At 43.3% G+C, this 144,179-nt stretch overlaps 3 protein-coding genes and 2 non-coding genes across 5 annotated transcripts; 2 read left to right on the top strand and 3 right to left on the bottom strand.

Moving 5' to 3' along the window:
• Window positions 1-5,876: 5,876 nt before the first annotated feature.
• Window positions 5,877-5,951, top strand: Trnal-caa. The gene has a single exon. It is a non-coding gene; the product is annotated as a tRNA-Leu (tRNA).
• A 2,568-nt stretch (window positions 5,952-8,519) lies between these two features.
• Window positions 8,520-76,525, bottom strand: LOC124550311. Its single transcript, XM_047125302.1, has 2 exons — window positions 76,384-76,525; window positions 8,520-10,738 (listed from the first exon to the last, which is right to left on the bottom strand). The coding sequence occupies exons 1-2, from the start codon at window positions 76,448-76,450 to the stop codon at window positions 10,101-10,103; spliced, it is 705 nt and encodes a 234-aa protein (XP_046981258.1). The 5' UTR covers window positions 76,451-76,525; the 3' UTR covers window positions 8,520-10,100.
• On the bottom strand, window positions 47,144-47,218 carry Trnat-ugu. The gene has a single exon. It is a non-coding gene; the product is annotated as a tRNA-Thr (tRNA).
• A 26,206-nt stretch (window positions 76,526-102,731) lies between the features above and the next one.
• On the top strand, window positions 102,732-117,044 carry LOC124596514 (keratin, type I cytoskeletal 9-like). Its single transcript, XM_047135681.1, has 2 exons — window positions 102,732-102,807; window positions 116,041-117,044. The coding sequence occupies exons 1-2, from the start codon at window positions 102,732-102,734 to the stop codon at window positions 117,042-117,044; spliced, it is 1,080 nt and encodes a 359-aa protein (XP_046991637.1).
• Window positions 117,045-117,880: 836 nt separating this feature from the next.
• On the bottom strand, window positions 117,881-126,987 carry LOC124596523 (glycine-rich cell wall structural protein 1-like). Its single transcript, XM_047135695.1, has 2 exons — window positions 126,942-126,987; window positions 117,881-119,547 (listed from the first exon to the last, which is right to left on the bottom strand). The coding sequence occupies exons 1-2, from the start codon at window positions 126,985-126,987 to the stop codon at window positions 117,881-117,883; spliced, it is 1,713 nt and encodes a 570-aa protein (XP_046991651.1).
• Between the last annotated feature and the right edge of the window lie 17,192 nt (window positions 126,988-144,179).

Consider the following 144,179-nt stretch of genomic DNA (forward strand, 5'->3'; position numbering starts at 1 on the left):
TTATTTGGGTATTATTTTCCTTTCTTTTACTGTGATGACAAAAATTAAGTTTCAACCCAAACTGATTTTTTATTGATAGCAAAAACTACCATTAAAAGATAAATGTACCAGGAACTGAGTCTAAAAATTCCTAATTTACTAAACATCCCTCTGTGAGATTTTTCTTACTAGTCACTTTTGCTGAGTAACAGCTTCATTTATTTTAACTGCAATACCCCAATAAATAATTCCATGACACAACAGGATTAGAAATTAAGCTAGCACCCAGTTCTTCAAGTTAGCACAATAACTGATACTTCTAATCACAAAGCATGTTGAACTGTGCGTGTGAACTGGTTTGTCTGTGTGTTCAATCCATTTTAGCTTATCTGCTAGCTTTACACACACTGTTTCATTTACTGCATGATCCTTGTTTCTTTATGATTCATTTATTTTTGTTCACTCATTCGTCATGTTCCATAGATCCCATCAAGGAGGAGAACTGCAGGGATGAAGAACTAGCCAAATTATATGTAGGAAAATAAAAGCAACTATTACAAAGATCGACAATGAAGTATGACTGTACAGAGTAAGGCTACTTGTTCATACTCCAGATAGAAGTAAATTAGCAGGAAAGCTGCTATTTTGAAATAAATTGCTGTCTCCTCAGTTATATTAAAGTGCTGCTGTTTAGCTCATATTGGAAGCTTAATTTTTACAAAAGTACGTTGCTGTTTTCCAGATAAGACAGTCTGATGAAAGAAGCTGAAAGATAGTAAGGTCAAATAGCTCCATTTGTTATGCCATTCCTAAAATGAGTAGAACTTTTTCTTTCCCACTCTCAATTTCATATGAAATAATATAGAACGCAACTGTGAAATCTACACATTATTATTCAAACCACATTTTCCAAAACTTTATTACTCAGTCTATAGTTTATAGTCTGCTGATAACAGCAGTGTAAATAGTTCTTGCTGAAACATTTTACTTAAAGTAATATTCAAAGTTTGCATCTCATGAAAACCAGGTGCAATTCCAAAATTCAACTCTATTAATAATTTTTGTTTTAGGATTGGCATATCCCAGTTGTTAGCCTTCGTACAGGTCTTCCTAAATAACTTCTTTTTTTTCTGAAAACTGTCTGTCTGAAAAGTTACCCCAATCAAAACTGTTGTCGTCAAAAGTACCCCAGAATTCCTACAGATCATTTTCAAGCGCATATAATAGCGTTGTATATTAACATTCTGTGATAACAGTCCTAGGCGCATCTTTAAATAGGTTTTATGCACACAGCAGCAATCATTCTGTGGCGAGCTGTTGTAGTGTGTACTCATCATGTTAAGTTCTGTGCCAGCCAACATTATCTCAAGTGAGGTCACGCCAAGTAACCATCGCGTAATGTTGAGGCACTTAGTGTGTCTTTAGCACTGAGTCTTAAAAAGTTCCATACCAACAGACATGGACAAAGCGGGGTGGCAAAGTGGTTAGCACAATGGACTTGCATTCAGAAGGACGGCGGTTCAAACTCTCATCCAGCCATCCTGATTTAGGTTTTCTGTGAATTCCCTAAGTCACTTCAGGCAAATGCTGGGATGGTTCCTTTGAAAGGACATGGCCAAGTTCTTTCCCCACCCTTCTCTGATTCGATGGGACGGATAACCTAGCTGTTTGGTCCCCTCCACCAAATCCGCCACCACCAATAGACATGCTGAGATAAGTATGTAAATACAGTCACTTGTAGACAAAGTGTTGTTATTACTTGTATGTGAATTTACTCATCTGTTGTGTGGCACTGAATAACATTAATATATAGCTGACCATAATCATGATACAAAATGATACAATTAAAAATCTAGCACAACAAGCTAGTGTACTTCAAGACCTTTGTAATCTACAAATGAACTTTGGTATGAAGGAAACTACCAAAAATGATTCACTGGTCAGTAAATGTCAAGGCCTTTTTACAGTACCATACTGCTTGTCTTGCAGCCTCACAATTAACACTGAAACTTGCTATTGTACATCAATGAATGCTCTTGCTGAAGGAAAACTACTTTCAGGACTAGTTTCAATTGCCTACCATTCATGCTGGTCATTGAGCTAACTTTGATGAATACTTCTCTGTGCAGATACTCTGGAATTGTCAACTGTAAATTTGATGAGTGTTATCTACTACTGACGAAAGTCAAACATGAGGAAAGATATGCTCTGGCATCCCAAATGCACACCTAGACAACAAGCACTGTGTAATTCAATATTAAATGTTTATTCCTTTTAGTTAAATGTTCTTCACTGCAGCTGCTCTCAGAACCAATCCACCATAAATTTATGTTTACTTACACAGAAAATAAAGGTTTAAGTTTAATCACATTCCTTGCTTACATTAAATGTGAAAAATTTGATGATAAATTATTCACCACACAATGTCTGCTACACTACATAAATAATTAATGGAAAATCTCATATAAAGATGTGAAACAAATACTAACAAAGAGATAGAGGGGCTGGCCAGTACTTACCTCAGCTCAGTACAGCCAATAGATACACAAAGCAGAACACCTCCCTGTATACCTTTCCCCTATTGCTTCATAACCTGGGTTGTGAGTAACTGAATCCACTTTCCCTTCTTCCCCTTTTTCCCCCCTCCCCCCCCCCCCCCCTCTCTCATCCCTGACAAAGAAACGAAGTTCCGAAAGCTAGGTTCAAAATTTTCTGTTCTGTTTTATGTATCTATCGGCTGTACTGAGCTGAGGTAAGTACTGGCCAGCCCCTCTATCTCTTTGTTAGTATTTATTACACTACATAAATACACTGAGCAACTAAAATATTATGATCACATGCTCAATGTGTTTTGGTCCACCTTTCGAATGCAATACAACAGTGATTCTGCATGGCGTGGATTCGACAAGTCCTTGGTAGGTTTCCAGAGGTATGTGGCAACAGATACTTCTGGACAGGTCATGCAATTCCCGTAAATTACGGGCTGCTGGTTTGTGTGCACGGATTTGGCCCTCAGTATAGTGTCCCAGATACACTACACCATTTCCAGTTCAGGCAAATTTGTTGGCCAAGACAGCAGTGTCAGTTTACTATTATTCTCCTCCAAACAGTGTCACACAGTTCAGGCTTTGTGGCATGGACTTGCTGCAAGATACCATTTTTGTTGGGGAAGACATCATGCATGAAGCGATGCAAGTAATGTACAACAGTTTTCATGTAATTTGTACCCATTGTGGTGTCTTTTATTACTACCACAGGTCCTATGGAAGCCTAAGTGAATGTTCATCATAGCATAACACTGATTGCATTGGTCAGTGTCCATGCATAGTGTGCTTTGAAGCAGCTGGTCGTTTGGATCACAGCATATCCAGACATGACCACTGATCTGGTGTAACAAGAAATGTAATTCATCAGACCACACAACACATTTCCACAGATCCATTGTCCAACCTCTGTGATCTGGTTCCCACTGCAAATGTAATTGATGATGTGATGTTGTCGGGTCAGTTTAGGAACACATGGGGTCACATGCTGCAGAGCCCCGTGTTCAACCATGTGCACTGAATGAGGTGCTACCATAAATCACCACCTATTTTGCTTTACAGAGTGTCAGTCCTCAGACTTACCTGTCTTGTAATGAGATGTGAATGGTCAACACCTTGTCATCAACTCGTGGTTTCACTGTTCTTCAACAACTTTATGGAGGTGCTCACAGCAGGAAAATTTGAACAGGCAATTTGCTTCACTGTTACCAAAATGCTCATTTGCAGGTGCTAGGCCATTACGTTCTGCTCTTTGTCAAAGTCACTTACATCAGTTGATTTATCAATTTGCTACCCTTATTGTTGATACAGTAATTCCCCATTCACCTCTGCTTGTCTTGTATACTTTCTTTATTGCATCACTGCCCCCAGGTGTCATTCAATATGGTGATGGACAGTGGTTATAATGCTTTAGCTAATCATTGTATGTTAAAGAGATGACAGATTATGATTATAATTGCACCCTCTGTATTCTGGTGACTACAGAAAATGTGTCAAATGCCTTAAAAATTTCTGTGGACATTCTTGCTTACTCCCAAATTTTTAGGTATAAATGTGTAGCATTTGTAACCTGCTGGATCATTTAGCACCTTAAAGTGCCTACTTCCAGGTCTCAAGCAGGCACACTGGCTCCATATCGAAACCGCCATGTGGATTAATGATGGAGGCCCATGTGCCAAATGGTCTGTGGTCTTTAGGCAGTTTTCACATTCCTCTAGGTAAACACATTTCTCCAGTTAAATACCATCCTGGACCCCATGTTCCACCTCAGTTGCACAACAAACTCTTTAAAATATTTTGTCATGTTTAGCAATACAATAGACATGGACAGAGAGAAGGGGTACATTTATTCATCTCCAGCGGCAGACAGCAATAGCTGCAAAATGCTTTTGGTAGTGGCAATCCCCATAACAGTAACAGTCTACATACAGGCGTGGCTGCTTCTCCGTGAAAATTGGAGAGGTCTTATACTAGTCCCAACCCAGTGTTGGCTGGATAAACAACACCAGGGAGGAAAGAGGTGTAACATGTGTTACTTTATTGCTCTATTGCAATATATCCCTTTCTGGACATCTTGATTTCTTATAACTATTTAGTGTACTTTTTACTTTCAGAACATCATCTCCTTTCTAGGTGTTATTCTGCTGCTTTTAGAACTATAATTTCTGTTTGATTTAGTGTAAGTTGTATCTTACCTGCACATGTAATAACATAGTCATTCAACACCATACCCAACAGCAACACAACACAAATTAGTCAGGAAGTGCACCACTGCCCTTCTTGCTTAGACTACACAATAAGAAAAACAATAGCACTTTCTGAAAGTAACAACTTTTGTGCCAACTGGGGAAGTATTCATTTACGGTAGTTTTGATATAGGGGAAGACGGGGCAAGATGGGGAAGCTAACTTTAAACCCTTACAAAAGGGACAAAAATAAACAAATTCAAGTAGGTTTGATTATCATTTGTTTACTTAACCATTGAATTACAATAGCATACAAAGAAACCTGCAAACTTGTTACATTTAGTTAGAAATATCTCGATTTGAAACATAAACTACCAATTCCCCGTCTTGCCCCATATGTGGGGTAAGATGGGGAACTAGCATGAATTAATTTCTAAAGCTTAAATAAGGACTGGGATAACAAAATCATGTGACGATAAGGTTTCAAAACATGGTTCTGCGAATTGTAGAATCAGGTATTACGTTTTATTTAGGCCTCTCACTTTCACATAGTACACAAGTGTGGGCAGCCTCGTCATCATCACTTTCTATCCCTGCACAAGTGTCATGGGCCCAGCGTCCGCAGCTAATACACCTTCAGAGAAGTCATAGCAGTATAAACACTCTTCACACTCTTCCTCGTTGTCATTCGACCTCAGTTTATTATCCCTTGAGCATGAAGGGGTGGTTAAGACATCAGTAACGTTTGTCACTTTTTCGTTGTTATTATGTTCTTTTGGTGGTATCCCAGGTTTATTAAACGTCTTTGAGAAGAGTTTTCGTTTACATGCAGCACGTTTGGGGACTCCTTTTCATTTAATTTCTTCAGGTAGTTCACTCCTATAAGGAGATTAGGTTAATACAACAGGTTTTCCACACGCTGTTAGGTGGTTTCCTTTTGGTTTTTTTTATCCACCTTTGGAATAGCTAACACCATTTCGGGGCTGGTAACCTGAAAGTTAGAAAAAACAGAGGCTTGAAACTTCCTGGCAGATTAAAACTGTGTGCCCGACCGAGACTCGAACTCGGGACCTTTGCCTCTGTCGTAGTACGACTCCAAGCTAAATAAAGGCTTATCACTGCCTCTTACAATGGCAGAAGTAGAGCTGTGAGTACCGGGCGTGAGTCGTGCTTCGGTAGCTCAGTTGGTAGAGCACTTGCCCGCAAAAGGCAAAGGTCCCGAGTTCGAGTCTCGGTCGGGCACACAGTTTTAATCTGCCAGGAAGTTTCATATCAGCGCACACTCCGCTGCAGAGTGAAAATCTCATTCTGGAAACAGAGGCTTCATCGTCAGTTGTTAATTGTTCAGGTGTTTTACGTCTTGACAACATCTCTGGTATTTGGTGTTCCGTTTCTGTAAGTTCAGATGTGTGAGCTTGATGAATGTCTGTAGTTGAACAGGGAAGGTAATCACTTTCCTGAAACACATTTCTGTTTACAGGCCAAATGCCTGTTTTCCGAAACCTGTTCACTGCTGTGGACATTGTAGCTGAATGAATGAAGGCTTTGCCGAATAAACTTGCAATCTTATGCAGTGTAACAACTTTTACTGGATGGGTTCGAAGCCACGATCTTACTTCATCTTCATAAAATTTACTGAGAGGTTTCGTAAATGCCACGTCCAAGGGTTGAAGACGGTGTGAGCAGTGTGGTGGCAAACACAGCAAGACAACCCCATTTTTAATGCCACGTCTATCAGTTATAAATTCTTGGTGTGCGTTTTGTGGCAGTCCAATATGAGAAGTATTGGTCTTTCCTTTGACGCTCCAGTAAATGCAATAAACTTCTTAAACCAAGTCAAAAATAGTTCTTTCGTCATCCAACCAGTTTCTTGGACTTCTGCCAAGGCGGCAGGCCAGTCTCAAATGCTTGTTGCATTCGTTTTCAAGGATAAATTAACACAGGTGGTACGTAGCACCCCGACGCTGAAACACAGATTTCTGCAGTCAGTCTGGCCTCTTTCTGCTGAAGTAACTGCTCCCACCTGTCTGCACCCTTTCAAAGCAACCACCTTTATGTGACCTTTTGGAATGACTGTTAAACCAGTCTCATCGCAATTCAAAATTCTGTCTCCCGTAAACTTGAATGTGTCTAATTGACTTTCTAACAGATCGAAAAATCGATCTACAGCAACTCAATTAAACCCCATTGCTCGTGCGATTGATGTGGCCTCTGGTTTTCGTATTGTTAAGGTAGGATTTCGTGCAAGAAACCCATTTAACCAATCTCTACCAGCAGATTTGGCTGCAGTATTAAATGGTTGTTTGATGTTGTTTCGTTAAGCTAGCTGAAAAGTAAGTTCGCAAATTTCTTTAAGTGTTAGGCCAAAATACTGTCCTTCCATCTGTGTTAAGTAGTCTTTAAGTTCTGCTTCTTGTTCTGGGGTAAACACACTAGTGATTGGTCCTAACCTTTTCACAACTGTATAGCCAGGATTAGAACGTTACTTTGCCACATGTCGTTCAATCGTTGTCTGTGGCACATTGAACTGTCGAGCAGCCCTGAAAGAACATATATGACCTTCTATAACAACATTTACAGCGCCTTCCATTGACTCCAATGACCAATCTTGCCTAGATGTTTGTCGCCGTTACTTGCGAACCATCTGAAATAAAACACGTGGAACGTACTATTGAGTCAGATCATTCCTGGTAATCTATATTATATAGTAAAAACCATATTTCCAATAGTCAGTTGCTAAAGCATAGCAAGAATACTGACTTTGCACGTTTTGTGCATTTTTATTCACCATATAGCCTAAGGCATACTTCGTAATTAATTATGAAACGTTGGAATAACAAATACCATTCTATTTACAATTGTATTCAACATATAATGTACGTGTTCAAAACCCGCAGCGAGGTAAACACATGAGAGATAAGAATGTAATGGTTGGACAAATAGTAGGGGCAAGACGGGGAAGCTCCCCATCTTGCCCCGCCCCGTCTTGCCCCTATCTTGCTGTCAGGTTATGTTAAGCCTACGTGAACACTATTTAGTGAACATTGACTACTGACACAGCAGTTTACTGTTAATAAGACATACTATTCTGTGCTATATATACAGTCTGGACAAATGTTCACGAAACGCGTTTTAGGATCTCGAAAGGTGTAAAACATTGCAAATCAGTATAACAATTTTACGTTCCTTGCAAAGCTAACAGTTACCGCCGCGAAACTAAGGTTCAGCAATGTCAACACACTGGGACCTGTGTTTTGATGATGTTGATGTAGCTATCCACAGATGGGAGCACTCTGTAGCTTATAGCCCTTCCCCGTCTTACCCCACCTCCCCGTCTTGCCCCGCCTTCCTCTAAATAGACTGATATACTATAAGTCAATTACTATAAATCGTGTTGTTTACAAAGCTGCTGGTAACAGCTGCTACACTGTACTCACGTATTTTTCTGATTCACTACACCATCTTGCACATTTTACTCAAACTTTTCTAGTTTCATGGGATTAATTTGCAAAACTACAATGGCTGTTATAATAAAAAAAGAATTGTACTCTTCCATTTAGCAAAAGCCATTGGCTGGTTATGGACTATAATAAGGACAGGAGTATAAAATCAGGACACAGATAAATTACCTTTTATTAATCATAAATAAATAAATAAATAAATATACATCAACCTACTACTTGCAATGAATTTGGCTTGGATTATTATGTAAAAAAGCAACATAAATGGCAAGGATTAGGCACATAATTTGTCATATCTTCATAGCTTACAGTACATGCCTACATTCATTGAATGAAAGGAGGAAGACTGCTCAGAAAGAATTAGTGTTTTATTCTTTTTAAAATAAATTTATAATGGATTTGAGCACATTACATTAAACAAATTCACATCCATTGAACTAGGCAACACCGTGTGAGCAAGAAGTGCTGTAACATTTTGTCAATGGATCAGAATATTGTATTCCTCAGTATCAAAGGAGGAAACCAATTTAATTTGGAATCCACATTCTTAAAATTAACGTTCTTTTTTCTATTTCAGACTCTTGCAGAATGGATCCATTCAGCTCAGTTATTAACTGCAGATTTTTATAGGAAACATTTTTCCTTGATACACTAAATTTTGCCTGCAGTGAGCTTATTACAGATTTTCGTCTGAATTTAAACATACATCAGTTTACTTATGTTGTCTTAGATATAATGTTTTGAAGGTACAAATGTGTTGTTTGTGATGTCTGAAGAGTAAATAATGAAGAAATTGTCAACAATGCCGTCATGGGCTAAATGCAGTCATCTAAAATATTCATATGAATGAATAAAGCACTATATTGTTTATTGGGGTCTGACAGACACAATACTAAAGGATCCACAGTTCATCTCCCTGATCTGAGCAGATTACATTCCTATATAATCTGCAAAACTACTCAAATGTCTCCAAAAATAAGAAATAATAAATTCACTAAGAAACTTACTGCTTAATCAGTAAGAATTAAATTCATCATTGGATGGTGCTCTTCTTTAGCATTTAAATGTTAAAATCAAATAAATACATGATGTGCTTGACAAAGAATCTATTTACATAGTCATCACTTCCTTTTTAAGTGTAGTCAATGGAGTTGGCACAAAGGCACTTTGATTGGCAATATTACAATTCTGACAGGGTCTCTTAATGTCACATCCTGTCCAGTCACATAAGGCTTAAAACATATTGTTGCTCTTCTCATTGTAAAAGAAAGCACCCATAAACCACTTCAATTAATAATATGGTTATGTATATTGGGACTGATTTCCTCAGATGTTAAGTCCCTTAGTGCTTAGAGCCATTTTTGTTATGTATATTTCTCTGGAATTATGCATTTACCAAATAAATTGGTGTGGTGATTAAGAAGTGGATTTCTATAGTATCGATGTTGGGTTGAAAGTCTGTTCTCTAGTTGTTCAGACACAATTTTCCCTTCATACCCTGGCTAACGTTAGTAAAAAAAACCTTTGACAAAGTATGTTTGACTCACTCCATCATTTACAACTGGTCTCTCACAGCAGTGAATTCTCAGTCTAAAGACAATTAAATGAGGAAAATCAGAGCCAAAGAAGGTTTTGAGACATTATGTAGCAAAAATATATCAAAAGATTCAGGCCAGTTATGAATTTCATTCACAGTGCCTACATCTGATAGGTATCTTCTTGCATATTATAGAGACATAGAAAATATGTTGGATATATCTGTTACTTGTGTGGGACCTCTACCAATTGTTTGGTTTATGACTTTGTGAAAGTTCCAGCTCTTGTGAGTCCTAGTCGAGATGCAGTAATATTGACATATGTTTTGAAACCATGGTTTCAGTGTTAAAGCCTTCAATTATGACATTGCACCCATGAAAAATGAAAGGAATAATTCATTTGGCAGACATTGTCGCTTCAGTAGTGGGCATTTCAGCATCTGCTGATCCCTCAAATGCAGGCGAGGTCTGCTCTGCATTATTGCTCTGGCTCTCCTCAGCATCCATCTTGGAAGCATCAAGCATCTCTATTAGTTTATCTGCTCCTATCTCAACCTTTTCAGGGAATGGTTCGAGATTAATGATCTCATGCACTTCTGAATTATCTTCCCCTGCAGGATCACCGACTGCATTATCTGCTTCACTCTGGGCCGATCCATTTATTGATGCAATGGGTGTCCCATGTTCACTGTTTGCTGGTTCTTGTTTACTTGGTTTGTCCTCAGAAGATGGCTGTTTGGCATCTTGTACAGCAGCTGGTATTGTACTTGCTGACTGGCTACTCGTGTTTTCACTTGCAGAGGTGGATCCTGCTTCTGTGCTGCCATTGCTGGTGTTAGGCGATAGAACAGTGGGAGCACCAAATAGTGCATCAGACACTACATCAGCAGGTGGCAAGTTGTCACCAGCAACACGGAAGAGGTCAGCCAGCTCAACTGTGTCCTCTGGAGCAACATCACCATGCTGGATGTACACCGGGATGTACCCAGGAACTGGTGGCAATACCTGGCGTCGAACTGGTGTTGGCGGCAGCCCTGCAACAGTTAAGACATAGCTCAGTATAATGAGTGTGTGACTGCTGCAGGAAAGATGCAAAGACATAGTTCATTTAATATCTGTCAGTCATGTTGAATGTTGTGAAATTACATGTCAAATGTCGTGAATGCCTCCTTTATTTATAGTAGATGCTTCATATGTTATCTTTTACTTCTCCTTAACGAAATTAGATCACAAAGTCACGCACAATAAATTAATTTCGTACTTTAACAAAAAGTCACAAAGACAAATCATTTGAAAATTGAGCATGTAGTTAGCATAGCAGTGCTGAACAAAACCTACCACATGCAAATCGGAGACACGGCATTATCTGTGCGTAGCAAAATGCTTTTATGTTTGAAACTGGGATGAGAGTTGCTCATACAAGAAAGAGACCTCATAGTTAGTTTGTCAATTAACCTCGAGGCATTATATAGCGGACAAATTATGATAAGGGGCGATTGACAGCATGGAGGCAGGTCAAATAGGACAGAAAGTGGCAGGTGATTAAACGTTCATTCTGCTATTGTTCGTAGTTCATGCTAAAATTTTGTAACCAGATTCCACATTGAGTTGGCCATTGATGGGAAGGGCTTATTATACAGCAACGACCATATTGCCCTAAGGAACTTGACACAGCCTAACTGCAGGCCTATTCCATTTACCGTATGTACATTTCCTACTCTGCTTTGAATCGTGTTCTACATTCATACCCTGAAAAACACTGTGAAGTGAACGGCAGACAGTACTTCCCACAGTACCAGTCATGAGGGCTGCTTCCCACTCCATTCACATATGGAACATAGGAAGAATGACTGTTAAATGCTTTTGTGTGGGATGTAATTAATCTAATCTTGTCCTCACGATCCCATGGGAGAGAGACAGTGTTGTAGTATAGTCTTAGAACCATCATTTAAGGCTGGTTGTTGAAACTTTGTAAGTAGGCTTTCTTGGGATAATTTGCGTCTGTCTTAAAATGTCAGCCAGTTCAGTTTCTTCAGCGTCTCTGTGACTTTCTCCCATGGGTCGAACAAACCTGTGACAACTCGGGGAGACCTTCTCTGCATACGTTCAATATCCCATCTTATTCTAATCTGGCGCGGGATCAACAAACTTAAGCAGTAACCTAGGGCGAGTCGCACGAATGATTTGCAAGCACTCTCCTTTGTAGACTAATTGAATTTCCCTAGTATTTTATCCTTACCACGTTTTTGTGTCCTTTAGATGGCAAATTTTGTAAAAAATGCAAACAGTTGAAGCATCCCGCTGCAAATTTGGCATGAACGAAATAAACTGCTAGCTCGGTAGCATGCATTATCACTACTGGCTAATCTGTGTTAAAAATGATTAACCTAATTCATAGAGACGATACGATACTCTCCAATGAAATAAAGGACGGAAAAAGATGACAGTTTAAATGAAGCCTGAAAACTGTTTCACAAATTCTTTCAAATACTTCCAAATTTTATTAAAAAAAACTGTACCGTATGTGCACAGTATGTTCTGGAATGGCAACATCCGATGAAATTGAAAGGACGATGGTCACATGGTACTGAGAACGACAAGCCCACAAGTATTCAATACAAAAATAAGACCCAGTATCAAATTCACATTTTCTGGGGTATTGATGGTTGACCTCTCTCGATTCAGTCACGTTAAATTTCCAATTTGGGTTTATGTAAAGCAGTTCAATGGCAACACACCGGCAGACAAAAAAAACACATTTAAAAAACCTCTGGTCGCAGTGATATGACCTGTGCAGTATTCAAATGTTTTCGTGTAACGATTAACAACAACGTCCTTCGGATCGCAAAAAAAACCATACTAAATAATCGGTAAGTTAAATTTAGTATTATTGTTTGGTATCAGCACCAGAAAAAAATATTTTTTGAAAACTACGTTTTTTGGCCGCACAAAGAGAACGTTAGCATTCGTTGATGTGGAATTACTAATTAGCGGCTCCCAGAAAAATCATACGCTTGCGCGACACTTCGTCTGCCGTAACTTTTATGTTTAGTGAAGTTTTTATTGCTTCAAATAGTTGATGTAACACTGAAATTCCTACAAACTTCCAAGTTTTACACACACACACACACACACACACACACACACACAGAGAGAGAGAGAGAGAGAGAGAGAGAGAGAGAGAGGAGGCAATTATCTTTTATTTGTTCCGCCATTTAAAATGTCAGACCGTGTTGGAGCCGTTGCCAGTATTACACTAAAGTACTATATAAATCCAATATAAGACATGTGAAGTGTTACCTTGTAGGCCTAACACATTCCCTTCCTACGAAACTTTTGAGTGCCATGTATATGCACGAGTATGAATGACAGTATCTGACTAATACTTTCTGCATACTGTAACCGTTCGGAAGAACCCATATCTGCGTCAAGTACTTCCAACACTTGCTGTCAAACAGGGCTTTAAAGCAGTAGCAGCCATAGTTGTGGCAACAGTTATAATTTACTTTTGTGTAAACTGATATTAATGTTGTAGCAATGTTAACAAATATGGGCATCTGTTATTGTAAAAGGCTATTTCCGATACTATAACAACTTCTGTAGTAAGCAAAATATGTACAGTGCGTCAACTAACGACCATCAGCTTCGGCTGCAGTCACAGTGACACTGTCATTAGTAGAGGAAGTGGTGGTAATATGGCCCCTACAACAAATATGGCCCCCCCTTATTAAACATTTAACTGAACTCTAGTGGTGATAGCTGGAACTAGTCTACTAGTATCCTCACTGGCCTATAGGAGCGTTGGAAGCAGGTCAGGACAGTGGCTGAGTGACAGTGAGGTTATATTTTTCAAGCTCCTGTTCAAAACTTTGAGAGATATGTGAATGTCACTTTATTAACCTACAATTATTGGTTAATACTTAGATGTAAGCATCATGCATACAACCTAGAAAGTATTGGCAACAATTTCAAATAGATTAAAAGGTGTGGTATTATTTCGTTTTTAAGTTGTTTACACGAGTTTACAAAGTGTAGGTGATTGTAATATGGCCCCCATTGGTGCTTGTAATGAGGACCAGAGGGTCCATATTATAAGCAGCCCGTAAAATGTTTTTATTTTTGTTTTCAGATGCCTAGGACTAATCTGGCACCTAAACCAACCCCTAAAAGGCAAGTGTGGGATAACAACAAAATGCGAGAGGCAGTGTCTACTGTTGTAGGCAATATGGTGGGAGTTAAACAAGCAGTGAAACATTTTGCTGTCCCAAAAACAGCTCTGCGCTGGTATATGTTGTTGTTGTTGTTGTTGTGGTCTTCAGTCCTGAGACTGTTTTGATGCAGCTCTCCATGCTACTCTATCCTGTGCAAGCTGCTTCATCTCCCAGTACGTACTGCAGCCTACATCCTTCTGAATCTGCTTAGTGTATTCATCTCTAGGTCTCCCTCTACGAATTTTACCCTCCACACTGCCCTCCAATACTAAATTGGTGATTACTTGATGCCTCAGAACATATCCTATCAACCCATCCCTTCTTCTAGTCAAGTTGTGCCACAAACTCCTCCTATCCCCAATTCTATTCAATAACTCCTCATTAGTTAAGTGATCTATCCATCTAATCTTCAGCATTCTTTGGTAGCACCACATTTCGAAAGTTTCTCTTCTCTTCTTGTCCAAACTATTTGTTGTCCATGTTTCACTTCCATACATGGCTACACCCCATACAAATACTTTCAGAAACGACTTCCTGACACTTAAAATCTATACTCGATGTTAACAAATTTCTCTTCTTCAGAAACGCTTTCCTTGCTATTGCCAGTCTACATTTTATATCCTCCCTACTTCGACCATCATCAGTTATTTTGCTCCCCAAATAGCGAAACTCCTTTACTACTTTAAGTGTCTCATTTCCTAATCTAATTCCCTCAGCGTCACCCGATTTATTTCGACTACATTCCATTATCGTCGTTTTGATTTTGTTGATGTTCATCTTATATCCTCCTTTCAAGACACTGTCCATTCCGTTTAACTGCTATTCCAAGTCCTTTGCTGTCTCTGACAGAATTACAATGTCATCGGCGAACCTCGAAGTTTTTATTTCTTCTCCATGGATTTTAATATCTACTCCAAATTTTTCCTTTTGTTTCCTCTACTGCTTGCCCAATATACAGATTGAATAACATTGGGGAGAGGCTACAACCCTGTCTCACTCCCTTCCCAACCACTGCTTCCCTTTCATGTCCCTCGACTCTTATAACTGCCATCTGGTTTCTGTACAAATTGTAAATAGCCTTTCGCTCCCTGTATTTTACCCCTGCCACCTTCAGAATTTGAAAGAGAGTATTCCAGTCAACATTGTCAAAAGCTTTCTCTACGTCTACAAATGCTATAAACGCAGGTTTGCCCTTTCTTAATCTAGCTTCTAAGATAAGTCGTAAGGCAGTATTGCCTCACGTGTTCCAATATTTCTACGGAATCCAAACTGATCTTCCCCGAGGTCGGCTTCTACTAGTTTTTCCATTCGTCTTTCCATTCGTCTGTAAAGAATTCACGTTAGTATTTTGCAGCTGTCACTTATTAAACTGATAGTTCGGTAATTTTCACATCTGTGAACACCTGCTTTCTTTGGGATTGGAATTATTATATTCTTCTTGAAGTCTTAGGGTATTTCGCCTGTCCCATACATTTTGCTCACCAGATGGTAGAGTTTTGTCAGGACAGGCTCTCCCAAGGCTGTCAGTAGTTCTAATGGAATGTTGTCTACTCCCGGGTCCTTGGTATATGTATGAGGCTAATATCTCACAGATGGCAAACATTGAAACTAAAAAGCTTTCTAGCGGCCCTAGAAAGTGAACTAGTGGATTACTTACAGTAAATGGAGGCCAAATTCTATGGTTTTACTCCTATGGATGTTCGGAAAATGGCCTACCAACTTGCAGTTAGGAATAGAATTGCAACAAACTTCAGAAATGAAATTGCTGGAAGGGTTTGGCTTGACCATTTTCTTCGACGTCATCAAGATAAGTTTTCAATTAGAAAGCTAACCGGAATGTCGTATGCTCGAGCAAAAGGCTTTATCCATGAGAGAGTTAACTCATTCTACGACTTGCTGCGAGCTGCATACCAGAAACATAAATATCCAGAAGATCGTGTATGGAACGTCGATGAAACAGACCTTGGTGTAGTTCAGACTAAGATATAGCAAGTAATTGCAAGCTGAGGAAAACGCCAAATTTGTTCTCTGACAGCTACAGAGCGTGGGTCTCTAGTAAAGGTCATCTGTTCGATGAGTGCGGGAGGTTGTTATGTTCCCTCGATGTTCATATTACCGAGAACGAATATGGCAGACGTTCTTATGAAAGGTGCTCCTCCAGGGTCAATTGGGAGGGCCCACCCATCTGGTTGGGTTCAAGCAAACCTATTCACAGCCTGTTTGAAACTTTTATTGAAAAAACAAATCCAACAGAGGCTTCGCTATTCTACTCATACTTGATGGTCACTTCTCCCATCTAAGGAATACTGATGTGATTGATGTGGTAAGAAAAAACTTCACCATTCTGTCACTGCCTTCACACACAACACTCGAATTGCAACCCCTGGATCTTACTTTTATGTGTGCACGTAAGACTCACTACAGTGAGAATATTCGTCAGCAGATGCTCCATGAAAGCAAACCTGTTGGACCCTATGATATAGGTCTCTCTTTGGCAAGGCCTACCTCCGGTGTACAACCGCCTTTAATGCAGTAAATGGGTTTAGGGTAACAGGGAGTTATCCCTTAGAGAGAAATATATTTCAAGATGATGAATTCATCGCTGGGGATGAAGCCCCGATTCCAGCGCCTGCAGACCAGCAAAAACAACAGGAACCCGAAAAGAAGTTCAGACTGAGAGGACCTTGATGCTATTGAAATTTATGTCCATGAGCCTATTAAAATTGCATTTGGTGTGTCTCCAAGGTATATCCATCCCATACTTGAGAAGAGGAAAACGTCTCGTGGACGAAAACCGTGTGTTGCTAGTCTTGAAACAGGATCTCCATCGTCATCATCATCATCATCATCATCATCATCATCATTTAAGACTGATTATGCCTTTCAGAGTTCAGTCTGGAGCATAGCCCCCTTATAAAATTCCTCCACCATCCCCTATTCAGTGCTAACATTGGTGCCTCTTCTGATGTTAAACCTATTGCTTCAAAATCATTCTTAACCGAATCCAGGTAACTTCTCCTTGGTCTGCCCCGACTCCTCCTACCCTCTACTGCTGAACCCATGAGTCTCTTGGGTAACCTTACTTCTCCCATGCATGTAACATGACCCCACCATCTAAGCCTGTTCGCCCTGACTGCTACATCTATAGAGTTCATTCCCAGTTTTTCTTTGATTTCCTCATTGTGGACACCCTCCTGCCATTGTTCCCATCTACTAGTACCTGCAATCATTCTAGCTACTTTCATATCCGTAACCTCAACCTTGTTGATAAGGTAACCTGAATCCACCCAGCTTTCTCTCCCATACAACAAAGTTGGTCGAAAGATTGAACGGTGCACAGATAACTTAGTCTTGGTACTGACTTCCTTCTAGCAGAAGAGAGTAGATCGTAAGCGCTCACTGAATTAGCTTTGCTACACCTCGCTTCCAGTTCTTTCACTATGTTGCCATCCTGTGAGAATATACATCCTAAGTACTTGAAACAGTCCACCTGTTCTAACTTTGTTCCTCCTATTTGGCACTCAATCCGTTTATATTTCCTTCCCACTGACATTACTTTCGTTTTGGAGATGCTAATGTTCATACCATAGTCCTTACATTTCCGATCTAGCTCTAAAATATTACTTTGCAAACTTTCAATCGAATCTGCCATCACAACTAAGTCATCCGCATATGCAAGACTGCTTCTTTTGTGTTCACATATCTTAGTCTCACCCAGCCAGTCTATTGTTTTCAACATATGATCCATAAATAATATGAACAACAGTGGAGACAGGTTGCAACCTTGTCTTACCCCTGAAACTACTCAGAACCATGAACTCAATTTACCGTCAACTCTAACTGCTGCCTGACTATCCATGTAAAGACCTTTAATTGCTTGCAAAAGTTTGCCTTCTATTCCATAATCTTGTAGAACAGACAATAACTTCCTCCTAGGAACCCGGTCATATGCCTTTTCTAGATCTATAAAGCATAGATACAATTGCCTGTTCCGCTCAAAACACTTCTCCATTATTTGCCATAAGCTAAAGATCTGGTCCTGACAACTTCTAAGAGGCCTAAACCCACACTGATTTTCATCCAATTGGTCCTCAACTAATACTCGCAATTTCCTTTCAACAATACCTGAGAAGATTTTACCAACAACGCTGATTAAAGAGATACCTCTGTAGTTGTTACAATCTTTTCTGTTTCCATGTTTAAAGATTGGTGTGATTACTGCTTTTGTCCAGTCTGATGGAACATGTCCCGACTCCCAGACCATTTCAGTTATCCTGTGTAGCCATTTAAGACCTGACATTCCACTGTATTTGATGAATTCCGACTTAATTTCATCCACCCCAGCTGCTTTATTGCACTGCAATCTATTGACCATTTTCTCCACTTCCTCAAATGTGATCCTATTTCCATCATCACTCCTATCCCATTCTACCTCGAAATCTGAAACATTACTGATCGTATTTTCACCTACACTGAGCAACTCTTCAAAATATTCCCTCCATCTGCCCAAGGCATCCACAGGATTCACCAGCAGTTTTCCTGACCTATCCAAAATACTTGTCATTTCCTTCTTACCTCCCATTCGAAGACTGCTAAATACACTCCAGAATGGTTTCCCAGCAGCTTGACCCGTAGTCTCCAACCTGTTTCCAAAGTCTTCCCAAGATTTCTTCTTGGATGCTGCAATTATCTGTTTGGCTTTGTTTCTTTCTTCAACATAACTTTCTCTGTCTACCTGAGTTCTAGCAGGTAGCCATTTTTGATACGCCTTCTTTTTCCTTTTACAGGCTGCCTTGACTGTCATTCCACCAAGCTGTTTGCTTCATCCTACTTTTACACACTACTGTTCCAAGACATTCTTTAGCCACTTCTAGTACTGTGTCCCTGCACCTTGTCCATTCTTTTTCCAATGACTGTAATTGACTACATTCAACTAACTGGTACCTTTCTGAGATCGCTGTTATGTATTTGTGCCTGATTTCCTTATCCTGAAGTTTCTCCACTCTTATCCTCCTACATATGGACCTGACCTCCTGCACTTTCGGCCTCACAATCCCAATTTCACTGCAGATTAAATAATGATTTATAATTGTTGAGGGACCACGAACCGCTAGGAGAACGGAAGTTGAAACCGGAGTTGTCGTTTTTATTAAGAAGCAATTCAAAGTACCCTCTCCAATTTTGCAGTGATTAGCATTTTGAAGCCTGTGCTGTAGAATTAGAATTGAATAGCAATAGTCACGATACAATGGACTCCGTCTGATGATTTTGAGTTATTTTTGAAACAATGACACACATTATTAAAGTTTTTAAGGGGCTTCGGAAAGGCTCAAAATCATGAAAAGTTCAATTTTTACTTTTTTGCGTTTTCTGAATCTGCAGACTATTACCTTTTAATAGATATATAATTTATTCAATTCCGAAGACTACAACTATTTTTAAATTTTTTTTGAAATGTGTTCTACATGGGCGTGACCCACTGTGGCGCTGTTAAACTGCTGTCAAATGGTGTTATTATTAACGTCCGTGTTCATCAGGTACATTTTAGTGATGTGAGATAAAGTATGTGTTGTGGCTAACCTGTGATGGTTCAATATATATCGCTGGTGTGATTGTCGATTGTTTCATGTTTATTTACTCTGTCGTTATCTCGAAAATATTCGTAATTAATTCTGTTTCTTGAGTCTCTGTTTTGTTGAAGTATAATAATGAGTAAAAGTAAAGTTATTAGAAATCCTCTGAAGGCTTTTAAGAAAAGGAGAAATGTTGGAAAGCCAAAGGTATGTGTTATTACTGTAAACAATAAAGACGATAACCAAGTGAGTGAACCTAACCTCTCAAGTACACCTGCCCATAGCAGTCAAAGTGGGAAAGAAAATACTTTACAGAAGAAGCTTGGTTCAATGAGTGAAAACTATGAATGTTTTATAGGCGAATCGGATGTGAATGAAATATTTGATATGTCGGTTCTCAAAGGAATTTTTTCAAACTGTGTAAGATGTATTCACTGTAGTGAAGTTGGTCTGGAACTCTCCATAATAAAGCACGTAGGACTTGCTAGTGAAATACAACTGAAATGTGATAAGTGTTCATACATGACCACCTTTTGGAACAGTGTTGCAGTAACTGCAACTGAAGAAAATGGTAGCAAAATCTACGAACACAACATTAGATTTGTTTATTCCTTGCGTTCAGTTGGTAAGGTGCAATTTTCTGTGGCATCATGAATCTTCCAAATCCCCCAACCAAGTTTACGACCTATAATAAATTAATAGGGTCTAAAGTAGAAGATGTCTGTATAGAATCTATGAAGAACGCTGTGGAAGAGGCAGTAATAAAAAATAATGGTAACAGAGATTTGACTGCAGCGTTCGATGGTACCTGGCATAAACGGGGACACACATCTCTTCATGGTGTAGTATCTGCCACCAGTATGTATACAGGGAAAGTTTTAGATGTAGCAGTAATATCAAAGTATTGTAGATGTCCACAAAAATATAAAGGTACACATGAAAATAATTGCAAAGCTAACTATAGTGGCAGTAGTGGAGGAATGGAAGTGGCTGGTGTTGCCAGTATATTCCAGCGTTCTGAGGCGTGTGATAAAGTGCGATATGTTAATTACCTTGGTGACGGTGATTCTAAAAGTTTCAAACATGTTCAAGGACTGAAGCCCTATGGTGATGATGTTGTAGTGCAGAAATTTGAGTGTATTGGACACATACAGAAGCGAATGGGAACAAGACTTCGGCGACTGAAAGCATCGTACAAAAAACAAAAACTCAGTGATGGTAAAGGGTTGGATGGGAAGGGAAGGTTAACTGACAGTGTAATTGACAAAATACAGAACTATTATGGAATGGCTATTAGGCAAAATACACAAAGTGTCTACGAAATGAAGAAGGCTGTTTGGGCTCTTGTTTTTCATACTTCTTCAACCGATGAAAATCCCCAACATAGCTTGTGTCCCAAAGAAGAAGAAAGTTGGTATAAATATAACAAAGGATTGCTAACTGGTGAAGTGTACACTCATAAGCATAGTCTGCCTCATGCAATAATGGAGGTGATAAAACCTATTTTCAGAGACTTAGCAGCACCTGAACTGTTGAAAAAGTGTATTCACGGAAAAACTCAAAACCCCAATGAAAGTGTAAATAGTGTTATATGGTCGAGAATCCCCAAGACTGTATTTGTTGGAATAGAAACACTTCACTTTGGTGTGTATGATGATGTTGCGACTTTCAATGATGGCAACATTGTAAGGTGCAAGGTATTTAGAAATATGGGAATGAAGATAGGTTCTAACATGGTACGAGCGATGCTTGCTTTAGACAAGGAACGCCTTCGGGCTGCAGACAGGGCTGTAAAGAGTCTAGAAATACAAGCAAGAGTAAACAGGAGGAGGAACAAGAGGAAGCTGGAGGAGGAGTTTGCAGAGGATGAAGATAATCCATCCTATGGACCTGGAATGCACTAAAAAGTTAATCCAATCTTTGTCGCTCGATCCCCAAAACTTTTATTTTCTCATACTAATTACATGTTTTCTAAGGATCTTCCAAACATATTTGTTTCAAACTTTCAGTAAATGTTACACAGTACCTTCTGCATAATTTAACACAGCCTTTTTCCAAAAAAACTGTATATTTTTGAATATATAAATAAAAAATTGCAAAAAAATGTTGTGAATTTTCATTACAATTGAAAAAAAATCATCTTTAATAACTGAACTAAAATTTTGTAAAATCCCTGTGTTAAGTTGTAGCCCATATTCCAATAAATAATCTGTAAAACGTTCAACTTCCTACCTCAAATACTATGTGAGGAAAGATGTAATTTATAAGCGTTATTTTAACATTGCAAGTATAGGGCGTTCCGGAGCCCCTTAACTTATAAACTGAATGACGTACCGTACCGTAATATTACGGTGACATTTTAATTCAAATGTTTAGGGCAGATCTGTTATATTGCTTTACTCAAAAAGTCCCTTGCCGTTTCACATAATCTGAATCTCCCACAAACATAACAAAAGTTATGGTAATGAGCAGTGTTGCTTTCGACGCTTCTATAGCCACATCGAGATTTTTTTAAACAAGTGTAAATGTTGCAGTTAAACTATAAGGCTAATAAGTGCAAAAGGAATTGAGGACTAATAGATGAAAAACAGATTGTGTTAGCACATTAGAAAGATGTACACAATCCACTTGGCGTCAGTGAAAAATGCAATATATTCTGTGACGTATCCCACAGTTCCTAAGAAATGCATTTCAAAACAAGTTTAATAAATTACAATCCCTCTTGTTTTAATTTATTTTTTGCAAGCATTCTTGTGTGTACTGTAATCAGTTACCGCTCTTACTAAATATTGCATTTCATTTTCAATAGGAGAACTTATCGACAGAGTGACGCTCGTAATACTGGTTGAAACTGCAATTGCTAGGCATATCGCTTGTGTGCGGCAGGGTCGAAGCGAGCGAGCAATCGATCCGTCTCTCGTGTGTGGGGTCCTTCAGGAGTAACAGCTGACATCTGACGGTAATGTGTTAGGTTGCCATTGTCGTCTGCTATGTCGTTTTGTTGTATTTCATACTATTTCGTACTGTTTCCTTGCCTTGTGATACGTGTACGTAATTGTTACTGTTCAGACCTTTATTAAATATGGTAGTATACACCGTCTCCGTCTGCCCTTCCTCGACGTCCGTTATGTGATGGGTGTGCTGCCTCCGCTAACTCCCCCCGCCCCCCTCCCCCTGAAAATAATCCAGTTCGTTAACTATATGTATCCCTTTTGTATTGTCTTTCAAATCTCTTCCTTACGTCGCATTTATTATCATCATAGCGGCTTACAATGTTAACTTCGATGATATGCCGGAAATTTTTAGTCGATTAAGGAGACTATGAAGGCGTCTTCAGTTTGTATTGTTTTGTATATTTGTTGGTTCTTTGGAATTTAAGTTCTATATTGTATAAGGGATAGTACAGGATGATACTGGACAAGTCAGTGTAGATGATTTATGGTACTGTAGATTATGGGGAGTGCTATGATGGTTACCTTTAAGAAGTTCGGCACGTTCCTTCACATAATGGGCAATTGGGTATTAAACTAAGAAAAATCCATACTACATAATTCGGAGAATACATAACTAACAGATATTTAAAACAGAAAAATTGTTTAAAGGTACGTTGCTTCTGACAGGAAAAGCATATTGAAGAGTTCAGAAAATAAACAACTAATTGATATTTTTAAAAAAAGAAACACGTAGCAGTAACTCGCTAAAGAATATTTGAACTCTGCAGACAGTACCATTATCACATTATTCAGGTAGGTTAAAGGCGCTATGATTTCCAACCATAAAATATATACTTATTTACCCATTTACAGACATTCACATAGGTAACAGATCAGGAATTTTCCGGTATGCTGTAAAAGCAGCCCTTTATTAGGTGGGGCCCTTAGTTTTGTTTTAAAATCTCTTAGTTTCAACCGTATGGTCTAGGGCGTCTTGCCACGGTTCGTGCGGCTGTCCCCGTCGGAGGTTCGAATCCTCCCTCGGGTATGGGTGTGCGTGTGTTGCCCTTGGCGTAAGTTAGTTTAAGTTAGATTAAGAAGTGTGTAACCCTAGGGACCGATGACCTCAGCAGTTTGGTCCCATAGTAACTTACCACAAATTTCCAAAATTTCTTAGTTTTATTCTCATATATTTAATATCTTTGCGTACAGGTTTTAGAGTGGAGAACAAACCGTAGTGAGTTTTGATCTTGCGTCATGGTAGTGCGAATCTGACTTCCTGTCCTGTTTAGTGAAGTTTACCTTTGTACAGTTTGGTAGGTTTACATAGTATGTATTGGTAGGGAAAGGGCAATACACTGTTTCTTAAACAATTCTTTACGCGTTTGTATTTCCTGTTTGGACAGTATTGTTCGACTGCTTTCTCTTGAAGTTTCAACTTCACTGACTGCACTTTGGTCCCAAAAAATAATTCCCTAGCCAAGTATTGAATGGTAGAGAGTATAGGTCATCGATGTCAGGCTAGCGATGTTTTCTACACTTCTTATTGATCTGACCATAAAACATACATTACTGTTTTGCATTGGTTATGTCAATGTAGCATTTCCATGTGAGTGTATTAGTGATGGAACCTCTGAGGAATTCGTTTTCATTAACAAAGTCAACACGGCTATCATTCATTCAGTCATACGACAATGGAGTTCTGTTTTAACAGTATGAAAAGCAAGTCCAACTGTTTTTATTTGCATTAAGGAGTAATCCATTTGATTTAAGTCGTCTTGAAACTTTGTGTACGAATCACAATTTAGCATTCCCAGTAGTACGCTCAGGATCGCTGTAGTGCTGTAGAATCTTTTTGTAATGTACAGGTGCTGACAGATTGAGTACGAGAGTCCTTTATTTTCAATAAAAGAAAAGGGAATCTTTTTCCTAAATGCGTGAGCTATGGATGGCAATGGATCTTCACAAAGCCGTGTACGGGCCCTGGGTTGGCGACACATTAGATTTTTCCAGTATGTACCGCTATCCCACGGCTTGTTCACGTGCTCGACGAACAAACAATCTTTCTGCAGACGGGGTGACGCTTAGGGAAGCGTCGCTTGCCTAGGCAGAGCTCCTACAGCAGCCAATCAGAAAGGTCCAGGAGATCACGTGTGAGCGTCCACCGCGCCGAGCTGCGCGGACGAGGCGTGTGAATCGCCCTCTTTTACTGACAGGCCCCCGACGAGATCAGACGCATTGGCCGGTTGCCGCCGTACACTTTTCGAGCCCCGGCTCAATCTGTTTGCGCCTTAGGGCCGCTAAACTCACATCAATGTACCCCGGCAAGGTCATCAGTAAATGTTTTTTTTTCAATAAACGGGAGGCAGTTTGCCGACCGGAGTTGAAAAATTGACTTGTTCTTTTTTAGACCCCACTTACACCTCAGCCACATCCTGACATGTACACTGTATATGGTGCTACAACATGCAATGTGTGGTTTTCATGAGCAATAAAAAAGGTGGAAATGATGTTTATGTTGATTCTATTCCAATTTTCTGTACGTTTTCCGGAACTCTAGGAAGCGAGGTGATGCAAAACTTTTTTTTGATGTGTGAATTAATGTCTGCAAGGTCATTAATGTATAACATGAATGAGAAGGGTTCCAACACACCTCCTCAGGGCACACCGGAAGTTACTTCTACATCTGTCTATATGACTTACATCCTGAATAACCTGATGCATCCTCCTACCAAGAAATCACAGATTTCGCTGGATACTCTATACGATCGTATGGAGTGAAATGCTTTTCGGAAATCTAGCAATACTGTACAGTCCTCGTTCTTGCATGTGCGAAATGGTCCATTCCTTCTGAACAATCAAATTTTGGTGCTCTTTTAGTTTGTTGTAGGTTTATACGTCTTCGCCTATACTCTGCAAAACACTGTAAATACTGTGGAAGAAGACACTTCTTATTAAACCATACTTTAAACTCTGTTCCCTTTCCATTCGCTGATGGAACGTGTGGAGAATGAATGCTTCTATGCCTCTGTGCGAGCTTTAAATTCCATACTTTTGTCTGCACGATCTCTGCGAGGAAGATACGTTGGGGGCTGAAGCAGATTCGTGGTCTCTATACTGAAATATGGGTCTTGGAGTTTTCCAAGAATCTTCTTGAAAGCTGTATGGCGTAAAGCTTCGATCTGTGCCAGTTAAGGATTTTCAACTTTTCCGTTACACTCTCTCGCCGATCAAACAGATCTGTGACCATTCACGTCACCTATCTCCTATTGATAGTATTGCGAAAACGAACAACCATTTGTTGACACATTGTAGCAGTTAAGTATTTTTTAAATACTTTTAAATCATCGTCTTTCTCAACAGTGGTAAGTTCTGTTAGATATATCAGGATGACTATCAGTATAGTTCGTAGCACCTTTAGCTGTGATGGAAACAGAAATGTCACTGAAAAACTTAAGTGCTTCATGTTTAAGCTCCTCGTTACAGGCGGTTGATATGAAAAAAGTGATTTGGCCTAATTTTATCGTGCGATGTCGTTCTGTCGGAGTGATTACCAAAACTATCATTGTTTATTTTAACATAGTGGAAGACTTCACGTGACTGGTTTTACTGATTTGTTTCCACTTTTTTCCCATTTTAATTAGTCTTAAATTTTTTCTCTTCCGGGGACACCTTATCCTCAGGTACTTTGCCACGGTCGTCCTAGCCTAGTAACGCTCCTGCTATTATTGCTGGGTAGTTTTCGTAAGTGCGTTCTGATTATTTTCTTCATGTCCTCTTAGAGTAAACAAGACATCGCGGCGTGACGCAGTTCTCATCAACACAGGGGTCTCTGCAGATGCCCACCACATTGGTTACCATCAGTTTGAAACGAAGCAGCTGGCGAGGAACAGGAATGTATCCGTCGGCTGCCAGCAAATTATTAGGTAAACTGAGAAATACATACAGTAAGAGTACGGAGCAGTGAGAGCAATCGGAAGGTAAGCTGTCAACGAATATCTAATTTCCGCCATTGAGTCGCACCCAAAACATATGCATAAAATGTTTTACATCTTTCTGCAGATCTATAACATAACTTCTCACAGGCATCTACAGTTTATGAATAAGGAACTCTTCGACAATGCAGTTATATTCATTGTAATTTGATTTTGTAATTCAGACTGTTTATCAATGTTTGTCTGAAGGTGTTTGTGTAGGAGAAGCATTAATTTTATAAATTTTGTAATTACATGAAAATAGGAGCACTGCAAATTATACATTATCGTACAAAATTTCCGTTCCAAGTGATTTGTGTATCCGTTCGTATAGACGTCGTTAGACAAATTGACCATGTCACCATTGTGAAAAGAATTAGTAATGACCTGTCACGTCAAGGGAGCGTCAAGCAACTCCTATCGGAAAAGTGCATGTCAAAACATATACTAGTAATTTGCCTCGTATAAATAAAATATTTTTATTAGAATGTCTATAGATTAAGACAAATTTCATAGATTAAGCTGTATTTTATATCAGAAAACTTATTCTACACTACTGGCGATTTAACCGACAGGAAGAAGATGCTGTGATATGCAAATGATTAGGTTTTCAGAGCATTAACACAAGGTTGGCGCCGGTGGCGACACCTACAACGTGCTGACATGAGGAAAGTTTCCAACCCATTTCTCATACACAAACAGCACTTGACCAGCGTTGCCTGGTGAAACGTTGTTGTGATGCCTCCTGCAAGGAGGAGATATGCGTACCATCACGTTTACGACTTGGATAAAGGTCGGATTGTAGCCTATCGCGTTTGCGGTTTATCGTATCGCGACACCCTGCTCGCATTGGTCGAGATCCAATGACTGTTAGCAGAATATGGAATCGGTGGGTTTAGGACGGTAATACGGAACGCCGTGCTGGATCCCAACAACCTCGTATCACTAGCAGTCGATATGACAGGCATCTTATCCGCATGGCTGTAACGGATCGTGCAGCCACGTCTCGATCCCTGACGGGTACGTTTGCAAGACAACAACCATCTGCATGAACAGTTCGACGAAGTCTGCAGCGGCATGGACTATCAGCTCGGAGGCCATGGTTGCGTTTACCCTTGACCGTGCATCACAGTCAGGAGCGCCTGCGATGCTGTACTCAACGACGAACCTGGGTGTACGAATGGCAAAACGTCATTTTTTCATATGAACCCAGGTTCTGTTTACAGCATCATGATGGTGCGTCCGTGTTTGGCGACATCGCGGTGAACACACATTGGAAGCGTGTATTCGTCATCGCCATACTGGCGTATCTCCCGGCGTGATGGTATGGGGTGCCATTGGTTACACGTCTCGTTCACCTCTTGTTCGCATTGACGGCACTTTGAACAGTGGACGTTACATTTCAGATGTGTTACGCCCCGTGGCTCTACCCTTCATTCTATCCCTGCGAAACCCTACATTTCAGCAGGATGATGGACGACCGCATGTTGCAGGTCCTGTTCGGGCCTTTCTGCATACAGAAAATGTTCGACTGCTGCCATGGCCAGCACATTCTCCAGGTCTCTCACCAACTGAAAACGTCTGTTCAATGGTGGCAGAGCAACTGGCTCGTCACAATACGCCAGTCACTATTCTTGGTGAACTGTGGTATCGTGTTGAAGCTGCATGGGCAGCTGTACCTGTACACGCCATCCAAGCTCTGTTTGACTCAATGCCCAGGCGTATCAAGGCCTTTATTACGACCAGAGGTGGTTGTTGTGGGTACTGATTTCTCAGGATCTATGCACCCAAATTGCGTGAAAATGTAATCACATGTCAGTTCTAGTATAATATATTTGTCCAATGAATACCCGTTTATCATCTGCATTTCTTCTTGGTGTAGCAATTTCAATGGCCAGTAGTGTAATTCGCCTTATAAACGGAATGAAATGCGATTTGAAATTGTTATTTCTGCATATACATAATACACAAGAAGGTCGAACCTTCGTCATTGTGCCATTGGAGTTCGCATCCTCAGTCTCAGTACAGTGCGCCCAACTTTTCTTGGCTTCTCGTGTCTCTAGTACTGAACTGGTAGAGATCGCTGGAATTCGAGCTGCTGATAATATGCTGGTTCTTCTCGCTGCCAACTCTAAAAATGGCTAAATGGCTCTGAGCACTATGGGACTCAACATCTGAGGTCATCAGTCCCCTAGAACTTAGAACTACTTAAACCTAACTAACCTATGGACATCACACACATCCATGCCCGAGGCAGGATTCGAACCTGCGACCGTAGGGGTCGCGCGGTTCCAGACTGAAGCGCCTTTAACCGCGTGGCCACACTGGCCGGCGCTGCCAACTCTGTCGGTCAAAAGACACTATGCGCAGTAGGCCTGAGACTGTAATCATCATTATTTAACGCTGTGTAACAGTAATATATGTACATGGTATGTTACGCCATTGTCTACACAAAAAGTGTTAATCGTTCACTCTACGAAGACTCTTGAAGCAGAGGCTGGTGGGAGTAGCTGTTTCGACAAAAGTCTAAAGACTGTATATGACTTGGTATTGTTATCGACTTGTCTCCAGTCTCTACTTCTCTTAACTGTCAATATGTTTGCAAAAAGTATTATCACTGAACGTAATACTAAATTTAAACCACTTCAAACTTAAGTCAATACAGCGTTTCTGTGACCTGTAACTCTGCATTGTATGTCTGTTTTCCATTACGAGTTCACTGACGCGCTGAACATAGCGTCTTGTTCTATCTAAAGTCGACTAAATGACACGCGTTTCCTTTCGTCAGAATGCCGAAAAAGAGATTTGATTATTTTATATAGGATGAGGTTTCACTCCACTGATCGACTTTACTAAGTTTTCCATTTTTATTTTTCCTTCTTTTTCGGGTGCAAGGGCCCCTCTACCTCGGGAGCACCGGGTCAATGGCCCGGTTACCCCAGCCCGGTAACGCCCTCTCGTGAAACAGCTTCTTTGAACAAACATCAGACGCAGGTTTGTGAACAAGATGTGTCAAGTGAACTGAGACACCATCGTACATTCACAGCTTGCTTGAAGTACAAGCCATCTGCGATGTGTTAGTGAAGTTTCTTGCCGCCACCACGTAGACTGGTCGATTTTACCCACATTATACGACGAGCGTTTGAAAAGTCAGTGCAAAGGCTGAGAGAGAGCACCACCGGCGCGTATCGAGGTCATGTTTAGTTAGTAGCATCTTTGGAAAGAATATACACCAAGTTTCAGCCATATTCGTCTATTTTTTTGTGATTGGCGTTCGTGTAAATCAAGGAAGTCGAGTGATTGTCAAAAAATGGATGAAGAAGAATTCGTGTGGTGATTAAACATTACTTTATGAAAGGCAATACGCCTCAGGATACTGAAGAGAAGCTCGATAAATATTACGGTGACTGTGCACCTTCGATTAGAACAGTTTATAGGTGGTTTCAAAATTTTCGGAGTGGCCATATGGGCACAAGTGATGCTGAACGTTCTGGACGCCCTGTGGAAGTTACGACTCCAGAAATCATTGATAAATTTCATGATATGGTGATGGAACTACTGACGGCCTTGGGAGAGTCAGTCCTGACAAAACTCTACCATCTGGTGAGCAAGATGTATGAAACAGGTGAAATACTCTCAGACTTGAAGAAGAATATAATAATTCCAATCCCAAAGAAAGCAGGTGTTGACAGATGTGAAAATTACCGAACTATCAGTTTAATAAGTCACAGCTGCAGAATACTAACACGAATTCTTTACAGACGAATGGAAAAACTAGTAGAAGCCAACCTCGGGGAAGATCAGTTTGGATTCCGTACAAACACTGGAACACGTGAGGCAATACTGACCTTACGACTTATCTTAGAAGAAAGATTAAGGAAAGGCAAACCTACGTTTCTAGCATTTGTAGACTTAGAGAAAGCTTTTGACAATGTTGACTGGAATACTCTCTTTCAAATTCTAAAGGTGGCAGGGGTAAAATACAGGGAGCGAAAGGCTATTTACAATTTGTACAGAAACCAGATGGCAGTTACAAGAGTCGAGGGACATGAAAGGGAAGCAGTGGTTGGGAAGGGAGTAAGACAGGGTTGTAGCCTCTCCCCGATGTTGTTCAATCTGTATATTGAGCAAGCAGTAAAGGAAACAAAAGAAAAATTCGGAGTAGGTATTAAAATCCATGGAGAAGAAGTAAAAACTTTGAGGTTCGCCGATGACATTGTAATTCTGTCAGAGACAGCAAAGGACTTGGAAGAGCAGTTGAATGGGATGGACAGTGTCTTGAAAGGAGGATACAAGATGAACATCAACAAAAGCAAGACGAGGATAATAGAATGTAGTCGAACTAAGTCGGGTGATGCTGACGGAATTAGATTAGGAAATGAGACACTTAAAGTAATAAAGGAGTTTTGCTATTTGGGGAGCAAAATAACTGATGATGGTCGAAGTAGGGAGGATATAAAATGTAGACTGGCAATGGCAAGGAAAGCGTTTGTGAAGAAGAGAAATTTGTTAACATCGAGTATAGATTTAAGTGTCAGGAAGTCATTTCTGAAAGTATTTGTATGGAGTGTAGCCATGTATGGAAGTGAATCATGGACGATAAATAGTTGGGACAAGAAGAGAATAGAAGCTTTCGAAATGTGGTGCTACAGAAGAATGCTGAAGATTAGATGGGTAGATCACATAACTCATGAGGAAGTATTGAATAGGATTGGGGAGAAGAGAAGTTTGTGGCACAACTTGACCAGAAGAAGGGATCAGTTGGTAGGACATGTTCTGAGGCATCAAGGGATCGCCAATTTAGTATTGGAGGGCAGCGTGGAGGGTAAAAATCGTAGAGGGAGACCAAGAGATGAATACACTAAGCAGATTCAGAAGGATGTAGGTTGCAGTAGGTACTGGGAGATGAAGAAGCTTGCACAGGATAGAGTAGCATGGAGAGCTGCATTAAACCAGTCTCAGGACTGAAGACCACAACAACAACAACATGGTGATGGATGACAGAAGAGTTAATGTGCATGAGATTTCTAGTGCTGTGGGCATTTCGGATGAACGGGTACATAATATTTTGCATAAACATTTGGAAAAATGGTTCAAATGGCTCTGAGCACTATGGGACTCAACTGCTGTGGTCATCAGTCCCCTAGAACTTAGAACTATTTAAACCTAACTAACCCTAGGGAATCACACACACCCATGCCCGAGGCAGGATTCGAACCTGCGACCGTAGCAGCAGCGCGGCTCCCGACTGGAGCGCCTAGAACCGCACGGCCACTGCGGCCGGCAAACATTTGGACATGAGAAAGCTATCCGCAAGATGGGTTCCGCGATTGCTCACGCTTGACCAAAAACGGAATCGTGTGAAGTGTTGCAAGGATGGTTTGCAGCTATCCAGGGAGAATCCGCAGGACTTTAAGCGTCGTTTCGTCACTGTGAATGAAACGTAGATACATCACTATACTCCTGAGATCAAAGAACAATCTAAACAATGGGTTACCAAATGAGAATGTGCACCAAAAAAGGCGAAGACCAGTCCTTCGGCCGGAAAGGTTATGGCGACTGGCTTTGGAATTCGCAAGAGATAATCTCCATCGACTGTTTGGAAAAGGGTAAAACTATTACAGATATATATTATTCATCATTATTGGTCCGTTTGAAAACCGAGCTGCAAGAAAAACGCCGGCGATTGGACCGCAAAAAAGTCCTTTTCCATCACGACAATGCACCAGCACACACATCAGCAGTTGTGGTCACAAAATTAATGGAAATAGGATTCCAACTCGTTTCACATCCCCCCCCCCCCCCCCCCCCTCTTCTCCAGACTTGGCTCCCTCGGACTGCTATTTGTTCCCTAATTTGAAGAAATGGCTGGCGGGACAAAGATTTTATTCAAACGCGGAGGTCATTGCAGCAACTAATAGCTATTTTGCAGACTTGGACAATTCCTGTTATTCGGAAGAGATCAACAAATTAGAACAGCGTTGGACGAATTGAGTCTAAAAGGCAACTATGTCGAAAATTAAAAAAAGTTTATCCCAAACACGTAAGTAATTTTAATTTTTTCACGGACTTTTCTAAACGCCTCTCGTAATGTTAGCAACTTAGAACATAATATATCATTTGATTATAGCGTACAAGCAAGATTAATAGCGAAACGTCTGCCGGCTCTGGACCCGAAACCAGAAGCTTTGCCTTTTGCGGCAAGTGCTCCATCAACAGAGCTATCCAAGCACGACTCACGACCTGTCCTCACAGATTTATTTCCGCTTGTACGTCATCTTCAACATTCCAAACTTTACGGAAGGTTTGCGAAACTTGCGTGATCAGCACTCTCGGAAGACTGGACGTTTCGAAGACACGGTTTAGCCACAGCCTGGAGGTTTTTTTCAGAATTAATTTTTCACTCTGCAACGGAGCGTGCGCTGATACGAAACTTCCTGGTAGATTAAAACTGTGTGCTGGACTGAGACTGGAACCTGGTACCTTGGTCTTCCGTGGGCAAGTGTTGTGCCAGTTGAGCTGCCCAAGCAGTGAGGTACCTGCGAAAATAAAGTTGTGAGGGCTGGTCGTGAGTTCTGCTTGGATAGCTCAGTAGGTAGAGCACTTGTCCGCGAAAGGCAAAGATACCGGGTTCGAGTCCTGCTCCAGCACGAAATTTTAATGTGCCAGCAAGTTTCATATCAGCGTACACTCCGCTGTAGAGTGAACAACTCACTCTGGGAGATTTATAGTTTCGTAGTATTCCAGTAACAAAATTATTCCACGACAAATTTGGGTGCGCGCGTAACTTTCGGCACAGTCGTTTCTGGATCAGGGTTCCTTTACTCAAACGGAGGTTGGTGGCGCAATGCCAAGACACTAGTGGGAGGCAGTTCGGATCCACGTTCGACCATCAAGCTTTAAGGTTTCTGTGATTTCTCTTAATCGCTTAGGTCGAATAGAGGGGTAGCTCCTTTGAATGGACATGGGCGATTTCCTTGCTTACCGTTCCCCAATTCTTGCTTGTGCTCCGTCTCTAATGACCTCTTCGTCGACGGGACGTGAAACTCTTAATCTTGTTCCTTTTCTTATCTGATACTGCTGTTCCCTATGATCGCTGAAATTTTGTGTCATCAGTACCATGGAAACATCCTGTATAGAACAATACAGCACGAGAATACCGCAGTACTTTCATGATGCACGGTCCTTCTAGGCTCCCACTAAATTTCGTAGTTGACTCTGATACAACCTACTGTGCACGTTATGTTTGCAACAGAGATATGTAAATATCTTGTACGAATACAAAATGAGAAGCATCGGGCATAGTTGCACCTACATAATTTAATTATATGTTTGGCTGGATCCCAAATATGTTATTAATTGTGGTTCTTGAAGTTTTCCCGGCACAATGAATATTCTATGAGGTTTCAGGATTGCTTTCCACAATATTTCGACTGGCAACCGTTTAGCCATCTTCAGGTGAGTGTTCGCCACTGGAGACTTCTCGCACAGTCACAGTCTTGGAGATCACGGACTTCCTCGGTCCGGTGGTGACGGAGGCTAAGCAGCGGTGCTGCTGTTCCTCCTTAGACTGCTCAGGTGTTGTCAGGATGGCCTCTCGATGGGGTGGGCCTCTTGCTACTTCGCAGGTTTGACTGGCGAAGTAGACGGTTTCTGGCATAATACGTGCATGAAGTCTGGATTCTGTTCAATGAATCGGTTCATTCCTTCCATAGTGAAGTTCTTCTCGAGCTCTTGGAATTGCTGGTATGCTGGATGCTGTTGTATTTCTGGGCGAACATCCCCAGCCGCCGCGCCCCAGGCTGAGACCACAAAGATGTGTTCCCAGTCCGCGGGCGTGAAGACAGGGTGTTGATTGATGATGGCCAGGTCCTTCCTCGATACCAGTCCCCTAAGACCCTTGTTGTTCCTCACTGGTCCGTAAGGCTGGTGAGGAAGGGCCGGTTTCGTCCTGTCGGGCGGAGTAAATGGGTAGGGGTTGTCAAGGTGCGGGTAGGTGCCGTCCCGAAGAGACGCGGCGATCTTCTGCAGCACAGGCCGAACGCTGTGCTCCGTGGGGAGCGGCAGGCATTCAGTCACCGTCTCAGCAAGTGGTGCTGTCACAGTGTGCGTCTCTTCGTCGTGTGCCCGCGGCTCGACCTCCCCGTCGGGAGGGAGAGCAGGCTGCTCCACTTCAATGTCCATGGGTGCTTCCGGTCCGCCCATCACGTTGACTGGCGGCGCTGGTGGCTCCGTCTGAGTGGAGGCGTCAACCCCCGCTGACCGACTCGCAGTGGAGCTGGCGGTGGGAGTAGCCGTCTTCCTAAGGACCCGCAGCTCCTCACGCAGCTGTTGCAGCTGGCGGTGAACAGCCGCGAGTTCCTCCCTCATGGCGGCCCTCTCGGCCGCGAGCGCGGTGTGGAAGGCGGCTAGTGCGTCGTCCGTGGCGGCTTCGCGGCGGCACGATCCACCACCCTCGCGGGAGCGGGGGGGTGGGGCGTCCGTCTCGACGCCACGTGCCGTTGCAGGGCGTGGGGCGGCCATCTTGCATCTGTAGCCCCGCACGTAGGCGCAGCTGCGCGAGTTTGCGGCGTGGGCACCGCCGCAATTCACGCACTTGGCAGCCGCGTCGCGGGGCTTGGTGCAGTTGCGTGTATCATGCGCCTCAGCACACTTCAGACACGCTAATGTGCCCCTGCACACTTTAGCGATGTGCCCCATTTTTTGGCACTTAAAGCATTGCTGCTCGGTGCGCTGTTTCCTCTTGTGGCGCCGTCTGCGTCCGCTGTCGTTGCCAATGGCATCGACAAGGAGTTCAAGCGCGGCCACAATCTTGCTGCCCTTCCTGCGTCCAGCCATGACGTATCGCGCGTCGCGTCGCGTCGCGTCGGAGTGCGTCGCGTGCGTGCGTGTGGCGTGCGTGCGTCGCGTCGCGTGCGTCGCGTCCGTCGCGTCGCGTGCGTCAGGTCTAGGAGACTTCTAGTTCATGGTGTCGGCTTTATAGCAAAAACAAGCGCGGAGACGCATGCTCATTGGCGGGCGTCACAGGAACGTCCTCACGCTTTCCGGCCAATGGACATTTTCAGAAAGACGTGAAAGAGATTGGCACAAAGTACCTCGTCACTGTTATTGGTACAGATTATAAGCGCAAACTGATCAGTGTATGTTTTGAGAAGCACTTGTCGGATAAGAGTTACCTGACACATTCTTGGTTCTTGCCATGTTAATATCTATTGATCTTGATCTGGTAGGTCATTACTAATAATTTTCACTGTTTGCCCCTCATCTAGCGAAAAGACTATAAAGGGTGGTCCAGTGATCGTGACCGGGCCAAATATCTCACGAAATAAGTGTCAAATGAAAAAAACTACAAAGAACGAAACTTGTCTAGCCTGAAGGGAGAAACCAGATGGCGCTATGGTTGGCCCGTTAGATGGCGCTGCCATAGATCAAACGGACATCAACTGTGTTTTTTAGAATATGAACCCCCATTTTTCATTACATATTCGTGTAGTACGTAAAGAAATTTGAATGTTTTAGTTGGACCACTTTTTTCTGTTTGTGATAGATGGCGCTGTAATAGTCACAAACACATGGCTCACAATTTTAGACGAACAGTTGGTAACATGTAGGTATTTTAAATGAAAATACAGAACGTAGGTACGTTTGATCATTTTATTTCGGTTGTTCCAATGTGATACATGTACCTTTGTGAACTTATCATTTCTGAGAACGCATGCTGTTACTGCGTGATTACCTGTAAATACCACATTAATGCAATAAATGTTCAAAATGATGTCCGTCAACATGAATGCATTTAGCAATACGTGTAACGACATTCCTCTCAACAGCGAGTAGTTCGCCTTCCGTAATGTTCGCACATGCATTGACAATGGGCTGACGCATGTTTTCAGGCGTTGCCGGTGGATCACGATAGCAAATATCCTTCAGCTTTCCCCACAGAAAGAAATCCGGGGACATTAGATCCGGTGATGCCTGTTGGGCATTTTGACCACAATAGCCATACATCAACACGATATCGACCTTTTCCGCAATTGGTAAACGGTCCATTTCAACACGGGTAATGTATGACGAAACAAATACCGTCCTCACTGGCGGAATGTTACATGATACCACGTACTTATACATTTATGACTATTACAGCGCCATCTATAACAAAGCGAAAAGAGTGGTCCAAGTAAAACAATCATATTTCTTTACGTACTACACGAATATGTAATAAAAATGAGGGTTCCCGTTAAAAAAAACCGCAGTTTATATCCGTTTGACCTATGGCAGCGCCATATAGCGGGCCAATCATAGTGCCATCTGGTTTCCCCCTTCAAGCTAGACGAGTTTCGTTCTTTGTAGTTTTGTCGTTTGTTTCGTGAGATATTTGGCCCGGTCACTATCAGTGGACCACCCTATATAAACATTATTTAGGGCTTTACCAGTTTTTCCTAGCATCGTGATTGACCAATACGATGACTGTATTAAAATGTAAGAATCAGGTAGACCCATTAACATTTTTTTTCCCTTGAAGGATCAGAAAAAAAACCAAATTGAAATTCACACATAAAATAAATTTGATTACTTTTCTTTAGGATGGAACTTACCTGGCTATTATTGGAGTGAATCATAAATGTCTGGTCGTATCAGATGAACTATACCCGTCGAAAAGGACGCCTTATAATTTTTTTTCTCTGTGTAAGCCAAGAATGTGTGCATCTGGGATCTTACGGTCCAGCGAGCTCAGCGGAAAGCGAAAAAGTGGAGTGGATGAGGAACACAGTGGCGAGGCAGCCCTGCTTTCGGTACGCGGCAGTGTTTTTCTAAGTACGACGGGGGCGCCGACCTCGGTTGAGCTCGAAGCCTCGACCTTGGGCGGGACAGACTGGCGCATTGAACCGTTGCGACAGTCGTATCGGACAGCGGCTGGGCACTCAATGCGCTTTACGTTATTCCGTCGCTCAAGTTTCGTAACGCCACGTCCGTCTTGAGCTGTGTAACGTCTATCTGAGTAATTTTCTCAGTCTTGTGTGTCCACTACCGTCGATGGAGAACGATTATTGGTAGTTCATCTACATATACAGGGTGTTACAAAAAGGTGCGGCCAAACTTTCAGGAAACATTTCTCACACACAAAGAAAGAAAATACGTTATGTGGACATGTGTCCGGAAACGCTTACTTTCCATGTTAGAGCTCATTTTATTACTTCTCTTCTTTATTTGTGTGTGAGGAATGTTTCCTGAAAGTTTGGCCGTACCTTTTTGTAACACCTTGTATAGGGTGTATCATAATTAACAGAAATACTGAACGGGTCAAAATATGCGATAATAGAACCAAAAACGCAAAAACATTCGAGCAAGTATGGGTCCGCGAACGAACAGTTTTTCAGGTAACTGACTTCTCTATGAGATGTTATCCTAGTTAGTACGAATGTACACTACTGGCCATTGAAATTGCTACACCACGAAGATGACGTGCTACAGACGCATAATTCAACCGACAGGAAGAGGATGCTGTGATATGCAAATGATTAGCTTTTCAGAGCATTCACACAAGGTTGGCGCCGGTGGCGACACCTACAATGTGCTGACATGAGGAAAGTTTCCAACCCATTTCTCATACACAAACAGCAGTTGACCGGCGTTGCTTGGTGAAACGTTGTTGCGATGTTCCGTGTAAGGAGGAGAAATGCGTACCATAACGTTTCCGACTTCGATAAAGGTCGGATTGTAGTCTGTCGTGATTGCGGTTTATCGTATCGCGACATTGCTGCTCGCGTTGGTCGAGATCGAATGACTGTTAGCAGAATATGGAATCGGTGGGTTCAGGAGAGTAATACGGAACGCCGTGCTGCATCCCAACGGTCTCCTTTCACTAGTAGTCGAGATGACAGGCATCTTATCCGCATGGCTGTAACGGATCGTGCAGCCGCGTCTCGATCCCTGAGTCAACAGATGGAGACGTTTGCAAGACAACAACCATCTGCACGAACAGTTCGACGAAGTCTGCAGCGGCATGGACTATCAGCTCGGAGACCATGGCTGCGGTTATCCTTGACGCTGCATCACAGACAGGAGCGCCTGCGATGGTGTACTCAACGACGAACCTGGGTGCACGAATGGCAAAACGTCATTTTTTCGGATGAACCCAGGTTCTGTTTACAGCATCATGATGGTGCGTCCGTGTTTGGCGACATCGCGGTGAACACACATTGGAAGCGTGTATTCGTCATCGCCATACTGGCGTATCTCCCGGCGTGATGGTATGGGGTGCCATTGGTTACACGTCTCGTTCACCTCTTGTTCGCATTGACGGCACTTTGAACAGTGGACGTTACATTTCAGATGTGTTACGCCCCGTGGCTCTACCCTTCATTCTATCCCTGCGAAACCCTACATTTCAGCAGGATGATGGACGACCGCATGTTGCAGGTCCTGTTCGGGCCTTTCTGCATACAGAAAATGTTCGACTGCTGCCATGGCCAGCACATTCTCCAGGTCTCTCACCAACTGAAAACGTCTGTTCAATGGTGGCAGAGCAACTGGCTCGTCACAATACGCCAGTCACTATTCTTGGTGAACTGTGGTATCGTGTTGAAACTGCATGGGCGGCTGTACCTGTACACGCCATCCAAGTTCTGTTTGACTCAGTGCCCAGGCGTATCAAGGCCGTTATTACGGCCAGAGGTGGTTGTTGTGGGTACTGATTTCTCAGGATCTATGCATCCAAATTGCGTGAAAATGTAATCACATGTCAGTTCTAGTATAATATATTTGTCCAATGAATACCCGTTTATCATCTGCATTTCTTCTTGGTGTAGCAGTTTTAATGGCAAGTAGTGTATTTGAAATTCAAACTTTCCGATTGAGACCTCATCCGAAAGGACTTGAATTTCACCCATGGAACACGGTTGAGGAATGTGGTATACGGGTGGTGGGGCACGAGCACTTTTTGCTGCAGTGTACAACATCTAAGACGCTAATACGATCCAGTAGGCATAAGTCGTGCCTCTAAGGTCGTCCAACATCAGTCCTCTGGTCTTTTCAGACCTGGGGTCATATTAAATGTGAAGTGCGGAGCATTCCCTTTGATACGGTGGAAGAAACTAAACAGCGAGTTGTACTGTCTTGTCAAGCTTCATGGGTTGATCCAGAGGTGTCTGAAAGATTCGTAATTCACTGCAGAGGCGGAGTGCTGTATTGCATGACACGTGGAACATTTATAACAGGTGCCATTGTGTAGTAAATTTTAAAATGTGACGTACTGAAATAATATTGTATCTCTTGTTACACTAGGCCATAGATGAAATGTCATCCAGTTAGATGGCGACTTTATCTAAAATTTTACATTTCAGATACATTTGTACTGAATTCATACGGAAGTCACTGACGGCTCTTAACCATACCTTGTAGTAACCTCACAAACGGCTCGTCTGCGGACTCACATTTACTGGAGCGTTTTTGTTATCGTGCACTCATATCAGGTTTTTTATTTATTACCAGCTAATTCCCTGCATGGGTTGCAAAGCCTCTTTCAACTGTTTTGTAATTTATTGCAAGTAGATAACATAAGCGAAGCAGACCCTTGCATACCATGTGTTTTCAGATACAGAGATATGTAAACAGCCAGAATACGGTGCTGCGGTCGGCAACGACTGTATAAGACAACAAGTGTCCAGCGCAGTTGTTAAGATTGGTTACTACTGCTACAATGGCAGGTTATCGAGATTTAAGTGAGTTTGAACGTGGTGTTAAAGTCGGCGCTCGAGCGTTAGGACACATCACCGAGGTAGCGATGAAGTGGCGATTTTCCCGTACGACCATTTCACTAATCATCATCGGTATGAGCTTTCGGAGCTGAAGGCCCACTCCTATACCTTCGATGACTGCACGACACAAAGCTTTACGCGTCGCCTGGGCCCGTCAGCACCGGCACTGGACTGTTGATGACTGGAAACATGTTGCCTTGTCGGACGGGTCTCGTTGTAAATTTTATCGATCGGATGGACGTGTATGGGTATGGAGACAACGTCATGAATCCATGGACCCTGCATGTCAGCAGCGGACTGTTCAAGCTGGTGGAGGCTCTGTAATGGTGTGGGGCAGCTGGAGTGATATGGGACCCCTGATACGTCTAGATACGAGTCTGAGAGGTGACACGTACGTAAGCATTCTGTCTGATCACATGCATCCATTCATGTCCATTGTGAATTCCGACGGACTTGAGCAATTACAGCAGGGCAGTGCGACACCTCACACGTCCAGAATTGCTACAGGTTGGCTCCAGGAACACTCTTCTGAGTTTAAACATTTCCGCTGGCTCCAAACTCCCCAGACAAGAACATTATTGAGCATATCTGGGGTGCCTTGCAACGTGCTGTTCAGAAGAAATCTCCACCCCCTCGTACTCTTATGGCTTTATAGACAGCCCTGCAGGATTCATGGTGTCAGTTCCCTCCAGAACTACTTCAGACATTAGTCGAGACCACACCACATCATGTAGTGGCACTTCTGTGTGTTCGCGGGGGCCCTATACGATATTAGGCAGGTGTACCAGTTTCTTTGGCTCTTCAGTGTATGTGAATACGTTTATTACAGTGCTTAGAAATATACAGCATTTTTCGTCTTTCTGTCTTGGCATACCATTGTGCAATATTATACGGTTCCATTTCCGTGTCAAGAGACACAAACATGTGTTAACTTATTACAGCACAACTCGCGACGGAGCAGTTGCATTGATGTGCCGCTTGGACTAGAAGCAGCTTATTGACCAAGGTCAAAGATATTGTGCCTACGCAAGCCTGCATGGTTGCCACATCTTGCCAAGGCAATCAGTCTCATTACTTTACTGTCACACCTCGTATGTTTGAATGCGGTGTACTCGCCAGTCAACGTTATAGTGACACTGCATTCCTGCTCCATGTGCAACTTTTCAGGGGTGCATTCGACTCTAACTTCATTTTTATGGATGACAGTGCACGATCGCATCCAACACCGCAGGGGAAGAGCTCTTGGAACCAGAGGATATTCGGCGAATGGACTATTCTATCCGCATCCCGACTTAATTGCCATCCAACACGTGTGGGATGCGTTGGAGGGACGTGTTGCAGTACGTCCACATGCACCAAGGATCATCCAGCAACTGCCAACAGTGCTGGTGGAGGAATGGAACGCCTACCACAAGAAGTCCTTACAGAACTGACAACCAGCTTGCGAACACATTGCAGGGCATGCATTGCCATCCACGGTGCTCGCACACTCTTTTAAGAACTATATCCCGATGTGTAATGTCCAGAGGACCATTATTAGTCTCGGTGACTTCAGTGCAATTCTTGCCATTTTCGTTCGTTTCATTGAGTATCTCTTTCAGTTACCTTTGTTAGTGTACTGTAGCAGTTCTTTCTATGTATGGTCCAAGTTTCATCGAACTGTTACCTGGAAGTGATACATCATGCGAAAGTTACTTTCCTCCTTAAGTTTTGCACACCACAGTATATTCTACATAAAGACGTACAGTATATACGTCCATTCTAAAGGGGAAAAAAATGTAAAGTTCGCTATGACGCAAGACACCAATGATTTGGAAGTGGACATAGAGATAGGTTATAATATCACAAGTAGTTCATTATAGTAGAATGCCTGAGTGGTAGTTGTTGATGGAAAACTTGCAGTTCATTCTGCTTATTCCATATGACTCCTTGCGGTATGTGGCGGAGGGTGTTTCACTCTTCTCCCTTCCCTAACCTCTTCCCTCAACCATCTTTCTTCCCAGTTTCATTCGCAAATGGTGCAATGGAAGAACGATTATATCGATAAGCCGCCTTCTGACATAAAATTTCTCCGATTTCACTGACACGGTAATTAAAAAAAAATGGCTTTGAGCACTATGGGACTTAACATCTGAGGTCATCGCTCCTCTAAAACTTAGAACTACTTAAACCTAACTAACGTAAGGACAACATACACATCCATGCCCGAGGCAGGATTCGAACCTGCGACCATAGGGGTCGCGCGGTTCCAGACTGAAGCGGCTAGAACCGCTCGGACACCACGGCCGGCGACACGGTAATTTCTCGGGTATTACATTACAATGTACATTCTCGGAACTTTGACTGTAAACTTCACCATGTTTCTCAACGCATCTCTTATAACGTCGGCCACTGGATTTTGACGAGAATGTTCTGACGCTCTTGCGCTTACTAAACGAATCCTCGATGAAACAAGGCGTCCTTTTTTGGACTTTCTCTATTTCCGCTATTAATTCTACATGGTAAGACTCACAGACTGAGGACTGGTACTCAGTATCAAGATGCTAGGGATACACACGGACGAAAGGTGAAGGATTTTTGTGAGAATGACGAAGGAGGACTACTCACTTATCAGCAAGGGTCTTCAACTAGAAATATCCGTAAGGTAAAGTAGAAGGGTCCTTGTCCCTCTGAAGACCTATTCTAAGTTCGTTTCCGCGAGCTAACTGGATATCGCTCTTTTTTACAATCCAGATTTGCGGCCTATCTGTTACGCCCACTATTTAAACAAGCATGTAGTGCATTCTCTTTCCTTGTATAGGCTCATTGTCCTTTAACAGTACAACATGGTGCGGATTCTGTGACGCTGAGCAATCTTACAGTGCCCATTCGACGACCATTTAATTAATCTCTTTCGCTGAGAAATTACAAACTTTTTATTGAACAAAAGACTTCACTTACCTTAACAGAACCCACGTAATTATTCTAATCCATAGTTTCAGGTTGACTAACAACAATTATCACCCGCTGACTGTGTGGTCGTCAGTTATTACATTATCGTGGTACATACTGTGCATAACTTTTTATCTCTCTAGATTTAGAACCATTTGGGAATCTATTCACTAGGCCGAAATCATACGATATCGTTGGATTAAGTGAAAATACTTTTTCTCAGATGTAAGCACGGTATTTGTGAAATATTAAATGTTTGAGGCTACAGCTTGTACTAGCTACCAAATCGGAAAGAAGTGCTATCCAAAAGTTAGACGTTTTCGAGAAATCTCCAAAATTTAAATTTTGCGCACTGATGCGTTTGACAGCACTGGTTAGACGCCCTATAAACCGTTCATCAATAATAATATTGTAGTAAGGTTTCCAGTCAGCCCGCCCGGTTAGCCGTGCTGTCTAACGCACTGCTTTCTTGGCGGGAAGGCGTGCCGGTCCCCGGCACGAATCCGCTCGGCGGATTAGTGTCGAGGTCCGGTGTGCCGGCCAGTCTGTGGATGGTTTTTAAGGCGGTTTTCCATCTGCTTCGGCGAATGCGGTCTCGTTCCTGTTATTCCGCCTCAGTTACACAGTGTCGGCGATTGCTGCGCAAACTCTTTCTCCACTTACGCGCACACCATCATTACTCTAAAACGCAAACATTGGGGTTACACTCGTCTGGTGTGAGACGTTCCCGGGGGATCCACTGGGGACCGAACCGCACAATAAGGGTTCGGTGTGGGGCGGCGGTGGGGTTAGTGGAGTACTGTAGCCTGTTGTGGAGTTGTGAACCACTGAGGGCTACGGCAGGGACGATGTTTCTCCGTCGTTCCTAGGTCCCCCGTTCCATACAATACAATAGAATACAAGGTTACCCGTTCAAAAATGGTTGAAATGCCTCTGAGCACTATGGGACTTAACTGCTGAGGTCATCAGTCCCCTAGAACTTAGAACTACTTAAACCTAACTAACCTAACGACGTCACACACATCCATGCCCAAGGAAGGATTCGAACCTGCGACCGTAGCGGTCGCGTGGTTCCAGACTGTAGCGTCTAGAACCGCTCGGCCACTGCGGCCGGCTAAGGTCACCCGTCTGAGTCGGTGGATGGATGGATATATATTTGAAGAACATGTTACTGCTGTCATGTTTCGGCTACTATACGGCTGGTTGGCTGTTAGGCTATTAAGAACAGTGGACCAGTATAAAATTTTGTTTTAAAATTCAGAAACTCAAGATATATTAAGGCGATTGTCTGCTTAAAGCGTTGCAGGTCAGGCATAAACTTAGTCTGGTACAAGCCAGGTATTCACAAAATCGCAGAAACTCTGGAAGACGTGTCTGCACTCCCAAGCGTACAATTTTGAAATGGAAATTTGTGGTAAGTTCCTATGGGACCAAACTGCTAAGGTCATCTGTCCCTAGGCTTACACAGTACTTAATCTGACTTAAACTAACTTACGCTAAGGACAACACACACACCCAAGCCCGAGGGAGGGCTCGAACCTCCGATGGGAAAGCCGCGCGAAACTTGGCAAGGCGCCTGAGACCACGCGGCTGCCCCGCGCGGCGCACAATTTTGAAGACGGAACGATGTATACAGATACGGCTTAGCGGTTGATGTTAATACATTTCGGTAACTGGATGTCAGCTTGAGAGTAAAATGAACAATAATGACTTATAACTTTTTTTAGGTGTAGCAATGCAAACATCAGACGAAAGGAATGGAATGTTGTCGTTGTTGTCGTCTTTTTCATGGCCTTCAGTGCGACGACTGGTTTGATGTGGCTTTTCAGGCTAATGTATTCTGTGCAAGACTTTCAAATCCGCAGAATTACCACAATCTACATCAATTTGAACCTCGTTACTGTAATCGAGCGTTGGTCTCTATATGTGACTTGCATCCTTCACACCTCTTTCCATTGCCAAATTGCTGATCTCTTTTTTTGTGCCATAAACTTCGTTCCTCCCCATTTCGATTCGTGGCTCGTAATTAGGTAGCAGGCATAAAATACAGAAAGGGAAAGGTTATTTACAACTTGTACGAAAATCAAACTGCAGTTATAACAGTCGAAGAACATGGAAGGGAAGAAGTGGTTGAGAAGAAAGTGAGACAGGGCTGTAGCCTATACCCTATGTTATTGAATCTTAGCATTGACCAAGCAGTAAAGGAAACCAAGGAGAAATATGAAGAGAGCCTTAAAGCTCAAAAATGGAAATAAAAATTTTGAGTTTTGTCGGAAAGGACTTGGAAGGCATTTGCACGAAATGGATAGTGTCTCGGAAAGACGTTATAAAATGAACACCCACTGAAGTAAAATAAAGACAGTCGAATTTAGTCGAATTAAGGGAATTAGCTTATAAAATGAGAAACTCAAAGTGATAGATGAGTTTGGTATTTGGGCAACAAAATAACTGACAACGGCCGAAGCAGAGCGGATATAAAATACAAACTGGCTGCAACGGCAAAGGAATTTATGAAAAATACGAGATTCTTAACATCTAATACAAAGTTAAGACTTAGGAATTTTTTTCTGGAGGTGTTTGTCTGCAATATAGCCTAGTACGGAAGTGAAATATGGAAGATAAGCAGCTGCGACAAGAAGAGAATAGAAGCTTTTGAAATATGGAGTCACAGAGAACTGTTGATAGGACACATCCTGAGACAAGAAGGAACCTCTAATTTGCAAGTATGAGGGGTAAAAACTATAGAAGGAGACCAACAGATGAATATAGTAAGCAGAATCAGATAGATGCAGGCTGCAGTAGTTATGCTGAAATAGAGATGCTTAAACAGGGCAGAGGAGAGTGGAGGGCTGAGTCAGACCAGTCTTCAGGCTGAAAACCACAACAAAAATCTCTTGAGCAGTTATCCTATTTATCCATCTAACACTTCAGCATTTTGCTATAGCACCACATTTAAAAAGCTTCTATTATCTTCTTGCGTGAACTGTTTAACGTCCACATTTTCCTTCTGTACAACGCTGTAAGCAACACACATCCCGTCAAAAAATAAATTTGTATTAGGTGTTAACAAATTTCTCTGTTTCAGAAAAGTTTTCCTCGCAGTTGCCAGTCTGATTTGTATATCCTCTTTACTTCTCCCACTGTCAGTTACGTGGTTTGGTCAAAAATATGGCGACACCACGAGAGATGGATGCATGAAGATAAATGTACATTCTAGCCGAGGCTGCAGGCTGTGCTGTTGTATTTGACGAGTAACGGATCTGTGTAATGTTCTCAAATGGGCTCTGAGCACTATGGGACTTAACTTCTGAGGTCATTAGTCCCCTAGAACTTAGAACTACTTAAACCTAACTAACCTAAGGACATCACACACATCCATGCTCGAGGCAGTATTCGAATCTGCGACCGTAGCGGTCGCGCGGTTCCAGACTGTAGCGCCTAGAACCGCTCGTCCACCAGGGCCGGCTAATGTTCTCAATACATTGCAAGTGTCAGCCGTACTCATAACAATGTTTTGTGTAGGTGTGAGTGCATTACGTCGTAGCTGAGTGACTTCGGACGTGGGTAAATTGTTGGTGTTCTTATTGTGGGCGCTTCCGTAAGCAAGGTAGCCAAAATGTCTGGTGTTTCAAGAGGCATCAAATCGAAGATTTAGACCGCATACAGGCTGAAAAGCATGCGTTAGTTCACAAAGTGGACTATAGTATGTGGTGAGTATCGTTACAAGCGGTCATAAATAAGGATTGTGACGTAAAATAAAGAGGACAACAGCTACAAAAATTACAGCAGAACTGAACGTCACATTTCCGAACCCTCTCAGCACCAAAATAAAATGTTCAAATGTTGTGAATTCCTAAGGGACCAAACTGCTTAGATCATAGGTCCCTAGACTTACACACTACGTAAACTAACTTAAACTATATGAAGATAGTATCTGTTCCCGAAAGAACAGATACCATTGATGGCCGTGCAGCTTCTACAGAATGAAATGGTAATTAAATCGAAACCCTTAGCTGCCGACAGGTGTTGATATACATCAAAGGGGACAATTGAAAATGTGTGCCCCGACCGGGACTCGAACCCGGGATCTCCTGCTTACATGGCAGACACTCTATCCATCTGAGCCACCGAGGGCACAGAGGATAGTGCGATGTGTATCAACACCTGTCGGCAGCTAAGGGTTTCGATTTAACTATCATTTCATTCTAGAGAAGCAGCACGGTCATCTATGGTATCCGCTCTTTCGGGAACAGATACTATCTTCATATAGTTAAAGGCTACCTGGCCATTGACCTTCTTCTGTGCGAATGCACACACTTTGCCCGAACTCTTACGGGATTCGGCAGCTTAGTCTGCCGCGAATAATGAGTGAATGGACAAATATCTATAAGGAGCATTACCACTGTAGGTTGTGGACAGTTGGGAATGTGAGTCTCTCGGGAAGCGAGCAAGGAATAAGTCCCTGCAGTCGCACTATCCTCTGTGCCCTCGGTGGCTCAGATGGATAGAGTGTGTGCTATGTAAGTAGGAGATCCCGGGTTCGAGTACCGGTCGGGGCACACATTTTCAACTGTCCCCATTCATGTATATCAACACCTGCCGGCAGCTAAGGTTTCGATTTAATTATCATTGGGCCGGCCGGGGTGGCCGAGCGGTTCTAGGCGCTACAATCTGGAACCGCGCGACCGCTACGGTCGCAGGTTCGAATCCTGCCTCGGGCATGGATGTGTGTGATGTCCTTAGGTTAGTTAGTTTTAGTAGTTCTAAGTTCTAGGGGGACTGATGACCTCAGAAGTTAAGTCCCATAGTGCTCTGAGCCATTTGAACCACTTGAATAATTATCATTTAACTTAAACTAACTTATGCTAAGAACAATACACACACCCATGCCTGAGGGAGGCCTCTAACCTCCGGCGGGACGGGCCGCGCAGTCCGTGACATGGCGCCTCACACCGCACGGCCACTTCGCGCGGCACCAAAATAACGCGAAGGGAGCTCTATGAACGCGTTGTTGCAGGACCAGCTGGAATTCCAACGCCAATCATCAGAGATACGTAACAGAGAAACGTGAAATCGAACCCATAAAACCTGGATCCTGTGGCAATGGGAGAATGTCATTTGGTGGGGTGGGTCTTGTTGCACGTTGTGCACGTTGTCTCCAACTTCTGGCCGAGTTCACGTCGCAAGAGTGAAACATGGTGGCTTTTCGGCGATACTTCAGGCGGCCGTATAATGGTCTTCCATGGGATCCAAGGTTACTCTGCAGAGTGCATTACTACCAAGGATTACGTGACCATTTTGGCCCATCAGGTCCATCCCATGGTACACTGTTTGTTTTCCAGGGGTGATGCTATGTTCCAAGACGAGAGGACCCGTGTTCACACCGCTCGGATCGTCCAGTACTAATTTTGTTAGCACGAGGATGAACTGTTGCATCTCTGCAAGCTATCATAGTCACCAGATCTTAATATTATTGAGCTCTTTGTAGTCTACTTTGAAGAGAAGGGTGTGTGATCGCTGTCCACCTCCATCATCATTAGCTGAACTTCCCGCTATTGTTCAGGGAGGGTGGTATTTGATTCCCTTGAAAACTCTACAGGACCTTTATTTACCCATTCCGAGAAGGCTGGAAGCTTTTTGGGATGCCAATGGTTTTCCTATACCGTATTAGGAATGGTAATTTTTGGTATTCCCATATTTTTGTTCACCCGTTGTACACTGACGGAAAAAAATCTCAACATCAAGAAGTAATTCTGTGACATAAAAGGAAGTTGGTAGGTGTGTTTCTACATCTGAAAAATGATGTCTATTCCAATTTCGCGCCAATCGCGTAAGAGCGGCGCTAGTAGCGCTACTACCAAGGATGAGAATTAGGTTTGCTTTAAAAACAGGCTGTGACGGTCGTGAGCGTAATTGTCTTTGGGACTGGACTTAGTGGGATGATGATGGTCAAGAATACCTTTGAGGCGGCAAAGGCGCTATTATTAACACCTCACTGAGTTTAAACGAGGAAATGTAACAGGACTACGGGAAACTGGAAGTTCCTTCTGCGATATTGCCGAAAGGTTTTAGAGGAATATAGCCACTGTACGAAAACGTACGATCACAAGAAGACTGGGCTCCGGACAGCAACGTGGCACTACCAAGAGGAAAGAACATCGTGTTCGGAGTACGGCTCTGACGCATCGTACTGCAACTGCAGCAGCAATTTGAGTAGCAGTTGGCATCACACTGACGTAACGAACTGTTACTAATCGGATACTTCAAGGACAGTTCCACTGACCCCAAACCAGTAGTGTCAAGCGAAGCCGGCAGCTGTGACCGAGCGGTTCTAGGCGCTTCAGTCCGGAACCGCGCTGCTGCTACGGTCACAGGATCGAATCCTGCCTGAGGCATGGACGTGTGTGATGTCATTAGGTTGGTTAGGTTTAAGTAATTCTAAGTCTAGGGGACTGATGATCTCAGATGTTAAGTCCCATAGTGCTTAGAGCCATTTGAACCAATTGGGGTCAAGCGAGAACTCATTGCAGGGCAGGATGGAGGTCTGTTGTGTTTTCTGATGAAAGCAGTTTCTGCCTTGGTGCAATTGATGGCCATGTGTTGGTTAGAATGAGAACAGTTGAGGGTCCGCAACCAGTCTGTCGGCGTGCTAGGCACACTGAACCTACACCTGGAGTTATGATCTGAGGTGCAATTTCGTACGAAGGCAATCAATTTATTCGACCTGCTGTACTGTCATTCATGAACAGGATTCCAGGGGATGTTTTCCAGCAGAATAGCGCTCGCCCATATACCGCTGTTGTAGCCCAACATGCTCTACAGAGTGTCATCATTTTGCCTTGACCTGCTCGATCCCCATATCTTTCTCCAATCGAGCACATATGGAACGTCATCGGACGACAACTACAGCGTTATTCACAAACAGCATTAACCCCCCCTCTGTTGACCGACCAAGTACAATAGGCATAGAGCTATATCCCACAAACTGACATCCGGCACCTTAACAACACAATGCATGCATGTTTGCTTGCTTACAACATTCTGGCTGTTACATGGGTTGTTAATCCAGCATTTCACAATAGCGATGACTTATCTCGCTCTTACATTAACCTGTAAGCTTTCAGTGTTAGCCGGCCGGGGTGGCCGAGCGGTTCTTGGCGCTACACTCTGGAACCGCGTGACCGCTACGGTCGCAGGTCCGAATCCTGCCTCGGGCATGTATGTGTTTGATGTCCTTAGTTTAGTTTGGTTTAAGTAGTTCTAAGTTCTAGGGGACTGCTCAGAAGCTAAGTCCCATAGTGCTCAGAGCCATTTGAACCATTTTTCAATGTTAATCACTTAAATACACTACTGGTCATTAAAATTGCTAAACCAAGAAGAAATGCAGATGATAAACGGGTATTCATTATACTAGAACTGACATGTGATTACATTTTCACGCAATTTGGGTGCATAGATCCTCAAAAATCAATACCCAGAACAGCCACCTCTGCCCCTAATAACGGCCTTGATACGCCTGGGCATTGAGTCATACAGAGCTTGGATGGCGTGTACAGGTACAGCTGCCCATGCAGCTTCAACACGATACCACAGTTCATCAAGAATAGTGACTGGCGTATTGTGACGAGCCAGTTGCTCGGCCACCATTGACCAGACGTTTTCAGTTGGTGAGAGACCTGGATAATGTGCTGGCCATGGCAGCAGTCGAACATTTTCTGTATGCAGAAAGGCCCGAACAGGACCTGCAACATGCGGTCGTGCATCATCCTGCTGAAATGTAGGGTTTCGCAGGGATCGAATGAAGGGTAGAGCCACGGGGCGTAACACATCTGAAATGTAACGTCCACTGGTCAAAGTGCCGTCAATGCGAACAAGAGATGAACGAGACGTGTAACCAATGGCACCCCATACCATCACGCCGGGTGATACGCCAGTATGGCGATGACGAATACACGCTTCCAATGTGTGTTCACCGCGATGTCGCCAAACACGGATGCACCATCATGATGCTGTAAACAGAACCTGGATTCATATGAAAAAATGACGTTTTGCCATTCGTACACCCAGGTTCGTCGTTGAGTACACCATCGCACGCGCTCCTGACTGTGATGCCCGGTCAAGGGTAACCGCCACCATGGTCTCCGAGCTGATAGTCCATGCCGCTGCAGATTTCGTCGAACTGTTCATGCAGATGGTTGTTGTCTTGCAAACGTCCCCATCAGGGATCGAGACGTGGCTGCACGATCCGTTACAGCCATGCGGGTAAGATGCCTGTCATCTCGACTACTAGTGATACGAGGTTGTTGGGATCCAGCACGGCGTTCCGTATTACCGTCCTAAACCCACCGATTCCATATTCTGCTAACAGTCATTGGATCTCGACCAATGCGAGCAGGGTGTCGCGATACGATAAACCGCAAACGCGATAGGCTACAATCCGACTTTTATCAAAGTCGGAAACGTGATGGTACGCATTTCTCCTCCTTGCAGAAGGCATCACAACAACGTTTCACCAGGCAACGCTGGTCAAGTGCTGTTTGTGTATGAGAAATGGGTTGGAAACTTTCCTCATGTCGGCACGTTGTAGGTGTCGCCACCGGCGCCAGCGTTGTGTGAATGGTCTGAAAAGCTAATCATTTGCATATCACAGTATCTTCTTCCTGTCGGTTAAATTTCGTATCTGTAGCACTTCATCTTCGTGCTGTATGTACTTAGACGAATGTCTTCCCGAAATTTCAGTACTCTACATTAATTATTTTTTGGTGTTGCAACTTTTTTTCATCAGTGTATTTTGCCGCTCAAATAGCGAAACTCATTTACTACTTTTAGTACCCAATTTCCTCATCTGATTCCCTCCACATCGCCTGTTTTAATTCTACTACATTAGATTGTTCATATTTTACTATTGTCAGCCGATCTTCCAAGTCGCGACAGCCTCGCAGTGCGGTGGATGGAGTAGAGACTTGTTAATACTCTGCAGCAGTCACAGGTTACTGGGCGAAGTACAGGTTCGGGGAGCGGAACGTCGGAGTGCGTGGGCGTCGTTGCTGGCAGGTCGTGCGGCTGCTGGCTGGTCTAACGGGCGGGGCCGGCCGGAGACGACGAGCCGGCGCCAGTAACGGGCCACGGCTCCGCGAAACGGGAAACGGGAAGCGGCCGCGCCGACCTCAGCTGTGTGGTGGCCCCGACGAGACGGCTGGCACGAGCGATGTAATGGATGAGACGAGGCTTGGTGGTACATCTCGATTCATAGTTCCCTTTTTCCTCTTCCCGAGCGATGTGGCGGAATGGGCAGGACTCAAGACTCTTTAGATCTATATCTGTAACATCCTAGCGCTGCAGAATTGTGTAACATTTTTTGTGCTCACACATTATGGTTAGTTTTGAGAGCGAAAATCAACAGGCAGTCCGCAGACCCAAAGCGCCGTGGGCAGCGACGCCTGCGTTGACGTCGTGATCCCTGACTTCTGAAGTTCGATATTGTTACTTATTGACCAAAATACGGGCTTGCTTAGTGTCTGACCAGTACTTACTGGCAGCTAGAAGTCAACAAGCCGGTCCAAGATCGACAAATGTAATTTCAGAGGAACTACAAAGGACTGTTACACTGAAGTGACAAAAGTCATGGGATACCTTCTTATCCGTGTCGGACCTCCTTTTGTCCGGCGTGGTACAATCACAGTCTAACGTAACAGTCGCGACACTCACTGCTGTAAAAGTTGTTACCGTGTGACAGATGGAGCGACACTAGCGCTCCAAGCGGCGAATAAGGTGAACATCAGACGCGTCGTAAGCATAATGTTTGTTTTCCATCCATTTCCTAAATACGAAATATTTGAGTTATTTTCTTGCCTCCAAGGGTTTGTGTAGTATCAGAAGGCATATATGTTTCTAAAATGATCCTAAAATAAGCGCAAGTATGGACAAAAACCAAGAATTGAGTGGCAAGCTACAACACATTCGTGAAGAAACACTTGTGACATTGGATAGAATTGCAGCGTACCACGTTCATATCAAAAGAATATAAACACACAGATTCACATGTCAGAAGCACAGACATATACCTCTACATGCAAAAGCGATCGACAGCTCATTTATCGTTCGGTAGGCCTACTGTATTTGCCATTGTCTCCTGTTGCCACAGGTACAACCTTCATCTTTATATTATTCTACGTGGTACAAGCAACTGCGAAATAGTGGGTGAAATACGTTGAAAACAGTATAATGAGCTGATTGCATTACATTTCACGCAAAACCAAGTATTTGAATCATTTTCAAACAAACTGTCAGCGAACAAGGTGATAACAAAATAATGTCATCACACGAAGGAAGAAAAGAAAATTAACTGACTAACAACAGAAGTGAATGAAATACATACCAAACATTATGCTTTTGTAAGACACAAATAACTGCACTTAATCTAACCACTTCATCGTCAAAGCAGGTCTGTGTTGACGATTCACACGAATCTGGCACTGATACATGGAGAGCTGAACTGGCTGCTTCTGTGTCATAGGACTGTTTTACAGCTTTAGATGGATTGCCGAATCTTTGTGGCAGTTTCCTCTTCATCGTCAGTTAAGGTGGCTTATTTGGGATGTCAAACAGTGTGGGTACTGCATTCCACACGAGTTTATTATTGTCTGCGTTCATGAACTAGTTTTGTTCGAAATGTAGCGAACAAAACCTAACATTATTATACAGGTAAACTGGGTCCTTTTTCATAAGGTCTTCTCGTCTGCTATTAACTAGCCATTTTCTGCTCCTAAAACGAAACAGTAATCATTAATACACTTGTAGTTTGCAAGTGAATCCTGACGACACAGTTTAGTAACATGATGGTATATACCTCTCAGGATCCTTAGGAAACCTAAAAAAAAAAAGACAGCTGTTCTGTCTTCTTCTTGTTATTGCTGCACTTTATTGTACTAAATACGCTCCCGCTTGTAAAAACCATTGTAGAAATCAAAATAAACAACCACTATTCGTGTTCACAATCGTGCCGAACTCCAGCTTGGGGCGCTGCTGGCGCGGTAGGCAGAAAAATCGAGGCGAAGTGTCGCGACTGGTATGTTAGACCAAGGGTTCCCAACAAAATTTTCTCGAGGACCCCCTCATCGAGCATGATTGGTACCTTGTCATATCACAGTATCAAGTACCTAAAAAAGCCAAATTAACAGTCTTTTTATACGTTTTCTATTTTTGGTTTCTCTGTAGGAAGACGCTAGACGCAGAAGTTAGCGTTCAGTAAAGCTCTCCTCTTGCAGGAAGCGTCCAAAACAAAAAGTCTGTTATCGTACGAAATATATTTAATACATTTTTTATTCTAATAGCATCTTGCGGGCCCCTCTGGCATAGCTTGCGGACCCCTGGGGGTCCGCGGGCCACCTGTTGGGAACCACAGTGTTAGACTGTGGTACAATACCTCGGCGTGCCATGGGCTCCGCAAGTCGTTGGAGGTCCCCTTCAGAAATATTTATCCATGCTGGCTCTGTAGCCATCCATAACTGCGGAAGTGTTGCCGGTGAAGGATTTTGTGCACGAACTAACCTCTCGATTATGTCCCATAAACGTTCAAAATGGTTCAAATGGCTCTAAGCAGTATGGGACTTAATATATGAGGTCATCAATCCCCTAGAACTTAGAACTACTTAAACCTAACTAACCTAAGGACATCACACACATCCATACCCGAGTCAGGATTCAAACCTGCGACCGTAGCAGCAGCGCGGTTCCGGACTGAAGCGCCTAGAACCGCTCGGCCACACAGGCGGCCCATAAACGTTGGATGGGATTCATGTCGGGCCACCTGGATGGCCAAGTAATTTCCTCGAATCGTCCAGAATGTTCTTCAAACCATTCGCAAACAATTGTGGCCCAATGAATGGGCGCCTTGTCATCCATGAAAATTCCTTCGTTGTTTGCGATGGCTGCAGATGGTCTGCCAGTAGCCAAACGCGACCATTTCCAGTCAATTATCGATTCAGTTGGACCAGAGGACCGAGTCCATTCTATGTAAACATAGCCAACACTATACAGAGCCACCATCAGCTTGCATAGTTGACAAGTTGGGTCCATGGCTTCGTGGGGTCTGCGCCCTACCATCTGCTCTTACCAACTAAATCGGGACTCATTTGACAAGGCCACTGTTTTTCAGTCGTCTCGGGTCCAACCAGTATGGTCACGAGCCCAGGACCGGCCACTGTGGTCCAGTGGTTCTAGGCGCTTCAGTCCGGAACCACGCGGCTCCTATGGTCGCAAGGTGGAATCCTGCCTCGGGCATGGATGTGTGTGCTGCCCTTAGGTTAGTTAGCTTTAAGTAGTTCTAAGCCTAGGGGACTGATGACCTTAGGTGTTAAGTCCCATAGTGCTTAGAGCCATTTGAACCATTTTTGAACGAGCCCACGAACGAAGCAGCAGGCGACGTCGGGCTTTACCTTGGGTACTCTCGTCGATCTTCTGCTACCATAGCCCATTAACACCAAATTTCGCCGCCCTTTCGTAACGGATACGTTTGTCTTACGTCCCACGTTGATTCTGCAGTTATTTCACGCACTGTTGCTTGTCTGTTAGCACTGACAACTCTACGCAAAGGCCGCTGCCCTCAGTTGTTAAGTGAAGGCCTTCGCCCACAGCTTTGGCCGTGGGAAGAGGTAATGCCTCACATTTGGTATTCTCGGCACAATCTCGACGCTGTGGATCTCGGAATACTGAATTCCCTAACGATTTCCAAAATGGACTGTCCCATGCGTGTAGCTCCAACTACTATTCCGCATTGAAAGTCCCTGAATTCCCGTCGTGCGGCGCTAATCACGTCGGACACCTTTTCACATGAATCACCTGAGTATAAATGGCAGTTTCGCCAATGCACTGCCATTTTATACCTTGTGTACGCGACACTGCCGCTATCTGTATATGTGCATATCGCTACCGCAATACTTTTTTCACCTCAGTCACATAGCGCCGTGACTGGTTACGGTATTCATAATTCAGTGGCTCTGTGGGCATGTGCCAAACTATGAAGTTGTGGGGTTCGATTCCTGGTCAGTCCTATTGCTTTATCAGTCATTTGTCACTTTTTTCAGCTCTGGGACTGTGTATTAATGTGAAAATTGCTGAATTGCATCGTGGTTTGGAGTCCACGTTACACTGTAAGTTTCCCTACAAATTTACTTATGATTTGACGATCAGCAGCTGTATTAAATATTATTCTAAATCGTTTGCAGAATGTGAATTTCATGACATCGGCTTCAATGCGTAGAGATAGTGACATATGTACCAATAGTGACATATGAAAAATTCTGCCGGACAGTGTCTCTGTCCTGCTTATCGGTAGTCGTGGTCTTTACCATTTCGTTTATCCGTGCACACTTTCCGGCACGATCCAAACATCGATATTTCACTGTCCACTTCCTTATATCGTAGTCTTACGTGTGTCTCCATTTAAGCTGGCAACATTACTTGATTCCCAGACAGGAAGAACGGCACTACCACAAGGAATCTCTGTTACGGCGGTAATGGTTACCTGGTAACACTAGGTCTGCCCCCTTGTCATGGAAGTTAGCATGTCTGTCACAGTCAGGCAGCACGGTTGAGTGATACCCAACTCCTTCAATATTAATAAGTCAATCAATGATTTTGGGCCTACATCTCTCCTGGGCTCGTGAACATATCGGTTGGCCCCTAGACGACTGGAAAACCGTGACCTGGTGACATGAGTCCCAATTTCGGTTAGTTAGAGCTGATGATAGGAATCAAATGTGGCGCAGACCCCACGAAGCCATGGACCCAAGTTGTTAACAAGGCACTGTGCAAGCTGGTGGGGGCTCCATAATGGCGTGGGCTGTGTTCACATGGTATGCACTGGGTCCTATGGTCCAACTGAAATAATCATTGACTGGCAATGGTTATGTTCGGCAACTTGGAGAACACCTGTAACCATTCATGGACTTCATGTTCCCAAACAACAATGTCATCTGACCGCGTCGCAGTTGTTCGCGACTGGTTTGAAGCACGTTTTGGACAAGTCAATCGAATGATTGAGCCACCCAGATCGCCTGGCTTGAATCCCATCAAACGTTTATGGGATATAATCGAGAGGTCAGTTCGTGCACAGCATCCTGCACCGGCAACAATTTCGCATTTATGGACGGCTATAGAGGCAGCACGGCTCAATATTTCTGCAGGGGACTTGCAACGAACGACTTGTTGGATCCACAGCATGTGAAACTGTTGCACTACGCCAGGAAAAAGGAAGTCCGACACTATATCAGGAGGTATCCCATAACATTTGCCACCTCAATGTAAGTGGTCCCATAATGCCAAGTTCTTTGTATTTTTTATTCGATTTTGTAATCACTGAAATAAAAACACATACCATCTCAACCTGTGAAGTTCCGTTCTGTTTGTTCCTCCACGTCTAGTTGCTTCACACTTTTTTTTCCGAGGACTGTAGCATAGAAAGTGATGGTCGTCCCATGATCGCAAATAATAATCCTTCGGCGTTGTATCTAGCGATCGAGCTGGTCACACTACAAAACAACCATTTCCCAAACTGTTTCTCAAGTAATCCCTGACATAGCGTGTGAAACGTCGTTTGGAAACCACGCATATGTACGAATTAACAGGAAGCACGGGATGGCATTGAAGTAACGATATATTTATATAGCAAACATTTCCTTTCAAGATCTGAGCGTTTGTCAGGCGAGTTCATGTCCATCAAGTAGGTATCGTAAACGACACTTGTGAATACAAGTGAGTCAGTATACTGTATAGCCTTTCAATGTAGACCACAACGTTATCAGACATAGGAATTCAACGAGTAAACTACTTGAAAAGCACGGAAGGAAGGTTGGAGTTTATCGTCCGCTCTGTATCGGAGCATAAGCTTTGATTACACGGGAACGTGTCAGGAAACGGGCCATAAACTTGTTCAAGGAAAGCTACCGAGATCCGTCCGAAGTGGGCACAGGGAACCTAAATAGGGATAACCCCTCTTAAAAATGTGAATTCTTTGTTTTAATCTCCCTCAATACTTAACTGTTAGATTACATTTTAAGCATTGCACCCACCTGCTTCTGTGGGCATATCACACTTGGACAACTACAATAATATCCTAAATAATTCCTCTAACAGTTCTTTTATTGTAACTGATCGATTTTGAGTCGTCAAGGAGGTCATCAGAACAGGAACTGTAACTCGTTTGGAAACGAAAGGGTTCAAGCAAAGTGATGTATGGAAATTAAAAATAGAAAGTCCAGATGGAATTTATTCTTGGATCATGCGAAATGAGAGTTGAAGAGTCTTAACCGCCTAACTTTTCCGCGTTCCCTAAGAAAAGTTCATATGGAAGAATGTCTCTAATTAAATTGTCGGTGGCTATAGCGAAGATAACTGACAAGAAACCAAAGCGCGAGTCCGAACTCCATCCGTGAGAATATCATTTTCTTTCTGCGACTGCGGAGAGCATGTAGCCTTACGATTTTTGTTGAACTTGCCGCATTGCAAGTTTTTAAATGGTTAGTGACGCTGAACGATGCAGAGAAATTGGGTAACAGCCACCTGCTGGCACACTTCGGAGAACGCAAGCCTTTCACTCAGGTCCACCTGTTGTGGCGCGGTGAACCGCTGGCGCCGTCGAAATCGCCGTGCAGCCCCCCCTCCCCCCGCCCCCCCCCCCCCACACACATACAGATAAATATTTTACGTGACAATTATTAACGCTGATGAACTTTAGCTCGGTCACTTTTTTTCCATTTTTTTCTCATAGTCCGTATGTGACGTCTGCTGCCACACAGTATATTCTCTATGTTTATTTATATTTCTTGCTTTCTGTAATGTAGCAGGTTTCATTAATTTGTGATAGTACTGCGCGCAAGAATTTTTGTTCTATCTTTTCCCATGCCCTGTAGCCCACACCCAGTGTCGCAGTGGGCACTTGACACGATTGCTTTAGTAGCGCAGTACTCACTGAATAAAACCAGTTTTTCACACTTTTTAAAATTTTGTTAACCTTCAAAATAAAAAAGATGTAACATCAAAGTACCAGGATTCTCAAAGTGTTCCGTCAGAGGAAAAGTAATGTGCAAAAGGTGATGGGTAGGAATTACTAACTCATATCTGTATATCTCTTTCCTTTTTGTAGTAAAAAAAAAGAAAAAAACACTTTCAGATGTTGAGAATGTAACCAAATGTACAAAATTAATTTGCGATGTGAATGTAAAATGACTCGTTTCACATCGTTACGATCTAGCGTGGAACCATCGAACATGTAACTAACTAACCTTGCACTGTACGTAGTAAAAAAGTAATTTTTTAACATACGTATAAATGCAATTCCATTTATTTGAAACGACAATAATTTGAAATATTATTTTCATTAGCTGTTCCAAAAACACTTCATTACCAAGTACTATATTTTGAATCCACGTGCACATACGTTGATGAGACGTCACAATATAGAATATTATGAAGCGGTGAAATATCGCTCAACGTCCTCTTTGTTAAGTCTCATAAATAATTTATTTTTGAACAGGAAGTTAGGGTGTAAAATTTGAAATTTTCCCGGCGAATCAACTGTTCAAAAAGATTTCGGGCTTGCAGCTGGTCGTTGTAAACTTCATTGCACGATATTTCGGCTGGACAACTGCCAACCATCTTCAAGTTGAGGACTGACGAAGACTTTTTTTTTTTTTTCTTTATTGATTTTCAATTCCCCCCGAAGGGGGCGGGCCGGCAGCAGCTTACTACGCTGGTCTACAGCCTACAGACTTTTTTTTTAATAAAGGAAGAAGAAAGAAACAAGGAAAAACAGGCGATAAAATGGCGATTTAAAGTGTAAAATGGCGTAAAATTGCGGAAAGTTAAAACAGAAAGCAAAAGGGGTTGGCAATGCAGATAAAAGACACAGGAATCAGACCAGTAACAGAGTAGACACACAATTAAAAAAAACATGGCGACAGTCTGGTTTCTGTTCGCAAGTGATAAAAAGCACACCCAGCGACAGTATGATGGCTGTTTGCTACACTTCCCAAAAGACACAACACGGAGCACGCACTGGAAAAACACACTGTAAAACACTGCACGAAAAAGGCGGCACAAAGATGGCACTCCCGATCCACGGCAGATGGTGGGGGGGACCTGGAGTAGGGGGAAAACAGGGAGGGAGGAGAGGAAAAAACGAAAAGGGGGGGGACCAAGGAGGGAGAGGACTAATAAAGGGGGAGAAGGGCAGATGCGAGAGGGAATGAGAGGAGGCAGAGGAGGGAAATGGAAAAGGACGCGGGGGAGAGAAGGAGGCAAAGAGAGGGGAGGTGGGGAAGAAAGAGGATGGAAGGGCGGGAGAGGGAGCCCGGGAAAAGGACAGAGGAAAGGTGGGGGAGTGAGGATCAGAGTTGATAGGAGGGATAAATGGAGGGAGAGAGGGCATCATCCGGGAGGGGGAGTTGACGGAAGCCACCTTGGGAAAGAAGATGTAGGGTGTAGAGATGGAGGGTAGGGGGGACGCAACAGTGAAGACGGGGCAGGGGGCGGGGATCGGAGAGGAGAGGAGCAACCAGGGGGTGAGGGGGTTCAAGACGGCGGGAGGTGTAGAGGATGCGGATATGTTCGAGGAATAGGAGCAGATGGGGGAAAGGAATGAGATCATAGAGGATCTGCGTGGGGGATGGGAGGACGAAGACGTTCTCCGCTCCAGCTTATATAGTGCGCTGATAGTACTGCAGCGCATGCGTTGCAATTGCGGAGACAGAAGGGCCACACCGCCCAGCGGCAGAGCCCTCGCTGGTGGAACTGCAGTACTGAGCTGCCGTCGGTATTGTCGCTGGCCGCAGCTATCGAAGTCCTCTGGCGTCTTCGTCTCGAGCAAATTTCGGAGATGACGGGATTCCATGCGTTATTCAGTTGGTAACCACTGTCACGGTTCATTAGATTTCCAGTAATTCGTATGTCAACTGATTCTTTCATAATGGAGTCTCAAAAAGTTTTTGCAGTGGCCAAAATCGAAGTTTTGTTGTACTCCATTGAATGTCCGTTAGAAATACGATGTTCCGCAACTGCAGACTTACTGGGTTGCAGCAGGCGAGTGCAACGTTGATGTTCTGTACAACGCTTTTCCACTGTACGCGTTGGCTGTCCTATATAGGCCATACCACATTGACACGGTATTTTGCAGATTCCCGCCTTCCGCAGTAACAAATCATCCTCCACCGATCCCAGCAAATCCGAAATCTTAGAAGGCGGACGAAAAACCACTTTCACATTAAAATGATTAAGAATCCTTGCTATCTTGAAGGAGATATTCCCGACAAAGGGAAGAAAAGCTAGGGACTTGGCTGGCGCGTCCTCCTCTCAGCTATACAAGCTGGAGCGGAGAACGTCTTCGTCAGTCCCCGTTCGGCTCACCTGCAGATGGCTGGCAGTTGTCCAGCCGAAATATCGCGCAATGCAGTTTACGACGACAGGCTGCAAGCCCGAAATCTTTCTGAACAGGAAATTAGAGTATTCGACATGTTGCTGTGGGTTTCACTAATGTTCGAAAATAGAATGTAATTATCTGCTGATAAATGAAACCGCCCGAAACGTTAGGCGTAAATAAAACAGTTTTTAATAAGAATTTCCGGCAAGAAACGCTATATACGGTCTCGGAGTTTATGAATAAGGACGACGAAAGGAACTTCTTTATTGGTCTTTGTTTCTACTAAATCATTTATGTATTAACTTCGTGAGCTATGATGCTATTTATTATTGCTTTGCGCATTTATTTAGTCTCTAATCCATATCTTTCGATTCCAAACTTTATAGCCTCTTGCTAACGTTTAATTAGTAGTTCACATGACATGCTGCGACTAGAGCACTTGGTGGCTGTTGGATACTGAAACTTGTATGCAGTGCAGCTTTTGTCTCGGACGCAGTATCGATTTTGCAGCAGTATGGAGATCGTGATGACGTTGTACTCCTCTCTCATTATCGAACATATTTTACTGTTTGACTTGACAATAATCTCACGAAGTCGTGACTTCCGCTGCCAAGGACAGGCCTTGCGCTTCTGCTTCGTGAGACATGTGCCAGCAGTCGTACATGCTCATGACGTCGCTCCTATTTATAGTAATTAAGTAAAGAGACGAGCTTAAAAGATACCGTATGCTTTATCAAAAAATTAACATAATTCTATGAAACTTACGCAGCGAATTAAATGGTTGTCTTATCTGGTACGTGTCCGCCTCCGTAGCGCAGCCGTAGCGTTACCGCGTACCATGCAAAGGGGCCCGGGTCCGAGTCCCTGCAGGGGACTGAGTGTTGTGTGTTTGTCCATCATCATTTCATCATCATTGTCATGCAAGTCGCTGAAGTGGCGTCTACTAAAAAGACTTGCACTAAGGCGGCCGAACCCTGAAAGGGGATAGTGGCCGTGCGGTTCTAGGCGCTACAGTCTGGAGCCAAGCGACCGCTCCGGTCGCAGGTTCGAATCCTGCCTCGGGCATGGATGTGTGTGAGGTCCTCAGTTTAGTTAGGTTTAATTAGTTCCAAGTTCTAGGCGACTGATGACCTCAGAAGTTAAGTCGCATAGTGCCCAGATCCATTTGAACCTGAAAGGGGATATCCCGGCCAATAAATGCCATACGATCATTTCATCTGCTACGTGTGTCACTGCATATGCCACATTGAAATTTTGTAACCGTGCATATTCAGTGTCTATAAGCATGAATGCGCGATATAATGGCCCTGGAAGATAATTTCGAATCTATGTCTATGAAAACTCTCTAACAAAATTTCAGAAGGATTTATCGGCATGCATGGTTTTCGGAAAAAGTCAATTCTGTTATCATTATTATTCTCAACATCATTATTGGCATTAGTAGTAATAGTGGTAGTACGACTTTATTTTCAAATCTGAAGAATGTTGTTCCATAAAATTTCAGGAAAACTGATAGATGTCCACTAATTGATGATCTTCATTTAGCCCCAAGTGCAGTCAATAGATTGTTCTCAGTGCCCCTTGTGGTGAAAACTTACCATTTCAGTATCAGATCGATCATTCTTTTCCTTTGAGATAGCGGTAGCCCTGTGGTATCCTACTAACAACCGAGAGATCTTGTTAATTGAATACAAATTAAATTTTGTTAGGATTTGGGCTGTTTATCTCGTTGTAGATAATACATTTCCAGGCTATATTTTTACAAAGGTCAAATTAAATTTATTGTTATAGAGAATGCATTCTCTTACTCTCTGTGGAGAATACGCTGCGTTGATCTTAGTAACAAGTTAATCTGAGGTGACAGAAGTCATGGGATATTGACATACCACTATACAGATGACAACAGTATCGCGTACACAAGGTATAAAAGGGCAGTGCATTGGCGCAGCTATCATTTGTACTCACTTGATTTGTGTGAAAAGGTGTCCGATATGGTTATAGCCGAATGACTGGAATTAACAAACTTCGAATGTGGATTGGTAGTTGGAGCCAAACGCATGGGGCATTCCATTTCGGAAATAGTTAGGGAGCTCAATATTTCGCCGGCCGGTTTGGCCGAACGGTTCTAGCCGCTTCAGTCTGGAACCGTGCGACCGCTACGGTCGCAAGTTCGAATCCTGCCTCTGGAGTGGATGTGTGTGATGTCCTAAGGTTAGTTAGATTTAAGTAGTTCTAAGTTCTAGGGGACTGATGACCTCAGATGTTAAGTCCCATAGTGCTCAGAGCCATTTGAACCATTTTTTGAACTCAATATTCCGAGATCCACAGTGTCAAGAGTGTGCCGAGAATACCAAATTTCAGGCATTAGCCACCACCACGGACAATCTGTTGGTCGACAGCCTTCACTTAACGACCGAGAATTGTCAGTGCTAACAGACAAGCAACGAGAAATAACCCGAGAATTCAACGTGGGACGTGGGACGTGCGACGACCGTGTCCATTAGGACAGTATGACGAAAAAAGGCGTTAATGAGGGTATGGCAGCAGACGGACGACGCGAGTGCTTTTGCTGACAGGATGACATCGCCTGCAGCGCCTCTCCAGGGTTCGTGATCATATCGTTGGATCCTAGACGACTGGAAAACCGTGGCCTGGTCAGTTGGTAAGAGCTGATGGTAAGGTTCGAGTGTGGGGTAGACGTCATGGACCCAAGTAGTCAACGAGGCACTGTGTAATTTGGTGGTGGCTCCTTAATGATTAGGGCTGTGTGTACATGGAATGGACTGGGTCCCCTGGCCCAGCTGAACCGATAATTAACAGGAAATGGTTATGTTCGGCTACTTGTAGACCATCTGCAGCCACTCATGGACCTCATGTTCCCAAACTACGATAGATTTTTTATGGATGACAATGCACCACGTTATCGGGCCTCATTGATTCTGGACAGTCTGAGCGAATGATTTGGCCGCCCAGATCGCTCGATATGAATCCCATCGAACATTTACGAGACATAATATAGTTGGCTGTAGGGGGAGCGTGGCTCAATATTTCTGCAGGGGACTTCCAACGACATGTTGAGCCTATTGCCACATCGAGTTGCTGCTCTATGCCAGGCAAAGGATGTCCGATAGGATAATTAGGAGATATCCCACGACTTCTGCCACCACAGTGTATAACTAAGGGGCGCACGGGAATGGGAATCTGGATCTTCTCCTTTCGAAGGCAGTCTGGTAGCACTTTCGCCATCCGCCCACGCCTCCCGGATGGACTCAAAAGTTTCAGTTCTCCGAAGCGACCAAAGGCCCTCCTAAGGCACCTCCGCGGGAAAGGATACAAGTGTGTGTGTGTGTGTGTGGGGGGGGGGGGGGGGGAAGAGGTGTTGACTTACCTGCAGCCTCAAGACTATTGCTAAAATGACTTGTCTTACTCTTTGCACTGTACACTGTATAGGTTGTGATAAGGAGTTTCTTGCCTCACAGAATGGAGGGAAAGCCTTTAAGAAGTTTATAAGGACGGGACAGGAGCCCGAGATGAAGTGGAAGCTTTGAATCTGATCGGTAGGCGTTCTCTGGTAGTAGCGCACTGCCTACCAGACAAGGACCCTTGTTCGAGTCATGGTGCAACACGTATGCAGTTAGTTTTATTCTTGCTCTTTTTTTCTGCTTTTATTACACTGTCGATTCATAGACATGCTCTCGTTAGTCGGTGTATGACGTCTCCACAAAAAATCTCAGTAAATTAATGCTCTACACAGCCGAGATCTCTTGCAGATCTGATTGAACCTTATTTAATGCCAAGTTCCTAACCTGGTCAGTTAATTCTAGTGTCTAATTTGAGTACTGAAAAAAAAACTAGGCAACGCTTAGAAACAAAAGCATTATTGCAATACGCAGAGAGTTTCGGAGGAAATGACTCTATGTGGATAAGGGACAGAAGTCTGAAGGGAAAACGTAACATGGACGTAACGCTGTTTTATTCCCTGTTCCCAAGATAGAGTGATTCCAAATTTTCATAAATGGTAAGTATGTAGGTGTTAGGAAATTGCCAGATCTCAATTTATGGTGTTTTGTTGCTGGTTTCACATATGAAGCGTTTTTCGAAGTGCCACTGCCAACTCGATGCATTTTTACAGCTCGTGTTATAGATGTTGTGCTGCTAATCAGAACTGGTGTCTGGACTTCAACGCTAATACGTGTTGCATATCTCCACAATCTTCTGAATATCGTATTTCCCAGTACTCTTGCAATATCAGAGTCATATGTGATGTAGTAGATTATGAAATTTCTTCAGCTAAGAGAGCTAAAAGGTTTTATTTAATATGTTGTTCACCTGCGACTGTAACTTAGGCTCTGAGCACTATGGGACTTACCACCTGAGATCATCAGTCCCCTAGAACTTAAAACTACTTAAACCTAGCTAACCTAACGACATCACACACATCCATGCCCGAGGCAGGATTCGAACCTGCGACCGGCACGTATGTGTTAAACCATATAAAAAAATTTCTCACAGTCCACACGGAAAAAAGATAGTGATGGCCTTGTGTGTTACAACGAGTCCGCAGCTCGTGGTCGTGCGGTAGCGTTCTCGCTTCCCGCGCCCGGGTTCCCGGGTTCGATTCCCGGCGGGGTCAGAGATTTTCTCGGCCTCGTGATGACTGGGTGTTGTGTGATGTCCTTAGGATAGTTAGGTTTAAGTAGTTCTAAGTTCTAGGGGACTGATGACCATAGCTGTTAAGTCCTATAGTGCTCAGAGCCATTTGAACCATTTTTTGTTACAACGAGCGTTTTATATCAGATTAGATTCAAAATTTCAGTATGGATGTCACATTTTTGCAAATTCTGCGCTGTCGAGCGTTTCGTCGAAAATTGGTGCGCAGGTATTTTACCTGTCTTGAACTTGGCCCTTACCATATTTAAGCACAATCGATTTTCATTCTGTCAGTGGACTAAAAGTTTATTCACAGATGTGTGCTAGCGCTCAGTCTTTAAAGGAAAAGTAGCGAATCTCCTACGGAGCCACGCGGAAAACGACATACGCAAGCATTTTGTGCAGTACTGCGAGTGTAAATTGAAATGGTTCCTATTGGGACTGTTGATATGTTTAAAAATATTGGATATTCGATATATCGATATTTAAAGAAATTACCTTACTGACCATCGACATACCGACAAAAGGTATCGATATATCAAATGAAGAAACACCAACGTATCGGCCTATGAAAATATCGGCTGCACATTGTATATATGCTGCCGGTTTTAGAGTTGTATATTTAAGTATTGATTTATTATTAGATATTTTGTACATCAACAAGGTAACAGCTTGCCTGCTCCCTTAGAGCAAGAATTGAAAGATAAACACTTAATTTGAAAATCTGTAAGTTAATGATGGGATGCAGATGAAAAACCTGTATTACGATACTTTTTTGTCGACTCTTGTGTTGTTAATTAACAACTGAGTACATGTTAATTGTTATGTAATATTTCATTCCATTTAACTCTCACACATTATTTTCTTAATTTGTCATTCACTACATGTGGAAATAAATCCTTTTCCACGCTGGTGTAGGAAAATTGGTGATGAAGCTAAGCGTCCCAGTTTCCGTTAGTAGCGCGGAGTGTGGTTTACGTCAGCATTTCCCTTCATACATATCCATCGATCATAAAGACCAATCTTATCATTTAGATTTTTGTTTGTCATTTACAGCAACTGCTTTTGAAGTTGTTGCGTTAATTATTTCTTCAACGCAGCTGGTATGCTATTTCTTCACATCGGGAATCTTGTTATGCTATTCACACCATCACCCCCCCCCCCCCCCCCCTCCCAGTGCAACAGTGCAATCAGGCTTCATCTTTTGTGCCACCTATACTTGCTTCACACAGGCAGAGAGAAAGGCTGAACGTGATGAAAGCTCAAAAAGTTGTAAGGCTCCTTCACAAAGTGAAAGTAAAATTATATTCTACTACAGTTTCCAAAGAACAATTTCAAATGTTTACTGCAGGCCGGAGTGGCCGAGCGGCTCTAGGCACTACAGTCTGTAACCGCGCGACCGCTACGGTGGCAGGTTCGAATCCTGCCTCGGGCATGGACGTGTGTGATGTCCTTAGATTAGTTAGGTTTAAGTAGTTCTAAGTTCTAGGGGACTGATGACCACAGCAGTTAAGTCCCATAGTGCTCAGAGCCATTTGCACCAATCAAATGTTTACTGAAAATTGCGAAAAAAATATAATATAAAATAAATATATCGGCACTCGATATTGCCCTTTTTATATAGATATATCGTGAGAAAACCTTCCTCGACACATACCGATACAACCTGGGAGAAATTTCGATATTTTATCAACGACTCTAGTTCATGCTTTGATAGCAACCGCCGCTGTTTTTAAATGGAACGTATTTGTGAAGTTCACATATTTGTAACATCAGTCTCGTATCATCTGTGTCACAGTGTGTGTACGGTATTTTCATTAGGAGCTGAAGAACACGCCAGTAGTAAATTGCACGTCCACTGATCGACTTTTCTGAAACTTGTCACAGAGTAATGACACAATTTATAGTTGAGAAACTGTGTTGCACTATTACAAGTGAAAAATATTCTTTAGAAATGCGAGCAGTCTCGTTTCTCTTGTGTCACGGTGGAATATCTTTTCTGTGGTTTCTTTCTTGTGTAACACTTGCGTCGTATCAGTGATCGAGAATAAGGAACAAGAAGAAAGATTACGGTTTGTTTCATCATCACCCTTAGGGATGGAGCTCTATTTCAGTTGGAGCAGAGTGGGACAAGGAAGTGGCACTGACTTTTATCGAAGCAACCATTCCGACGTTCGTTGGAAGTAATTGAGGAAATCGGCGTGAGAACTACATCAGCAGGATCGGACGGGTATTTAAGCATCACTTCTCCAGCGTCTTGATACTGCACTATCTCGTTTAGGTTTGTTGAAGTAATGGAACAGAATACAAAACTGGAGAGTAATCAGAACTAGATAACATCAAAGTTATAAGCCAAAATCTAAAATCCTATCCGCACACACTCAGTTAATTTGCGTCCATATTGGAGGCGGTCGAACTTACTAAAGAAAGAGACGAAAGAAAATTACAATTTAAAGTCGATATTGAGGTCTTTAGATATTTGAGTACTAACTGTATCAACCGCGATATGACAGTAAAGGAGCGGTGATCGTATTGAAGGAATCATCCACACATTGGATAAACTGTTGCTAGAAAAGGAGTCAGTTCTTTCGGATATTCGATGAAAAACTGAACAGCTATCACATCAAGTCCAGTTGCCACACCAGTGTCGAGAACTGATTTGCTTGTAGATGTGTAATGGTCTGACATATCCGTGCCATGCGCCACGTAACTATGCGGCTACATTGCGACTGCGGAAGACAAGTGCAAAGTGAGTCAGCAGACACTGAATTAGTAGGACCAGGAGAACCTGACCTCAGGAGGACAACGAGAAACTACTGGGTGGGTGGCTGGGTGTTTGGCCTAAACGTCGACCGATATTCCGCCTCTCTCCAATGGACCGCCGCCGTTGCCTGTGGTACGATTTCTGAAATTAGCACCTTGGCTCCTGCTGCCTTGGCTTTGAAAACAGTCTTGAAATATTGTATGATAACATCTGTTCAATCTGAGACTCCTGCCTAGGCACACGGACGCAGCAAAAAAATGGCTCTGAGCACTATGGGACTTAACAGCTATGGTCATCAGTCCCCTAGAACTTAGAACTACTTAAACCTAACTAACCTAAGGACATCACACAACACCCAGTCATCACGAGGCAGAGAAAATCCCTGACCCCGCCGGGAATCGAACCCGGGAACCCGGGCGTGCGAAGCGAGACGGAAGCAGCAGTTTGCAAAAATCAGCACAGATATCACTCAGATCTCGATTATATTTAAAAGTGGTGGACAGATTAGAATCTTGTTTTATATGTACAGAAAAGTAAAACTGCGCACTTCACAAAACGAGAAAATGTAAAAGGTGTACAACTTTGCTTCCGCCATTTTCCGATAGGTGGTGACAACAGTAAGTAGCGGTCGAAAGAAAAGAGATCGCAGACGTCAGGCAGTTAGCTTGGTCCTCGGTCAACATAACCTCATTCAAACATTAGGCGATTTGTGTCTGCATCATAATGTTGATTTTGATTGAAAATGTCAATTTACGGGCCCAATTCTCGTCATTTGCGGGAGGTGTTACTGTTTTGTTTTAATATGAAGGAAACAGCGGCTGAGTCTCAGACCTCGGTCAACATAACCTTATTCAAACATTAGTCGATTTGTGTCTGCATCATAAAGTTGCTCTTGTTTGAAAATGTCAGTTTAGTCTCATTGAATGCTCTCAAGTACGTATGGTAAGGACGCTATTAGTGAAAGAACGTGTCGTGAGTGGTTTCAACGCTTCAACAACGGTGATTTTAACGTCGTAGGCCGGCATAGTGGTGGAAGAGAGAATGTTTTCGAAGATGCAGAATTGGAGACTTTGCTGAGTGAAGACTCGCGTCAAACTCAAGAACAATTGTCACGATTAATGGCAGTGACACAACAAGCCATTTCAAAACGTCTCAAAGCTATGGGCGTGATTCAGAAAGAAGGAACTTGTGTCCCGTGTGAGCTGAAACCAAAAGACGTTGAACGGCGTTTGTGTGTTTGTGAACAGTTGCATCAGAGGCTAAAAGGGAAGAGATTTCTGCATCGCATTGTGACCGGGGACGAAAAATGGGTTCATTACGATAACCCTAAATGCAAAAAATCATGGAGATATCCCGGCCATGCTTCCACGTCGACAGTCAAACCGAATATTCACGGCTCCAAGATCATGGTCTGCATTTGGTGGGACCAGCTCGACGTCGTGTACTACGAGGTTTTAAAACCAAGTTAAACAATCACAGATGCTCGTTATCGAACGCAGTTAATGCGTTTGAGCAGATCATTAAAAGACAAACGGCCGCAATACAGCGAGAGGCACGATAAAGTGATTTTGGAGCACGACAACGCTCGACCCCACGTTGCAAAACAGGTCAAAACGTACTTGGAAACGTTAAAATGGGAAGTCTTACCCCACCCACCGTATTCTCGACATTGCTCCCTCTGACTATAACCTGTTTAGATCAATGGCGCATGGCCTGGCTGACCAACACTTCCGGTTTCGTAAAGAAGTCACAAATTGGATCGATTCGTGGATCGCTTCAAAAGATGAACAATTTTTTCGACGGGGGATTCGTACACTGCCCGAAAAATTGAAAATACCTTGAATGATAAATGTGTAACCAATTTGTTTCACTAAAGCCTCAAATATTGGGGAAAAATGGCGGAATAAAAGTTGTACAACTTGTAGTATCGTATGGCTACCGTATCAATGAGTCACAATCAGAATCAGTCAACTTTGACAAACACTTTGTTGTAACAGTTTGTTGGGATACGAAATGGAGTTATCACGTAGCTCAGTCGCAGGGAAAGCAGGTAGCAGACTTGACTTCGTTGGAAGGATACTGGGAAAATCCAGACTGTCTACAGAGGAGATTTCTTACAAATCATTTACGCGTCCCATCTGAGATTATTTCTCAAGTCTGTGGGACCCTTACCATACAGGAATAACGGGATATATAGGACGTATACAAAGAAAGTCAGCACGAATGGTCATAGGTTTGTTTGATTCACGAGAGAGCGTGGCGGAAACACCGAAAAACCTGAATCAGCAGACGTTTGAAGGTAGACACCAATTTTCTCGCAAAAGCCAACTTACAAAGTTCGGAGAACCAGTATTAAATGAAAAATCTAGAGATAATCTTCAACCCCCTACCTATCGCTTTCATAGGGACCACTACGAAAGAATTGGATCAATTATAGCGTGCATAAAGGCATTTACGTAGGTATTAGTCCCATGCTCCATATGCGGTCGGAACGTGAATAAACAGCAACATTTGATATGATGCTAAGTGGTTTGCAGAGTATGTATGTATATATAGTTATAGAACTACGCTGGTGCCTGTGGAAGACGATCTACGTACTCAACACAGCTCTCGGGCTCTACGCTGCTACACTGGCCATCCGTAGAGACGAAATCGAGCATGGAGCTGCCAGAGATCGTACAACCATTCACCTTTATAACTGTCCTTTTTGCATCGATGATATTAACATAAGGACAAATTGAGCTTTCAAATTTGCTAAACGCTTCTCGCCGTCCTTGCACTCCCCACAGTATAACGCAGATTTTATCGGAGATCTTCTATCGAATCGCCCGTCGGAGTGGCCGAGCGGTTCTAGGCGCTACAGTCTGGAACCACGCGACCGCTACGGTCGCAGGTTCGAATCCTACCTCAGGCATGGATGTGTGTGATGTCCTTAGGTTAGTTAGTCTTAAGTAGTTCTAAGTTCTAGGGGACTGATGACCTCAGAAGTTAAGTCCCATAGTGCTCAGAGCCATTTGAACCATTTTTTTTTCTGTTCAATCTTCGCTGAATCTATCTCTGCTTCCCCAGTAAATTCCTAGCTTGGTCACTGAGTTGTGGTGGATCATTTGCATTCCTCATTTCTTACAAGGCACATATTTCTTTAGCACGTACTTCAAAATATTTTCAGTTTATACTATAGCTTCTTTTCATTTTCATTCAGATAATCAGAAATCAATTTCTTGCAGGCTTACTAGGGGAAACATTTCCCTCTATCTTCATAACATTTCTTCAACATACAGTATCAAAACACCCCTTAGATTGCTAGTTCCTTCCCAATGTTGAACAAATTTGGAAGTAAGAGCCTGTTTGTTGCCAGAACATCTAAGATATTACCCTTAAAGGTAGGTTTTCTAATCAACTGCACAATGTACACTACCTCATGAATTATTGTTTTTGCTGCCGCACTTAAAGCGGTCGTCTTCCAGTCTATTGTTAGTGAGTTGAAATCCTCCCTTACTGCCATAGCACAATCGGGATATTACGGTCGACCTTGTCCATGCATTCTCGGACACATTCGACCACTTAGATACTAGACACAAGTGGCCAATAGAAGCAGTCAGCTACAATATTTCTGCCGCCATTCACTCCTACCTTCACCCAAATTATTTCGCATTTTGAATATGCATTTTTTTCCATTACTCATGACTCCGTGTTTCACGGTAAAAAAATATGCCCCCCCCCCCCCTATTGGCCCCCAACCTATCTTAGCTATACAGGATGATTCCGTGACGATGTCACAAACTTTCACGAATGATGGATAAGGGTAAATATTTCAATTTGAGGTAAGGGACACTGGTCTGGAAACAACAAAGCCGAATTGTTCTGATACTTCTGACACAGGACCTTTTCTTCTGCAAGCTCTTCGCTTTCCGTATTTTGGGAGGAGGTAGTATGGACCAGAACAAGAAAAAAATTCTAGTAAACATAGTCTCCAAAATGCATATCTTAAGAGTTATGAACACTTATTCATCTTTGTTAGTGTGAAACACATCTCTGGTACTGCACAAGTACTCATAGCTCTTAAGGTACGCATTTCAGAGTACGTTTTTCCAGTAAACTTTTTATCTCGTTCTGGTCCACATTACCTCCTCCCAAAATATGGAAAGCAAAGAGCTTGCAGTAGAAGGAGTCCACTGCCAGAGGTAACAGAATGGTTTTCGCTTATAACTTTCGACTCGGTCGTTTGTGGACCAGAGTCCCTTATCTCAAATAGCTACATTTACCTCCATCGTCGCTGAAAGTTCGTAACATCATCACGGAATCACCCTCTGTATTCAGAAATAACGATTTGGTTGCTACCCATTTCTGGCTCGACCGCCACGTGTATTACATGGAGCCAAAGGCCTTACCACAGTGGTAACGCCGTTTCCATCACTGCACCGAAGATAAGCGCTGTCAGGCTTGTCTAGCGCTTGTAAGGGTCACAGTCTGGGTCTGCCGAGTGCTGTTGGCAAGTGGGTTGCACTCAGCCCTTGTGTGGCCAATTGAGGAGCTACCTGACTGATAAGTAGCGGATCCGATCTGGCCTGTCTACATTATTAACAGCATCTATTTGACTTACAGCGACAATAGTTAGAAGCAACGTGGAGTACTTTCTCAGGGTATCACACCCGACACCATTCCAATCGTGTTAATGAAAGACTGCAAGACTGTTTTGTTGCGAAAGCATGATATACCAAAATTGTATTCCGAAACAATGTGTCCATTAAGTGAATGACTGTGTGTTTATTGTCGACGAAAGTGGTATTATTCGGTATCAGCTGTAATACCAACTTATGTCCAGCATGTTTGACAACAACTTCTCAATAATTGTAGGTGGACAACATCGACACGGTCGTCGCCTTGCATAACATGTAAGCCAAAATAACATTTAACTGAATTTGAGGTTATCGATTTCTTTACGAAATGAAATTAGATCGAAGCAGTTACAATAACATCTTTCAACAATAGCGCAGTAATTAGAACGAATAATAAAGAACTGCTGCTGGAAACACATATTCATCGGGGCAAATCTGTACTAAACTATGGTTTTCAGTAAGTGAATGGTGAAATGTTTCCTAATCACTGTTTCTGAAAACGAAACATAGATCTACGGTGAACATGTCATCAGTACGAAAGTTGTTTTGAACAGAACAGAGCTTTAGAACGTTCAGATGGTTCAAATGGCTCTGAGCACTATGGGACTTAACAGCTGAGGTCGTCAGTCCCCTAGAACTTAGAACTACTTAAACCTAACTAACCTAAGGACATCACACACATCCATGCCTGAGGTAGGATTCGAACCTGCGACCGTAGCGGTCGCGCGGTTCCAGACTGTAGCGCCTAGAACTACTCGGCCACTTCGGCCGGCAGCTTTAGAAGGCAAAGTACGATTGTGGGTGGTGGCGTTCCTTTTATACATCCTGAGAAATTGCTCACCCATTCATCTACAACGAGACCTACAGTTAAACGCGGACTAAGAATGATTGACCAGCTTTTAATATAACCCAGAACGAAGCGGTTAAGCACTTAGAATTTGGTTTTTAGCCTGCCAGCTGCTCTAGGTGCTCCACAGCGTAAGATTACAGACGCTATTTCGGATGAAAGACGTCCCGGACAAGTGCCTCGGCGAGAGGTGAATGGTGTCGGATAGAGCATAGGGGTGGCTGTTACGGCTGAAACAACCGGTTTTCAGTTATATCGGGTCTTTTTACACGCCCTTTCGACCTGACTGTTAAAACCGCTCAAAATAACCCGTTTCTGAAATAACCGATTTTCGGTTGTTTTGTTCTTGTTCTTTCCTGTAATAAACGTAGAAGTCGTAGAAAGATTGAAAATTTTTTGAGTCAGTTTCAAGATACATAGAATCAAAATATTAAATTAAGCAGACAAATAAAAGAAAACTTAGTCTGTCCACATTTCGCTGCTTTTCTCGAAACGCTGCAAGTGATGCAGTACTAAAAAAAAAACCCGGAAAAAAACAGTATTCTCTTCTTGATTTGGATTCTTTGAAACTCTGCTTAAAAATCTGTTTGTAATCGAGGATCAAACCACTGTATGAGCATTATGAATAGTCAATATTAAAGGGTAAAAACTGAGGTTGAAGCACTCTGTTTTTAGTGTTTGTTAATTTGTCCGTTTCCAAGGGCTGCAAGTAGATAAAGACTTATGCAGACGCAGGCAGTAGTAAGCTAATTTCCGTTTTTTGTGTTAAGTTTTTAATTTCTTATAGTTGCCATGATTACCTTCCTCTTTTATTATTTCATAGAAAAGGCAGACAGATTATTAATATTTTAAAGCAAATGAAGCATTGTACTTTATTACTAAGTAACTTCCTAAAAATATTTCCAGACTAGGGTTGATGCCACTCTGCAATACAACGTATTTCTGGGGACGACAGTGAGAAACTGTCTTGTAGAGCAGGTGGGGGCAAGTCTTGTACGCTACACGAACACGTGTACCGTAAGCCATGACACACAGCAAAACGGACATCATTTTGTCAGCAATACTGTACGAATTCTTATGCATGTATTTGTTGCTCGTTTCCTTCGGCATTGCCATGAAAATAGCACTGGTTGCTTTTCTCATTTTCTATAAAAATGCACTACTTCAAACCAATCCAAATTTTACGGATAAAAATTACTCCTTTTTTAATATAAGGTTTATTTAAAAAACGACACATTTTAGGACTGCTGCTACAGCTAATTGATGTTTCGGTTTTTTTAGTCGGTTGTTGGTAAAGGAGTTTTGCTATTTGGGGAGCAAAATAACTGATGATGGTCGAAGTAGAGAGGATATAAAATGTAGACTGGCAATGGCAAGGAAAAGGTTTCTGAAGAAGAGAAATTTGTTAACATCGAGTTTATATTTAAGTGTCAGGAAGTCGTTTCTGAAAGTATTTGTATGGAGTGTAGCCATGTATGGAAGTGAAACATGGACGATACATAGTTTGGACAAGAAGAGAATAGATGCTTTCGAAATGTGGTGCTACAGAAGAATGCTGAAGATTAGATGGGTAGATCACGTAACTAATGAGGAGGTATTGAATAGAATTGGGGAGAAGAAGAGTTTGTGGCACAACTTGACAGGAAGGAGGGACCGGTTGGTAGGACACGTTGTGAGGCATCAAGAGATCACAAATTTAGCATTGGAGGACAGCGTGGAGGGTAAAAATCGTAGAGGGAGACCGAGAGATGAATACATTAAGCAGATTCAGAAGGATGTAGGTTGCAGTAAGTACTGGGAGATGAAGAAGCTTGCACAGGATAGAGTGGCATGGAGAGCTGCATGAAACCAGTCTCAGGACTGAAGACAACAACAGCAAGAACATTGGTAAAAGCTAAAAAACGCTTGTTATAACCGAGACCTAACAAATACCGAAAATTGCCGTTTATTCAGAACTGAAATACGGGTATCGGTTTGTTTTTCGCGTCCCTAGCAGAGCACTCACCGTGCGCCGGACTGGCTGTGAGGAGGGCTGTGGCGATCACTGTGAGCGCCGCTGCCGTGGTGGCCATGTCGCCCGCTGCGCCGTGCCGAGCCCGCTACTGCTACTGTGCGACCCCGGCGGGCGCGCGCCGCCACCTTTTATAGAGAGCGGCCGCGCCGGCCGGCTGGTTCAGCGCCCCTGCCCCTGCCCCTACTGCGGCGGCTCGCGCGCGCCGCGCGGTCCTGTTAGCCGACCTCAGCTCAGCATCCTGCAAAACCGAGCCGGCCCGCGCGCCGTCGGACCCCCCTGCCTTCCCCTATTACGCCTGTCCTAATTGCTGATTTCCTCTCGCCGAAGCTTCCTTTGTACCGCCATTTCTTCATAACGTGCCTCACAATGAGGAACGCAGCTGCTGCGAATAGAGGTAGGTCGGGAAACGCGGGAGCAGCTAATAAGTGATGTCTCCGATGGCATTACGCTTAACTGGACAGCCGTAACGTGAGGCATTTCCACATTGTGGTGGAATGTATAGGTGAAATCTGCATTGCGTTGCCGCTGCTGCTGCTGCTGTTGTTGTTGTGGTCTTTAGTGCGAAGACTGGTTTGATGCAGCTCACAGCGCCTGTCTATGTAATATCTCTTTATGGTTCAAATGGCTCTGAGCACTATGGGACTCAACTTCTGAGGTCATTAGTCCCCTAGAACTTAGAACTAGTTAAACCTAACTAACCTAAGGACATCACAAACATCCATGCCCAAGGCAGGATTCGAACCTGCGACCGTAGCGGTCTTGCGGTTCCAGACTGCAGCGCCTTTAACCGCACGGCCACTTCGGCCAGGAATATCTCTTTATATTCGATGAATTATTCTGATACAATTCTACCCCTGAATGACGCTTACTAATTTTCTATCTTCATACTCGCAGAATCCATGCGCAAAGTAGTTTCATACAATAGCTATGCCATGAGTGCATAATTATTCTTTGTAGTACTCTCTCTGGTGGTTCTTAGAAAGAAGCTTCCGAGATTATCTTCGTGCCGATTAGCCTGAGCATTGTTTGAAAAATTGTAATCTGAATATTGAGATTTATGACAAAAGATAACTGATACGAAATTGTACGATTAAAAGGGAAATATATATATATATATATATATATATATTGCTCCTTCATACAAAAGGTGTGTAACAATTTACATTATTTGACATTTGAGAATTAATGATATTCATCGATATATTGCGTAGTTGTTAATCAGAAGGGAACTTCCGAAAGACTGGATACGAACCTGCATTTAATAATCCAAGAGCTCCATTACTTCTTCGGAAGGTTAAACTTCATCAAAGCCAAATATCCGCTTGATCTGAGGTTTCCCGACTGATTATACAACGCTCCCAAAAATACGAGGCATTTTATTTGTACAGAGTAGCAGACTGCCGCAGAGCACGAACCTGCGGAAAAGAAGAATCATCGCCTGATTTCATTCTAACAAGTAAAATTTCTGAATCATTTTGAGTGACTGAGCTATGAATGTGTTTCCTATTATGAGTGATTGATTGCTCGAACGAATTGAGAACTACATAACTACATAGATAGGAGGAAAAATTACATCTATACTGTACAAGCCTCTTCATATCTACATCTACATCAGTGTTCAGAAAGCCACCTGACTGTGTGTGATGGAGGGTACTTCTGGTTCCATTATCTGTCCCCCCCCCCCTTTCCCTGTAAATTATCTCTTAGTATGTTCCCATGTATTATGAATATTAAATTTAGTTTGGTTGGGTGATCCGGGGGAGGGGACCAAAAAGCGAGATCGTTGGTCCCATTGGGTAACGGAATGATGGGGAAGGAAGTCGGCCGTGCCCTTTCAAAGGAACCATACCGGCATTTGCCTGGAGCGATTTAGAGAAATCAACGAAAACCTAAATTACTACGGTACGACGCCGTTTTGAACCGTCGTCTCCCGAATGCGAGGCCAGAATATTTGATTTGTACTGAAGCGCCAAACAAACCGGTATAGGCATGTGTCTTTAAATACAAAGGTATGCAAACAGGCGGAATACGGCCCTGCGGTCGGCAAAGCTTATATAAGGCAGGTGTCTGGCGCAGTTGTTAGATCGGTTCTTGCTGCTGCAATGGCAAGTTATCGAGATTTAAATGAGTTTGAACGTCGGCGCACGAACGATGGGACACAGCATCTCAGAGGTAACGACGAAGTGGGGATTTTCCCGTACGACCATTTCACGAGTGTACCGTGAATATCAGAAATCCGGTAAAACATCAAACCTCCGACATCGCTGTGTCCGGAAAAAGATCCTGCAAGAACGCGACTAACGACGAGTGAAAAGATTCGTTCAACGTGACAGAAGTGCAAGCCTTCTGCGAATTGCTACAGATTTCAATGCTGGGCCGTCAACAAGTGTTAGCGCGCGAACCATTCAACGAAAAATCATCGATATGGACTTTGGGAGTCGAAGGCCCACTCTTGTACCCACAAAGCTTTATGCCTCGCCTGGCCCCATCAACACGGACACTGGACTGTTGATGACTGGAAACATGTTCCCTGGTCGGACGAGTCTCGTTTCCAATTGTATCGAGCGGATGGACGTGTACGGGGATGGAGACAACCTCATGAATCCATGGACCCTGCATGTCAGCAGGGGACTGTTCAAGCTGGTGGAGACTCTGTAATGGTGTGGCGCGTGTGCAGTTGGAGTACTATTTATGAGACCCCTGATACGTTTAGATATGAGTCTGATAGGTCACACGTATGTAACCATTCTGTCCGTTCACCTGCATCCATTCATGTCCATTGTGCATTCCGACGGACTTGGGCAATTCCAGTAGGACAATGCGGCACCCCACACGTCCAGAATTGCTACACTGTGGCTCTTCTGAGTTTAAACATTTCCGTTGCCCACCAAACTCCCCAGACATGAACATTACTGAGCATATCTGGGAATGCCTTTCAACGTGCTATTCAGAAGAGATCTCCACCCCCTCGTACTCTTACGGTTTTATGGACAGCCCTGCAGGATTCATGGTGTCAATTCCCTCCAGCACTACTTCAGACATTAGTCTAGTCCATGCCACGGTGTGTAGCGCCACTTCTGCTTGCTCGCGGGGGCCGTACACGATATTAGGCAAGTGTACCAGTATGGTTCAAATGGGCCTGCCCGATTGGCCGTGCGGTCTAACGCACGACTTTCCGGATTGGGAAGGAGCGCCTGGTCCCCGGCACGAATCCGCCCGGCGGATTTGTGTCGAGGTCCGATTAACCGGCCAGTCTGTGGATGGTTTTTAGGCGGTTTTCCATCTGCCTCGGCGGATGCGGGCTGGTTCCCCCTATTCCGCCTCAGTTACACTATGTCGTCGATTGCTGCGCAAACAAGTTCTCCACGTACGCGTACACCACCATTACTCTATCACGCAAACATAGGGGTGACACTCGTCTGGTGTGAGACGTTCCCTGGGGGGTCCACCGGGGGCCGAAACGCACAATAACCCTGGGTTCGGTGTGGGGTGGCGGAGGGGTGAAGTGGACTGCGATAGTCGTCGTGGGGTTGTGGACCACTGCGGCTGCAGCGGGGACTGAGCCTCTCCGTCTTTTCTTGGTCCCCAGTTAACATACAATACAATACAATACAATGGTTCAAATGGCTCTGAGCGAGAACTACTTAAACCTAACTAACCTAAGACATCACACACAGCCATGCCCAAGGCAGGATTCGAACCTGCGACCGTAGCAGCAGCGCTGTTCTGGACTGAAGCGCCTAGAACCGCTCGGCCACAACGGCCGGCAGTGTGCCAGTTTCTTTAGCTCTTCATTTTAGTTTCCAGTCCAGTCTATAATGCTCCAAAGAGTCTCCAGGTGCGTGAGCGGAACCTTTAAACAAAAGGTTGGAGGGAATCCGCAATGTGCAATGTGGGTCCAAACACACCCCTTCACATGGGGCTCTAAAAACTGGAGTTCCCAATACCGCTTCTACGTTGTCATATAAACACTTCAAAATCGATTCTGGGAATCCGCTTCTAGCTGCCGGTTTTCCAGTTCCGCAATCGATTTTCGCTCCCATGTGAACGCAACCGGTTTTGAAACTTGCTTTGGTTTTCAAGTTACATCTTGTGTTCAGCATGCACAGTGCAACAGAAGCAGAAATATTAGACTGAACATGAAGCTTTCTACCTGTAATATTTAAGTGAAGAGAAAATAACGATTGTGTTAGCTGAATCAGAAGCTGGACCAGCTGTTTTGCAGACGCCATATTTAACTGGACTGGCAAATCCACCTCAGACCTTAACAGCGAAAAACGGTTTCCGAAATTCGGAATTCGTCTTGCGGAAGATGTGTTGCATGTAAACGTAGTGATAGTGAAGCTGGACAGCTCTCGTAGCGGATATGTGAAATAGCGTCGACCGTGCTGGAGGCTCATCCACAGCATCCAACTTCCTATAGAATACATGATACCTGAAAAGCGGCTCCGTGATTAATAAAATGAGAGCCATATGGCTTCGGATCGTAGAACCCTATAAGGGCCCCTGCCAAGGGTTACTAGGTGAAACCTGGTCAACGGTTTCGAAGGTGGAGGAGGAATCTGATTCCCAACGGTGGAGAGAGCGGAAGAGCCTAGTGGAGTTAACCATGAATTAAAAATCGAATCAAAATCCAAAAGCGAGTGTCTCAAATTGGGCGGCCTTTGGTAAGCATTTGTTTCCATGTAAGAGCTGGCTGTGAGAACTTCTCCGGGGTTAACAACCTCGGTTGTAAAGAAAGATGGCTGTAGGAGTCAGCCGCAGAACTCAAAGAATTACCAACCCTGGAAAAGTGTGATGTGAAACTAATTACCCCATGTGGTCAATCCACCGCACGTAAGTGCGCAAGTAGACATTCGGATTCTGGGGAGTCTGCAACGTCACGCAAAGACGAATCGGAGCGTCTTGGAACCTAAAAAAAAAATAAAATACAGGAAAGCAAACTACTTAGCAACTTTTAATGCAAATTCACTCTAACAGACACGGTAAAAGAACATAGAATCATCATTACGGCTTTGCAAGAGACTAGGTTCTTGGATGAGGACTGGTTTGAATCGGGAGGATTCAGGATACTTAAGAGGAAGATGGGAACAAGAGTTATGAAAAATGTTCACCACCTTGGAACAGGTTTCGTAATTGACAAGAAAATATTAGGCTCAGTTATAAGCTCTGAGCCTACCTCTGAAAGGCTACCCACACCCACGTTTAAGTCGACCAACAAATTATATACCATTGTAAATGTTCACGCCACTATAAACATTGACAACAAAAAGAATAAGGAGAAGGTGGAACTATTCTGGGACAAACTAGATGATATGATCCAAAAGATCCCCGAAAGTCATAATGTCAGCCTTCTAGGGGATTTTAACGCTCAAATGGGGAGAGAGAAAAGATTCAGGAATATGTAGCTCTTCATACTTTCTCGGCGACCTGTTGACAACTTTGATATTCGGGAACCCAACCGGATATTCGCGTCGTTCTCGCATATTATTCCAACAGCGTGCCTCGCTGTCTTCTTCGGGTGCTACCTGAGACCGGTCCTTGGGTCGATCGAGTCCAGTATTTATGCCTGGAGGGAGCTGGGCGTTCCGTCTTCGGTCCGCGCCGAGTCGAGTGTTCACTCTGTGGTCCGCGCCCGCAAGACTCGGCTTCAATGGACCGCTCCGCTCACGAATGTTCCGACTGCCGTCCGCGCCCCTTTTGGCCGTCCCAACGGTTGTGGACGTCATCTGAGGTGTGTCAGACCCGATCTGAGATGTTGGGTACTTTGTCTCATGACTGTTACTATGATTTCCACTTCTGTTCCGCGCTGGGCGCTCCATAATCCGTCCGCGCCGTGTCGTGTGTTTCGTCTGCGGTCTGCGCCCGCCAGACGCGGCTACATTGACCCTCTCTGGTCGCCGGTGTTCCGACCACCGCCCGCGCCCGGCCTGGCCGTCTTCTGAAGTCGAGTTCATGAACTGGGGTGTGTCAAATCCGGTCTCTAATGTCCGACACCTTGTCGCACGTCTGTTCTCTCTGTCTCAAATGGCTCTGAGCACTATGCGACTTAACTTCTGAGGTCATCAGTCGCCTAGAACTTAGAACTACTTAAACCTAACTAACCTAAGGACATCACACACATCCATGCCCGAGGCAGGATTCGGACCTGCGACCGTAGCGGTCGCTCGGTTCCAGACTGTAGCGCCTAGAACCGCACGGCCATTCCGGCTGGCTCTCTCTGTCTCCGCTTCTATTTTGTTGTAGAATCCCGGAGTGTCCTGCATTGAGTTTTCACAAGCTCAAGTGCTGGATTCCAGGCAGTGCTATTTGGTATCCCGAGTCATGGTTGATTAGATTATCTGTGACCTTAATCTCAATGGCTTCTTTAATGACACTGTCCCAAAATCTTGAGGTCTGTGTCACAATCTTGGTGTCATTGTAATCCGTTGAGTGACCAAGTTCCAGAGAATGCTCTGCTATGGCTGATTTAGTTGCCTGTCTGAGTCTGGAGTGTCTCTGGTGTTCTTTACACCTGATGTCCACAGTTCTGGTGGTCTGGCCAATGTATGACATCCCACACTGGCATGGTATGTTGTAAATACCTGGCTTGCGTAGCTCCAGTTTATCCTTTACGTTAACTCCAGAGTGACAAACAGGATGAAACATCGAGCTAGTCTCGCTCTGTTTAGAGAGAGAGTGCATGACTTGCGCCACCGACTGGATGTGACGTTCAAGGGATTTACTGCATCTTCACCTAACTATAGCAGCTTCCTTGACCGCTCAAAACTGGGACGAGGTTGACGGTGCCTCCTGGTCTCTAGCAGAATGCACCAGCATGACGTCAATGGCATGCCAACAATCCAAGTTTGAGCGCCTCAACAACAAGGTGCAGCAGACTGGGCACACACGCACGGTGTTCAATCTAAGTGACAAGCAGCTCGATGAGACCGCCTTAAAAGTACTAAGCAAGGGCCTCAATTTCGCAGTGACCCCTAGAAACTTGCCTGTCGCAGCCTTTGTCAGTGCAGTGCAAGTGGCCAACACACTACCTTCTAGTGTGACTGAAGAGATCCGAAGAGAGACCTGCAGGGCGCTCACCAAGACCAAGCCACCCAAATCCGACACTTCAGGTGATGAAAGGGTGGCACTGAGGCGACTCCGGGAGGATGATAGCATTGTGGTGATGCCCACAGACAAGGGGAACTCCACAGTCATCCTAAAGAAAACAGAATATGACAGAAAGGTGCAACAAGTTCTGGAGCATCCTGCATACAGGTCAATAGGAAGCGACCCTACAGAGAAAGTGGACAAAAAGACCAGGGCTCTGTTGAAGGAGAGAGGCCTGCCTGAACAAGTCATCAAGAAGCTGCGTCCCAAAGCGCCAGCACCACCTAGACTGTATGGGCTCCCCAAGGTTCACAAGGATGGGGTTCCTCTGCGACCTATTGTCAGCAATATTGGCGCAACAACCTACCCTATTGCAAAATACCCGAAGAAGATGTTGACACCACTTGTGGGTAAATGTGCACATCACATCCGGAACTCAGAGGATTTCCTGGAATGCCTGAGCCAGCAACACATCACAGACACAGACATCATGGTTAGTTCCAAAGTGGTGTCGCTCTTCACACGGGTACCACTGAAGGAGTGACTTGAGCTTATTGGAGAGAAGTTCGATGGGGCTCTCCTTGACTTGACTGACCTCGATGTACTTCCTATATGGGGGTCAATTTTACGAACAAACAGAAGGGGTGGCGATGGGCAGCCCTCTATCACCAGTGGTGGCCAACCTATTTATGGAAAGGTTTGAAGAGGAGGCACTCTCTTCAGCCACATATCTACCCAAGTGCTTTTTTAGGTATGTGGATGATACCTTTGTCATCTGGCCTCATGGTAGAGAGAAATTAGATGAATTCGTACTACATCTGAACTCTTGCCATCCGAATATTCAGTTCACATTGGAAATGGAGAAGGGTGGACTACTTCCGTTCTTGGATGTTCTAGTGAAGAGAAAGGCAGATGGCACATTTGGACACAGTGTGTACCGCAAACCTACGCACACTGACTTATACGTACAAGCCAGCAGTTGCCACCATCTGGCACAGAAGAATGAAGTGCTCAAAACACTGGCCCACAGAGCACAAACTCTGTCAGATCCAAATAGGTTGGCCACAGAAATAGAACACTTACGATCAGTGTTCAGCAGGAATGGGTACTCCTCTAGAGATATCCACAAGGCACTTCAACCTGCCAATCAGCCAAAGGATCCAGAAGAAGAACCAGAAGAGGCAAAGAAGATGGCATACCTGCCATACACATGACCCATCTCTGCCAAAATCAGCAGGATTCTCCAGAAATATGACATCAAGAGCACATTTTGCCCAGCCACCAAAATTGGGGCTATGCTGGGGAATGTAAAAGATCACCTGAGGCTACGCAAGCCGGGTATTTACAACATACCATGCCAGTGTGGGATGTCATACATTGGCCAGACCACCAGAACTGTGGACATCAGGTGTAAATAACACCAGACACACACCAGACTCAGACAGGCAACTAAATCAGCCATAGCAGAGCATTGTCTGGAACTTGGTCACCCAATGGATTACAATGACACCAAGATTGTGACACAGACCTCAAGATTTTGGGACAGTGTCATTAAAGAAGCCATTGAGATTAAGTTCACAGATAATCTAATCAACCGTGACTCGGGATACCAAATCAGCACTGCCTGGAATCCAGCACTTGTGCTTGTGAAAACTCAGTGCACGACACTCCGGGATTCTACAAGAAATAGAAATAGAGACGGAGAGAACAACCATGGGACAAGGTGTCGGACATTAGAGACCAGATTTGACATACCCCAGATCATGAACTCGACTTCAGAAGACGGCCAGGCCGGGCGCGGACGGTGGTCGGAACACCGGCGACCAGAGAGGGCCAATGTAGCCGCGTCTGGCGGGCGCAGACCGCAGACGAAACACACGACACGGCGCGGACGGATTATGGAGCGCCCAGCACGGAACAGAAGTGGAAATCATAGTAACAGTCATGAGACAAAGTACCCAACATCTCAGATAGGGTCTGACACACCTCAGATGACGTCCACAACCGTTGGGACGGCCAAAAGGGACGCGGACGGCAGTCGGAACATCCGCGACCAGAGGGGTCCATTGAAGCCGAGTCTTGCAGGCGCGGACCACAGAGTGAACACTCGACTCGGCGCGGACCGAAGACGGAACGCCCAGCTCCCTCCAGGCATAAATACTGGACTCGATCGACCCAACGACCAGTCTCAGGTAGCACCCGAAGAAGACAGCGAGGCACGCTGTTGAAATATCGTGCGAGAACGACGCGAATATCCGGCTGGATTCCCGAATATCAAAGATGTCATTCAGGAATATAGTGGGGAGATACCCAGCACATAACAGGACGTACCAAAATGGCATCAGGCTCATCGAACTATGCCAGGCGCACAGTTTGGTCCTGAAGTCAATTAGCTTTAAGAAATTGTTAAGAAAGCAGAAGACATGGATTTCACCTAACCCTCTCCTGGGAGAATTCCACTTAGATCATGTTGCGATAAATCGGAAATTCATAAGGAAATCCAAAATATTAGGGTTCTCAGAGGGACCAAGCTCGACTCTTGACCACTACTTACCTAAAGTGGAACTGAAGATCATCCCTAAGAGTAACTTTCATATGAAAAACTTTGTACAAAGGACATATGGTCCAGAGAAAATAGAAGAGAAGAAGGAAGAATGGGGCAAGTTAACCAGCGACCTAGAAGACCAGGACTGGAACCAGATGGAGAAGAGTCTTATAACCAAGGCAGAGCAGCTTGGTCCTGTTACCAGGATGAAGAAGCCCAGGTGGTGGAACGATGTGTGTGATAGACTACTTGATCTGAGGAAGAAGGGGTGGCACATCTGGCAAACCAAGAAGGACGAGAGTGTCTGGCAGCACTTTGTGGAAACTAGAAAGATGGTGTCCAAGGAGATCAAGAAAGTTAAGAAGGCGCAAGAAGACCAACTGCTCAGTAAGATAAATGACGACTTTGCTAAGAACAACATGAGAAACTGTTATCGGATCTTCAGGGAGAAGCTAAACAAATATGACCCCCAACTCTCCAACTTCAGGATGAAAAAGAGAACATGGCGTTTAGTAATTGGGGCAACTGCAGAATACTAGTAGAATACTTCAAGGAACTTCAAAACTGCGAGGAACTACACCAAAAGATGGCGTTCGATGGTGGACCAAAGTCATCCCCCAACGCAGACTCTAAGCCCCCATCTGTATGTGAAAGCCAGGCAATACTAAATCATAAGGAAAAATGCAAGGCATCAGGGGAAAATAAAATAACAGCCGAATTATGGAAGTATGCTAGCAAAAATGCAATTGCATTACTCCAGAAACTTTTTGAAGAGATGTGGAAGAAAGGAATCATTCCAGAGGAATGGAAAATGGCCCTGATACACCCTCTTCACAGACAAGATCCTAAATCTGATCCCAACAATTATAGGGGGATTTCCCTGGTGGATGTGACCTACAAGATACTGGTCAGAGCTTTACTAGAAAAAATAGAATCTCAGTTGGATTGCCAAATTGGGGAGTATCAAGCAGGGGTTTAGGAAAGGATGATCCTGCTCTGGACAGATCTTAAACCTCAGAAACATTTTACCATATCAGAAGCAGAGGGCGAAACCGTATATAATGACTTTTGTAGACTTGCAAAAAGCTTACGATTCCATAGACAGAGAGTCGTTGTTCAATATTTTGGAGGAGTTTAGCTTGGACGGGAAAACTCTAAACTGAACTTACAGTGCTGTGTGTTTCCACCATCAAAAATGGTTCAAATGGCTCTGAGGACTATGGGACTTAGCTTCTGTGGTCATCAGTCCCCTAGAACTCAGAACTACTTAAACCTAACTAACCTAAGGACATCACACACATCCATGCCCGAGGCAGGATTCGAACCTGCGACCGTAGCAGTCGCGCGGTTCCGGACTGAGCGCCTTAACCGAGAGACCACCGCGGCCGGCGTTTCCACCATCAAGGGTGACGTTCTTGATTGGTATTGTTTTGTGCGTATTATTTTTAGTGAATTATTATTTTTGTACCACAACAAGTTTCTCTGACGGACGTGCTCGACTAGAAGCACATTTCCCCGCCTACGAAATAACAGATACGAAGCGCGAAGGTTATTTCCCTTCTAATGTGGGTGTCGAGGTGTTTAGGTTGTGCGTCAAACTGTTTCCGGACTCTCATCCGGAGATCGTTGATTATGAGTCGGTATTTCAAAACTCAGATGAGCACTTCGACACTCAGATGCACGTAGCAGCTGCCAGATAAAAGTTTTTCAGGCTTAAGAAGCAGCCTGATCAGACAAATAAACAGTGGATCACAGAACTAAGATTTCTTACGAGACACTGCAGATTTATGTCTTTATGTGGAATATCCTATAGTGACATCATGCTCCATGATGTATTTACCCAAAGCGTATCAGATGCACACATATGCGGAGCTATTTTGAAATTGCCGAATCCTGATTTAGAAACTTTTGTTATTGAGTCTCAGAACATTGCAGATGTAGCAGAAGTAGATTTTGAGGACACGGACGTTTCTGTACTTCAAAACTCAAAATGCACTCGTTCCTCTAATGAGTCATAAGCCAAACGACAGGCAAAGTCAAGTGTTAACAACGGTCTGGCACCACCGTGTGAGGCGACAGTCAAACTCTAGTTGACAGTGTTCCTCGATAGAAGTAACTGTATTGTCACCTGAGTCTGAGCAAGACGCACAGCAAACAGAGACTTTGACAAGTTATCCAACGCTAGAGAAATAAACTCTGTATACATTTGTGTGTCAGTTAGATATAGGTGCTTCTGTAACTTTCCTGAACAGACATGCTTATGAATTACTAGGTAGCACACTGCTACAGCAGCCTAACCCAATCTGTCAGCACACTATGGCCACAATATTCCAGTGCTGGCCGTGTGCAGCCTGCCCGCAACATTGATAATGTTGCTAAAATTGTGTTATTTCATATCTTGCGTTCTCAGGACAGGCTGAACAATTTTTAGTCTGGACTCATTTGACTTGGAGATTCAGGACTAGGTGTTGAAAATCAATGCTACTGTGCCTCAAGACTGAGTTAAGTGATTTGTGTGCAAAGCACAGTGATCTGTTTCAAGACGATCTATTTTCATTGTACAGCTGAACTTGCATCATCAGTAACGAAGTTCGAACACGTATCACGGTTATTACACTAATGGATGATTATCATGTCCGGATTTGGTATTTCCATTAATCGCATTTTAAATTACGACCGACCACATCAGGAGCTTGTGTGTTTTCGAACAGCTACTGGGAACAAATACTAGCGAAATGATAAAACCTTCATAAGTAGCTCGATCAGAAAAGGATAATTATTTTATTTTATTGAAAGATAACGTACACATCCCCTAACACACCGTTATTTTGTGAATTGGTGCGCACGTTCCGTGTATTTTGGTGCCCATCTTCATACTGAGAATGATGATTTGCGTGTTGTAGTCCTGCAACCCCTCCAAAGGGAACTGTTGAAATTATTTCAAAAGGTTAAATGGCTCTAATCACTAAGGGAGTTAACATCTAAGGTCATCAGTCCCCTAGACTTAGAACTAGTTAAACCTAACTAACCTAAGGACAGCACACACATCTATGCCTGAGGCAGGATTCAGAACCTGCGACCGTAGCAGCAGCGCGGTTCCGGACTGAAGCGCCTAGAACCGCTCGGCCACAGAAACCGGCTCCATCAGGGTTATTCGGGAGTGGTATGCACCTAGCAGCTAGTATGACACCATTGTACTGTACGTGGTTGGGCATGGACGCCCAAATTGGACAAATGACATGCCATTTTACACCCTGTGCGGAACATCTGTGAGCTCCACCACATTGGTTTTTCGCCCGGCCAGGACCAACGGGAGCATGGCAACGGTTAGATGTGGATTTTGCCGGACCCTATTAGAATATGCTATGGTTGCTGGTGGCAGATGCTTATTGCAAATTTCTATTTGTTCAAATGGTTCAAATGGCTCTGAGCACTGTGGGACTCAACTGCTGAGGTCATTAGTCCCCTAGAACTTAGAACTAGTTAAACCTAACTAACCTAAGGACATCACAAACATCCATGCCCGAGGCAGGATTCGAACCTGCGACCGTAGCGGTCTTGCGGTTCCAGACTGCAGCGCCTTTAACCGCACGGCCACTTCGGCCGGCAAATTTCTATTTGTATTCCCAGTAAATGCCACCACAATCACTGGTACAGTATCGGCTTCAACTCCATTTTCTCCGACAACGGGCCGCAATTTACGTCGGCCGACTTAAGACAATTTTGCCATGACAGCGGCATCCAGCATTTCACAATGGCCCTTTTTCTCAATAGTCAAAAGGCGAAGTCAAACGTTTTATACGTACATTCAAGACACGAAGCGCAGAACCTGCGTTCAACTCACACACGGGATCAGACCCCAATTAAATTTTTGTTATCCTACCGCCCCTTGCCTCGCGACGGGAAGTCACCAGTGGAACTATTACATGTTCGAATTACCGTACTCTTGGGCGTCTCCTGTTGTGGATGCAGAAGTCATACTTTCTGACCTTAGAAGGTTTCAGTACCAGGACAGAGTCTTTTTTAGAGTTATTGTCAAGTGGATGCGTTGGGAGCAGGGTATTGCGAAAGAAATTTTAAGCAGCTCGTAATATACCGTTCAGGATCTGACGGGGCTAGACCAATGGCATCAGAACTAAGTGGCGTTGTTGGATTCATGATTCTGTTACAGAGTCCTTGTTCACAGGCCTAACGCTCCGCAGGAGTCTGCTGCAGCATTCGTCATGTTTGCCTTTTGGACCAGCTCGGTCGTCGCCTCTTGACGTGGCACCAGTGGGGATGTGGAGCAGCCACCCCCAGTGTCGCCACCTTCCCCACAGTCTGAGCCGATGGGCATCCACCAGAGCATTCCAGAGAAACTTGCAACTACCGTCGACGTCCCACAAGCGTGCACCCTGCATTTGGTTTTTCTGCCTGTGTTCCTGGCCACTCTCGCGTCGTGTACTGGTGTGGGTGGGGGGGAGGAGGGGTCCAGGGGGGGGCCGGGAGGGGGGGTGCAGGGGTTGGGAGTTGGACACATCTGACACGTCTGTATTTAGACTTTTCACTCGCCTTTGTTACAAGAACCAGCCTTACATGACGACAGTGGAAGGTTTGGGAGGTTGAGGGGGTGGGGTGGGGGGGTGGGGGGTGGGGGGGGAAATGTGATGTCGGCGATATTTCGAAATGCAAGCCTCACAGTTGGCACCATCAGTGAGGCCACTCGGAGAAAAGTCACTGCCTGCTGGAGCGACCAGACGTGACGCAGCCTACTGCCACATCATCAAGGAAGATTCTATGTGTCGACACTGCCGGAGAATATTTTCTTCCGTCCACAGAGCTGAGGGGCCAGTTTGTATTTGGTCTCGAGACACATTGCTACAGAGCTTATAGCGAGTGCTGCGAAGCTGTCAACAAGCTACAGTGGACTCAGTACAGTCCTGTTCCGCACAGGAGGACTTTGCATATTACTGAATATTTATTAATGACATAGACGCTATTTCCTTTGCACACGGTATCGATGTATGGACCCACTTACGGGCCGCACCCACCCTGGAAGTTAACTCTGTTACAGAATAATTAAGATCGTGCCACCAGTATTCACTGTTTTACTTCTGTCCATTCCTACTTCTGAGCTGTGACACAACATGCACGTTGCTGTGAAATGTGTTCATATCGATCCGCATTTAGCGTTTTTTTACGCCCAGCCAGGGGACCACATCCTGACTAAGAGAAACTTCTCCGTACCATAACACCACCATTACGTACTTCAGTGTTGGTACTTCACACGATGGCAGATAATGTTCTCCAGGCATTCTTCAATAACAAACCTTCCACCGGATTGCCACAGGGTATAGCTTGAAACATCACTGCAAATCACTCATTTCCAGTCAACCACTATCTGGTAAAACATCTCAAGTGTCGCTTAGCATAGCCTACAAAAATATGTGGCATATGAGAAGCTACTCGGCCATTGTACTCCATTCTTTGCAACCCTCTACACACAGTAATTGTGCTAGTTGGACTATTCGTAGCACTTGGGAACTCACGAGTGATTCCTTCCACTGATTTAATGCGATTTTTTACAATCACTCTCTGCAGTGATCTATGGTTCCTGTCCTTCAGTACATGAGGTCAGCCTGGAGATGACCTCTAAAGAACTTTTCGAATTGACTGAGCTCTCCTGACAGACCCATTCTGCTGTTAATTCTGTACTGACAACACAATATTCCCCTTGTATACTGATGGGCTTGCCTCTCGCGGCATATAGTGGTCAATTCTGCGTTACATAATGGTGCCCGATTACTTTTCATCAGCTGGTGTCTCTACCTAGTGACATGGTATTAGATTTCGTTTAATGAACCTTAAAAAATGGGAAAAGAAACGATAGACGTTTGTGATAATTACCTTGACATTCCCCAGCTACACAAAGTTGTTTCCTCTTTACATCATAAATTTTTCAAAAGCGTAAATGCGATTTTGGGTTCTGGCATATGATCACCATCAAGCGAACGTGGAAGTATTATTCAGTCATTTCAGTAAATATGCCCATATCACACTCAATTAGACTCAGATATTTCCTTCATGGAACAGGTGGAATTTGTCAGAAGAGCTATCCACATCGGTTTGAAAGCGAATGGTTTGTCACCAACAGTTGGGACATTGTACTCGTTTATAACAGATGCATTATTATGGCTTCTAACCAGTATCAAAAGCACCAACGCTTACAATACGGAGAGTAAGAACTTAGAAAGACTGTGTTGTGTTACTGGAGGGCTAGGCCAGGAGAAAACAGACGGATGGTTGTGGACAGTCCGTTACAAAAGCCACTGAGGCAGAGCGCGGAAACTACATACGAGCAGCTACCAATCGTGTCCGTAATAGATGACAGTAATGATGATGCGGGACACAACACCGAACTAGCGCATATGTAGGAAGAACGCAAGATTTATGGCATATTGGTTCGAAGCAAAGCGAAGACTTTTTCCCATGTTATTTGACTCTGTGAGGTAGCCTGATTCAGCGCGCGTGTACTACAGTTATCTCCGAGACAATATGAACTAGACTTCTAAGAAAATACTACAATACAATCAATAAATCGCCATACATGACTGCCGAAAGCTTGGTGTTTTGAGATTTATTACATAAGTGCAGTTATTTTTCTTAAAGTTAAACTATCAATTTAGAAAGAAATTTAAAATATTTCTAGGTAGTGCGTGCCTTCTAATTTCGGCCCGTTTCTGCAATTCGTTTGCACCAAGTGTTGGAGGACACTGATGTTTAAATTTCACCTGGCGTTATACCGTGCATTGTTAATCAAAGGGCTCTGAGCACTATGGGACTTAACATCTGTGGTCATCAGTCCCGTAGAACTTAGAACTACTTAAACCTAACTAACCTAAGGACATCACACACATCCATGCCCGAGGCAGGATTCGAACATGCGACCGTAGCAGTCTCGCGGTTCCGGACTGAGCGCCTAGAACCGCTAGACCACCGCGGCTGGCATTGTTAATCGGCGACGTTTCAGGCCAGTCGGGAAGCCACGTAAGGACATACGTACTACGCTGTGAAGAAGACTGGTCTGTTCTAAGATAACCCCTGAATAGTACGGAAGGAAACATTTTCAGCAATAACATGCTTCCCGCGCTGTTTGGAATCATACATTTTCTGTGTAAGATCGATAATGCTCTTGTCCAAAGCGAGAACCGTTACACTGTGGTTCGTAGCAAATCGGATGGTTAAACTTGTCTGCTAAAAGGTTGGCCCAATCTTCTGGATGAATTAGGGGTTCGACTGCATGCCAGATTAATTCGACCAAAAACCTGGCAACAATTTTAATGTTTTCCTTAAAGAATAGAAACAAACCGTATCTTTAGTGTATCAGACAAAAGCTGAAAGCTCTATCCCCGGAAATTTAACAATATAGCAGCAGGATAAATAAGTACCCACTATTAGTCACAAATCTTTGGAACAAATAGCAACGACCAACGGAAGCTCCACACCTGGTAAGTCATTGAACGCGTAGCTGAGAGCAGTACGGTTTATGTCCCAGTCTGTCCAGCCCGATTTAAGTTTTTCTTAGTTTCCCTAAATTATTTAAGTCATATGTGATGATAGTTTCTTTGAATGGGACACAGCCGATTTCCTTCCGCATACTTGCCCATTTCGAGGTTAATCTCCGTCTCTAATGATTTCGTCGTTGATGGATCATCCAGCGCTAATTTTACCTTTTCTTGTCGAACAGTAATGGTTGTCCGGCGACGTTATGGACACAGATAGTGTTACTGGAAAGTTTTAGACCAAGCCATTGTTGCAAGAACAGACAGCGAAACTTATTTATCGCGTTTATACTTGCGTAGGACCTGTATATATTATGTGAGTGGGACTTACTGTGTGAAATACACTGCCGGAAAAAATTAGTTCTTCCGTTTGGAAGGTTTCCAAGTCACTCAAGATTTATGCAACAGTGCGTATGGAGTACATGAAATGGTTGCATTTGTGGGTCAATAGCACAAGTTGTTCGGAGGTAACAGATATCGACCCAGGCTCAAACATCCATATTAATATGTGGTGAAGCTTCCACGGCCTGCAATGCATTCGCTGACTCTGGCATCCAGTCGATTGTACTGATGCCAAATACTGTTCTGGGATCTGTTATTTCACGCCTGCTCGACCTGTTCACGTAGTTCTGTAAGAGTTGTTTGTTGACAAGTCACACGAGTCATTTCTCGCCCAACCATATCCCAAACGTGCTCGATTGGAGACAAGTCCGGAGATCGTATTGGCCAGGGAAGTTGCTTCACTACTTGCAGAGCAGGTTAAGTTTCATGGACAATGTGCGGAGGAGCGGTATCCTGTTGGAACAACAAGTCAAGAACGGCAAAAGACCGGGTCTAACAACATTCTGCACATACGGAGCGCTTGTTAGAGTCCTCTCAAGAAACACCAAAGTGGAACGAGAGTTGTGGCTTATCGCACCTCAGAACATGGGGGCTGGGGCGGGGGCAGTGTGTCTTGGACGAATACACTCTACGAAACAGCGCTCACCAGGTCTACGTCGTACGCGCAAAACGACCATCACTATAGTTCAATTCTTTTACCTTGGCGGTTCGCGCATGCCCGCCCAGACGCGGGAGATTGCTGCGTTGCCAGTTGTACGCGCCAAGAGAAGCAGTGCCATAGTATAGTTCGCAAACTTACGTTTAGGGGGGAGCGCACAGTTTATGAAGCAAAGCCACCACGGCCGCATTAACCCTTTCGCTGTTATAGAGACGTGCTCCCCGCATTCCGCGATGTGCGCGATTTTGTCATCATTGCACTGCTCGCCTGTGCAGACACATGGTGTTTCGACTGCTTTGGCACACTTTATCATTCGATTTCACAAAAACTATTTGGCCCAAAAATTTTATTTTTCACATATTCTTGACTGATACCTTCCCCCCATAAATGACTTAATTTTGTTTCGATGTTCAACACAGTTATTGTGCAGCATTAGATGTAATAAACCATTGCACGAAATTTTGAAGAGTTTGCAGAGGTAAGAGTCCATAGCGTATACTTTCCGTATGGTCGAGTTTAGTTGCCACTAGAAATTTCAAAAAATTACATTCAAACGAATAAAATTCATGAAGTAAGACGCTTTGATATTGTTTTTAAATAAAGAAAATATTAAGCACCGATCAAGGTTTGAACTCAGAACCTTTCACTTAGCAGCCATACACTTTTTTTTTTTTTTTTGCATTTTGTTCGTTATTGATCGTTGCGTTTGGTAGTTGCGGACGTTGGAAGACATCCTGTTCAAGTTCGGTGGTTGATCCTTCCACTCAGTTTTTTATTACAGAGGCCAACCGGCTCCCTGACCAAACACGCTGAGCTACCGTGCCAGCAACACTTTAACAATTACGCTAATGCAGGTCGTCATTCAATATATCTGCCGGAGCACTTTAAAATATCACGCAAAATACCGACAAACACTGTTGGTATGATTATGAATTACTCACGTTTCGTCGAAGTACAATAGGAAATAAACAGTTACCACAGTTCTTTATTCCGAAAAAGCAGTTATGAGAATGATACAAACACCTTTCCTTGCTATCGCCTGAATTAGGAGGCTTATTGCTCTATTAATAGAATACGAAGCAATTGGTATAAAGAATGCTTTTTCCAAACTTTCTGTAAAAGAAAGTCTGCTATCAAGACATTGCTTTTGTTCAATTACTTTATTTATGACTTAACGTTTCTAAAACTGAAGACACTTGTCTGTGCTCTGCACTGCAGTCGAGCTCTGTCAACGTCGTCCTCTGTTCATTGGCTGACTGTGTTTTGTGACGTCAGATGCGCAGAACGAACCTAAACTCGGCCGCCGTCATAAATGGCGCACACTTAAGCGTGCATGCATCGCTGACGACACGGTGCGCCATACCATCTTCCAAGTGAACCTCTGTCGGCACCAGTCGAGCCGTGCTCGACTATGCTGTGGCATGAGAGCAAGACGGGCTAGATGTGTGTCTGCCCGAAGTCCCATTGCTAATAACCAGTTCGCAACAGTTCGTGTTGACAAGTCTGGGCTTAAAAGCCGTCTTATCTGTGCTGTGATGACTGCACGATCTGCCACTGCTGCCCTTACAACACGACGATCGTGACGGGCGTCTGTGCTGCGTGGACATTGTAACTTCCCCTTTTTATATTGATTGTTTGTTAATGAATGAAGCTCAGGCTCCGGCTAGCTCGCAGTAGAAGGTTTGTGAGGAAAGTCACAAAAAAAGAATAGTCTTGCTGCACTATATTTACGCCAAGTGCATGTTAGTTGTATCGGCTTACTCAGATGAATATTTGCTCCCCGATGTGTACGAGCCAGCTACACGTAAATGCATACAAACTGAGATTATTGCCATAATCATGATTACAGTCTATATACATCCAGAGTTTTATCTATGAAAGTGTACAATTCGCGTGAGCTAAATACTCTGAATCAGTACGATAACTTTCTAGAGCGCCAAAGAATATCTAGGAATGTTGCGTTCTGTTGATAATCTATGTTGTCGTACAGATAAATGTTTCATGAGCACGTAAGAGAAAGAAGAGAGGAAAATACTGAGAAAAATACTAGGTCCCAAAAGAGATGGAGAGAGGTGGATGCGAAGACCTAGGGAAGAACTGTACCGGAACATGAGAACAATATCTGGGGAAATCAGGCTCAAAAGGGCAAGGTTTGCTGGGCATCTAGTTAGGATGAGTATGGACAGAATGACGAAGGGAGTGTGGGAAACAACAGGAAGGACAAGGGGAAAGACAGGAACCAAGTGGATTGTTGAACTTCGGAAGGACTGGTTGGAATTGGGGATCAAGGTCGAAGGAAAGGCAAATTGGAGTAACAAATATACACCGACAAATATGCCGGCGATCAATGACAGAGAAGAATATAGGAAAAGATTAGAATGTCACCAGTGGAGTCGCCAGGAGAAACGGAAACTGAAGACCTCGGAAGGAGAGCGGGAGAGGAGAAGAGAAAGAATGAAGAGGTTCTGAGAGAAGAAGAGGAAAATGCAGTCCACGAAGGGGCTACCCGTGGTCCTACAGAGGCCGTAACGCAAGGAGAAGAAGAAGAATATTAAATGGGTTGAAAGAAATGTCAAACACTGTAAATTCACTTTATGTTGGTTTATTCTAGTCTATGCACATCCTATCAGTGTCTTGAAGAAGTAACCTTTCTTTCAGATGGGTGGAATTAGTTACGTAAATTCAGCCAAAGAGTTTACAGCAAGGTGCAGATTACGCTATTTACTCAAACGCAGTTTAGGTATATTTCTCACAGTTTACACTATTCGTCACTTCTTATCAGTTGAACTATTAATTGTCTATCGCATTGGGTCTAAGTTCAGTCTTTGGTTGATAATAATCAAATAAAGACAATATATTCGGTTATTTTCCTAGCTTGAATTACTTCAAAGATATTTTCAAAGTTGCTGATTTACCTCTTTCAGTTTTTAATCAGTTCTAGCAGATCGCAAATCTTAAAAATGTAAAAAAACCATTTAGTATCGCCTACCAATATTACGTACGAGCACACAAGTTCAATTACGACACGACAAGGCAAGCGCCAGAAGCACATTAACAATGTGCAACTTTAGATTCTGTATTTCGCAGTGTCCTCAAAGAGTACTCACAAGGAGTATTCTTTGAGGTCACTTGTTATACTCCGTGATCTACAAATCTACTACTTTGCGATCTACTATTATTTTATCTTGAAACTAATGGATTCTATTTATTTATTCTTTTTCATAACATTAAGTTACTTTGCTACCAAGATTCTTTTCTATTTCTTTTTATATTACTTTCTTTTCAGTCTACTTGCCACTGATCATGCAATGTTAGTACAGAGGGACTTTTTCTTTTTATGAAATTTGGATGTTGGGCTTGGTGTTGTATTATTATGTGAGGACTAGATTTGTATTTTTCATTTTTGCCTCCAAAGGGTAGCGCCGTTACAACTTTCAGAACCACGTCTGCAGGTGTAAGAATGTTCATGTGACCATTGATACCAGCATCGTTGCGCACATGACGCAACACGTCCAACTTACATGACAGTTCACCGAAAGGACCATCCTGCTACTCAGAAGGCCACAATTTGACCCTTTTCAGACTCACTCATTTGGCTGTAGGAAGCACGAGTGAATCTCCGTGGCATGGTTGCCTGCTTTCTTCACGTGTTTGCACCACACTGAGCCTTCTGGCTGCGAGAATTCTGTGTTGAAGGTTAGACATAGATAGCGCCCTGGTAGCTTTGTCGCTACGCTATCTGTTCGCCGACTAACTTGAAGCCATCATCAGTACATCTACTATCCCCCAGGTGGCATATGCCGTCATCGGATCCAAACCGACGTCGTCTTTCCAGGTATTTTTTTTTCTGGCCGTGTATTTTGGAGTGAAAAGAAGTATCTGACGAGCAGATAAGAGTAGAGAATAGGAGGTATGGAAGCATTTTAATCGTTTACCTAACCCTATTATGGCTATTATACAAGGGGTCACTAAATTGTCTATGTAGAATACGATCAAATTGTTATTTGGTATTTGTCGGTTACAACAGCAGGCTAGTGCCCTTCAAATTTCCGGTCTTGTAGTTCTTCGGATCACTTACCCATTAACTAACCGGAATTTGGCTGGTGTTATTGATCAGGTTATTAGAGAAGTGGGTACCTTGAGTGGTTTGCATGATAAGATTGTTAGTGAAGGTTTGTCGGATAGACTGAGAAGTAAATTAATTAACAAACATTATTTTCGGGTACAAGACGAACAAGAAACATTTGTGAATTATATTGAAAACTTAAATATAAGCAGCATTGTGTGTTGAGATAAGTGAAACTCACGTTGTCGGTAATGTAATTGAAACGATGCGGCCGGAAGACTGTTTGCGTTGGAAGTTTTCTTGGCTTGGATCAAATTGTGCGATACATTGAAATGTCTTTGTAAGAAACGTTTCATGATATGTTGCTTGATTTATCTTACTGTCGTATCTCAAGTTGGCACCTTTGATTAACGGTGCACTTCTTAACTTAGGAGGAGATTAAGCAGTGGAATGTATGACTTCAACCATATTTAATGTTGTAATGGAAACGACATGTGTTATCCATAAGATTAAAACATGTTATGTGTGAATAACTATTATCCAGTATTTCACATGTAACGCGCACCTCTATTTTATATTTGTAACTACAGGTAATTAAATATAAGACCTGCAAGGCATCGCAGAATTTTACTTTACTAATCTTAAACATGATCAGTCCCATTCCATCAGACACATTCACAACCACCTTGAAAAGTATTTTGTATCCAGGTGTTGTTTGTGGCTCCACTATATGTAACCTACCCTGCAAGTACCAACGGCTCCTCGAGGGAAGAGATTTATGCAATCTACAAGTTACACAAAGAGTTGTGAGAGAATTAGGATAGCTTTGAAGCGACTGCAATACTGTTATATGTCTTTACAGTACACTGTAAACGACAGATAGCGTTAAGTTGTCTCATTTATCAATCCAATCGCTTTCACATCAACGCTACTTAGGCCACTGGTAACATCATACTTACAAAATAAAATCTTATTAACCCAATTTTATAGAAACGTACTTTACATATAAACTAACTTAAGAACAGCAAATAAGTACTCTTTTAATAAACAGTAATTAACTTCGCTCTCAGTGACGTTAAAGCCGGCCGTTGTGGCCAAGCGGTTCTAGGCGCATCAGTCTGGAGCCGCGCTGCTGCTACGGTCGCAGGTTCGAATCCTGCCTCGGGCATGGATATGTGTGATGTCCTTAGATTAGTTAGGTTTAAGTAGTTCTAAGTCTAGGGGACTGATGACCTTAGATGTTAGCTCCTATAGTGCTCAGAACCATTTGAACCATTTTAACCTCAATGACGTTATTTTGTCTTCTGACAGTAAATGCTGTCGGCAAAGTCGAAATCGAACAATGATCGAGGTGGGGGAAGTCGCGTTTCGCAGAAAAACACTACAAAAGGATGATCAAGATCAGTTTCCTCTCTAGCAGTGCAGAGCACTGTGCAAAGAGTTACTTGACCGAAGGAGGCTGCGCAGTGGTTTACACACTGGTCTCGCATTCCGGAGGACAACGGTTCAAAACCCCGTCCGGACATCCTGATCTTGGTTTTCCGTGATTTCCCTAAATCGTTTCAGGCAAATTCCGGGATGATTTGTTTGAAAGGGCTCGGCCGTCTTCCTTCTCCATCCTTCCCTAATCCGATGGGACCGATAACCTCGCTGTTTGGTTCCCTCCGACTAACCAAAGATTTACTTGGATTCGTTTCGTATGCGTTTCTGATGTCAACATTATTAGTAAGTCATATCTGTATTCCACGTGCTGTTAACGCACTTAGTGGAAAATTAAACAGCCCCTGGGCAAAGCTGCGTACCTCATTACCAGTGATTCATTAGCCGCGCTTTGGAGGGTCGGTATAACTTTGTGAAACACCTTGTAGTTGCTTCCTGTGACTTAGTGGGGTAGATAGAATGTGGAATCACCTTCTCGACCTTCAGTTTTCAGAGCTGTGAAGGAGGGAAGCGCACGGACACAAGCTGGCGGCCTACCTTCCGCCATGATTCTGCCCCACACGTCTACCCCCTCCTCTCTGTAACACCTCCCCCCTCCCTCCCCTCCCCCCATCCTAAACACAATTTATCCGTTAATATAACTATACTGCTCTTAGATATAGTACACCCGTTTATTATTTTTTCTTAACCCATGTTATTTTATAATAAACATTAATGTATCCCATTGAAACATTGGTTTTAATAATTTCTTCTTTTCCCTCCCTTGAATACAGTAACTGTGTATCCTTGAGACGAAATGAATAGGACATTTTTTGTACCAGTTTAATTTCATACTAGGACACTTTTTCGGTAGAAGCCGCAGTTTTCCACTTATTCTAGAAAAACATAAAAATGTAACCATCAATAGCCCCTGACTCACTATGACTTCGAGACAAACGAAAAAATGAAGCGGTGGAAATATGTGGCTTTATTGCCGCCGAAGAAAGCGAATATCCAGCCGTAAGCGAACAAGTTGGTGCCAATGTGTGTTGGAACTACCAGTGTGCGGTGATAAATGATTATGCTAGTGTGAGGCAAACAGTCGCAAGCGCATTTTACCGACATCTTCTGACGAGGTTATTGTAGGTTGCCAAGATGAAGCGTGGAGCGGTGCTATCCAAGGGGCTGCTTTTGCTCTACTGCAACGCCTTGTCTCATACTGCACAGTACACACAGAAATGTGACAGTATGTCCCACACTTTGTGATGTTACATAATGTCAGTGAGTTCTGACTTCAATATTTTTTTTCTTTTTCCTTGGGAAAGTTGTGCACTCGCCCTCGGGTAAGAAAGGATGCAATTGTGTATATTTATTTAATTTTCCTTGACCTTGGAGGAATCGGAGACGCAGCTGAAACACGCAGTGCATGTTGCACTCTAGCGCAGATTGCATGTATCGGTAACAGGTCCGATTTCCTACCTCGTCCCCGCCCCGGTTCGATAAGTAATATATATAAATGACCTAGTAGATAGTGTCGGAAGTTCCATGCGGCTTTTCGCGGATGATGCTGTAGTATACAGAGAAGTTGCAGCATTAGAAAATTGCAGCGAAATGCAGGAAGATCTGCAAAGGATAGGCAACTGGTGCAGGGAGTAGTAACTGACCCTTAACATAGACAAAAGTAATGTATTGCGAATACATAGAAAGAAGGACCCTTTATCGTATGATTATATGATAGCGGAACAAACACTGGTAGCAGTTACTTCTGTTAAATATCCGGGAGAATGCGTACGGAACGATTTGAAGTGGAATGATCATATCAAATTAATTGTTGGTAAGGTGGGTCCCGGGTTAAGATTCAGTGGGAGAGTCCTTAGAAAACGTAGTCCATCAACAATGGAGATGGCTTACAAAACACTCGTTCGACCTATTCTTGAGTACTGCTCATCAGTGTGGGAACTGTACCAGGTCGGGTTGACAGAGGAGACAGAGAAGATCCAAAGAAGAGCCGCGCGTTTCGTCACAGGATTATTTGGTAAATGTGACGGCGTTACGGAGATGATTAGCAAACTCAAGTGGCAGACTCTGCAAGAGAGGCGCTCTGCATCGCGGTGTAGCTTGTTGTCCAGGTTTCGAGAGGGTGCGTTTCTGGATGAGGTATCGAATATATTGCTTCCCCCTACTTATACCTCCCGAGGAGATCACGAATGTAAAATCAGAGAGATTCGAGCGCGCACGGAGGCTTTCCGGCAGTCGTTCTTCCCGCGAACCATACGCGACTGGAACAGGAAAGGGAGGTAATGACAGTGGCACGTGAAGTGCCCTCCGTCACACACCGTTGAATGGCTGACGGAGTAGAAATGTAGATGTAGATGTCCTGACTTGCTGGGCACCAAGACTGTGAACAAAGTATTCATTAATATGGTACTTTTTATTTAACTTCAGATAGATACAATACAGAGGAGTGTAGCATTCACGAATCGAGATTATTCCGTAATTTTGTGTAAATTTGAGATGGTTTGAGGAACTTTGGGAATTATTCTTTGTTCACAGGGAAAACCGTTGGGCTTTGAGTCCACTAAGTAACTATAGGTCTATGTTAATCATAGTAAGCATTCAGATTCTGGTTTTATGAATTAAATTAACGATCGTGTTGTACCGTGGAATGGCACATTTGTGATGGCCACTGGCTTTGACGCTTGCCAGTGGCGACGTCCTCGGCCGGACGCCGGAGCTAGAGGCAAAGAGCGGGAGGGTATGTGTGTTGGCAGTAGGAGACGGCTGGTGCTCCCTGGCGACAGTCAGTACGAACTGCGTGCTCATTTGGCTGGTTGAACGATCTCAGTTGGGAGAGATCAATATTTATCCAGATTTCACGGTTGGATATACGTATGAAGACGTCGCGCAACTGTAACCAGAGGCGGAGACTATTGGATCTTATACGACAGAAGTATCCTGGTTCAACTAGGGACAGCAAAGTATTAAGGCATTACGTCTAATCGTATGCACTACTCCTATACATCTACTGTATAACGTGTGCCTACGTTTCTAGTTATGCAGCCTGTTGTGGATACTAGTGGTGATAAATTAGTATTTTGTTGTCGTTTTGCTGCTAACGGTTGTGATTACAGCACACAGTTGACTTTCTTAGCAGGAGTTGTAATTCGTCTGTGAGATCGAGCCGTTTCTCACTTCTCCATTACCTTCCTAGGCAGACGGATTTGGGATGAGGAATTTCTGTGTGATGTAACCAGAGCGATTTCAAAGGGTCTACATCTACATCTACATCTACATCTACGTGATTACTCTGCTATTCACAATAAAGTGCCTGGAAGAGGGTTCAATGAACCACCTTCATGCTGTCTCTCTACCGTTCCACTCTCGAACGGCACGCGGGAAAAATGAGCACTTAAATTTTTCCGTGCGAACCCTGATTTCTCTTATTTCATCGTGATGATCATTTCTCCCTATGTAGGTGGGTGCTAACAGAATGTTTTCACAATCGGTGGAGAAAACTGGTGATTTAAATTTCATGAGAAGATCCCGTCGCAACGAAAAACGCCTATGTTTTAATGATTGCCACTCCAATTCACGTATCATGTCTGTGACACGATCTCCCCTATTTCGCGATAATACAAAACGAGCTGCCCTTCTTTGTACTTTTTCGATGTCATCCGTCAGTCCCACCTGATGCGGACCCCACACCGCACAGCAGTACTCCAGAATAGGGCGGACAAGCGTAGTGTAAGCAGTCTCTTTGGTAGACCTGTTGCACCTTCCAAGTGTTCTGCCAATGAATCGCAGTCTTTGGTTTGCTCTACCCACAATATTATCTATGTGATCGTTCCAGTTTAGGTTATTTGTAATTGTAATCACTAAGTATTTAGTTGAATTTACAGCCCTCAGATTTGTGTGACTTATCGCGTAATCGAAATTTAGCTGATTTCTTTTAGTACTCATGTGAATAACTTCGCACTTTTATTTATTCAGGGTCAATTGCCACTTTTCGCACCATACAGATATCTTATCTAAATCATTTTGCAAGTTGTTTTGGTCATCTGATGACTATACAACACGGTAAATGACACCATCATTTGCAAACAATCTAAGACGGCTACTCAAATTGTCTCCTATGTCGTTAATATAGATCAGGGCAATAGAGGGCCTGTGACACTTCCTTGGGAACGCCGGATATTACTTCTGTATTACTCGACGACTTTCCGTCTATTACTACGAACTGTGACCTTTCTGACAGGAAATCACGAATCCAGTCGCACAACTGAAGCGATACTCCGTAGGCACGCAGTTTGAATAGAAGACGCTTGTGAGGAACGGTGTCGAAAGCCATCTGGAAATCTAAAAATATGGAATCACTTTGACATCCCCTGTCGATAGCACTTATTACTTCATGAGTATAAAGAGCTAGTTGTGTTTCACAAGAACGATATTTTCTGAATCCGTGCTGACTATATGTCAATAAATCGTTTTCTTCGAGTTACTTCGTAATGTTCGAATACAGTATATGTTCTAAAACCCTACTACAAATCGACGTTAGTCATATAGGCCTGTAATTCAGCGGCGTACTCCTACTTCCCTTTTTGGGTATTGGTGTGACTTGAGCAATTTTCCAGTCTTTAGGTACGTATCTTTCTGTGAGCGAGTGGTTGTATATAATTACTAAATATGGAGCTATTTTATCAGCATACTCTGAGAGGAATCTGACTGGTATACAATCTGGACCTGAGGCCTTGCCTTTATTAAGTGATTTAAGCTGCTTTGTTACACCGAGGATATCTACTTCTATGTTTCTCATCTTGGCCGTTGTTCTTGATTGGAATTTAGGAATGTTAACTTCGCCTTCTTTGGTGAAGGAGTTTCGGAAAACCGTGTTTAATAACTCTGCTTTAGTGGCACTGTCATCAGTGACATCACCGTTGTTATCGCGCAGTGAAGGTATTGTTTGCGTCTTGCCACTGGTGTGCTTTATGTATGACCAGAATCTCTTTGGGTTTTCTGCCAGATTTCGAGACAGAATTTCGTTGTGGAAATTATTAAAAACATCTCGCAATGAAGTACGCGCCATATTTCGAACTTCAGTAAAACTTTGCCAATCTTGGGGATTTTGCGTTCTTTTAAATTTGGCATGCTTTTCTTTGCTGCTTCTGCAACAACGATCTGACCCGTTTTGTGTACCATGGGGGATCAGTACCATCACTTATTAATTTATGTGGTATATATCTCTCAATTGCTGTTGATACTATCTCTTTGAAAACATTCCACAACTTTTCTACCCTTACATGATCAGATCGGAAGGAGTGAAGACTGTCTCTTAAAAAGCGCTAAGAGCATTTTTATCAGCTTTTTTTAAATAGATATACTTTGTGTTTCTTTTTGGTAGTTGTAGGTGTTACGGTATTCAGCCTAGCAGCAACTGACTTGTGGTCGCTAATCCCTGTATTCGTCACAACACTCACTATTTGTCCAGGATTATTTATTGCTAACAGGTCAAGTATGGTTTCGCAACCATTTACACTTCGAGTGGGCTCATGAACTAATTGTTCAAAATAATTCAAAATAATTATTATAAGGCAAGCATTCATATATAGTTGTATGAAGAAAGTGGTATTTAAGTATCCTGAAGGAGTATCCTTCCACTTAAAGAAAAGACTTGACTGTTTTACTCACGCTGTTAGCGCACGATGCTTGCGCTAATTTTGTTCCAGCGGTACCTGAGGCTTGTGTAAAGATCTACAGCTGTATGACTGATAAAACTATGACGTGTGACCACTGTGTTATTCTTCTAAAAAATATTTGGGGGGGAGGGGCCTTGTCTCTCAGTGCTGCAACTGAAATTTTCTCGCTCTTGGTAAAATCCTGTGGGTGCCTGCCCTTAGTGATATTTGTCTGATAGCGGGTCTGAAGCTATTGGGCCGCCTGGGTTGTCAAGCTACGGGTAAAAGAAATTTTCTAATGCTTGTCAAGTGTTGGTAATTTAATGTAACCTTAAGGGTTGTTAATACCACGTCATTGTGACTGTATGTGAGATGCTTTCATTGCCTGGTGTGCGAGGTGTGGACATGACTTGTAAGAAATTCTTTAATGCTATTTCGAGATTAGTAGAAAATTGTGCCTGTTGTACTGCGTTGTGTAAATATTTAGTATGGTTTTATTGGTTTTCTGGTCAACCAGTTTCAAGTAAATTTTAATTGTGTAAATGGTCATTATGCTTTTACAGTTTTAGGTTAAGTAATATCAAGTAAATTAAAATTCTAAAAAGAAATATTTCTGTGATTCTTGAGTTTCTCCCGGCGTATTTGATAATCAAAATATCCACGGGTGTGCTACCGGTTTATAGTGTCCAACGTTGGACACTATAGACCGGCAGCACACCCGTGGATATTTTGATTAGAAATATTTCTATTTAGCTGCGATATCCTTGAATTATGTAACAGAAGTTACATGCCGAATGTACACTGATACATATCATTCACCAAGATTGTGATTAATTATTTAACAATTCGTAATTGCTGGTGAATTTTTAGTTTTACTAAAAATTTGAAAGTGTCATTACGCCTTTCTAACAGCCAGTACCTGCTCCATATTAGTTTTTGGTTCTGTGTTGAATTCAAGTTGAGATATTTAATTACTATTTAAGTTGCGTTTGTGATAGTTTCTCTGACCCTCCGTTACCACGCGTGACTAGAGCAAATGTTGGTTCATTTCAACGATGGCGAGTACACAAATTCTACATTGCTAAATGAGAGGAATCCGCCGTGTGTTAATTTGAATTACAGTGAAGTCGAGTGTTATTTACATTTCAGGTAATCCCTCGGACCATGAGCCACCGTGTGATGCTAAACTAAATGCTGGTTCGTTTCAGTATTGGTAAGTACACAAACTTGCAATGCTAAATGAGATGAACACGCCGTTCTTTAATCTAAGTTTTCTTATGGGGGAATTAGGCTTAGGTAGCTGAAGGATAGCTTGGCTAATCACTCCCTTTGTGAGTTTCAATACAATAGAGAGGTACTGTTGAATGAGATGACGACCTGCATATATGGTCGGTTCCTGGCCCTGAATGGCGTTTATGTTTTTGTACCATTGCATGTGAAGGTCACCGATTCGGGGGGCTCCAGTGCATTCCACCCTCTTGTTCCGTAACGTACTCTATGTGCCACCCAACAGTGCTATATGTTGTATTGACCACTGAATTAATTGTTGCATGTTTCCTCGAAGTAATTCGCATGTATGATTCTACTTTGTGGTGTCCATATAAGCCACAAAACTGGAATGCATCTGATGAAACATTGTACAAAGAGTTCTCCTCAAATGTGTATTTCATGTTAGTCAAAAGACTATGTACGTCATAATTCAAGTGCGTAAAGCCACTAGGCAAGTGTGTGAAGCCATAGGGCACATGGCAATAGTTGAGTATCAGATTTAGTATTAACCCAGCGTTATAATCAACCCATCTTTAAATGAATTGACTTACGTTACCCAAGTCTCCTCTTCATGTCTCTTAGAAGTAATAGCACCCTTTAAGAAAGAGCAGTACTGATTTGAGCTGTAAATACACGAAAGAATGCCCGTTCACATTAGCAGTATTTTTCAGTACATGTTACATTCCAAGTGAGTCCGTATGCATTTCGAGTTTTTTCTCGAGATTTGAAGTCGTTATTTGTTTGCACCAGGGAAATTCTTGTTTAGAAATTTTATTAGCTACTTCGTGCAGCTAATGCATTAGATGCCATAGCTGTACAACCCCCCAAAGCACGCGTGCGTGAGCCGTACTAGAGCGTTATAACTGGGCATATTCAAGCAAGTACCCCTGATAGTGATATCCCATGTGACAAGCAAGCTCACGTTAAGAGCGGGAGTCTCTCAACACGCAGCTTCTTTGAGCTTAAAAATTTTGTTATTCTGACGTGACACCGATTTAATTCTTTATCTTTCCTCTGATGAAGAAACAACGCTCCAGAACAGCGATGAGGTGATATTCGCTTCCTGAACAGTCAAAATGCAGACTTCTACAACCAAACTCTACCAAATCATCCATCGTTGGTAAAAATGTGTCGCAATGAAGGGCGAATATGTAGAGAAGGGGTAACACGATCACCCTCTTAAGAGAGAATATGCAGTTACCATTTCACATACGTATAGTTTGTTAATTGAAAATGAGAAGTACCTCATTATTATGATACAAAATCATCACAACCATATTAATCTGTAAAGAAATACACTCCTGGAAATGGAAAAAAGAACACATTGACACCGGTGTGTCAGACCCACCATACTTGCTCCGGACACTGCGAGAGGGCTGTACAAGCAATGATCACACGCACGACACAGCGGACACACCAGGAACCGCGGTGTTGGCCGTCGAATGGCGCTAGCTGCGCAGCATTTGTGCACCGCCGCCGTCAGTGTCAGCCAGTTTGCCGTGGCATACGGAGCTCCATCGCAGTCTTTAACACTGGTAGCATGCCGCGACAGCGTGGACGTGAACCGTACGTGCAGTTGACGGACTTTGAGCGAGGGTGTATAGTGGGCATGCGGGAGGCCGGGTGGACGTACCGCCGAATTGCTCAACACGTGGGGCGTGAGGTCTCCACAGTACATCGATGTTGTCGCCAGTGGTCGGCGGAAGGTGCACGTGCCCGTCGACCTGGGACCGGACCGCAGCGACGCACGGATGCACGCCAAGACCGTAGGATCCTACGCAGTGCCGTAGGGGACCGCACCGCCACTTCCCAGCAAATTAGGGACACTGTTGCTCCTGGGGTATCGGCGAGGACCACTCGCAACCGTCTCCATGAAGTTGGGCTACGGTCCCGCACACCGTTAGGCCGTCTTCCGCTCACGCCCCAACATCGTGCAGCCCGCCTCCAGTGGTGTCGCGACAGGCGTGAATGGAGGGACGAATGGAGACGTGTCGTCTTCAGCGATGAGAGTCGCTTCTGCCTTGGTGCCAATGATGGTCGTATGCGTGTTTGGCGCCGTGCAGGTGAGCGCCACAATCAGGACTGCATACGACCGAGGCACACAGGGCCAACACCCGGCATCATGGTGTGGGGAGCGATCTCCTACACTGGCCGTACACCACTGGTGATCGTCGAGGGGACACTGAATAGTGCACGGTACGTCCAAACCGTCATCGAACCCATCGTTCTACCATTCCTAGACCGGCAAGGGAACTTGCTGTTCCAACAGGACAATGCACGTCCACATGTGTCCCGTGCCACCCAACGTGCTCTAGAAGGTGTAAGTCAACTACCCTGGCCAGCAAGATCTCCGGATCTGTCCCCCATTGAGTATGTTTGGGACTGGATGAAGCGTCGTCTCACGCGGTCTGCACGTCCAGCACGAGCGCTGGTCCAACTGAGGCGCCAGGTGGAAATGGCATGGCAAGCCGTTCCACAGGAGTACATCCAGCATCTCTACGATCGTCTCCATGGGAGAATAGCAGCCTGCATTGCTGCGAAAGGTGGATATACACTGTACTAGTGCCGACATTGTGCATGCTCTGTTGCCTGTGTCTATGTGCCTGTGGTTCTGTCAGTGTGATCATGTGATGTATCTGACCCCAGGAATGTGTCAATAAAGTTTCCCCTTCCTGGGACAATGAATTCACGGTGTTCTTATTTCAATTTCCAGGAGTGTACTTAAAGGATAACTTTTTTACGCCATTCACATAAAATGAACGAAATTTCTGCATAGAATACATATGATGGACAAGGCCATGTAAACGAAATTTAGCAGAATTCTCAAATTGTGCTCTGCGATTCTCTAAATATCTTGATTTGTGCCAGAGTAACTGATGACAGTGACTGCACAATGGACTCAGTTTTCTTTGCGCCCTTTTGGAACAAAGTGTGTCCAGAGTGCAACTCCAGGTTGGATCAGCTTTGATCAGATTTGTACACTTTCATCCCCCAAAAACCTCATGTACTCTTTGGCTTGCACTACAGATCGTAAAATGACCTTGTTGAGATCGTTTTTATCGTTTATGTAGTTTCTATTTATAGACTGTGTTATTTTCCGAGATATAGTCTCGTGAGCCTTCTTAAAAGTCGACAGCCACTTGGAGCTTGCCTGGAAATTATTTAACTTTACTTCCCTGCTCAGTTACGATGCTCACTTTTGAATATCAGTGTCGTGGTTGATCAGGTAGCGATCTATAGCCTCTAATGCTTTTTTTATGTCCAACAGTGTATTACCTTCATCTTATCACTTTTGAGCAATTATGAAGAACATACTTTTCCCAGCGATTCACCTGTGCCACTGAAGTAACTTTCCAATATAACTTACGTTTCCCAGAGATTCAGCTGTGCTACTGAAGTAACTTTGCGATATTTATGATTAACGTATGAAAACGACCTTTTCCTCCTCTCTGCTTTTCCAGAATTCAATGGCAGATTTCATATATTCGAAATTTAATCCGGTTACTGAAGAAAGGACTTCGTTTGGTATAATGGGCTCGCCATGACTTTTGGCACACAATCATCTTCAGTGATTGCTGTTCCACCTTGGAGCTCCAACCAATCAAACCATAACCCACGATCTTGTTCCATACTAGTCGATTGTCCATCCATGCTGTCACAAATCAATGCTACAATGGTGTTCTTCAGTTCCATTTGCTGCGACTTAACAGAACCATCAGGGGATTCCATATTGCTGAAATAATCAATTAGCGTTTGGCTAATATTAATTGGATTAACGTTTGGCGCTTTCCCTTTTTGCAAATTGATGTATTTGATACACAATACAAAGTCTCCGACCGGCAACAAGTTTATTTAACAACACAAGTATAGTGAATACTGAAGAGTACAGGCAGTCCAAAGAATAATCCGGAGAGGAGTCCGTATTGATAGCCAGTCTAGAAATCAGTGGGATGCATAGCAATCCAAAGAGCATTCCTTGGGAGTGAGATCGTGAAGAGTGTAATGACATCCAGAAGTAGTGCGGCGTTGTACAGTTCCGTAGTAGTAGCAAGCGGCGTACGAGGCATCTGCAGAGCTTTTTTTTCCACTCTAAGGAGTGAAGTGAGCTGTTCGAGACCAGGCCCATTAAACTGTCGCGATTCTGTTCAGCCAGTTATCAGACAAAATGATAGTGGGGCAGATGGGAGGTCCCAATTGAGAATAAATAAATGAGAGGGCTTACAGTTCCGGCATTTACCTTACAACCAAAGGAAACCTCCCAGAACCCTAGGTCAGATCTGGAGGATTTGAACTTTATTAATTTATTTCTGGGGTATCAGCCTTCGTTGAGAACGTTGTCCCAGCCATAAATTGAAAAGCTCTTTATTTGTAAAAAAGGTTGGCCATCATCGGTGGACAGCTAGCTGCAGCCCACAGTGTCTCTTGGTTGTGACTAAAGAGAAGTGGTGCCCGACAGGTCTGAGCACTGGAAATGGCAACAAGGCATGTTGCACACAATCCTTTTATAATCTTCAGATAATAGTCTTTGGAACAGCTAATGAGGCCTTGGTGGACCAGCGGTTCTAGGCGCTTCAGTCTGGGACCGCGCGACCGCTACGCTCGCAGGTTCGAATCCTGCCTCGGGCATGGATGTGTGTGATGTCCTTAGGCTAGTTAGGTTTAAAGTTCTAGGGGACTGATGACTTCAGATGTTAAGTTCCATAGTGCTCAGAGCCATTTGAACCATTTTTTTGAACAGCTAATGATATACGAAACAGCTGCTTAAAATCGCCGTCGTCGTGTCGTGAAGAACTGGTCGCAGTGATTGTTCTCAGCGGATAGCACTCCGAACAGTACGTACTCGAACATATCGTTCCAATACACCGACCTATATTGATGACATGTACGCTGTTTGACTGCTCGCGAGATCGTCTTCATGAGAGCTTACGAAGACGTGCCGCGAACAAAACTTCACTTACATAACAGAGAGTGCAGTCTTCGCAGCTGGCAAACTGTTTAGCCCCTTTGTCATAAGAAACTAATGAACAGTTTGGACCGAGAATTCGAGAATTTCTTTTCAGAGACCCAAATGTTCTTGTAATAGCATCGACATCTGATCACATCAAAAAATATTTGATGGACTCGTTCTTTCACAGCGCGGGGGGAAAATCTGTATTATGGATGGATTCTTGAGGTGTTCATTGTAAAAAAACCATTTTGAGTGTCACGCATGACAAGGAACTTCTTCATCTGGTGCTCCCAAAAAGACTCGAAGGGACTGCTGTCAGATGTATACAGCTTTCGATGTTGGAAGAACTTTATGAAAAGATTGAGCCACGCTGCGTCTCGCGTTGGTGCTGTTTGTAGGTTTCCGCCCTCTGTTGGAGGCCAGACGGTATCGTTTAGTTGGCATGATTACAGTCGTTTGTCTTCTTCTCGTGTTGACTGCCGCCACTCGGTTTCGCAAGCACTGGCTGTCCGCTAGTGGCAGCAGTGGCGGTTATCGATATGTAGTAACTGTTGCCCTATCTTTGGGGCCACGTCGTTGTTTTCTTCCGGGTCGTGTGAGAGGGCCCTTCGGTTGGGGACTCAGGAGGAGCCAGGTCCGCGCAGTGCCAGAACACGCCCGGACCGCTGGCGGCACGCATGGACTGCCGGATGGAAGCGCTGTGGTCACGAGAGTGCACGACCTCGTCGTAAACCGGATCCAGCAAGCTTTAAGATGAGTTCATTTCAATCCAAGTAGAGAAACCTCCACCATTGTGATATCTCGCTATTCTCCAGTGACTTGGGTTCGTGTTGCTGCTCCAAGTGTCGCCGAGGCGAAGAGCAGCGAGGGGAGTGCTTGCGGAAGGCGGATCTGATTAGCTTTCCTCGACTTCTTATTACTATTTACTGCGTTAAACTTGTTACAATTTATGAAGTTCAACCAGTTAACGCCCCAATTACCTGCCCTGTGGGTTAGTGGATGTAACGGCAGTGTATGTTGCCTCTCCGCTGCTTTCCCTAAGGCGTGTAGTTTTGGCAGCTTTCTTGATTGTAGGCCGGATGGCGATTCTTCTACTCTGGTGGTAGTGATTCCTTTCTCGTCCCAGGCACTCTAAGCACAATATTTTGAGGACGTAGTGCAGACCGCCGGTTTCGGCTTTGGCGTGTTGTTCCATCGTTGCATTTGGTTAATCGGATGTCAGGTAGCTTCAGCAAGATTATCATTAGTCATTCGTTATGCTGCCACTAGTCTGAGTTACCATCTTGTGAAGTGAATGCAACTCTTGGCTGCCTGTCTCATCGCTCGCGAACATGTTTGTTGCCGACCCTTCTCAGAAGTCAATTCCTGGAGCACCGTCTGTGGTCCCTTGGTTCTTGTAAGAGATGAGTGTTCTAAAAGGAGGTCTGATGGCCAGTAGTTCAGTGTAACGCTCCTTCAGCCCACGCCTTCTACGGGTATAATCTGCCTCTGTACCCTTTAAGGAACTTATGTACGGGTCCTTGGGTTTTATTATTGTATTATTTATTACAATACCTTGCAATGCCTGCATAAAAGTTATATATGTCTAGTTAATAGTTCTGGTCGCCTTCTGGAATAATTCTAGCAGTGTAGCGTTCAGTGGATGTTAAGGGTTGTGTTACAAAGTTTACCATCATCTTATTTCACCCGTTTGGTGATCAGTTGCTTGTTTTTTAATTAACCTTTGCTATTGTATTTGCTGTTTTACAGCAGGTTTCTAATTTTTTTTATATTATTGCCGTTCCTGGTGTATAAGGCCTTCAGGTGTGATTGTGGTCATTTGCCTTAAAATTCTAATTTGGTACTTGTATTTTCGCAGTAAGCCTTAGAACCTTATTTACTGCCATTCCTGCCCTCTGATGCCTTCTGCTGTGTTTGCGGCCACTTGCCTTTAATATTTCAGTAACTGAAAACACTATTATTTACACAGTTGTTTATTCCTTCATTATTAGCGTGTGGTATTTTTATTTATTGTTGAATCTGCAATTACTGGTTTAAAATAAATTATGTGTAACTGTAAAAGGCAACCAGTAGTAACTGATTACGGCCCCGTCCACAATCGTAACCGAATCCTGCCTTCCCTTGACTGCCAGGTTTCAACGATTTTCATATCTAGTTCTGCTGGATGCTTGTGATGTCAGTCTCCACTTGAGAAGCAATATAATCAAGCTGCAGTTACCAGTACATAATCATTTCTCTTTGTCCAGGTTTTCCATTCTGCTGAAATATCCCTGATACAATTCAAGATATTTAGAGTAGCACCTGTCACACCTTGAGAATCTTGTTGAATTTTGTTTTACATTGTGTTGTCCGTTGTGTTTAATATGAGAAGTAATTCGCTCATGTTGTATGCATAGGGTAAATAAAGTTATGTTTTAAGCATTTCTCTGGCCACGCGGTTTGAGACGTCATATCACATACTGCGCGGACCCACCCGGCGTAGGTTGGAGTCTTCCCTCACGCATGGGTGGGTGTGTTGTTCTTAGCATAAGTTCGTATAAGTAGTGTGTAAATCTAGGGACTGATGACCTAAGCAGTTTGGTCCCTTAGGAATTCACACACATTTGAACATTTTTTTAAGCATTTCCTTACAGATTACCATTATTGTAATAATTATGTATCATACTAATGACTTAATTATTATTCTCAGTTAACAAAATGCACTTAACTGAAATAGTAGACCAAAAAAACCATAAATTTAAAAATTAAAGAAACAGTTACTGAACTAAAACACAAATAGGTAATAAAAATAATTAGAATAATAATGAACGTTTAGATATTTAATAGGGTATGTCAAAATTACTCAAAAAACAAATTATTTATTACAATTGGATAGACGTGGCGTGGAAGCTTCTTTGATTTAAGTTGTAAAGAAAGTTTTCATTTTACGAAATTAATTAATGTTTGTGAGCTATTTTGTAAAATTTGAAATTATTAAAAATGTTGAGTGTACAGTTTTCAAAAATGTGAGTTACATTTCAACTAATATATGAAACACATATTTTTCATTTTTTGGTTTCCAACATATTCCATGTAAATCTAATATGCCAGATAACCTTATGGGGTGTGTTTTAACTCTTAAAAGGGAAATAGGGCAAAAACAATGAAAGACCGATTGCATTATTTTAACCGCTCTGCATATCCATCAAATTATATCAAATCGTTTATTCACACCCTTGTAAGTCACAAGGTGGACGGAAGTGTGTGTTGAGTGACTGTAACAGACGGGCATTGAAGAGAATTGTAACGAAGAGTAAGACAACGACAGCTGCAAAAGTCACTGCAGAACTGAATGACGCACAAGCGGAACAAGTCACCACTAAAAGAACATTAAGGTAGTTCGATAAGTAGGGAATTGCAGGGCTGCTGGAATTCCAAAACCACTCGTCAATAATGCAAATGCCCACAACAGGAAAACATGGGTCCGAACTTATAAAAAGTGGACTGCGGTGCGATGGAATAAAGTCATTTTGTGGAATGAGTCATGTTTCACTCTGTTTCCACATTCTGGCCGAGTTTACGTTCATGACTGGAAGGTGGCGGGGGTTTGGTGATGAATTGCGCAGCCACATAGTGATGTTCCATGAGCTCCATGGTTACCCATGGATTATCAATGTTCGTACCCCAATGACGATGCTGTGTTCAAAGACAACAGGGCCCCTGTTCAAATATCTCACGTCATCCACAACAGGTTTTGTGAGCACGAGAATGTATTGACGAGTTTCCTTTGGACACCACAGTCACCAGATCTCACTAGCCTTTTTGGTCTATTTTGGAGAGAAGAGTGTGTGCTCTCTATCCACCTCTATCATCGTTACCTGAACAACCCCGCTACATTGCAAGAAAAATGGTGTATTATTGCCTTGAAAGCCATACAGGACATGTATTTATCCACTCAGAGATGACTGGACGCTGTTTTCAATGCCATTAGGTTTCTTACACCGCATTAGAAGTAGTAATGTGTTGTGTTTTTGTTGTTTCAGTATTTTCGTCCACCCCCAGTATTTAGTTTGAATCATAAAAAAATGATTGATAAAGCTGAAACTATGATTGGGCTTAGGCGTTGGTGGTTCCACGAGCCACTCCTCATCACAAGCTCTCGGAGTGGGTAGAGGTGACGGCAGCTTCAGTGGCTCAAGTGCAGAGGCATCATCTACAGGATTTGGCGCTGGTCTCCTTGGAGGTGGACTGGCTGGTTCCCAGAGTCAAGCTTCAGCAGGATCTGTTGGTGTAGGCCTTGGTGATGGTGGGTTTAGCGCTTCTAATGCAGAGTCTTCATCAGTAGGACTGGGAGCAGGACATCTGGGCTTAGGCGTTGGTGGTTCCACAAGCCACTCCTCATCACAAGCTCTCGGAGTGGGTAGAGGTGACGGCACCTTCAGTGGCTCAAGTGCAGAGGCATCATCTACAGGATTTGGCGCTGGTCTCCTTGGAGGTGGACTGGCTGGTTCCCAGAGTCAAGCTTCAGCAGGATCTGTTGGTGTAGGCCGCGGTGATGGTGGGTTTAGTGCTTCTAATGCAGAGTCTTCATCAGTAGGACTGGGAGCAGGACTTCTGGGCTTAGGCGTTGGTGGTTCCACGAGCCACTCCTCATCACAAGCTCTCGGAGTGGGTAGAGGTGACGGCAGCTTCAGTGGCTCAAGTGCAGAGGCATCATCTACAGGAATTGGCGGTGGTCTTCTTGGAGGTGGACTGGCTGGCTCCCAGAGTCAAGCTTCATCAGGATCTGTTGGTGTAGGCCACAGTGGTAGTGGGTTTAGCTCATCTAATGCAGAGTCTTCATCATTAGGACTGGGCACCGGTCTTCTTGGTTTAGGCCTCGGTGTCTCAAAAAGCAGCTCCTCTTCACAGGCTGTTGGAGTGGGTGGAGATGGAGGCAGCGTAAGTGGTACCACAGCAGCAGCAAAATCATCAGGATTCGGAGGTTTTGGAGGTTCTGAGAGCCAAGCTTCAGCAGGGTCTGTGGGAGTTGGCGGAGGTGGTAGTGGATTCAGCACCTCTGAAGCGCAGTCTTCGTCAGTTGGTCTGGGTGCCGGGTTAGGTGGCCTTGGGCTTGGGCTTTGACTCTCTACAAGCCGTTCTTCAGCAGGAGCTGTCGGAACAAGTGGTGGTGGCACTGCACTAAGCTCCGCCCAGTCTAAATCGTCATCGGTGGGACTAGGTGGCGGCCTCCTTGGTCTTGGCGTTGGTGTTTCTCTCTCATCGTCACAAGCTGCTGCTTCAGGTGGGAGCTACGGTGGAGTCAGTGCATCTAATGCAGTAGCTTCGTCGGTTGGATTAGGTACTGGACTGCTTGGAATACTCTGAGCTCGTTGGAGACTCTCGTGATCAGTGTAACTGACGGTAAATAAATGTTTTGACAGAAGGCGACGACTGTGTGCTTTGTGAAACCTATGACTGAACATTAAACTTGACATATCTGTTTCGATTTTTTATGTAGATTCACATAATTTCACGAATAAATGTATTAAACAACCAGGATCAAGGAGCTACAATTATTAATGTGAACATTATTATCCACATTTACGATAATTAGTCACAAATGTTTAATTATCAGCTCGAAAAAATAGAGCTATTCACTTTTTTTATATATTTGCAGGTTAATGCCTGAATCTTGGCATACGATAAAAAACGTGACAATAATTGCAAAAATTATTTTTCGAGGTGTTAATTAAAATTTACGACTGCCAATCATAGTTTCAGCTTTATCAATCATTTTTTTATGATTCAAACTAAATACTGGGGGTGGACGAAAATATTGAAACAACAAAAACACAACACATTACTACTTCTAATGCGGTGTAAGAAACCTAATGGCATTGAAAACAGCGTCCAGTCATCTCTGAGTCACGCTGATGAAGACTCTGCATTAGAAGCACTAAACCCACCATCACCGCGGCCTACACCAACAGATCCTCTGAAGCTTGACTCTGGGAACCAGCCAGTCCACCTCCAAGGAGACCAGCGCCAAATCCTGTAGATGATGCCTCTGCACTTGAGCCACTGAAGCTGCCGTCACCTCTACCCACTCCGAGAGCTTGTGATGAGGAGTGGCTCGTGGAACCACCAGCCCCTAAGCCCAGAAGTCCTGCTCCCAGTCCTACTGATGAAGACTCTGCATTAGAAGCACTAAACCCACCATCACCGTGGCCTACACCAACAGATCCTGCTGAAGCTTGACTCTGGGAACCAGCCAGTCCACCTCCAAGGAGACCAGCGCCAAATCCTGTAGATGATGCCTCTGCACTTGAGCCACTGAAGCTGCCGTCACCTCTACCCACTCCGAGAGCTTGTGATGAGGAGTGGCTTGTGGAACCACCAACGCTTAAGCCCAGAAGTCCTGCTCCCAGTCCTACTGATGAAGACTCTGCATTAGAAGCGCTAAACCCACAATCACCGCGGCCTACACCAACAGATCCTGCTGAAGCTTGACTCTGGGAACCAGCCAGTCCACCTCCAAGGAGACCAGCGCCAAATCCTGTAGATGATGCCTCTGCACTTGAGCCACTGAAGCTGTCGTCACCTCTACCCACTCCGAGAGCTTGTGATGAGGAGTGGCTTGTGGAACCACCAACACCTAAGCCCAGAAGTCCTGCTCCCAGTCCTACTGATGAAGACTCTGCATTAGAAGCGCTAAACCCACCATCACCGCGGCCTACACCAACAGATCCTGCTGAAGCTTGACTCTGGGAACCAGCCAGTCCACCTCCAAGGAGATCAGGGCCAAATCCTGTAGATGATGCCTCTGCACTTGAGCCACTGAAGGTGCCGTCACCTCTACCCACTCCGAGAGCTTGTGATGAGGAGTGGCTCGTGGAACCACCAACCCCTAAGCCCAGAAGTCCTGCTCCCAGTCCTACTGATGAAGACTCTGCATTAGAAGCACTAAACCCACCATCACCGCGGCCTACACCAACAGATCCTGCTGAAGCTTGACTCTGGGAACCAGCCAGTCCACCTCCAAGGAGACCAGCGCCAAATCCTGTAAACGATGCCTCTGCACTTGAGCCACTGAAGCCTGTGTCACTCCTACCAACTCCAACAGCCTTAGATGATGTGTGGCTTAGAGACCCACCGATGCCAAGACCGAGCAGTCCAGCTCCCACACGTACTGATGATGCCTTAGATTCAGAGGCGCTTAATCCACCCTCACTCCTTCCCACACCAACTGCACCAGCTGATGACTTTCCTCTGGTTGTACCAATATTGAGTTTCACTCCTATGCCGCCTATACCAACGTTCAGTCCTACGGATGATGCTCCTGATTTGGATGCACTGAGACCACTGTCACTTCTCCCCATTCCAGTGGCTTTAGACGAGGAATGGCTCAGAGAACCACCAATATTGAGACCCAGGAGACCAGCACCGACTCCTACAGATGATGATCGTGCTTTGGAGCTACTGATGCCATCGCTGCTTCGGCCCACTCCAACGGATTCTGCCGAGGCGTGGCTTGTGGAAGCACCGAGTCCAAGGCCTAGCAGTCTAGCACCCACGCCTGTTGATGATGCCTCCGCTTGGGAGGCGCTGATAGCGCCACCATCAGCTCTGTGTCTCAGGCCGAAAGCTGGAAACAAATACCCACTGGGCTTGAGTGTCACTTAAACGTATGAATTATAGCATATTTTATTTTGAATTAGGTAGCTGCAGACGTTTATCCATTCCTTTTCATTTTTTGTTGTGAATGCAGTTTTGTAAAAAAAAAGAGAAACATATTGTCAATTGAAATTGTGACTTAGCAATTTTCTTCTTTAATTTTCTTTGACAACAATTACATAACTATTTTACGTAACCGTTTTGACCAGCCAGTGGTCATCGTCAAATAAAGCACATGCTGCAAGCCGTGACGTAATGTTGCCGCTGCATTGTTAATATAAGTTACGTACTGCAAAATGAAATGCTTTTATGATTGTTGTCGAAGAAAATGAAAGAACTCGAACGTCACTGCAGCACGATTTTCTGTAAGAGCGTTAGTTCCGGGACATTTGTCCTTTACTCTGACCAGGAATCACAGGCTTCACTAGAGTCCACTGTTTTGTTGTATAATAAAGGGAGTTCATAAAGTTTCCGTTCGAAGGCCGTACAGTCCAGAATCGGTATGCAATGAGACAATCATCCAACCGACGCATTAGGTTGAGGACACCCGCTTAGTAAAACGCCGTGTCCTGCTGCATGAAGAAGTCCGTTAAGTGTCTGTTGCACTTTCTCGTCCGACAGTAATCGTCGACTGTTCAAGACCATAAAGGAAAAGAAGGCGTATGATTGCATGGGGAGAGATTAGGACTAAAGGACGGCTGCACCCACTTCAGCTGGCGCAACTTCCGCATTACGACATCTGCGATATGAGGACATGCGTTATCATAAAGTAGCACCACCACTTGGCGAACCGTTGCACAATCGTGGTTTTTAGAGACATGCTGCCCATACATATTTTTCATTTTCCAACGGATGTCCATCGATGTTTATCCTTCAGCAGACAAGAAAATAATAACAGCACTTTGGTCCTGTTTGCACCCAATTGGTGAGAACGTCGCCTTCGTTCGCGTTTTGACATGTGACCCGCGCACGTCGGAAGAGACTGATCCCTCGCCTTCATGTCGGTTCTGGAGTACCCACATCGGAGTCGCGCTACGTTGCATACACGCTGTAGTGGCGTGCTCGGACGGAAACTCTTTGATTGTCACTTACACACTGTGATTCCTATTCCAACTGTTCCATTCAAGCAAGAGCAGTCAAATAGTGAATCTCTAACAAAGAACCGCTTCGTAAGGGTTTCCTAGCACAGCAAATCTAAAAAGATATGACTGAAGCATTTTCTGTAGCAGAGTTTGTTAAGTTCATACGTTCCTTTGTCAGCAGACTACGTTATAGACATGGTCAGGACTTAGCTAATATTATGCAAAAACATAGTGACCTTCTCGTGTAGCAGTAGCGCGATAGTTTGCTAATCAGGGAAGTGGGCTAGATCGAAACCACGTGGCGGATAACCGTGGGCTGATACAGCACCAGCCTGAGTGTGGTTTTCAGCTGTCCCCAGCTCCTTTAGGCAAATGCTCGCCCAGGTTCCCGATACGCAAACAGTACACTACTGACCATTAAAATTGCTACACCACAAAGATGACGTGCTAAAAACGCAAAATTTAACCGACAGGAAGAAGATGCTGTGACATGCAAGTGATTAGCTTTTCAGAGCATTCACACAAGTTTGGCGCCGGTGGCGACACCTACAACGTGCTGACACGAGGAAAGTTTCCATCCGATTTCTCGTACACAAACAGCAGTTGACCGGCGTTGCCTGGTGAAACGTTAATGTGATGCCTCGTGTAAGGAGGAGAAATGCGTACCATCACGATTCCGACGTTGATAAAGGTCGGATTGTAGCCTACCGCTATTGAGGTTTATCGTATCGCGACATTGCTGCTCGCGTTGGTCGAGATCCACTGATTGTCAGCAGCATATGGAAGCGGTGGGTTCAGGAGGGTAATATGGAACGCCGTGCTGGATCCCAACGTCCTCGTATCACTAGCAGTCGAGATGACAGTCGTCTTACCTCTACCCCTGAGTCAACAGATGGGGACGTTTGCAAGACAACCACCATCTGCACGAACAGTTCGACGACGTTTGCAGCCGCATGGACTATCAGCTCGGAGACCCTGGCTGTTGTTACACTTGACGCTGCGTCACAGACGGGAGCGCCTGCGATGGTGTACTCAACGACGAATCTGGGTGCACGAATGGCAAAACGTACTTTTTTCGGATGAATCCAGGTTCTGTTTACAGCATCATGATGGTCGCATCCGTGTTTGGCGACATCGCGGTGAACGCACATTGGAAGCGTGTATTCGTCATCGCGATACTGGCGTATCACCCGTCGTAGATGGTATGGGGTACCATTGGTTACACGTCTCGGTCACCTCTTGTTCGCATTGACTGCGCTTTGAATAGTGGACGTTACATTTCGGATGTGTTACGACCCGTGGCTCTACCCTTCATTCGATCCCTGCGAAACCCAACATTTCAGCAGGATAAGGCACGACTGCATGTTGCAGGTCCTGTACAGGCCTTTCTGGACACAGAAAATGTTCGACTGCTGCCAAGACCAGCACATTCTCCAGATCTCTCACCAATTGAAAACGTCTGGTCAATGGTGGCCGAGCAACTGGCTCGTCACAATACGCCAGTCACTACTCTTCATGAACTGTCGTATCGTGTTGAAGCTGCATGGGCAGCTGTACCTGTACACGCCGTCCTAGCTCTGTTTGACTCAATGCCCAGGCGTATCAAGGCCGTTATTACGGCCAGAGGTGGTTGTTCTGGGTACTGATTTCTCAGGATATATGTATCCAAATTGCGTGAAAATATAATCACATGTCAGTTCTAGTATAATATATTTGACCAATGAATACCCATTTATCATCTGCAGTTCTTCTTGGTGTAGCAATTTTAATGGACAGTAGTGTAGAATGCTACAACTCACAGAACAGAGTTTACACACGATGCATAAACAGATTGCGCCAAAGACTTCTCTCCCTTAGATTACCTTGATGACCGTGGAGTCAGGAAGGGCATCCGGCCAGAGAGTTAAATAATAAAAGTAAAATCTGTCTAATCCCCTTACTCGACAGGAAAAACGCTAGGGAAAAGAAAGATGTAGATGCTTCGATATTGCAGTGCCTGTGTTATTCAGAATTACGCAGCAACATGCGTTCGTGTCCGAAGGAACAGGCTCTGCGGTGATTGCAGCTGTTATGAAGTATGTGAAATGTATTCGTAGTTGCGAACATAGACGACCGTCAGCTGTATAATGGAATGACGACAGTGAAAATTTGTGCCGGGCTGAGATTTGAACACTTATTTCCCGCTTATTGAGAGCGGTCGCGCTACATCTGGCATCCGTGCACGACTCAGGCTAGACCCAAACTTCCGTGCGTCGTCAACCATGTGTCGACAGCCTGAACTCGTACATCCATTACGTATATTCTCGTGCAGGTCAGCCATTTTACTTGAAAGTCGCTTGCCCGGTGTGGGCTGATAAATACGATATTGCAGCGCCTCTATTATTCTGATTTACGAGCAAAGTTCCTTCGTACATGCATGGGATAAGCGCGAAATCCGGATTTGAGTACCGGTCCGGCACAAATTTTCTTTGTCATATTCACAACTGTGAATACATTTCACGTACTCCCACACAAAATAAAAAAAACCGCTCATGATTTTTTTATCTTGATTTTATTAGGTGTCATTGCAATGAATGAAACTACCTCTTTGTCATTAGGGAAGTAGTATCTGTAACCGCCATGGTTCCAACGAAAACTGCATATTCATATACTCCGGTGCATGTACTCTCTCCATCAACATCAAAACTGTAAATCTTGTTAACACCTACATTCCACCAAAACTTAAGTTTTAAGAAGTATATGCATTTCAAGTTGTTATCAGCAGTATACTCTAAATACTTCTCGCGAATCATTCCAAAAACTGGTAAACGAATTTTGCATTGGACTAAGACAAAATTACTGCACGCATAACAGACAATATTTTAGTTCTTTGAACTAAGAAAACTTAAGATAAACTCATATTTCAAATAAGTGGGATTTACAAAACAGCCTATTTCCTTTCTCTTTAGAAACTAAACATGTTGTTCTGTGCCCGCATCTCGTGGTCGTGCGGTAGCGTTCTCGCTTCCCACGCCCGGGTTCCCGGGTTCGATTCCCGGCGGGGTCAGGGATTTTCTCTGCCTCGTGATGGCTGGGTGTTGTGTGACGTCCTTAGGTTAGTTAGGTTTAAGTAGTTTTAAGTTCTAGGGGACTGATGATCATAGATGTTAAGTCCCATAGTGCTCAGAGCCATTTGAACCATTTTTGTTGTTGTGTAAATACTCTTTTTAACTGTTGCTTCCTCACGCCACAGCGCTCCTTTCTAAACAGGTCAGGATACGTCAGAATGTCAATTTTGTGGCAAACGTAACGTTCCGTTATCCGTTCCCACATGTCCATCTTAAACGACACCTATATCATAGTAGACTCTAAAGAACATTGAAAAAGTACTGACGGCACAAAAGCAGAGCCTGATGATATGCCATGAAACACGGCCTAATGCCCATAAAACAAAAATCAGCAAGGACGGAACTACCGCCCGTAAGGGCCAGCATTGTATAACGGCTTCACAGGGAGGACGCCTCAGGTAAAGTTAAAATTTGGGAAGGCACACGGATGCAGAGACACCTTCAGTCGACAACACTGAATATTTTGGGGATAAAGAAAAATTTCATTTCCGCAGCTGCGCGTCAAATCTAAGATGGCGCAGTCAGTGATGCTCCGAGAGCGCAACCATCACACGCGACGCTACCTGGCGCGGTGAACTGTAAGTTAATGGAGATACACATTTTCCTCAGTAATGGGTCGTGTTGTGATGTATGAGACAAGATCGATAGTTTAACTACCGAGCCATGATTTACATTCTACGATGTCAGTTAATAAAGAATGGTTCAAATGGCTCTGGCCGGCCGAAGTGGCCGTGCGGTTAAAGGCGCTGCAGTCTGGAACCGCAAGACCGCTACGGTCGCAGGTTCGAATCCTGCCTCGGGCATGGATGTGTGTGATGTCCTTAGGTTAGTTAGGTTTAACTAGTTCTAAGTTCTAGTGGACTAATGACCTCAGCAGTTGAGTCCCATAGTGCTCAGAGCCATTTGAACCATTTTTTCAAATGGCTCTGAGCACTAGGGGACTTAAAACATCTGAGGTCATCAGTCCCCTAGAACTTAGAACTACTGAAACCTAACTAACGTAAGGACATCACACACATCCATGCCCGAGGCAGGATTCGAACCTGCGACCGTAGGTTCTAGACTGAAGCGCGTAGAACCGCTCGGCCACACTGGTCGGCGTCAGTTAATAAACAGAAAGAGAAATTGAGCAGTTTGCAGAAGAAGAGAGTAATTTTTCTACCTTCAGATCTAGGTGATACTTGTTGATAAGGTTCTGTCTAAGAATCATATAGACGTGATGACCAAAGGAGAATACCATGCCGTTGCAGTTTCTAGAATACCAATGGAACACATTGTTGCTAATATCCGTTTTGAAATAAGTAAGGATATTGTTTAAGAGCAAACGACCTAACAGTAACTTAACGAAATGTGATATAAAAACTCGCCGAGATTTAAATTGTAACAAAGAAATTCTAATTTTCCTGGAGATGAGGTCTATGCTACTGTGGTAATGATGAAAGAAGACTATCACAATAAAATTGGAGTCATATTAGAACCAGTAAAGGCAAGAATTGTGCCTTGCATCACCACCTAATGCCTATAAAACAAAAACTCTTACTAAATTTCCTCGTAAATTTTTTTGTGTTCTACGTAATTGTCCCAGAGCTATTCGTAATAACTTTAACATCACACCAGTGGAAAACAACATAGGTGCGCCGGTGAAATATATCGTCGCATTTGCTCGAGGCAGTCCTAGATTAGGAAAAAAAATTAAACTTAGACAAATCATATAATACAAAAACATTTTATTCGTCGAAGAAAACCTGTGATGTAATTTCTTTAATTCACTTTGAAGATTAAGATCTACCAGGCTGTGGCGTTTGTTAACGGCGCGTTACTGAACCGTGTGTCGGAGTTGTTTGCAGATATTCGGATCATAACGGGCAGAATTGTGGTGACTTCCCGTCGCAGTGCTTTTATCGCTCATTCAACAGTTCCATGTTGACTTTCGTAGCCCTTATCTTTCTGGTCCTGCAAGAGAAAAAATACCACGAGATCAAATCTGTTATTCGAGTGACTAAAAGGGATTCGATAGGAAACACAGTAATAGCGATCACCACTTTGTTTCTAAAAGGCACCAAAAAACTGCATCATACGTGCTTTTTCTTAGCAAAAGACCTAATATCCACTGTAATTCATACTGCGGGATTTAAATTTACAAATAAGAACCGGAAAAGTTAACGTTATAGTTTCCATAAATCGCTTAACACAACACGAGGATCAGCGGGGTGATTATAATTAAACTTCCGCTACTTAAGAGAACCCCCATGAAAAACGAGTGGTCGTGAGACTAGGGAATCTAGCGCAACTTTTTTTTTTTAGGACACGCGTAAGAGAAATAACGAATAAACCATCCACATGAGAGGATAACATCTGTTAACTGCGTACCATGTTTACATTAAGGTTACAAAAGTTGCTCAGTGTGAGGACTGTCTGCATCCACGAGAGTCTGGAACCGTATTAGAGGAACCATTTCACAATTGAAGACACGCGCAGATAAATGGGCTAACCCTAAAACGTAAAAGCTTAGAGGTAGGTGTTGTCATCTGTTGTTTGGTACGGGAACTACCTAAGTGACATTTAGGGGTGAGACCAATGTCAATTTTGATAGTTCCCGAACCCACCAACAGATGGCAACACTTACACAATGTGATCAGAAGTATCCGGAGACCTTGGGTCTTTTGGTCGAACTCATTTTTTACATGCAATGTGTGATTTTCAAAATTTTAGGAAACAATGAGGTACAATTTAAAAAAAAAAAAAGTGCTTGTTCCCCTCTATCTGGCACTAACTTGTCGTCTCGGGTCATTTTGACCCGTAAGTTGTAGAGGAAATGTTAAGACGTTGTACAATAGCTGCCTTAAAAACTTCCGTTGCAAAATTCTGCAGAGCCTCGCTCTTTCTCTCACGCCTTTTTTCCACGGGCCAGGTTGAAACAATTCGCGGGCCGGATTCGGTCGCTGGCTGCCGGTTACCTACCCATTATCTAAACCGTAAGGGCGTAGAAAGAGTCTCGGTAAAGGCTGTCAGTTACAAATGCAATGGAACAAGAAATGTAGGGACACCATACAAGAGATGCAGTTCCATAAGAGGCAATTTGCCTAATACATGAAATGAAGAAGAAGAAAAAGAAGGGAATGTCAACTACCTCAGTGTTTGTTGACGTAAGCAAACGCTTGCATCGTGTGCCTTACCTTGTGCGCTGCCAGCTACCGCCAAAAGGAGCAGGACGGACTGCATGGCTCTTGGCTGGGGGTTGGCAAGACAGCAGTGTGGCTTTTATACCTCGAAACTGTCAGAGCAGCTGTTTCCCTTGTACGGACACAAACACCACGGTGACAGTTTGAGAAGATGCTGTCGTTAAAGATGACTTAAGACAGAGATAAGCAGACGAATATTATGTGACAGCTCGTCTCGTCCTCGATACGGTGTTTGTCTTATCAACATTACTGTTTCTCTTTTTACAAATTGTCCAATTTTTTGCGAGTACGTTGCAGCGCTCTCAATATTACAGCAAAAGTGGCTTCAGTCATAATATGATGCAATTCTGAGGCTATTTACTAACTCATTTAGTGTTTTTTCTCTACATGGCATTTTCAAAGGTCTTCAGGGGTGTGCTTCTGTAATGATTTCGTATTAACACCAAACATTAACTTACGACCTGATAAAGGTATCAGGACTGCAACACAGATGCAGAATCTCTGTATAAAAGACAATGCAGAATTGTTACAAGACATTTACGTTTGGCTTAGTGCTATTTGATTACACCATACACTCCAGACTCCAAATCCGAAGGATCTGGCTTCAATCACCGGTTGACCATAGAACTTCTTAAACCATTCACTATGTCTTTCGCTACTTGGAATGCTTTGGGCAAGAGAAAAATCCGTTTAGCATCTCGTTCGAATTCCACGTTTAGCTACGGATCTTTTTATTATAGGTTAGGTAATCCAGTTAACAGATCGCTTCTCTAATAGAAATCTGATATTTAATATACCTTTGGGTTAGTGACCGATTTATAATGGTTGTCACAAGGGAAAAGTAAAATTATAACTTTGGGAGGATGGCTCAAATTCAGGTGCATAAGGCACGACAACAAGCACCCGCCCGGATAGCCGTGAATGTTAAAGCACTACTTACGGGGTGAGGAAGTGCGCTGGCGACTTCGCCAAGCAGATTAATGACTTGCATCGGTGTGCCGTCCAGTCTGTGGTGTTTAGGCGGTTTTCCTCATCCCAGTAGATGAGTACCGGGCTGGTAGCCAAGTCCTTTAGTTACACGACTTGCAAACGTTTAGAAGTCAGTTGGGATAATCATATTCCGTTCCAGGTGTTATGGGATAGCGACAGGAATGGCATTCAGTTACTTCTTAAAGTAAATAGGGCAAAAGAAAAAATGAAATGAGCGTATGGCATCATTGGCCGGGAGGCCCCTAGTCGGGGAATTTCGGCCGCTAAGTGCAAGTCTTATTTCATTTGACGCCACATTGGGCGACTTGCGCGCCGGTGATGAGGATGAAATGATGATGAGGACAACACAACACCCAGTCCCCGAGCAGAGAAAATCTCCATCCGGGTCGGAAATCGAACCCGGGCCCACTTGCATAGGATGCGAGCACGTTACCACCCAGCTAAGCAGGCGGACTAAATAGGGCAAATCCGTTTATAATCACACCGACCCTGCGTCGATGCGGGACAGAGGCACAAGAAATAGAAGAGAACACGATTAAAATTATAATCATTTGTCATAGTGTCAGGAGAAAGACTCTATTTGTAGTACTGGATTTATGACATTTGTTGGGCCTTACAAATGGTTGGTTCAAATGGCTCTGAGCACTATGGGACTCAACTGCTGAGGTCATTAGTCCCCTAGAACTTAGAACTAGTTAAACCTAACGAACCTAAGGACATCACACACATCCATGCCCGAGGCAGGATTCGAACCTGCGACTGTAGCGGTCTTGCGGTTCCAGACTGCAGCGCCTTTAACCGCACGGCCACTTCGGCCGGCGGCCTTACAAAGACGCCAATTATGTAGTGCTGTAATTTTTCATCAAGATTGTATTTATGAAGTATTATATAATTTGTATCTAACGCAATAATAACCAGCCAGTCGCATAAATGGAATTTAATTCCTTCACCGGTTTCGGACACTTTGTGCCCTTCTTCAGAAGGCTGTACAGGAAAATACACCACAAATAACTAAAAGTCAGATAAAAATATTACAATTAGGGATGAAAAGTTTAAGAATTTTAAAAATTTAAAGATAAAAAATATCATTATCTGCGAGTGTCAACAATAAGATGCATAGAGCAAAATGCCATGGCCCTAAAAATATACAGGAGCAATAAGTAATACTATACTGAATCCATTAACATAAAACAGCTCGTAGATGTTTACATGTGGCTCATAGTGTCTCTGCAAAATTTATATACAGAAGCGAAGCAACAAGTGTAGACATCATACGAGAGCAGGAGCTAATCAGCTAATGATATCCATATGTTGAAATTGGTCTCAGGGTGCTGATGAAAGTACGATGTTGTTGTTGTTGTGGTCTTCAGTCCTGAGACTGGTTTGATGCAGCTCTCCATGCTACTCTATCCTGTGCAAGCTTCTTCATCTCCCAGTACTTACTGCAACCTACATCCTTCTGAATCTGCTTAGTGTATTCATCTCTTGGTCTCCCTCTAAGATTTTTACCCTCCACGCTGCCCTCCAATGCTAAATTTGTGATCCCTTGATGCCTCAGAACATGCCCTACCAACCGGTCCCTTCTTATTGTCAAGTTGTGCCACAAACTCCTTTTCTCCCTTATTCTATTCAATACATCCTCATTAGTTACGTGATCTACCCACCTAATCTTCAGCATTCTTCTGTAGCGCCACATTTCGATAGCTTCAATTCTCTTCTTGTCCAAACTTTTTATCGTCCATGTTTCACTTCCATACATGGCTACGCTCCATACAAATACTTTCAGAAACGACTTCCTGACACTTAAATCTATACTCGAGGTTAACAAATTTCTCTTCTTCAGAAACACTTTCCTTACCATTACAAGTCTATATTTTATATCCTCTCTACTTCGACCATCATCAGTTATTTTGCTTCCCAAAAAGCAAAACTTCTTTACTACTTTAAGTGTCTCATTTCCTAATCTAATTCCCTCAGCATCACCCGACTTAATTCGACTACATTCCATTATCCTCGTTTTGCTTTTGTTGATGTTCATCTTACATCCTCCTTTCAAGACACTATCCATTCCGTTCAACTGCACTTCCAAGTCCTTTGCTGTCTCTGACAGAATTACAATGTCATCGGCGAACCTCAAAGTTTTAATTTCTTCTCCATGGATTTTAATACCTACTCCGAATTTTTCTTTTGTTTCCTTCACTGGTTGCTCAATATACAGATTGAATAACATCGAGGAGAGGCTACAACCCTGTCTCAAACCCTTGCCAACCACTGCTTCCCTTTCGTGTCCCTCGACTCTTATAACTGCCATCTGGTTTCTGTACAAATTGTAAATGGCCTTTCGTTCCCTGTATTTTATCCCTGCCACCTTCAGAATTTGAAAGAGAGTATTCCAGTCAACATTGTCAAAAGCTTTCTCTAAGTCTAGAAATGCTAGAAACGTAGGTTTGCCTTTCCTTAATCTAGCTTCTAAGATAAGGCGTAAGGTCAGTATTGCCTCACGTGTTCCAACATTTCTACGGAATCCAAACTGATCTGCCCCGAGGTCGGCTTCTACCAGTTTTTCTATTCGTCTGTAAAGAATTCGCGTTAGTATTTTAGAGCTGTGACTTATTAAACTGATTGTTCGGTAATTTTCACATATGTCAACACCTGATTTCTTTGGGATTGGAATTATTATATTCTTCTTGAAGTCTGAGGGTATTTCGCCTGTCTCATACATCTTGCTCACCAGATGGTAGAGTTTTGTCAGCACTGGCTCTCCCAAGGCCGTCAGTAGTTCTAATGGAATGTTGTCTACTGCTGGGGCCTTGTTTCGACTCAGGTCTTTCAGTGCTCTGTCAAACTCTTCACGCAGTATCGTATCTCCCATTTCATCTTCATCTACATCCTCTTCCATTTCAATAATGTTGTCCTCAAGTACATCGCCCTTGTATAGACCCTCTATATACTCCTCCCACCTTTCTGCTTTCCCTTCTTTGCTTAGAACTGGGTTTCCATCTGAGCTCTTGATATTCACACAAGTGGTTCTCTTTTCTTGAAAGGTCTCTTTAATTTTCCTGTAGGCAGTATCTATGTTACCCCTAGTGAGATAAGCCTCTACATCCTTACATTTGTCCTCTAGCCATTCCTACTTAACAGTTTTGCACTTCCTGTCGACCTCATTTTTGAGACGTTTGTATTCTTGGAACACACGCTCTTGAAATTTTAACAGTAAAATTCCGCAGCGTCTCTCTTGCAACGTCTGCTTCTCTAGTTTGTAGTGCATTTCCGCAAAGCTCTCGCCTCGACTAAATGATCCAATATGGGCAATAAGTTACATTTACTTACATCCAAGCTGAACTGCCAGTCCCTTCAGTTTCATTGATCCTCCGCAGGTCTTTCTGTACTTCATTGCTCTCGCAACCGTACTAAAGACAACAGCGTCGTCCACGTTCAGTCTCACGGAGTTGTCGACATTATCCACTAGATTGTTAAAATAAACTGTAAACCGTAATGGTCCTATAAGATTTCCTTCGGATACATCTGAAATTACCTTTACATCTGTCTGTTTCGTGCTGTACAGTATATTTGGCTCGACTAGAATGGAAGTGGTGTTTTGAAAATACCTACAGGTGCTATTGCAGAGTGTATCCGTGTTTTGAATCAAGCGTGCAGTGATGAAGAGTCTGTAATGGCTGGAAATATGTTTTCGAGTGGAAGAGAACATTATCAGTTCTTGAAGTGAGTCATCGAAACAAAAATCCTGGCGGCTGCATGCGAGTTCCCACATGCTGCCGCACTCGGACCCTCTTGTAAATAAGTAACATTCATAGTTAACAAGTTACAATAGTGACGTCACATGTCACCAATATTAATTTTGACTTTTCATACTAGCTTTTGCGCTTCTACGTGTTCCAACAGGAAGCAGTTTCATCAAAAACAACATTCGTCGTTACATAAAAAAAAATGTCTCTGAGCACTATGGGACTTAATTGCTGAGGTCATCAGTCCCCTAGAACTTAGAACTACTCACACCTAACTAACCTAAGGACATCACACACATCCATTCCCGAGGCAGTATTCGAACCTGCGACAGTAGTGGTCGCGCTGTTCTAGACTGTAGCGCCTAGAACCGCTCGGCCACTCCGGCCAGCTTCGTTACATAGGCACAACTTTTACGGTATTTCATTTTTTTGATCTAGGCGTACTTTTACGTTTTCACGATAAAGTATGTGTTGAATACATTAATAAACTTTGGGTATGTACAGACTTGCACTTTAAATATGTTAGTGCTTTTGACTTTTTCCACAGGACGAAGTAAAACATTATTTTTCTTGAAAATTTATTGTAATGTTAGTTTTTACATTTTTCGTTATGGCTAGCAAAAATTTTCTTTTGGAAACTGCTCTATCATATTGTAGACTGAAATTAGGGATGTATAATATTTTTCCAAAAATTTTGATGACCTTTATCTGGCTAATTTCGTGACGACCACTGTAACTAGTAGAACTGTTTTAAATAGCATTGGGTAGCAGCTTAGAGAGAGCTGTGCCCTTTATCAGTGAAAAATAGAACTGTTGCGGCATTAATTTTTATTTATTAAGAAAGACAATGTTCTTTAGTGCGTTCATATGAAGGCAACACATTACTACTCGCAGTGCTTTTGGAACTCTTCATGTTCCAAGTCTTCTGTTTCTTTGCGATGGACGGTAATAAGCTGGAGTGGACAACAGGGGTCCCCGAAGAATGGCATATGGATATGTTCTACTTGAAAGAAGACACGTGTAACCAAAGCTCATATATCGACATGGAGCAGGGGTAGTAAGAACGTTTACGCAGTTGTGCGCGGTAGAGACAAATTGCGAAATTAAACTCAAGGCAGAAAATTTTTCACCAATTTCGACACGCTGGCTGATCTTAAAGTGTTGTACCGAATATGTGTATGGAAATGGGCACTGATTATTCAAGCTAGACAGTAAAGGGTTAACAATAAATTTTTGGTCCATAGTCTTGTATCGGTAATAGAACTGTTTCGGCCATCCGGACACCGCCCGTAACCGACGCAAATTTCCAACTTGTCCTCACACTACTGACGTAGTGTCCCCGCCCATAACGCTTCTATACTAGCAGCATTCGCTGCTTCTCGTACGAATTCGAGCGCATCTGCACAGAAGGGATTATTTGGGCCGTCTTCGGCATATATGAATTCTTGAAACGTTGTAAGTAGTCTTTCACGGAATTGGTTGCGTCTATCTTCAAGAGCCTGCCAGTTCAATTCTTCCAGCATCTCCATTACGCCTTCCCATGGAAACTGTGACCATTCGTGCTGCCCTTCTTTGCATACGTTCAATATGGCCCATTAATCATGCTTGGTACGAGTCCCACACACTAGGACAATGTTGTATAATAGGTCGCACGAGTGTTTTATATGAAATCATCCTTTGTAAACTGATTGGATTTCCCTAGTATTCTATAAGTGAACAGCGGTCTACCATGTGCTTTACTTAACGAGTGAACCTAAGTGATCGTTCCATTTCACATCCACATGAATTGTTATATTCGCGTATTTGTGTTATTCGACCAGTTTTAACTGTGAGTCTCTGATATTCTAGTCGTAGCATACAACGTTTTTTTCCTTTTACGAAGTACGAAATTTTACCCTTACGAACGTTTAAAGCAAGTTGCCAATCTTGGCACCACGCTGAAATATTATCAAGATTTGATTGAATACACAGGGCTGCGACATAAAAATTGTTTAAAATTTATTAAGTGATTTTTGTAGTTTTTTCAACGCTGATTTCGGGAAAAATTTCGAAAAAATTCCATCACGTACAGTTATGACACAAACTGCTTGTCTAGTTTTAGCTTTTTTCCATATTTCAGCACCGTAGTGAGTTTGAATTTTGGTTTTTAGGATCTCCATAAACTGTTATTTACCCGTTTTATACTAGATATACGTAAAATAAAGAGTAAGTAAGAGAAACCAGCAATATTTTCATTTTTGTTCTTGCGACGTACGAGGTTTCAATTTGAAAAACAAAAAGGATGTTTCTTACCCTAACATTCAATGAGCCATTCGCCCTGTTCCTCATGGACGTGAAGTACCAATACCCTCTCCTCCAGATTCTTTGGATGATACAGATGATCACGAGCCATTGGCTCAGCAAGGTGACAGTGAAGAAGACAGAAATTGATACGATCCTGGCACAACCGATCCCATTCCATTCTCACAATCTGAACTGAACGATTTAGTTAGAAACCTAGGCCTTTCTAAAGAATCGGCAGAGGTTTTAGGATCTAGATCGAAAGATAAACATATGTTGGCTCCGGGTATATCCTTTTCTTGGTATCGTTCGAGGGGAAACAAGTTTGTATCTTTCTTCTCTGAAGAAGGTGACCTGGTGTTTTGCACTGATGTTCCTGGACTTACGGCACATTTCAAATTAGAATATGCTCTTGATGAGTGGAGACTTTTTATCGATTCTTCAAAAAGAAGCCTTAAAGCAGTACTTCTACAAAATGGCAATAAGTATGCTTCTATACCAGTTGGACACTGGGTTCACTTAAAAGAATGTTACGAAAACATTGAACCAGTTTTAAGCAAACTCTGCTATTCAAACGACAAATGGGAACTATGTGGTGATTTAAATGTGATTTCAATGCTGCTTCGTCAACAAAGTGGCTATATTAAGTTCCCTTGCTTTCTCTGTGAATGGAACTGTAGAGACAGAAAGCAACACTACATAAAAACAGCTTGGCCCTTGAGAAAAAAACCTTACAGGTAGGGGTTAAAATGTTGAGAGGAAAATTCTTGTGGATTCCAAAAAGGTGTTACTTCCACCACTTCACATTAAGTTGGGGCTGATGATACAATTTCTTAAGGCATTACCAAAAGAAGGGGAGTATTTAAGATATCTTTGTGGACAGCTTCCTGGTTTATCCGAGGCAAAGCTAAAGGAAGGAATCTTTGTCGGACCAGACATTAGAAAACTCATGACAGATCGCAACTTTGTGGACAAAATGGAAACAAATAAAAGGCCGCATGGACACTTTAAAATTAGTTGCTACCGGTTTGCTAGGAAACAAAAGAGATCCAAAGTGCAAGACAATCGTCGCAGACATGCTCGACAACTTTAAGAAGCTGGGCTGTAACATGAACATTAAAGTTCATTTTCTCCACTCACATCTTGACTACTTCCCTGCAAACCTTGGTGATGTAAGTGAAGAGCAGGGCGAAAGATTCCACCAAGACATCAAAGAAATGGAAAGAAGATATCAAGGTGGATGGAACGTCAACATGAGAACGGACTACTGCTGGATGATAAAAAGAGATGATCTTCAACGAGTCCACAGCCGGAAAAGCGATAAAAGAAGCTTCGACAGAAAGAGAAAGCGTTGTTGTAAGGACTTATGAGCTTAAAGAGAATTGGAAGTGTACTGCAAATATAGTTTAGAACATGATTTATAAATAAAATTTTATAACGTTGGAAAAAAGTGATAAATTGCTTAAATTTTGTTTTGTGGTTGTGGTCTTCAGTCCAGAGACTGGTTTGATGCAGCTCTCCATGCTACTCCATCCTGCACAAGCTTCTTCATGTCCCAGTACCTACTGCAGCCTACATCCTTCTGAATCTGTTTAGTGTATTCATCTCTTGGTCTCCCTCTAAGATTTTTACCCTCCACGCTGCCCTCCAATACTAAATTGGTGATGCCTTGATGCCTCAGAATATGTCCTACCAATCGATCCCTTCTTATAGTCAAGTTGTGCCACAAATTTCTCTTCTCCCCAGTTCTATTCAGTACCTCCTCATTAGTTATGTGATCTACCCATCTAATCTTCAGCATCCTTCTGTAGCACCACATTTCGAAAGCTTCTATTCTCTTCTTGTCTAAACTATTTATCGTCCACGTTTCACTTCCATATATGGCTACACTCCATATAAATACTTTCAGAAACGACTTCCTGACACTTAAATCTATACTCGATGTTAACAAATTTCTCTTCTTCAGAAACGCTTTCCTTGCCATTGCCAGTCTACATTTTGTATCCTCTCTACTTCGACCATCATTAGTTATTTTGCTCCCAAAATAGCAAAACTCATTTACTACTTTAAGCGTCTCATTTCCTAATCTAATACCCTCAGCATCACCCGATTTAATTCGACTACATTCCATTATCCTCGTTTTGCTTTTGTTGATGTTCATCTTATACCCTCCTTTCAAGACACTGTCCACTCCGTTCAGCTGCTCTTCCAAGTCCTTTGCTGTCTCGGCGAACCTCAAAGTTTTTATTTCTTCTCCATGGATTTTAATTCCTATTTCGAATTTTTCTTTTGTTTCCTTTACTGCTCGCTCAATATACAGATTGAATAACATCGAGGAGAGGCTACAACCCTGTCTCAATCCCCTCCCAACCACTGCTTCCCTTTCATGTCCCTCGACTCTTATAACTGCCATCTGGTTTCTGTTCAAATTGTAAATGGCCTTTCGTTCCCTGTATTTTACTCCTGCCACCTTCAGATTTTGAGAGTTTTCCAATCAACATTGTCAAAAGCTTTCTCTAAGTCTAGAAATGCTAGAAACGTAGGTTTGCCTTTCCTTAATCTATTTTCTAAGATATAAATTTTGTTATTGAACCCAAAAATACTCCCTTTTTTGTGAGAACGCTTGACGTGATAGAAAAAAATGGATTACATTTTTTAAATCATCGCTGTAAAGTTCATAAAAGTCAGTTATCAAATTTCAAAGAACTTTCAAAAAATATTTTTTGCAGTCCTACGATATTTATGGAGATTTTTCAAAAAGTAGAGGGGTGGTTATGATTAAACGTTTGCTACCTGTGGCAGTATAGACGGAAAACTAAAAATGTTTACCGTGTGGGTACCCGACTTTGTAGGATCGATGTTCAGACTGAGGGCTGCATGATTTTTGTTGTTAGTAATGTTAGTACCAGAATTAGCGATACGCGGCGACGTAGAGTTCAAACAGAAGCATCAGTGTGCAGTACAGTTGTAGACACTCAACATGGGTGTGGATAAGGTGAGCAGGGCTTTACTCGCAAAGCTATTTTATCAACACTATAGCAACAGTGCTGCTGCTCTTCGTGAGTGTCGACGCAGAGAGATTCTCTTTCCGCTCCGAGTTTGAAGAACATTATTTGGAAGTTCGAATTAAGTCGCGATTTGGGAATTTCACCTGGGAGTGGCCGACGACCAATCGCGCCACAAATTGTAGAAGTTACTGTTGCCATGGCCGGTATCGCGGTACTCGGAATTGGGAGTTCTGTTAAATTCTATATACGCAATGATTAATCCAAAAAAAAAAAAAAACATACGTACGGACATCGGCTATTCCGAAGCACGAAATAATATTTTATACACAGCGCGCGACTAACCGCCTTCTAACAGATAGTTCGCGTGAGCTCTGCTATTATGTAGAGAAAATGTACGTGCTTTTGCGCAAACTGTAATGATTAATTTGGTTAGAGGTATTTTTTATGCAGATTAAAAGGAATATTTTTCTGTATTTATTATTCGTAATCCGCAAGGCTAAAACTGAGGAGAATCTCATCTGCCGTTAAGCGGCCAATCTTAAACATACTGAACTCATTCAGTACGAAGTCATTAATGGATGTCTTTGCTTTACTAGCTTTGAAACTATTAAAAGATCAAAATAGAGAAGTCTCCCGCATTTACATTTAATATTACAGACTGAATTTCTATTTAAAAAATATCACCAGCCTAATGGCCGACCATATGCTGCTAGGGAAAGAGAGCTCCTCGCAACACGAAGTTCTGAAATAGAGTTATTAATTACAATTAATGGTGGCTATTATGGGTGGTGCTCACTACAACAATAACCAACACTTTCCAATCACAATTGGACATACGTTCTGATAACTTACAGACAGACTTACATTAAATATCAGACTGTGATACAATGACCGCCTTCCGCTAGACGTGACAAGCTAGGAAAGAAAAAGTCAAACCAAAAAAATTATCTCTGTTCTTCTTCATCTACATTTCACAGATACTATAAAAAAAGGCTATTTATAAAACGCGTCGCTGTTTGCGAGCTTTACAGATAATAAACTACACTTTTTAATATTTGACATTCATGGTGCACATGGACGCAGTCTTTCAATAATTTATAGTTCGCACGTCACTGTTTTTTGACACACAAAAAACCATTTTAATTTTTCTCGAAATGTCAATTTATGCGACGTTCCGTCACACTGGGACTGCTGGACGGAATACGCTATCTTCAAGCTGTGCACGAGCTGTCACGACAGCTGACCATTCCACGGTCCACCGTTCGAGAAGTGCTGCGAGCTACTGTGAAATGGTATCTCTAGTGCGGTTCCAGGCTGTCATCGATGCCGTCGGTCCACACACTGAGCACCGTTTGTAACCTGGAGATTATAAATGGCACACAGTTGAGAAATGTTACTCACTCTCTTGTCGAAACGAAAATGTTTTTCTTTCAATGGTTTATTCATTATTTCTCTGCTGCATTTCCTTACAAATGTTTCCAAATGGTTACTTTGTCTTTCGGTCACTTGCTTTTGATGAGGGCCTTCTGAAGTAGCGGAAGTTTAATTACAACCACCCAGTACGTTACAGATAAGTTCACCATCTGCAAAAAGTCTTAGTTTTTTATTACTTTTTTAATAAGCCTAGATGTGGTACTAAGTCGAATGCTTTTCCGAAATTGAGCTGCATTGATCCAATGCTTTCAGGATGTCATGTGAGGAACGCGCGAGCTGAGTTTCACTCATAGATGTTTCCGGAATCCAAGCTGGTTGACATGGAGCTGGTCGGTCTGTTCGAGATGCTCATTAAATTTGAGGTCAAATTACATGCTAAGATCTACAACGAATCGATGCCGAAGATATTGGACGGTAGTTTCTGTCGATCACTTCTACTGCCCTTCTTCTAGACAGATGTGACCTCTGCTTTCTTCCAACCGCTGGGCACAGCATTTTGTTCGCGACGTCTACAGGATATTAATGGTACGAGAGGTCCTAAATCAGCTGCAGCTTCGCTACAGAATCTGAGAGGGATTCCTTAGTGCTCTGGAGCTCTGCTCAATTTGAAATCTTACAGCCATTTCTGAATGCCACTGACACGAATGACTGTGTGACTCATATTTGTAGTAGTACGAGAATTAAATTAAGGCATTACTTCTGGGCTCACCCTTGTAAAGAAACATTTGACATCGAATTTGAGTTTCTGCTTTTGTTTTGCTATCATCAATTTCACTTCCTGTCTCGTGCATACCTGTCTGGACACTACCTTTGGTGCCAATGACAGCCTTTACATATTACCACAGTTTCTTAGGGTGTTGCGAGAGGTGTTCCGATTATGATCTGCTACGGTAGTCGTAGCAGTCAAACGCGTTAATTCAGCATCTCTCTGTCTATAGGCTTACACTTTCTTTTCACATCTATTGTACAACAGTATCTGTTTTTAGGAAGTTTCTTTAGAGAAGCTGTATATCACGTAGGGCCCCTTCCGTCATTAACTGCTGTGCTGGATACATATGTGTCCAGAACATGACCAAATATTCTTCTAAACTTGAGCCATAGTTCCCGATCTCAGTTTAAGGTTTCAAATTCATCACTGAGATGACACTGATGTTTCTTTACGTAATTTATTGAACATGTAACTCTTTCTACTTCATTTAATTGTTCGTAGTACTTCAGTAATCATTGTTGTTACAACTGCCACATGGTCACAGAAAACATTTGCAATGTGGACATCTCCAAACAGGTCAGGTCTATTGTTGCAATTAGCAAATAAATTTTCATCTTGAGGTGGGTAATGAGCTATCTGTTCCAGGTAGTTTTCAGAGAAGGATTTAGTAACGTTATGCGGGATGTCCCGATTACAGTATGATTTGGGAATTTACGTTCAGCCGAACTGAGGTTGTCTCTAAAGTTTTTGGTTATATCAGGAGGCGAGTCTGGTGGTCGAAGGAAGTATGCAGTTATAAGTTTATGCCCACTCGTGTTACTGAGCTCCGCCAAACAATCTCATGTGCGGCTTCAGTTTTTATCTTCATGAATTTGAGTTTATTGTCTATTGAAACAAATACACTACTTCTACTTCCCTTTCGATATACGCTTAAAATTTTCCCTGAAATCTCACTGCTGTCAGTATCCAGGTTTATCGAGCTATCTCTACCTAGCGTTATGTGGGATTCAGTGCTTTTTAGGAGTGCTCCAAACTACGGCCCTTTCTTGCGAATACTTCTTCTGTTAGAATTTTAACACTATTCCCTGCTTGGGATCTTACACTGGTGCTTCCGGATCTCTTACAGCTGGCTGAAGAGTCACCTACTCTGCACCCACCGTCAACTACCTGGGTCGCAGCCTCTGATGTGTTTTGTACACCCCACCAATTTACAATGACCTCATAGTTCTCAACCCTATGACGTAAGCCTAGGATCTCGCAGACTAACTAATACAGAACCCTCACAGTATTTGGTTCACTCCATTGACTCAGAACCAGGGGCCACGATCAGCTTTTGGAACAATGTTGCAGACTGTGAGCTTTGATGAAACTCCGTGAGCACGGATGGTGTTCTAAGTCTTCTCTGCCAGTCGCTGGAAAGATCCAAGAATGAACCCGAAGCCCAGATGACAGGCATCGTCTGTACCAATGTATGCCACAGTCTGCAGTTGGCTGCATCCTCTTTCCTTAGTGGCTGCCGGAATATTCTCCCTGACATGTTAAATGAGGTGCCAGGCATACACATTGAATGCACCTGATGTTCCTTCTCATCCTTTGCTGCCATTTCCGTAGGGGGTGCTATTAGTTGCCGCACGTTTGAACTGCCGTCGATTAATAGAGTGTAACCCTTTTAAAAAGCATTTGGCTGCCCTTGATACGGGGCACAGCAAGTTTCCTGATAGGTGGGGTGGATCTCAGTGGCTCAGTTCCAGTTTCAGTGGAAGGTAGCACCTCGAACTTGTTAATTAGGAAGATGGGTGTAACACGTTGACCTCTTCCTGCTAACTTTACACTACGTTTGCTGATTATCTTTTGATTTACGGTGCGATGTGCTACAACTATTACCACTTGCCCTTAACAACAGAAGCGATTAACAACTGAAACGAAACATCTGTTGCCCGAATCCCGTGGTCGTGCGGTAGCGTTCTCGCTTCCCACGCCCGGGTTCCCGGGTTCGATTCCCGGCGGGGTCGGGGATTTTCTCTGCCTCGTGATGGCTGGATGTTGTGTGCTGTCCTTAGGTTAGTTAGGTTTAAGTAGTTCTAAGTTCTAGGGGACTTATGACCACAGCAGTTGAGTCCCATAGTGCTCAGAGCCATTTGAACCATTTTTTGAAACATCTGTTACAACAGAAAAACTGATATGTAAAAACATACTACAAATTTTTATAAACGAAGTAATGTAATAAATATATATTTTATCACGAATGCCGCACAAAACGAAAAATTAACAAAGAAAATCTCTGCCTCCACAAAACTCTTTGGAGATACCAACAGCCACACTCTTTGGTTTGTTTATATTTTGTAAAGTATGTGGGAGTCACCATCAGTGGAATAGTGCCTGTTTCACTTGACATTTAACGATACTGGAAAGCAAGGCATACATTTAACGATACTGGAAAGCATACATTATGTTTTCCAGAGCATTGCTTGCCACAAGAATAAAAACAGTGAGAAATACCATCAAATTAATCTTACAATCTTAATATTCTTCCCTCATAAAGTGCTCACTTTTTCTTCACTATATTTGCCACAGATGCACGATACCAACAATACTCCAAACTAAATTGTACCATCTGATGATGAATCGCCAGGCGATTGGAAACCGGTCATGAATAAATAAAAATTGAAGAAAAAACGGCAGTAATTCCTGAAACCTATAAAATTTACTGTTTCTCTGAAAATATTTTCATTTTATGGTCATTAACAAATGCGAAAATACGTTAACTTACATTTTTATTACAAATGAAAATTAATGCCACACGGTAAGCTAGATATTTTCAGTGACTGTACGTTACAAGCGCAGATTTATTACGAAATAAATCATGCACAACGTTCACAACTTTTTAAAATTCTCAAAACTATCGATATATGTTTATTAACTTAGATATGCAGTGAAATTAGGTAACGACTGTTTTTGAACGAGGATTCTGTTGCCAAAAGTTTTTAAAAAGCGCAAATTATGTTTGTAATGAAAATATAGTATGAGTGTTTTGCAATACTTGCAAATATTCGAAAATACTCAGTATATCTACATCTACATCTACATGGATACTCTGCAAATCACATTTAAGTGCCTGGCAGAGGATTCATCGAACCGCCTCCACAATTCTCTATTATTCCAATCTCGTATAGCGCGCGGAGAGAATGAACACGTGTATCTTTCCGTACGAGATCTGATTCCCCTTATTTTATCGTGGTAGTCGTTTCTCCCTATGTAGATCGGTGTCAACAAAATATTTTCACATTCGGAGGAGAAAGTTGATGATTGGAATTTCGTGAGAAGATACCGTCGCAACGAAAAACGCCTTTCTTTTAATGATGTCCAGCCCAAATCCTGTATCATTGCTGTGACACTCTCTTCCATATTTCGCGATAGTACAAAACGTGCTGCCTTTCTTTGAACTTTTTCGATGTACACCGTCAGTTCTAACTGGTAAGGATCCCGTACCGCGCAGCAGTGTTCTGAATGAGGACGGACAAGCGTAGTGTAGGCAGTCTCCTTAGTAGGTCTGTTACATTTTCTAAATGTCCTGCCGACAAAACGCAGTCTTTGATTAGCCTTACCCACAACATTTTCTGTGTGTGCCTTCCAATTTAAGTTGTTCGTAATTGTAATACCTAGGTATTTAGTTGAATTTACGGCTTTTAGATTAGACTGATTTATCGTGTAACCGAAGTTTAACGAGTTCCTCACACTTTTCGTTATTTATGGTCAACTGCCACTTTTCGCATTCAGATATCATTTCTAAATCGTTTTGCAGTTTGTTTTGGTCTTCTAATGACTTTGTTAGTCGATAAACGACAGCGTCATCTGCAAACAACCGAAGACGACTGCTCAGATTGTCTCCCAAATTGTTTATAGAGATAAGGAACAGCAAAGGGCTTATAACACTACCTTGGGGAACACCAGAAATCACTTCTGTTTTACTCGAGGACTTTCCGTCAATTACTACGAACTGTGACGTCTCTGACAGGAAATCACAAATCCAGTCACATAACTGACACGATATTCCACAAGCACGCGTATCCCAATGCACAAGAGCATTGACAAATGAAAATTTATGTGAACAAATGAAAACTTTTTGTGAAAATGACACGAACAACAAAATATTCGAATCTAGTATTTCGATTGGGATCTATTTGGGACACGCAGTCTCACAGAAGGGCAAGTTCGGAAGTCGGTTTATACATGTAAAGTCACGTGCGAATTATATCGATTTTTTACTTAGCTGAATATACACTACTGGCCATTAAAATTGCTACACCAAACAGAAATCCAGATGATAAACGGGTATTCATTGGACAAATATATTATACTAGAACAGACATGTGATTACATTTTCACGCAATTTGGGTGCATAGATCCTGAGAAATCAGTACCCAGAACAACCACCTCTGGCCGTAATAACGGCCTAGATACGCCTGGGCATTGAGTCAAACAGAGCTTGGACGGCGTGTACAGGTACAGCTGCCCATGAAATTTCAACACGACACCACAGTTCATCAAGAGTTGTGACTGGCGTATTGTGACGAGCCAGTTGCTCGGCCACCATTGACCAGACGTTTTCAATTGGTGAGAGATCTGGAGAAAGTGCTGGCCAGAAAGGCCCGTACAGGACCTGCAACATGCGGTCGTGCATTATCCTGCTGAAATGTAGGGCTTCGTAGGGATCGAATGAAGGGTAGAACCACGGGTCGTAACACATCTGAAATGTAACGTCCACTGTTCAAAGTGCCGTCAATGCGAACAAGAGGTGACCGAGACGTGTAACCAATGGCACCCCATATCATCACGCCGGGTGATACGACAGCATGAAGATGACGAATACACGCTTGCAATGTGCGTTCACCGCGATGTCGCCAAACACCGCGACCATTATGATGCTGTAAACAGAACCTGGATTCATCCGAAAAAAGGACGATTTGCCATTCGTGCACCCAGGTTCGTCGTTGAGTACACCATCGCAGGCACTCCTGTCTGTGATGCAGCATCAAGGGTAACCGCAGCCATGGTCTCCGAGCTG

This window comes from Schistocerca americana, chromosome 1 (assembly GCF_021461395.2).
Source record: "Schistocerca americana isolate TAMUIC-IGC-003095 chromosome 1, iqSchAmer2.1, whole genome shotgun sequence".
Lineage (NCBI taxonomy): Eukaryota > Metazoa > Arthropoda > Insecta > Orthoptera > Acrididae > Schistocerca > Schistocerca americana.

What these genes read in the sequence shown, in the direction of transcription:
- LOC124550311 (XM_047125302.1), bottom strand. Translation starts at nt 76,450, where the DNA reads ATGGCCACCACGGCAGCGGCGCTCACAGTGATCGCCACAGCCCTCCTC. An exon ending in CACAGCCAGTCCGGCGCACG is followed by an intron (nt 10,739 to 76,383) that starts GTGAGTGCTCTG and finishes TAACTGTTGCAG; the next exon opens with GGCTGCCGCCAACACCAGTT.
- LOC124596514 (XM_047135681.1), top strand. Translation starts at nt 102,732, where the DNA reads ATGGCCACTGGCTTTGACGCTTGCCAGTGGCGACGTCCTCGGCCGGAC. An exon ending in TAGAGGCAAAGAGCGGGAGG is followed by an intron (nt 102,808 to 116,040) that starts GTATGTGTGTTG and finishes GATTGGGCTTAG; the next exon opens with GCGTTGGTGGTTCCACGAGC.
- LOC124596523 (XM_047135695.1), bottom strand. Translation starts at nt 126,987, where the DNA reads ATGCAGTCCGTCCTGCTCCTTTTGGCGGTAGCTGGCAGCGCACAAG. An exon ending in GGTAGCTGGCAGCGCACAAG is followed by an intron (nt 119,548 to 126,941) that starts GTAAGGCACACG and finishes ATTTGTTTCCAG; the next exon opens with CTTTCGGCCTGAGACACAGA.